The sequence below is a fragment of the Harpia harpyja genome, chromosome 5 (assembly GCF_026419915.1).
Source record: "Harpia harpyja isolate bHarHar1 chromosome 5, bHarHar1 primary haplotype, whole genome shotgun sequence".
NCBI lineage: Eukaryota > Metazoa > Chordata > Aves > Accipitriformes > Accipitridae > Harpia > Harpia harpyja.
Window position 1 is genome coordinate 51840106 of NC_068944.1, and position 144179 is coordinate 51984284.

General features: G+C 38.4%; 2 protein-coding genes across 4 annotated transcripts; both read left to right on the plus strand.

Moving 5' to 3' along the window:
* Window positions 1-2960: 2960 nt before the first annotated feature.
* On the plus strand, window positions 2961-14843 carry OTUD6B (OTU deubiquitinase 6B). Its single transcript, XM_052788179.1, has 7 exons — window positions 2961-3126; window positions 5695-5849; window positions 7814-7909; window positions 9336-9648; window positions 11237-11298; window positions 11996-12102; window positions 12638-14843. The coding sequence occupies exons 1-7, from the start codon at window positions 3036-3038 to the stop codon at window positions 12720-12722; spliced, it is 909 nt and encodes a 302-aa protein (XP_052644139.1). The 5' UTR covers window positions 2961-3035; the 3' UTR covers window positions 12723-14843.
* A 24494-nt stretch (window positions 14844-39337) lies between these two features.
* Window positions 39338-112392, plus strand: SLC26A7 (solute carrier family 26 member 7). Of its 3 annotated transcripts, XM_052788556.1 has the most exons (19): window positions 39338-39402; window positions 39584-39882; window positions 55185-55295; window positions 59446-59618; window positions 68428-68592; window positions 74882-75034; window positions 76556-76638; window positions 78284-78431; window positions 80524-80637; window positions 83687-83764; window positions 85239-85334; window positions 92310-92416; window positions 95763-95829; window positions 99782-99919; window positions 101692-101740; window positions 104980-105080; window positions 107923-107977; window positions 108067-108188; window positions 110250-112392. In XM_052788556.1, the coding sequence occupies exons 2-19, from the start codon at window positions 39690-39692 to the stop codon at window positions 110283-110285; spliced, it is 1989 nt and encodes a 662-aa protein (XP_052644516.1). In that variant the 5' UTR covers window positions 39338-39402; window positions 39584-39689; the 3' UTR covers window positions 110286-112392. The 3 variants fall into 3 exon arrangements, with proteins under 3 accessions (XP_052644516.1, XP_052644517.1, XP_052644518.1); XM_052788557.1 differs by having other exon boundaries at window positions 39346-39882; window positions 108067-108170; window positions 110250-112391; XM_052788558.1 differs by lacking the exons at window positions 39338-39402; window positions 39584-39882 and adding an exon at window positions 54813-54889.
* The last annotated feature ends 31787 nt before the right edge of the window (window positions 112393-144179 follow it).

The following is a 144179-nucleotide window of genomic DNA, read 5'->3' on the forward strand; positions in this document are numbered from 1 at the left end:
GGCAAGCAGGCAGGGAGAGGCAGGGCCCCTGGAGGAGGCAGCTTGCAGCCCTGGCAATCCCACACAGATGTCATGACTGCAGGTCCCCATGATGACAGTTTCCCCAAATTCAGAATTTTTTCCTTTTATAAGAGGATTTCTGAACAGCCAGCAGCCTTTGGTCTCCACCTCCTAAGCCATATGCATACCTGGTGATACTGAAGAGCATTACTTTCTCAGGTCTCAGCAAATAACCTCCTCCTGTTGCTTCGTTGTTTTTCTCTAGCTCAGCTGCTGCTTTCCTTTGCTTATGCTCAAAGCAGTCATCTTCGTAACTTGCGATGTTGTGTTTTTTTCAAGGAGTAATTGGCCATCAGCTGTTTATAATGTTGGGTTCTCTGTTTTCAACGATATTTTCAAGGCCTTTGCTATTATTCCACGTGAAACTCCAGTTCATAATAGTCGTCTGGCACAAAGCTCCAGTTCACAGGGCAGGTTCTTGCCACAGGTTGCTAACAAGCCCCACAGGCCAGGACTGGGGCCTCATGAAGTTGGCATTGAGCCCATGGCCTGCTGCTAGCAAGGGCAGCGCTCTTCTTCATAGCTTTCATTTATTCTACGTTTCACAGCAGCAGAGGAAACTCATCTTTAGCCGGCTGTGCAGCATGACTGCCCCTGGCCCCGAGTTTATTGTACCACTACTCTCTAAAATGTACTCCTTCATACTTGGTGTGCCCTAAAATCTCCATTCCTGCGTAACCTTGAGTTCGTCTGCATTAAGATATGTGTTGTTCAAATGAGGCTAGCATATCTTAAGATAATTTTAATCAACCTACCTTCATCATCACTTAGCACTTCACGTTTGGTCACCTGAGGTATTTATTTATTTGGTTGTTGGTATTCATTTTATATTCTTTCAGGTTACTGCTAAAGATATGGCAGAAGTCTGGACTAAAAACAGTAGTTGCTAAAGGGACCTCACTGGATGTATCCCCTTTGACTGGGGATAGTTGCGCTGGAGGGAAGGAGCCTCTGCTACCTTTTTTTGTGAAAGATTTAAGCCTGTAGTCCCCCAAAACACTGGAGAGCTCAGCTTGCTTGAAGGATGGATTGGATCATATGTCCAAACATCTAATTACAGCATCTTGTTATGGGAAAAAGATAATTTTTTTTCTTTGCTCTAATTTTGTAAAGTTCTAAAAGAAACTAAAATGCAGAAGGTATAAAACAGTATTTATTATTTTTAAATATAAAGCATTTTTAAGAACATGTATTAAATACCAGCATATTCATATATACGTACATGTGTGGACAAATATATGTCACTGACAAACTGATACAGAGCACATATATACATTAGCCAAGGCAAATCTAACCCGGATTTGCCCTTATTCTGGATTTGCTGGTAGTATACAGAAATATTTACAGGGCTACCCTAGTAACTTCCAGTGCTAACCTATTTTCCTAGCTAAAAGCCAACCGTCCCCCTCTCATTCTTTTTGGATGAGACTTTTTTTTCCTAGCTGGTCTGTGATCTGTTTTATTCTAACAGGCTGGAAAAAGCAGGTGGAGGTAAGGGAAAAATATATTTCCAGGTGTTGATAAACAAATCTGAAAATTATTTGCATTTTGACAGAATTGTAAAGGAGATCTACAAATTGGGTGGTTCTATACAGCAAGAGAGTTTGATCCATCATCTTACGATTCTGCTTCAGATCCGTTTCCTTTCTTTGCACTTGAGAGTGTAATTCATAGAATCATAGAATCATTTAGGTCGGAAAAGACCTCTGAGATCATCAAGTCCAACAGTTAACCAAACACTGCCAAATCCACCACTAAACCACATTCCTAAGCGCCACATCTACATGTCTTTTAAATACTTCCAGCAAGGTATTCTTGTAGAGGTTCTGTTGATGAAAACGTAGAATAGCAATGCTGTAACAGTTAAGCACAAACTTACGGTTTCCATTACCAAAGTTTTTCTCAGTTTAGTAATCTTAAACCCAATTAAAATATTAAGTTTATAAATTGTACTTTGCCCAGATGAACCGAATGTTCCACAAAATAATGTTGGTGACTGCGCCAAACAGAAAAGCATCTCGCTCCACACTAGCGCTCAACAAGAATTTGTAGTTCCCAGTTTGAAGTGGGGATTTGACCCCAACCAGGAAGTTTGGATTTTCCTGTAATAAAAACGTAACACCTTCTGAGCCGTAATTTCACAGTGGTGAGGAGGCACAAATCACGAACATCACAACTTGGAAAATCGGGAGTCTTTCTGGGTATTTTTTAGCTTTAGGTAACTTCAGGTAAAAAACTTGCACACGCAGGGCACTGTGTATTTTGTGCAAAAGCAAACAGGTTAAATCATTTTTTGCCTTAACGTGATAAATCACGCAAAACCCCTAACCAATTCCCTTCTCGCCTCTAACCTTCCTCTTCAACAGGATTTGCCTCCAGTTGGGCTAAACGTACCACGTTTTTTTCTCAGTGAAGACGCGTCCACAGAAGTCCTTTACAGGGCAGGAGATAAGAGCAAGTAGCTCCGCCGTGACGCCAGAGGACCGAAACGAGGGGGGCGGGCGTCTCTTTTCCCGCAAAAACGGCCCTGCCCTCCCCCGCCGTTCTCGTGCTCTCGCAACCCGAGAGCAAAAGAAATGCTGCCCTTTCCCCACCACGGCCCGAGCTCACGGCCCGTAACGTGCGGGCTCAGGAGCGGGGGGCGGAGGCCGCCTATCCCGCCGGCGGGGCGCATGGGGCGGCCGCAGGAGACGGCAGACCGGCCGGTCCCGGAGGGCGGGCGGCCGGCCAGCCGGCAAGCAGGCAAGCCGGCAGGCAGCACACGAAGGAGCCCCCTCCGGAGGGGAATCCCGGGCCGCTCGTCCCGTCCCCCCCCCCGCCACGGCTGAGGTGACGGCCGAAGGGCGGCGGGCGGGGCCAGGCGGGGCGGGGCGACCGGAAGCTTGGCGAGTTCCCGCCTCGCGCCGGGGTCGGGGGTCATGCGCGCCGCCGCCGCGGGGTGAGGGCGTCCCGCGGGCGCGGGCCTCCGGGCGTCCATGGAGGGCTCCGGGGACGAGGAGCCGGGGGCCGACGGGCCGCTGCAGCGGCTGGTGAAGCGTCAGCGGAAGGAGAAGCGGGAGCTGCAGGGTGAGGGGCGGCGCGGCCCGGCGAAGGGCGGGCGGGGGAGGGGAGAGCGATCCCTCAGGCGCCCGCCTCGCCGGGGGGAGGTGGCGGGGAGGCGCGGGGCGGGCCCGGCCCGGCGCGCCGCTCTCAGCCTGGAACCTGGGAGAGGCTCCGCGGAGGCGAAGCTGGGAGCCGCGGCCGGCGGCGGGAGAAGCTCGGAGGGGGCGGGCGGGCGGGCGCCTTCGGCAGCGCCGGGCTTTGGGCGGGAGCAGCCCTTGCGCTGCCTTCGCGAGGGGATGGGGACGTCGGGGACGAGAGCGTGGCGTCTGGGCGGAGGTGTCAAAGCCGGGCTTCGCTCCCGGGCGCGGTGGTTCTCGTCACGCCGGCGGTCTGCTGAGCGTGCCTCGCTGTGATCTTGCGAGCCTCACAGTGCGTGAGAGCCGTCACATAATGCTAGAGCCGTTAACGCTAGGCTAGCGTTTTGCTACTTCGTTTTTAAGTTAAAGAAGGTGTGTTTTTGTAAGGCGTTTTAGATTGAAAGGCCTGCATAAGGGTCCTTGCTGCCCAGACAGCTGTGTTTCTTCGTTCAAAGTGCAGTTGATCTGAAATGAACTTTCACGTTCTGTCCAGCCGCAGTAAAAAATCTATAGTAGAAGACCTGTGTGGTCTTACAGTGCTGTATATAAGCTGTTCATGACCCTATTACAGTAGATTAATATAATTAAGTAGTTATCTGGATTCTGTTAAGTTTTGTAGTTGATTGTAACCTTTTTGTTAAGCCTTTCTCATTGCTGGCGTATTGATACGGCCTTTTTCTTCTTTGGCTTTTTTGGTATGTAATGCAATAGGCCAATCTGCAGCCTCTTATCAATTGGAGGGTTAAAGAAGGGGAGAGACGCTATTGGGCTGCATCTTGCCATTAAATCTATATGAACTTACTGTTTTGAGGTGCCTTTTCCTCCCTCAAACTTGGTTGAAGTTGAAAAGAGGTAGGAATCAAGCACTGTGGTTAGGTGGCTGGAGCACATGGCACATTGGTTGGGAGAGGCTGCGGAACAGAGGGGTTTTCTACCTAGGGAAGGTTATAAGAGGGTACCTAATTGCAGTCCTCTGCTACCTAAAGGTGGGAGGGGTATACAGAAGACAGAGCCCCAGTCTTCCTAGGTAGGAGAGGCAGGTGACCTATAGGCACACATTTTCCTACTTGAAAAATACATTCCTGGTAAGTGCAATGATTAACTGTTTGACAGAGAGCAAAACAGTTTGTTCGTAAGAATTAACGTAAGGTGGATCTCTGCACCTGAAAATCCAGTATCTCCTCCAGCTGATGATCCTTGTCTCCACCACCCCCAATATACTCTTCTTGTGTATTTGTGTGTGCCTCTTAAGTCCCGGATTTCCTTTTTCTCCATTATGTTAATTTTTATGAACAAAACTGCTTTTCTGTCTGTCAGACTCAGCTGATTCATCTGTGAGGCTGAATGCTTAACATAAATCTTTCAGTATGAGCATTCTTGCTGTCTCCTCTTGAAAAGTTTCATTATCATCACCATCATCTTCAGCTCAATTGTGTCAGTCAAGGGTGAAGGACAGGAAAATGTACAGGTGATGAATAGCAAGCAGGGTGTTAAATAACTAGTGCTGTAACTAAAACAGTGAATACAGAAGTGAGGAGAGCTAGCAGGGTGTGTTCATGTAAGAGCAGAGGCTGTGGAAGCTGTGTTTGTTCAGCCTGGAGAAGAAGAGAAGACTATGGGGGATCTGGTTGTAGTTTCCATTGTGTATTGGATGGAGCCAGACTCTTCAAAGTAAAGTGTAGAGAATGCACAAGAGACAATGGCTAAAGGTTGTAACACGAAAATTCCACATGGGAGGAAAAAGGGAAAATATTTTCATAATAAGAATGGTTAAACATTGCAAAAAAACTGACCAGAAAGGTTGCAGAATGTCCATCCCCAGAGACTTTGCACAGTCATCTGAATAAATGCCAGATCAAGCTGAATTAACATAACCTGATGTAGCTTTGAATTCAGCCCTGTTTCGAGCAGGAGGTTGAACTAGATGACCTCTGGACATACTTTCTAACCAAACTATTCTATGATTTGGGAAATAGAGCGTTGACTTACAGCCTAAAAATACGTATGGAATTTAAGCAGGTTGAAGGTTTTTTTTCTTCTTGAATACCCATTTGCTTTTAGAAACTTTATTTTAAGGACAGGTAAACTCTGTTTTTACTTTTAATCTGCTGCTTGTGTGATTAAAAATTTACACATCTTTCCTGTGACAATAATCTTTTTTGAAGGCAACAGTCTGAGGTCTGCTGCATTGATAAAGTTCATAAGTATTAATAATAGTAACCTGGCACAAGTTTTTCTCTTCTTCAGATAAAACGTTTGCATCTTTTAAGAAAAATGTAGCTGCTTTTAAAATGTGATGATCATAATGGGCAGTCTTATAGCTAAACTGTTAAAGCATACTGATATGTTGATACTTGTAAATGTTTTTCTGTATGACTTGCAGTTCTCTTTTCTGCAATGACTGTGGAGTATCTATATTTAGAGGTAATGTTTTATTACACTACTTCTCTAACAGCAAAAATTCAAGGCATGAAAAATGCTGTTCCCAAGAATGATAAAAAGAGACGAAAACAGCTGGCTGATGAAGTTGCCAAGTTAGAGACAGAACTTGAAGAGAAGCACAAAGAGGAATTAAAGCAGCTGAAGGAAGCTTCACCTGAACAGAATAAGGTAGGCGGCTTAACTTTAGCTGCAGTTGTACAGATACAATTTGTTAGGGCTTCTTTAACTTTTAAAAATTATAATGAAGTAACATTTTAAAGTATTTCTCCTTTTCCTCACAGTATTAGTAACTCTTTTCATCTTTGGAAAGATTCAGCTGTTATGGTGGGTGCACATTGCATACGGTGGGTGGAGGGGCATTTAACAGTGGGGATTTTTTTGTTGTTGAGCAGTATTTGGTTTTGTTCTTAAGGCTACGTTAGTAGCTCAGTTGTCTTAAAGAAATTTTTTTTTTTTTTTAAGTTCTTGTTATATTGTCGCTCTAATTATCTTATGTAGACTACTAGGGTATTGTTGGCCTTCAATAGGCATTTGACTGATGTAGTGTGTTTTGTTTTGCAATTCTATCAAGAATGTAACTGACCTTTTTGTAAGAAGCACTTTCTGTGATGATGAGAATTGTTGTCTTAAATGCTGCTGTTCTGTCATGTTGGCAACATAGCTACATATTAAGTACTTCCGGTTTGCTGTGTGATGGCAAAGCACTTAATTTTTAACAGAGGCTTAGCATTATTCAAATTTAGCTGAAGGAAATATGACCACCTGAGTAAACTAGATACTATTAAATACTTGAGTGACATACAAAAATTCACCTTTGTTTTAGCACTTAATTAATTTAGTGTCTTGGAAACTCCTGTCATAGTGAATTTGCAATCCATAGACTTAGTTCTGTATATCCAGTACTGAAAAGAACTCTATTTGTATCATGTGCCTGAATATCTTGTGCAAGTAGGCCTGCTCATGTAGGCCTGTTCATATACTTTCTCCTTTCTAAACGGGAATAGAGCTTATGGCTAAATTGGTGCAATACAGTTATCTGTGAATGATGCTAATGCTACATGCTCATACATCTCCTTAAGTGTTTCCCTAACAGTGTGTCTCTTTTGGCTGTTTAAGTCTTTTTAAAGAAACCAAACACAAAGACCTATCTGCATCATGCTTTCTGGACTAACTGTTTTCTGATTAGTGACCTAACAAAGAGTTAAGCAGAAGGTACTTTTGTTTGAAAATGAGAATGGAAACGTTTCTGAATGACTTTTAGGGAAATAGACTTGATTGAGAAGCATCTGTTGAGAATCCTCGGGGGGGGGGGAAGGTTTAAATTGGAAGAGTTATGACCCTATAACAATCTTCTGTAGTAGTTTTTAATCAGATGCTTAAGCAGGTGATTAATGCATAAGCATTAAACGTAATGCTTCTGTTTACCTGTATCTTAGATTAGTTTCAAGAGTTTGTTTTATTTTGCTAAATGAGCTGTCCAAACTTTACAATGGAGGACCTTTCAAGCTAAAATCTTTGCCCTAGACGTAGCTTTGCCTGAGAGGATTTTGTTTTGAGATGTGTAGTTTCTTTCACTTCTCAGCTTTTTTATTTGGATTGAAACATGTCCATGCTTCCAAGGGTGACATCTGCTTCATTCTGTTATGGGGTTAGCTTTGTCATTTTTCTTGAGAAGTGTCAGTTCCCTGTCTTTTCCAACTGCTGGTTATGCTTTGGTATGGGAGGTGGAGCCCTCTCCTGCTTTAATTGTCACAGAACTTGTTAATGGCTGTTTGGGTTCTTCAGCTGGCTGGTATGGTGAGGAAAACTTTCCCTTTCAGCTGGTAAGCAATGTTCACACTTCAGTGTGGAAGCTTACAAGAGAACATACAGATTAAAGTTTAGATGCACAGTTCATAACTGTCTCTTTGTTGAGACTACAGAAAAAGTAATAAAATGCACGATAGTGGTTTAGGATGTGAAATGCTTTACTTTTGGCTTTGAAAGGTTCTGTGCTGTACACAGATCTTTGTGGTTAAACTTCATAAATATACCCTGGAATTACCTAGGAACAGAACTTAAAACTGTTTTAGGAGATGCACATCTTGGTTATCATTTATATTAATAAGAACATGTAACATTTTTCTTTTCAGACAGATTCCATAGCTGATGGGGTTGCAAATTTAGAGCTCGAAGGAGTAGAGCAACAGATTCAACATCCTCGAATATCAAAAGCGCAGAAGAGGCGGGTATGGCTTAACATTTAAAAATTTTACAAATATTTGATTGAAGTTTTACTGACTTAACTGTAATAACCAAAGTTAAACAATTTTGAAGGGGACATTACCTGGCTAATTCAGTGTTGATGCTGTACCTACTGGGTGCCTTGAAAATCTGTAAAGCTGCTACCTAGAGATGTGTAAGCATTTTATAAATAGTTGTACTTTTTTACCCTCAGCCGTGAGCTGGGAATCAGAATAGGTCAGGAGATGGGAGCCAGAAAAAGTAAATGATGTAAAGCAAATGTTTTTAAAAGAATTTCACTAAAAAAATTAATAAAGAAATAAAGTAATTGAATTAAAATAATGTAAAATACACATAGAAAATATGCAAGCAGTAGAAATTTACACATTTAACAAAAGAACATTAATACTGAAATTCTTGTAAATTTTTGAGTTGTTAAGAAACACTACCTGGTGTCCAGGCTGTTAGGGTTAAATCCTTTTAAACTTCAGATGCTAAATTGCAATGGATTAACATTCTCATTGTACCTGCATGAATGTTGGTTCAGGGCCAGAGGAGCACTGCTTTATTGCAGAGTCCATCCCCTGGTACATAATCACTACTGCAGAGCTGCCTTGTAACAAACATGATAAAAGGATGTTCTTAATTCATCGCACCATGTCTAGGCAAACTAGAAACTCTTGTTATTGCGGTCGCCTAAACCAGTCTGGTCATGATTTGTGGTGAATTTTAAGTGTGAAAGTGAAGAGATCATTCTCTGTACTGCTTCCTTTTTTATTTTTCTTGTTTATTTTGACTCATAGTCCCCTTGTTAACTTAAGCGTAAACTTACAATGTATTCTATAAAAGCCATGTTATGCATTATTACATCCCCTCTAGTATTCTCTGTATGCATTCTTATCCATCCTTTAGGTTAGGAGCAGTCTTTTATGATGTATAGTAGCTAGCCTGAGGGAGTTTCAGTTTCATGACATGAGCGCCATTATGCAATCATATGCGTAAGTGGTAGATCTCACACTTATTATGAAAGAGCAATATTTTCTGTTGTTTAATTAGAATTTCCATACTTAAGTTGTTTGCCAGTGTGGTGAAATAGGTGATCCTGAAGAAATGGCTACTATTAATAGCCTTTGTACAGGTGTTGTAAAGTGTTATTTTTGCACGTCGATATAATTAAGGTTTCTCCTGTCACATAATTTCGGGTGTGGTGTCGGAGGCAGTTAGGCTATGTTGGTCACTTAACCGTTTGCTAAAGTTTGGGTTTAGGAGGTCTCTAAGATTCGGTAGTGCTGATTCGGGAGAACATTTCACAGATATGAATGTACTGAGAAAACATTTGAAGAGTTAGAAGCAAGCACTAAGCCAAGAACTGTACAGGCATCTTCTAAATTTTAACATTTGATGTAATTTTTGTGTGTGTTTTAATCTAAGGAAAAAAAAGCTGCCTTGGAGAGAGAAAGAGAAGAAAGGATAGCTGAAGCTGAGATAGAAAATTTAACGGGTGCTAGACATCTTGAAAGTCAGAAACTTGCCTCCCTGTTGGCAGCAAGGCACTTGGAGATTAAACAGATCCCTTCAGATGGCCATTGCATGTACAGAGCTATTGAAGATCAGCTCAAGGATCGCCAAAATTCCTGGACTGTTGCAACTCTAAGGAACCAAACAGCAAAGTATATGCAAAGTCACTTTGATGACTTCCTGCCATTTCTTACAAACCCTGGTACTGGAGACATGTATAGCAGAGGTAAAACTTATGGCATAGAGATTTTAAAAACTGTTAAAATTATTTCTGATAATTCTCGATCTCAGTTACAGCTGAATTGGGACTAACCCATTATGGTGTTTGTTCCTGAACTTTGTTACTTTGTTGGTTTGGCTGTGTACTATGGAACAAAGAATTATGATCTGCTGTGAAACTTGGTACACCTGAATCTTCGCAATGTATCTTTTTTTTTTTTTTTTTTTTTAAGTAATCTAGCAAACATTATTCCCCATTAAAAAAAAAAAATCAGAACTTGCTGGTTACTAGATGGTAATCATAAACTGGGATGTGATTTAAGTTGTATGATGTCTACCAGGTTACGGATGATTTTTTTTGTCAACTTTTGTATTGGTGTTTTCAATTTACATAGGAGAGCTGTTAAAAATGAGTGTGAAATTCAAGCAAACCCATTTTATAATAGTTTGCATAGATGCTTTTTCTTATTCTACCCTTTATTTTCACTGTTCATGCTAGGTCTTTTGGCGCCCTTTCTTATAAACAAACTAAACTAAAAAATGTAAAGGCATTTAGTGTGAAGCAATGGTGTAGGCTGAATAAATGCAGTTAAATGGAATTTATGTACTTATTTAAGCAATTCATGGTTTATTAATTTCCTACTGCATGTCTGGAACACCGTGCAAATGACTTTATACATTTTTTTTAACTTACTGCTACATTCATTTAATAGTTATTGCTGTGGATTTCATTTGGTGATTGGGGCCTGTTGTGAAGTAGGAGGTGTCTCTCCCATGTTGACAGAGATAATTGTCACAGGATAAATGTGTCCTAAGAGAAGACTCAATGTTAAGTTCTGCAGAGCAGCAGGGAATTGAGGCTTTTTTGTCTTTTAAGTCTGTTATAAGGGGAATGTATGAAAAACTATACTGAGCAGTCTTCAGAAAATCTGTTCTTTCTTTATCAGAATCTATTCATAGGGTTCAGAAGCCTGACGGGTTGTAATTTATAAATTTGAAAGCTTGGTTTCTGTAGAACATGATCTGTAAGAGGTTTATTTAGCGGTTGACAAAGGAACCATTGGGAATAAGTACTTCAGAGGTTAAAAACAAGGCAGCTAATTTGGAAAGTTAAAAAAAAACCAAAACAACAACAGTTGAACTACATACAGTTACAAGGTTTTAAAAACATACCTGACACCTAGCTAAAGTAAGAACTAAGCATACTACTTGCTATCACATTCTTTTCTAGGGTGTCAAAACAGCATACTCTGAAACTTAACAGGAAGAAAACTCTTATACAATTTCCTGCTTGTTATTAACAGTTCCCTGAACAACAAGTTGAAAATGTAAACCTGTACTTCTTTTTATTCCCATACTTGCTTTTATTCTTGTCTTCAGTCTTAATTTTTCTTTCTAAAACAGTTACGCAGGGTTTTTTTGGCCTCTGGTGTTTTTCGTTTCCTTTCCTTCTTTTCAGTGAACATACCTATTTTCCTGTATAATGTGTTTAGACTTTTCAGGTTCTAGGTCTTCATTGTATAATCAGTATTTTTCCTCGGTTGCTTGCTCTCAAGTAAGAGAAGTACTAAAAGTTGTCTTTTCTTTCCCCACAGAGGAATTTGAAAAATACTGTGATGATATAGCAAGTACAGCTGCATGGGGTGGTCAGCTGGAGGTAAGTGTGGTATTGATAATTTTTGTTTGTGAAATTCTGGAGTGGGTGAATATACCTTCAAAGTAGGGCTTCTTGAGAAAGAATACCTGAAGGCATAAGGGAACCTAGTCTTAAATAGTTTATCAAGAACTTTCTCCTATGGTTATAAATTGTTTTTGCAGATTAGTAGTTTTTCTGATGGTGTGCTGCTGTTCTGATTCTGATGTATTTGACGACATGCAAGTTAATGAATTCAGTAGTTCTAAATATCATTAGAAGGATTGACAATACAAGTGGGGGAAGACTTTCTAAGGAGAAAGTGTTTTATTATGCAGACTTAGATGGTAGGAAAGCTGAATAGAGTGGAGCAATGTTAGATTTTTGTAATGTAAACCAGAACTTGAGCTTGAGAAAATACATATTTGTTTTAGTTTGTGTCTTATTTATTGTTTTATGAAAGAGTGGTCACAAATTACTGAAGCTAGGCCAATGTTACCTGTGTTGTATCCTCAAAACAATGATTAATTAAAGGCAACCTGTTTTCAATTAAAGTTTAAAAAGTTAAGATAATTTTGCTTATTTTGATAAAGTTTATTTTCTAACAATATTTGAAATGTTACGCCTGAACTCGTGTCTGCTAAAACTAAATGCCATGCCTTCCTCTCTCCTTCTTACATTGGATTTAATCCTATTATTGAATTGGTTTTATGCCTTAAAGCTAAGGGCTTTGTCGCACATTTTGCAAACACCTATTGAAGTAGTGCAAATGGATTCCCCTCCCATTATTGTTGGTGAAGAATATTCAGGCAAACCAATAATACTTGTGTAAGTATGTAATTTTATCCCTTTTTAAAATTAGTGCACTTGATTTCTATAGCAGAGGGCTTAGCTTTGATTCTTACCTGCTCTTTTATTTTCTGTTACGTATCTGATGTTGAAATGCTGCTTGAATAATGATCTTGCAGGTCAGAAATTATGTTTATGATTGACACATAGTTTAAAGATATTGTAATTAGAGTTCTTAAAATGCTGACAGTCTGAAGTGTGATTCAGTCACTGCTTTATAGAATGCTATGAGGTCATTTTACCTGTTAGATAATTACAAAATAATAGTGAAATTGATATAAGATGCAACAGGAAACTTCTTTTTTCTTTTCAAAGTTTATGTCACTGTGCTTGGAAGTCACCAGAATTTAAAAACTGTCTTTATTAATACTGACCTATTTAATGACCATATATATTTTCTGTGCTAAGACTTGAATTTATTTAAGCTGTCTTCCAGTGCTGTTAATATTTGGCATGATGTATACTTTTAGTTAAGCTGAACTCTAATTCTGTAACTACTTTTTTTTTTTTTTAGGTATATGAGACATGCCTATGGATTAGGAGAACATTACAATTCAGTAAAACTTCTAACAGATGCTGCTACAGAAAAAGGCAGCTAGCATATAAAAGTCATAAATCCACACGGATAACAGTTGCATCTTGGTGTGTTGGGCTCCAGACAATTCCCAGACAGACTGGAAAGTGAAACTAAATGGAATGGATTAAAAATGAAAAAAAGACATACAAGGTTTGACTGTAAATCAGAAATAGCTCTTGATTTAAAACAAAACCAAACCAAAACCACACAACAGTATTTTGAACTTGTTGGTATTAATTACGTTTAGAAGATCTTCTCTAAATTGGTGGCTGTGTAGAGCAGAGGTTTTTTTTTTGTTTTTTTTTTTTAATAGAGCTTCATCCCATGCTGCAGTGAAAATACCAAGTAGTAAGTGTTTCGGTTAATCTGCATTTCTGCTGAAGAATTAAGGTTATTTGAAGGTTCCTGTTATGTTATTTCTGGCAGATTTTGATGATCATGGAAGAGTTAAGGCATTTAAAATAATTTATTTTATTTTGATTGATGGAATAACCTCTACAGTGTTTCTTTAATTCTATCAGGATCTAGCTTTAATGCTGTAGTAGAGATCCCCTTTATTTGGGCAGAGAAGAGCTGGAGGCAAATCCAGTAGTAGAATATCTTGCTTGGCTGGATGAATTGCACAAGCTTTTTATTTTAAAGACTTTCCATCTAGGATTTTTTACCAAGCTTTGATGACTTCTCTTTTATTTTCTTGCAGTTGACAGTAGGAACTAATGCTTGATGCTGTTCCTGGTACTGAATCTGTAGCAAGAGCATTGTTTATGACTATGCATCATAACGTTGATGCAAGTTAACTGTGCTGTTCATCCTTCATAGTCTTTCATCTGTGCATTTCAATGATACAGAAATCTTACAAACAAAAAGCTCCTCAGTGTCCTCACTTCAGGTAGTGAAACTCACCTGAACTCATCATTTATGGATCTGCTGATCTAAGCACTTTGTGATCTAAATAAAGTGTGATGTTTTATAATGCTTAAAACAGCTGGTTGCATACAGGTGTGAAAATAACCACCTTGGGTTTTGTGAGTAACTTTAAAGATGATCTGCAGAGGAATTAAGTTTCTTTTCATTGCTCCTTATGATGCACAGAGACACTTGAAAGATGGGGTTTTTTTAATATGGCTTGACTTTTTACATTAGAAACATGTATTTTTGTCTTTAAGTCACTGTAAATGTGACTCCAAAATTAGCAGCATACTGAAACCAAAGTTGTAATGCAATTGTTTTTTAACAATAGAAGTGATTTTATTTTTTTTTTTTTTTAAAGCCTTAGTAACACGATAATTGTCTGTATTTTAGCGCTGATGAGTTGGTTTGGAGAAAAGTGGTTCATGTCAAGTTTAAACAACTTTGCCCTGATTTGAGGATTATGAGCTAACTGTGCATCTTGTAGTCCTTCAGTAAAGCTAGCGAGCAGATTGACATTCCTGGGACTTAAAAATTAGAAAGAAAAATCTGTTCTTACTTAGGAAGAAAGAGATAAGTGTTCACTTTATGGATCAGATTATGTCTGATTTAAAGCACTTTGAGAGAGAGGGAGGGGAAAAAAATAAGGCAATTATAGCAGGAGGTTTTGGACAAGCAGAACTTGAATTATGACTTCTTTAGACTGGTGCCTGCCAGGAAAACAAAGTATTAACCAGATCAGGAGTTTTTACATCCTTATTTATCTGACACAGTATAAAAAATATAGCTGTATAGCAGCTGGTTTACTGTAGAATTTGGTTTACTACCTTGTTTGTATAAAATGATGTTTTTAATTTCAAACAAAGAATTGGATACACCAGTATGGAAAAAGTGTTTATATTTGTAATACCACTATTAATTTCACTAAAAATAATAGTCAGAAATACTCTTCTCTGTGTTGCTTAGAGTTGATATGATATGAAATGCACATGCTGCATTTTATAGATACCCTGTGAAAAATATTCTTTAGTTTATTGGGTTTTCATTCTTGTTTGATTAACTGACAGAGGAAAGATGCCAGAATTGTGGAATGCCTGTACCAACAGTTTGTCCTGTTGAAGATGTTTACAGTTTGTATAAAGTGAAATAATGTTTTAATATAGTGAGTGAAAGATCCTTGTTCATGCTGTTTGGGACTTGCCAAAAAGTAATAAATCGGTTTATTTGTGGCAAATCTTGTTGTGGTCACTTTTTATTTTGTACTTCGATTGTTCATGTCTTAATTCCTAGTATTAATAAGTTTACCCATTTAATTTTTATGGCTTTAGGGTCCTACTGTAGTATGAATTCTCCAACAACTCACTATTCCTATTCAAGTAGACAAAGCTTTACTCTTTATGAAATGAAGTTGTTTCTAAACAAAATTTATCCTCAGTGTTTTAGCAGTTAAACTTGAACTCTTCTATAAAGCTGTATTTGAAAATACTATTGAACTTCTCCATACATAAAAACAATCAAGTGAAACTGAGAGGGTTTTTTCACAATTTAGCTTTTAACTTCTTTGTCAGACTACATTTTTTCTGCAAAATAGCACTACTTATTTTGAGCTTACATGTATTTAAGTAGCTTCTCTTCCTTTTATCTGCAATTCATTGACATCGGTTTATTCAGCCACTATTTCTTTTAAGGGCTGGTAGGTAATTTTTTTGCAAGATTAGAGCTTAGTTTCCGGTGGGAATGCTCCCATGAACGGGAAGGAAACTGTCTAGTGGTCTGCAATAAATTGTGTACAATATTCTTAAAGGGAAGAACTTGTTGAAAGCAATGGGTACAGTTGGGCAAGTCAGGGCATGGAAGAGACTGGCCTCCTCTTGGAGCCGCAGATGGAGTTTAGCTTTCATCCCTGTCACCTTCGCTTAGTCTGCACCCAATCTCTGCTCTCCTGTGCGTCCCGGGTAGTGTGGGCTGCAGCCAGTGCCAGAAAGCGGACAGGAGGTGGGCGGCAGCGGGAGGGAGTGCAGGCCTGTCATAAATCATTTAAATGTTCCATGACTTCAAGGATTTTTTAAAAGAAATAAATAATATAAAATACAATGAAGCACTGATGTTCCTTGTGCGCATTTGTACAATTCTCATAACCTGTTGTGTTTACATATATTAAAGTATTACACCAAAGCTAAAACACTGTGAAGAGGGGAGTTTGTTTCACAACCACTTGCCTCGAGGCAAAATTATCACTAAAGGCACTTTTTGCCTCCTGTCCATGCTCTGTCCTTCCCGTCTCCTCTTTTTAACAGGCAGGTCAACAGGAGCTGTGACAGGCCCCGGGAAAAAAACAAGGCTGAAATTTCAGGTCTAGGCAGAGCACATCCCTTCTGTTCCTACTCTGTCTCAAGGAGTAAGAGCTGCTGGCAGCGGCCTGACTGGGCAGATCTTATGCTGTGGGATGGTCGTCTCTCCCTGCTGTCTTATGCTTGAGTGTAATACTGTTATGAATTAAAAAAATTGAGAATTACCGTAGCGAAATGCGCTGGCAGCAGATGGGGTAGGGGCACTGCATCTTGCTGTTGGTATTAGGGTTATGGGTTTTGCCGAGTTCTCCAGCCTTCCTCCTTCACCAGCACTGCTCACCTTGCAGCTTGTGAATTCACTGATGTGACAGTTGAGTAAGCGGAGATAGGCAGCGTCTCTTTCCTAGGTGATATAGGTGGTCGCAGTGCAAACAAATTGTGGCGTATGTTCTGGGAAGTGCTGACCAGACATACTGCTATAGGTGTGCTGGAGAAGTGTCATCTTCAGGGGTGCAACAGCTTTCATGCCAAAGGAGTGAATGCTGAATGCCACAGAGATACCCTGAAGGCTGGGGTGAGAGTGGAAGTCAGAATGTCCCATCTGCATCATCTGGGTAGAGAAAACAACACTTTGGGCTGTCATCTTTCATAGGTCATGGAACTGCTGCAGGTACAAATTTCTAGTCTTTAAGACACAACCTGCCTTCCTCTGTCTCTTAGCCGATCTCCTGTGATGTATTTATGAATGACAAGCAGCCTGTGTTGATTACTTAATCTATGTAAGTAGCTGAGCAGACTTAAAAATAGGATCTGAAATACAGAAGCCATTTTCTGTGCTTTCCTTGGCTCCAGTAAGAACACTAACCCACCAATTCCTTTGTTTTGAGAGACTGATAAAAGCAGCAGATGGGTTGTGATTAATCACTAGAAGCATATGATATACGTACTTTTGAATACAACTAAAATCCTTAGCAATTGTCTCCCTATGTTATAAACAGGTATATCATAAAAAGAATTGTTCACGCACAAAAAAAACGTTCAGTAAAATTCAAAATAAGCTGATGTAGTCTCTATGTTCCAGATTAAATAAATACATTGTCAATTGAAAAGCTGTATCCTCTTTACAAATTAGAAAAATTGGAGTGCATAAGCTTAAATAATAAGAAAATAAAAAATGTTCCTAGGGAGCTATATTTTCTGCAAAGGCTCCCTGAACTTCATCAGTCCTGCAAATATTTTGTCATGATATGTGAAGAGATTAGGTACATGAAGAGTCTGAAGATGCTGTGTTTGTCCAGAAACAAACTTAAAAACCTTCTAGACGTGAGTAATGTTGTTTTATTTTTTAAAGCTTTTTTTTTTTTCCTTTTGAAGAATAATGTCTTATGAAAACATTTGAGCAAGGTATCTTTTCTCGAAATTATTATGTAAGTCATGAAGATGCACTTTAATAATTGCATTCTGGAAGGTATTTGGATACTCTTTCACGGAAGCTAAGGACATAGAGAATTTAAACTAATAATTCTTCCTTATGTACATATTTATCCTATAAAACTCAAAATATGAATAAAACCTCAGCAGTATAAATAAGCAATAGTTCGTTGTTAAATCCTAATAAGGTTCCATTGAGTTGCTTACAGTTCTTAGCTGTAAGCAGAATGCTGAAGCACAAAAAGCCAGAAGCAGAATAGGGAAAGTTGTTGCTAACTGGGGATACCTGAATGAAATGTGCAAAAATATCTGGGCTAAGGATGGTGAGGTGAGAGAGAATACAAATGTGAGGGCTAGAATAGCTATAGGGGTAGCCAAGCAGAGAGATGGCAAACTAAGCTACTAGCCTGTTTTCCAGAAACAAAACAGGGATGGATTGTGTGTGACTCCATGGGATCTGTTCTTATGCTAAAATAGGCTTCTGAAAGCAGAAAGAAAAGAATGCAAGTATTCGCTGCTTTTTCTAGCTCATAATTTACTTAATAATACGAAAAATATCAATATACATTTTTGTATAGGTCTTGTGTGTGTCTTTACACCTCGTGTGCTTCTGAGGAATTGCACCATATAACCAACCAGCAGTCTCAAACGTTTGGGGTACAGTGAGCTCCCTGAAAGAGAGAGCTGTTTTGTAGCTTCACTGGCAGCCTTCACTGCACCTTCTTTGCCGGTTGGTAGAACTGCAGATTACTTCAGTGGATTTTGAAAACTTTGATTTATTTTAAACTCTGATATATTTATCAGTATTTGACATACTGTGTTTTATGTCACTGATTTAGTTGCAGTATTTGCTGTCTGCTTGATCTGCCGCTTGAGTGTGTTATCCATCTGCTTCTGAACATTTTATCACAGTTCTTGCAGACAACTGCAGACTGAGAGTCTATATGGAGATCTTTGAGAAAACCTACATGGGACAGGAAGCTGGAGAATGTAATGAAAGAATGCTTTAAATCCAGCTTGAAAAAATGTGCTGTTCGGTAAAAACAATAATGAGAAGATTCTTAAGGAAAATTACCCTGCTGATACTCCAAACCTTTACATTTTAGTTTTTATGTTTTAGTTGTGATGATCAAGTAAAAGTTTTGTTTGGTTGTTTTTTAATAGAGAAGAAACTGGATGTCACACCTCTGATAGTGTATTCAGGTTTTGCACACTCTGTTATTTCTAAAAGAATGGTAGCTTTGCCCCACCTAATAAGTGATATTCCCCTTCTAGTGCAAGGACACATTACAAAAATTATGATAAGGGCCTTTTTCTAGTTAGACCATTTTGAGCTTCTAACATTTTTTTGTGAAACATCCTTGATGCTGTCTGTAGGAATGGAGCTGTTCAGTTTTTTTTAATTTAAAAAGGTGCCTTTAACAGTAGGGTTCTTGAGGGGGGACAGGAAGGACACAGATTGCTTTCCTGAACTAGGTAATAATTGAACTGAGACATTTGGGCACTATGTGGGTGTATTGAGAAAATCATGCATCTAAAACCTGTATACCAATGTATCTTGTACATTGTAGGATATGTGCTGACTTGTCCCACATGATAGCCCCTTCAGAAAAAACTTTAGCTACAGAGTTTTGACACTGGAACTGGAAGCCTGTGGATTGTTGCAGATCTAGGACATCACTGGGAATAAAAAGAAATGTGGAATAGCTTGCGTGACTGGAGCGGTGCATTGGACGGATACATGCTTTTTAGGAAGGGCGGGCTGGGAAGGTGAGGAAGAGAGGTTTAGCTTGGCGCTCGGCTGTGGGACAGGTGACAGGTCTGTTCATTGCTTATGAGTCAGGATCAGAGGGGTGGCCTACGTGGGCCATGTTGAGTGGGTGCCTGCCACACACCAACCAACATATTTTTACTAATTTTACTAACAGTGGGTTTTTTGCACAGTTCGAGTTCCCTGGCCAACTCCAGAGCCTTAATCTAAAAATAAGACAAAGCAGGCTAAATTTGAAAACTATTGCTTAGTAAATACATTTGATTATGAAGTCTCTATTAAATCCTGTGTATGAAACTCAGTGTCTTTTCCCTGCAAGACTTATTTATGTATTTTAAGAAGAACGCACAAGATAGCCTACTTGTACAACAGGTGAAACCAGGTCTCAGTAGAAGCTTTCTTGTATTCTCACTTGCTTCACACAATGTATGGTATGTATCACAGTGATGCATGTAACATCAAAGTTTGTCAGATGCACAAACTAAGGTATTACCTTCAAAGAGTGAGCTTTCCAAAACCGGTCACAAATGTTACATGATTTAAGAGTCTTGAAATAGTCTTGATAAATTTCAGCTGCATTGGTATGCAACATTTTCCAGATCAGAGCACTTATAAAAGATAATTTCAAGGACTGTAATCAAATATACATTTTAGTAAGGGGAAAAAATCCAACCCTGTGCTGTGCACCGTACAAAGAGATGAGAACTGCTGACTACTATTGTAATAGAAGCTAAGTAAACAGGCCGAGACGAGAACAAACAGGATATCTGGTAAACGTGTAAGCTTAATTTTTGTAGCAGAATTTCTTATGCATAACCGCTTATGCATAAGATGCCTAACTAAAATATATTTTGTGCACTAAGAGTTATCTTAGCTTAAATAGGAAGGCATAATTAGGATATAATATTACATAGAAAAGTAATTCCTGAAGTTTCTATAATTAAATTTTAAAAGAAACTTAGCAAAGATCTCTAAAGCCATTTGCGCATCTGTAGAAACTTATTCTTTGTTTCTCACAAAACACTGACACAAGATATTTGATTTCATTGACACCAATAGGTTTAAAAAAAAAAATCTGTAACTGACAACAGTATATTAAAAATTAAGCAAAATGCACCTTTAGAATGATGAAAAAATGAACCTCCATCCAGTTGTCTACGCTTAACTGCTCTATTCGTGGATGCCTTCCTACTAATCAGGTGAGCCAACATCATCAGAAAAAATAGCACAGAAGTACACCAATACAAAAGATAATCTGAAATTTCTTAAAATGCTCTGTATTATTGAAGAATTCTTTTAAATAGTTGGGTTTGAATGACTTTAGTTATAGCACATGGAATATTTGAATTATCACATTACTAGTCTTCAGAGGACCAACCTCCTCTTTCAAAATGATACTGATGGGTTGTTTCTAAAGCAGTGCATTATTCTTACAGTGTAATTCCCTTAACCTAAGGTCCTGCCTTTATTTCAACAGAAAAGTTTGCAACAGTTAATAACTAAGCAGTTCTGCTGCTTCAGTTTACATCAACTGTTTTACAAATTAAAAAGCTATTTAAGGATAAAGAAATAAAGACATGCTCTATGCAGTATGCTAAGTTAAAGCTCATCTTCCTTTGCAAAAATTTAGGAGCATATAGTCCCCTTGTGCTTCTAATAAATAATTCTCATATTTTAATCAGACAGCTAATCCTCACTTGCTCTACTAGATTAAGCTTGCCACTTGAGTGACAGATTACTGTAGAGCTAGGAATTGTCAAACTCAGCCCTTTTAAGACCCAAAGACAGACTATCTGAGATTAACACATAAAAATGTCTTCTAATCGACTGATTTTAGATGTACTTTAATTTTGTTATCTGTGTTTCAGTGCAAATCACAGAGCAGTTTTAACAGTAGACTGTCTCAGCAGTGAGACACTTCTTACTTCCAATTTTTCAAATGAAACTCGACAAATTATTTATTAAAGCACTGTACAAATTAATTATATATTGTCAAGAATAAAACTGTCAGTAAATCTTAATTGAAGAGCCTTAAAAATTACAGAAGGAACTTCACTTCTAATTTTGCATATAGTACATCTCACAAACATTTGCTTTTGAAATATAGAAGCCAGGGAATGGATAACCATAACTATACCAAATAACTCAAATTAAATTTTAAATTATAAAACTGTGATCCTGCATGTTGCTCATCTGCCCATGGAAATATAAAAATATAGAGACTTATTAAAAATATATATATATATTCCACATATTTGGTACTTTTTTTCCCAGTTTATTTGCTAAAGTAGAACAATAGTTAAGCAAATTTCTGGAGTCAGTGCTGAACATATTACTGGCACACAAAGCACATGATATCCTGTTCATTCAATTAATAGCTTCAAGGATGGTTTAACCAAGTATTTGAAGGACCGTACACCAAGATTAGAGATATGTATTAAATATCCTTTACTTTTTATCTCTTAAGTATAATAACCTGGTTTTAAAATAGTGTAAATCAAAATGCAATGTGGTGGAATGTGGGGTTGGAATATGGGTCTTGAAGCTGGGCAAAAAATTCTTGAGAAGGTTATCAGTGACCTCAATAACACACATCATTAAAAAACTGAGCAAGTACCTTGCAACAGTTGGTTTGCAAAATGTCAAAATTTGATCACCCTTTTCTAAAATGCAGAGTGCAAAACAGATGAGTAAATATGAAGCACGATTTTTGTAGAATACTTTAGTTTTGAAGGGATCTCTGGTGGTCCTGCAAACTGACATCCAGCTCTGAGCGGCACTAACTTCATATAGGTTGGATTATTCTGTCTTTCACTTTGTGAGCACCGTCCTTCTGTATGTGGAAAAAGGTGAGGAAAGGCTACTGAGAAGTCTGTAGACATAGAAGAGAAACGCTTGTTCTGTGCGTTTGCGTCAGGCTGCAGGCCTTTGACCATGCTGGTCAAAGGGACCACACCTCTCCAAAATTCTTTAGCTGAGGATTTCCTCAGTTTGAGCTGAGATTTACAGCTCCTTCAGGTTCAGCCTTCTAGGGCACAGTGAGGGAGACATTTGTTTGAGGTTTTCTCCTCACTTTGTCTTTGATTGATAGAGCCAGCTGACAGACTAGAGCAGCTTTAAAGGTATTTCTGGTTATTCAGCCTATTGACGATGCTGGTGTGTTGTATTCAGTAGGATTAACTCACCTGATGCTTATTCCTTTAGACAAGTCTTCCATTCCATTCTTATCCTTAGCTGTGCACTTCTCACATGAGCTATCAGACTTGGGGCTTTTCAGATAAATCATCTTATTGGAAAAGAGCTGAAGCATTGCAGTGATGGACTGTAGTCCATTTCTGCTGGGGCTGGGGCTGGGGACTGTTGAAGTTGTTACTGAAGAACTTCACCCATTTGACCTCAGTCCTTGCTTGAGACTCCCGGATCTCTCACCTGTATACTACGGCGGTTATGAATGGATCCCATGCAAAGAGGTCTTCTTACCACATTTAGGCAGACGGTGAGCAACATACCCTTCGTTTTCCACTTGAATTTGTTTGGTTTTTTTCGTTTGTATTTCCAATGATCTTTTTATGATTGCACCTCCCTCCAGTTTAGCAGCCGCTGCACATCTCATTAAAGCATTTTCTACTTCTTGAGCCTCATTAAGTGAAGGCTATATAGGACTGAACTGGACAGCAGTAATGGACTTTGTCACACAGCATTAGCTATCTCGCTCAGTGGATGCCTTGAACTTTTGTAATTCACCCTGAGTCTGTCTACATCACGGAGCACCAGTCCCAACAAGTATGGAGTCTTTCTGGCAGACTTTATGTTAGTTGGACATAAACTACACCAGTTATTACACAGAAATCACTCATTTAATATGACTTTCACCTCTTTTGAAAGGACTTCTCCATCTCAGAGTAGGTAATGATTTCTATGCACGTGCAGTTCTTACCGACTCTGCTGCAACTGCCAGTAAGAGTCCCAACCATATGATGATTTTTTTCAAAATCTGGACTTTGTCCATGAGTATCTGGACTCAGGCTAGGGAGCTAATGTCATATACTTTGTAGTAACAACCTCGATTATTACTCATAGAGTATATAATGAAAAGAGTGACTTGGAAATGGAAGGTCCTAAATTCCATTGCCATCTGCCTCAGCCATCCAGTCCTCAAGACACACTTTCATATATATTTACTTTCCGTATCGCTGATAATCCTACCTTTTCCCTACATCCTCTTAAAGTTACAGAGTTTTGGGAGTAAACGATCTGTGTGTTGGATAATGAACTTTCAACCCCATATTAAATGATGTAATGCAGTTAAAAACTGCTCTTGAAAGAGACTGAAGTGGATATGCCTCATTCCAAATGTGTGTGACTTAAAGGATCCCTTTATGGAAAAATAAACGCAACTTCATAGCCATAATTACTTTAGCTGACATGTTTAGCTGAGCAGCAATAAAACATACATCATCTTAACATGTATTGTTAATCTTGCCAAAGATTTATGCCATGCAAGCTAAGATTACCTCACCAGGTTAGATAGAATGAAGACCATGAAAAGCAGCTAAGCTTGGTAATGAAGCTAGACAAAGTGGCAAGCAGATTTTTTACTGCTTCATATATGTTATTGTAATTTATTTAAGTGCTAAAGGACAACATGAAATTCCTTTCTTTTAGCTATGATTGGTTCTGCTGTGGATGAGTTCAAACAAAACACATTTCAGATATTTCATAACAGTAAATACACAGTATTTTATTTCAATTGGAGAGCTGCATTGGAATGTGCTAAGATTATAGGTTAAGAAATATCTCCAGCCCTGAAATTCTTCTGATAACTCGTGGAAGCAAAGCAACAAACAAGACAACTTCACTGTTTGTTGGGTTTTTTAAAATATGTTTCCGTCTGTACTGCTTGGGAGAGGACATTTGTGTTTAGGTGTTTTTCTTGCTATCTTTTCTCATCTGAGGGAAGTCAGTGTGGTGGTGACAGGAACTAGAAATCTTTGTAATAACAGAAAAATCAAATTGTGTATTCATCTACCCTCTCCATTTGAAGATAATTATTATTTAGATCAAATGTACAGCATTTATACTTATAAGAATGTTTTCAAGCACTTTAGCATAAAATGAGATAATTATATTTCATCAGCCAACAGTATCTTTCTTTTCCATTTGGCCTTCAGGACAGTTTTTGTAGCATCAATATGCAAGATAGGCTTGTCAGTTCGCTAAATTTTTTTAAGCGTTCCATAATGGAAATCAGATAAGCAATTTCATTAAAAAAATAGAAGCAGTAATTCAAACCTGAAATTTGGAGGAAAAGAAAATCCATATATTTTTAAAGTTTTTTTGTCATTGTTTGACATTCTGTAACAACTTGGAGCAATATCTTAGTCCAAGATTTCGAACAGCTACACAGTCATTTAAGTGCACTAGCACTTACGTTCTGTACACCAGTGAATATAGGAAAAGACAAATCTCTTCAAAACAAAGGCCTGATTTGACAACCTATTTGCGTTTACACTTAGTTTTTGTTTATGACTGAGTTGTAAAGGATGTGCTCTTACACAAGCCTAATTTTTCTGAGGTGTTGTGAATTAATGGTTGCTTTTTCTATGCTATGAGCTGCACACAGGTGCATCTTTGTGCTTGGCATACAGGCCACCGATTTGCTATGGTAGATAAGGTCATAGAGGTTAAATGGTTTGTCTGTAATATGATGAATCATACAACAGGAAAGAGAATTGGGATACACGTGGATGTGGGATGAGAAATTGAGGTGGAATTGTAAATCTCTAGGAAGCATTTGGATGTGCAATACTGAGAAACAGGGAATGCTGAACATGTACTGTTCAGCATGAGCATACATTTCTATGGAAGTAAGTGAATTTTAAAGTGGCCAAGGTATTTGGATTTTAAAGCTCTGTTGTTTTTCTGGTTCTGGATGATCCTAGATAAGAGGACTTACAGTACTTTTCATTGAAGGACTTAATATTTGGTTGGTTCCTTATACAGCTGCCTAATCAAAGGCCTTATTCTGTTTTATAATTTATAGGTTTATAAAGCATTTTTAAGACATCAAATATGAATGCATTTTGGGTCCCAATGTAGGTGACGGAAGTGAAGGTTGAAGATAGTCAACACTTTGGAAAACCGAATCTCTTAGGAGCCATTTGAAATTGGAACTGCTCCCAGCTAACAGTAACAGCTGGATTTCACAACAGCTTAAACAACTTCCCAGCTGGATGTTGCTTCTGCTCCCATTTCTGTAGACAGAGTTAACATTATAAAAAAACAGTGAGAAACAGTGAAACTGTTTACGGCATCTGCATAGTACTTACCTCGTTATTAGCGGCAAGTCATCCATTTCATGGAGCTGGAGAACTGCAGGATCGTCCCGGTTGGAAGGGATCTCCTGAAATCATGTAGTGTAAACCCCTGCTCAGGCAATTGAAATCTCTTGGTATGTTAGCTATGGGTAGAAATGGAGTCAGGTTTTTAAAGACGTTAAACTGAATGTCGAATAGAGAGTAATATTAACAGTATCTTGAATTTTGAAGTGAGGAGTTGCTAATCTGCTGGATGCATCACGCAGCTGGACCTTGACAGAGAAAGCAGGGCAGAAGGCTGCTGCAGCCCACTGCCAGGAGTCGGGGTGGTCTTTCTCTTTTGCCACTCCGACTGTTTGTCTGTCCTGTCTCTTTAGCCTGAGGCTGTTCGGGATCAAAACTGCCTCTAGTTATATGGGTAGTCAGCCCCTGGCCGTGAAGCCAAGTGCCGCAGGCTGGCTGGTGGCTGTGCTGCTCGTCACAGCATCCTGTCCGATGCTGCGCGGCGCAGCAGTTGCCTTTGGCTCTCTGCCGGCCCCTGCGCGGTGTGCCTGTGGCTCTCAGAAACAGCCATTATTCTTTGTGCGCTCCTCTCATTGCAAAGTTTCTGAAATAAATCGAGGGGGTTTTGTCCAGCTCACCAGGGCGATGTTTTTATAGGATAGAAGTGAAGGTAGGTAGGCATGTTTTAGAGTGCAGCATGAGGACTTTTAGAGGTTTGTGGAGATGGAAAAACTTCTGGGATATAGCATTGAAGGACTAGGTATGCAGAAGAAGACAGAACTGATGTAACCTTATCCATACTGCCTTTTGGCTGTGTTTTTTGAAGTGAACTCTCCTGCAAACTTTGCTCAGTTACCTGGAACAACCCAAAAGATCCAGGGAGCGAGCGAAAAATGAAGCGGCGTGGATGCTGAAGGGTCCGATGCATAAGTTCATTTTCTGGCCCTCAGTTATTTATCAATGTGGATGTTTCCCATGAAGTCCCATCCCAGTTAGTACTGTACTGTAGTACAAATAATAAATTAATTCCTTCTTCCTAAACTAAAAATAATCTAAGTTGCTTTTTTGGTCTCAGAAAACTTGTCTTTTCTGCAGCAACATTATTGTCCACTTCTCACTCAGTGTTGCATATGACACAGCAGATAACAGTGGTCCCTGTCCTAAGGATCTTTACATTTAAATATTAGTCTTGAAGACAAGATTTGAGTTTAAATTGTGGCCTTGAAAGCCTTTGTGCCTTCTAAACTTTGAAAAAAACTAACACTTTACAGCATATTTGACAGAATAAGAATTCAACAGTATTTGTGGAAAGTGATTTTGAAATATTGGAGTTACGGCTTTTCTTCAGAAAGTACGTACAGTGTCTCCTATTTTCATTTTCTTCTGAACATAAGCTGCTATGAACACTGCTACCTATGGGGACAGTGCTGTGCTCCTACCCAGCGTGGTCACGGACTGGTTGCTGTTGCTGTGCCATAGAGCAAGCAAGGAATGCACTCGGTAGATCAATCAGATTGCTCTCTTTGGTATTGTTTACAATAATCGTTAATTAGTTTCCTAGGATAGTACCTCATTTGTGGTCAAAATGAAATGTACACCAGATGGAGAGAAAATGAGTTCTGATGTAGTAATCTATTAATATACATAATTATTCCTTGTAACTCTGTAATGGTGGTGGTTTTGGCTGTTTAAACTCCAGCAACAGACAGATCAAGCAGATGACATTGCTTAAACATTATTCAGGGTTTTACTGGGTAAACCATAAACAACTGATATATAATTGCTTTTTGACTGGCTTCTTCCATGTGTTGTAATATAGAAACAGATACATTCCTAAAAATGGAGAAAAAAGATCAGGTTTGAAAGGTTTGGAGGTTTTTGGTTTTTTTCTGGAACAACTTTAAACTTTAAGAGGCTCTTATACCTCATGGAAAACATTAAGAAAGCATGAATTAGCTTATCTTTAGAAATTCTATATTTATACTCTGCCTTTGTTTTTATTCCTATGGATGATTTCATGTGGAAGCAAGATTATTGTTACTTTCTTTTATGCTAAGAATTTGATTATTCACATCATTTCTCTCTCCCCTGAAGTTACAGTTGTTTGTTATTTCTCACCCTTTTGAAATGATCATAATGTTACAAAGACAAAGCTGATTCAGGAAACATATTCGTAAATGTAAGGATATAATTAGTCAGTAATTTCAGTGGGATTCTCAATGTGCTTGAATTTCAGGATCTGCTTAGTAAGCTTCTTCAAGTGGTCCAAAGTTACTTATTTTGAAATAATTCTACTAAATCTACAACTCCTATAGTAGACACTTGTAAGGCTTAAGAATAAGTAAATAAAAGTTCCCTAAACAGGTGCAGATTTTTTTCTGTAGGCTTTCTGTTTAGAATAAATGATTGCTGGAATGCAAGCCCTTCCGTAGACTTTTGACTCCATGATGGAGCCAATGGAGACTTTTGGCATGATCTTTTCACTTCAAACAATGAGGATGGCTGAGAGACGATGAACTTCTTTTATACTGCTGTGCAAACTGTGAGTGGTATCTTGGTAATGCTCCAAATACTCTGACACCTTCCTGAATCTGAACATTTCAGCAAGAAGGTGGTTTAAAAGCACTTAATTCCTCTCTGATTTTGAGGTAGAATAAAAATGTAAACACAGCATACTGAGTTCATATCCTTACCACATTAAGAGGATGTTAAGAAGGCTATGGGAGGTGCCCAAATGTATGGAAATGACAAAACCAGAGCTGGTCAGGGACCTTAGTTGTGCTTTCCCTTTAAGGTCTTTAGAAAGCAACATTTTATGTGCAATCAGATTGTATTTCCAAATACAAGAAGATCAGAGTCAGACTACTTTCATAGATGCCTAGTCTAAGATATAACATTACGCATAATATAAAAGCCAATTATTTCAAAAATTTAAAGAGAACCTAAAAATTTTAAAGAGAACCTATGCAGATTTTATTTTTTACATTCAACTAATTTATGTAATCTATATAGTGCTTTTCCTTTGGGTAGGGCATAAATCAAAATCCATTTATGATGAGGAGAAAAATATATTTCTGAAGTTTACACAAATGCAGTCACAGAGAAAATGTCCATGTGGGCACTTGCACAAACTTTGTCTATATGTAGGAAGACATCCACACATACAGGTTTATGATTTAGAAACCTTGGGAAAATATATATACTCTTAAAAGAGCTCTTCTGTCCATGGAGGCAGAAATGGTAGTTGAATATGACAAACTGGTGTCAGTACATGTAGGTGAAATTAGTCTTGTTTCTCATTTAAAATGTGTAAGTAAGCACACCAGATTTCTTTGAAGTCTGAAAAGGCACTCTCTGAAATAATCTAAGTTTCTCCCTCTCATTCTGGTAACTAGGTTTTCTGTAGAAATTATCCCAACATACGTTTTAAAGCACGGGGTTTTTTTAAATTATTGTATCTTGGAGAAAGCTTCCCCTCTCTCCAGTGAAACCCTATTACAATTTCAGCTTTGGCAAAATTAACTCAAAGTAATTACAGTTTGAAACAACAAATCTGTGCTATATATGCCTTATTTTATGCACTGTTCTGCCTAAAGTCTAACTTACAAATATTGCAAATTTCTGAATGAAAGATTCATTTGAGGGAAGTAATTCTAAACTGGGAAAGTGCAAAACTGATCTGTGATAGAAAAAAACCCAGTAAATAATTGTATCAGCACATTTGAGCACACGGGACAGGTTTTAACAGGATGGAAGGGAAATGCCTGTATGGAGTATGAGAGTCAGAATGTAGAAATCTTGCATAAGAGGAGGAAAATGAACTGTAAACCAGTGGAAGAGAAGGCAAAATCAACACAAGAGCTAAAAAGTCTAAATTTCAAAAGTAGCAACAGAAAAGGAACTATGAGGGGCAAGGGCAAAAGAAAATGGTTTGTGTCATTTGTGAAAATAAGGAACTAAACAAAAGCAACTGCTAAACACCCAAATCAGCAAATTATCCAGTCACATGCTCAAGTGCATTTTTATTTAACAAAGCATTCCACAGTCAATTAAGCAATCACTGGGGTCAGGAGAATTCTTTCCATAACTGCTATGAGTATTAGTTTAATCTTTTTTTTTTTTAAATTCAGGAAGACGCAGGTCTTGTGTTCCCATTGTTTATGGGATTACAGAAAATTAGGAAAATGATAAAAAAAAGATTTTTAAAGTTTCTATGTAAAATCTTAAATGCATATACAATGAAGAACACAGTCTTCCTGATTACCTTCCAAAATGTATCTGAAAAAATTGCATATAATCAATCGACAGTGTTCTGTTTTGGCAATACATCTTAAAAATACAGGTTTTAAAGTATTTATGAGAGAGCACTGGCACAGAACAATCTCAGTTGTCTGTGCTCCCTCACTGTAACAGGGAGGGTGACAATTTCATAAGATTCGGAGCTGTCTAGGGCAGATATTGATTATTTTGGAAAACAGCAATTGTTCTGCAACAGTTGTCCAGTAGCAGTGGTGTTTTTCTCTTGCCCTGGTGAGCACATTTCAAACAAACTTTTCAAACATCTTAAAAGTGTGATTTAAATAAAGTGTGCACAATTCAGTCACGACAATGAATTAACCATTTCTTTTTAGCAGACCATGGCTGAAGGTCTTATCCTTCCTCCTCACTCCCTCAAGCAGGATGGAACGGTGTACGCCGCAGCCACGCCAAGCACGTTGTTCCATCTTCATCAGCTGTTCTCCACCCTCTAGTCGGTGCCATTTTCATATTCCTAGAAAAAAGAGGCATACTGTGTTGTGCGATGTAGATCATTTCCCTAGAACCCCAGGAGAGGGAACATGTTTCAAAGCCATAAGGCCTTTACTGAGACTACCTAATTTACTCCTATGTGATGTTAAATTGTCTAATCTGAGTAACAGCCGATACTTAAGAAAGCAGCAAAACGATGGCCTTTTCTTCATCAATGAAGTCATTAGCAATCATATCAGAAGAGAACAAGAGTATATCTTAATTAGCATGTGAAGCAGAGGTATAAAGACAGAATGCATTGCTCAAGATCACCTAGAAGAGATTTTTCTGCAGTAATTACAGACCAGTAATAATTAGGGCAAAAATGGCCAAATGATAGAGTCCAGGCCATGCAAGTCGGATCGTACGTGGAAGTACTTTCTTACATAATCAATTGTATAAAATGTGTAAGTAGCTGCATTTGGTTGGGTTGTCATCTCAATTATTCTGTATTTTTTATGCAAATTAAAAGGGACTGTGGCTTAGGAATCAGGGAATATGGATCTGTGTAGCGGGAATTTTGAATAAAATATAGGGACTCGTCTGGAGGGCATCTCTGAATGAGCAATCTCTTTTTTTAATATATTTTCATGGCTTCTTAAGGACCTGGCATGTGAGTCACTGTGTTCTGAGTTACTGTACACAGATTGGGTTGTTTTTGTTCCTGACACTTTGGAAGAAAGTGCTGGAGAGGTAGCAACAAGGTTCCTGACTCCAGAGCACTTGGCAAGTATACCAGGGGATTTAGTTTTACTTATTTCTAAACTATTGGCATTATTTTTTAATTTTTTTTTAATAAGCTGTGGACACATGTATGGGGTAGTTTAAAATACTTTCGTTCAAACTTAAGTATTTTGTGTGTGTCTAGTTCACCAAGTCCCAAGTAAGGATGAGACTTTTTATTGAAGCAAGCAAGATAGTTCAGTACAACTGTCTGTTGTGTGAGTTTTCTGAGGTTACTATCCTTTTTAGTAGTAAAGTTGTTTAGAAAAATAATGTTCTTATGTCTCTATATGTCTTTCAGGCTTATTTCTGGAACCAGTAAAAGTCGATGTTACAATTCAGATTATTATTAGCACAGAAGTTTTTGTCTTCCCTCTAACTTCTTAGCCATGAGAGTAGCATTGTGTACAATACAGGGGATTTTCATGTGTACTTGCTGATGATTATTAAGTCAGTTTGGAAAACAACAATTTTGGGGAGGGAAAGCATTTAAGTCTTTTGGGGTTCATGTTTGAAAAGTAACTCCTTTTTTATTTAGTATGCACTGTGCATTCTTCATGTGAAACTTTCTGTAAACTATGCAGACTACGAGGTAGTAGTCTAATAAAATACCTTTTCAGATATTTTAAATTAAAATGAGGAAACAGAGGACTATGTGAATTTGTTAATGCTTTTAGATTGGATTTTTCAAGAACTGTTTTAGCTGTCCCACAGGCTTCATGGAATTCGCTTGGCTGCGGCCCTGGAGTTCCACCGGTTTGCCGTCTCTGAGAGCAGCAAGATACTAGCTATTAAATACTAAATTTTAATTATTACATTTCGTAGGCTTTCCTTTTCGAATAGCTGTATTTTCTGTCATATGTTGTAAAATCTATCACCACTGTGATTCATATTATGACAGCGTACAGATCTGGATTAATGTGCTGTTTTTCAAATACACTGTTAACTTAGTTTCCTCAGTGAGGTGATTAAGTATCCATTTCAGCTGGCTGAAATTAAGCCAATGAGTAAAGTATATGGACACTCTAAAATTGCAGGTTTTTCTAACTAACACTTGCACCGAATGATGGGTCTCTGCAAAATACTTAGCAGCAGCACAGTGTGTTGTAAGAGTGGGTAGAAATGAGCCATTTAGAGGTTTTCACACAGTGGAAAAGGAGTGTGATAAGATTATCATGGGATGCAAAAGAAGGGATTTTATCTGCTGAAGGGTCTGGAGGCAAGGTATTACTGATTATTCAGACTCTCTGTAGGAGTGTCAGAACAAAAACTCACTGTTGAAGGAAGGCTATGTAAATTGGGATAATCTTTGATTTAGTATCCATTCCTCTGCCGTAAGATGATGTAACGCTCAAGAGAAAGTGAAAAACTTTCTACATTGCCCACAGTGTTTAATGTAGTGTATGTTTTGGGGAAGAAATGGTAACCCAGAAGATGCTAGAGGAAAGTGATTCTTTCTGCACCACTTTTGAAGGAAAAGGACAGCGATACCATGTTTCAGCATTCTTTTCCTCTTACTTGAAATTTGTTTTATTGATCTATTATATGACTATTAAAACTATTCTTTTTCATGATCCTGATGGTAGCTAAGGTTCTTCTGTTTTCAACATACTCACAGGCAGTAGAGTTACTGTGGCACAAGGGTGGCTTTCTTTTTAGTCACACGTTGCTACTGCTCCACTATAGTGAAGTTTGTTGCACTTACCTTTAATATACTTTTTGTGTCTGAAGGCTTGGAATCAGCTTATGTTGTCTATTGATATAAAAGGCAATTACTATTTTGGTTAGCTTTGTGTGTGGTTATTTTTCTAGTAAGACTGCCTTATTTTTTGCGTCCGCTTGAAAGTGAACTGAAGCAAGGGAGTCTCATGTCTGAGGAACAAATAAAGGAAGGTAACAGAGAAAACAGGACCAGCCTGTTGTCAGAGTTGAATAGCAGAAGGACAAGAGGCAATGCTCACAAGCAGTAGCAAGGGAAAGTCTGTTTGAATACATAGCAGGGAAAAAATGCAGCAAGGCGGGTGAAGCACAAGAATAGTTTGTCCCCAGGACTTGTGGAATCTCCATCCTTGGAGATTTGCAAAATATTCCTGAGCGAAATTCTGAGCAACTTGATCGGGCTTTGAAGTTATCTCTTCTCTGAGCAAGTGTTTGAATGAGATGACCTTCAGAGGTCCCTCCCCTCTTCAATTATTCCATGATTCTAAGGATATCTGGAGATAAAGTTCTTCAGGAATGCTTGTTTCATGATAGTTGTTCCCAAATAATTCTCTCATGAGACAAACCGTAATCAGTGGGCACCTAAATGTTCTGTGGTTGACGAGAACATTATATTCATTCAGGTAAAAAGTAACTTGATGTATGAACCCTTTGGTGGCTTGGGAACAGTGGGTTGTGATTTTTGAACATGGTTACATTTTAGACCTATCTGCTGTTTGTCTAACTCGCAAGGCTGTTGCACCTGAATTCCAGGACAAATGGAGGCCTATCATGGGAGGTCAGGTTTGTTTTTTCCAGCTGCACCAAGTGCCTCAGTGTCCCACAGCCTTTGGTGGGCCCAGTCTCAGCACCATCATTTACAGATTAGGTCTCAGACATGAGGATGGATACTTCTTCAAGATGTGTTTAAATGCCCAGTACCCACCAATTTGAAATGAAAGGAGATCTGGAGCGAGCAGAGGTTTTGAACCTCATTCTCTGGTGGTCAAGGCTAGAATTGAAACCAGTGAAGAGCTGCTTCTGCAGCGTGGCTGCTCCGTTCCACTGGCTGCTGAGCACCCACCAGCCCATAAGGTATGCAGGGGAAGGGGGTCACTTAAGTTTGGATCTGTTGGTTTCCAAAGTTAAGATGGTCTTCTTTCATTGTGGGTCTTATAGGCTGGTTTGTGCACTAAATAATCAGAAATTCTGGTTTATGCACTCTGTCGTAACATTTGGATAAGTGAAATCATACGAAGAGACTAATGCTTGTGATTTAAACATTTTTTCGAAACGCATTTTTGATGTTGAGACCTTAAACAGCATCTTTCTTGCACAGATGAGTCTGCGTCAAGGCTAAAGGTTACCACAAAACATTTCTGTGTTTAATGTCAGTGTGTGTGTATACATATTTACGTATTCTGGCTATGAAGATGCCTTCTCAAATGTACAAGTTTGTAAATATCAGTTTCCAGTCCATTCCATGACACTTATCCCAGTTTAAAAAGAAAAAAAAATTAAGCTTTTTTTACTAATTTGAAGGTAAATTTGAAGGTAACCTTCAAACAGCTGCTAGAAACAACCTTAAAAGGGAACAAAAAAATGAGATTTTCTTTACAGATGTTTTCCCTAAGAGATGGACACTACTGGGTTTCTTATGCTCATTTTCGATATGTTAAAATTATTTAACATAACTCCCCAATAATTTTAAATATTTTTTCTTCACTAGCACCTGTGTGGCAATTTATTAGCAGACAACTGTAAGTATCTCAACAGGAACGGAGTTGAAGAGGATGGTTGCATTATCAGATTTTTTTTTTGCCTGTTCTGCACTTGCATTTCTCATTCATTAGATGAGCTGCGAGCAGATGGTACCTGAGCATTAGGAGCTTCCATGGTTCAGTACCTTGCTAATCTATCAGTTGACCTCCTGTCTTAAATTTCTGACCAGTAAATACATTTGAAATGTAGTGAGTAAACCTTTTATTGATGCTACAGATCTTTGATTTTTAACATGCTGTGTTATTAAACTATGTAGTTAATGTTATCCAGTTCAAAACCTGTCATGTCATGAGGCAGTATCGGATCTAGACAGTGGTCTTGGGCCCTGCAATAACCGAAGAAAAATACCACGCGAAGCCACTCGATGTCAGTGTTGCTTCACACAGTTTTGCGCAGCACAGCATCATTAAAAGTGCTGAAAAGCCCGTTTACAGAGAAGATGTTAAAGTCGAGCCCGAGCCATTTGAGTCATGACTTCTGTGTTGCCGGGATGGTCACCTTTATCTTGTGATAATTTTGATTACTCTATGGCAAAGGAGGTGTTAGTTTCACCATAGTGGCTCCTAAAAGTCCTGTACGATGAAGGGATGGAGATTTTAGCTTGATCTGTTTTATGAACGGCGAGAATCATATCTTTTTCAGTTCAGGTGCACATCTAAGTATTTGATGATGGAAATCAGGAGTACTTTTAAAGTTAGGTATTACTGAAAAAAATTCATTGCATCCAACTGTGGAAGATACATTGGCAAGCTTTGGTATTTGTGAATTATGTTTGGTTTTGATGCACCAGAATTTCAGAGGGGGAAGTTCCTTAAATTTCAGTAGTAAATAATTTGCATACTTAAATGTATGCTTCTTCTGTGGCCTTGTTTAATATTTTATGTAATACATGTGATTGATAACCTTTTTGTTTTACAAATTCTCAAAATTCAGGAATGCTTTTTTGAAGGTCTGGATTTTTGTCACTGTTTTTTGTGTTGTTCCATTTGTCAGCAATCTATTATCATTCCAGTAGCTTGTATAATAATCTCATGTGCTGTGTTCTGTGATGTACAAACTGCAAAGTTTGGTCTCTTTGAACTAGTACCTATTGCCCCTTATTTTACATCTGACTTCCATTCCCATCCAGCTGTGCTTTGTCAAGCATACTTGGAATTTTTCATAGGATTTCTTCTGGAATTTTAGCCACCTTTCCTAAAGACACAAGCTTTGTGTGACCAAGATTTTTGCCTGTCTTTTTTTCTTAAGTCTTTCATCTAGTATCCTCTTAAGTCTTTAACCATAGTTATCTGTATTTGACAAAAAGATAGCAGTATCAAAACTGAGTTCATAGAAATTGTTGGTCAGGGTAGAGGACAAGGATGAACAGAAATTAGTTTCCCCATTGAAGAAAAGGTAAGGAAACCTCAATCATTATATATTCAGAGCTCAATCATATATATATTCCAGCAGTGGCCAGCCAACCAGAAAGGTGCATGTAGCTTTGGATTAATGATAGCACCCACTTTCCTTTGCCCCGTGAGGGTAGAAGGGAGAACATGGGAAAGTAACTTCCATGCACTGGGTGTTCTTGGGGAGCAAATGATGTACATCAGCAGGAATACAAGTTTAGTTAGTCCAAATTGGTTTAATGTTGGAAGTTTGCAGATACTTATTAAGTGATCTGTCTTCCTGAGAAAACTTACAAAGAGCAAGTCACATTATTTCCATCATGGCATCTATGCCTGCCTAAGGTGCAAATAACTTCATTTAACTTCTGTGAGCATATATAAGCACAACTATCGTTCTTGAACTTTCCTGTCAGTTTATGTGAAGATTAAAAGCAGTTCTCATGCAAGAGTCCAGTGTTTTCCTAGAAAAGCTGCTCCCATATGAAGTGAGGTTTAGGGCTTCTATCTCAGAGTTTGCCAGAAATTTTTCTTTTTGAGGTCTAGAGTGAAGTAAGGTGTTAGTTCTTTGGGTTTTTTTTAATCCTTTGAGGCCAGAGCTACAGAATTAAACCTCCTACCTCCACGTATCCACCATGTGTGTAAATATCCAATGTATGTAAATGTTAGAGGAGCTGATGAAAATACAGACTGCCCCCACAGAGGTTACCCCATTTTTATGGAATCTGTTATAAATCAGGTTTGAAAAGCCCACCAGATCTGATCTATGATGCAATAATTCTTTCCTTTTATATACTATCTGTATTCTAAATTTTGACTTATGGTAGTTATTATTTTAGCATGGTACATATGTACACTACTAGAATCATACTTTTGTGTATTTCTCAGACCCCCCCCCCACCTAATCACTTGAAAATAGGCTTTACTTACATAAGATCATCAAAAGAGCTAACTAAAAAATCTAACCTTACAACAGTGTGTGTGTGAATACACTGACTTAAATGTATAAAAACAAAGGCTCCTCACACTTATACTTTGGTGTTCCAGAAAACTAAGTTTTATATGCCTGTTCAAGGAAAGGAGAGGGTCTCATAGTCCTGATAGCTCAGGTACATCATGATACAGTTTGAAGTATGACAAGTCTGCATGGTCTAGGAGTTTATAGGTTATAGGTTTATAGGTTAATGAAAGCCACCTGATGGGAAAATGCTTAAACATTGTGTGTGTGAGATATGGTATGTGTTTCAGTTAGGATATTGATGTGGTTTAGGAAAGTATTTTTTGATGTTTCTTTAAGATTTAAATGTTGGACTACTGTGTAGCGAGGTATAGGCTTGCTGTTATGCATACCTGTACAGTTGTTTTCCCTTAAAAATTTTGATTTCTTTGTCTGGGGGATTGTAAACTATATGTTGCGTTATGTCATTGCTAACTAAGAGTACTTTATTAATTTCAGTGTTACAACAAGGTACAGTGTTTTTCAAGACTAGTGTCAATGTTATCAACTCCAGATTTAATGATCATGCAATTTTTTACTCATCAAAGTAATTGCTGGAGTAAAACAAAACTTCCTTACAAATTCCACATCAGCATGGACATCCCGAAGACTTTGCATGTGCAGTTCTGCCTGCATCTAACAGGGCTTATTTTCAAGTATTAGTTGTAAGGTGTTTGCACTCATGCATGGGCACACCCATAGAAAGAAACCATCCCTTGTTATTATGAGGGACAAAAGTCTGTTGTTATAGCTAATCCTAGGAGTTCAGATACGAATCTGGGATTGATGCAAACTGTCCAGATTTACTGACTCTGCAAATATGAGGTGGGAAAATCTCAATTACAGACTTTTTCAAACAGCTTCAGCATTTTGATGCGAGAAGTTTGAAGAATGCAGAGTATGTTCCTGTGTGTTTAGTGATGGTTCTTTGGTTTCATAATGGTTTGGGGTTTTTTTGACTGTTTCAGAATATTCAGAGCTTCTAGCAAGCCCCAAAAGATGTGACTACTCTCTTTTACACAAGTACCCATTTGGGTACATTTTTGTACATACATATCTATGTGTAGAAATGTATTTTGATTTTTTTTCTTCACAGTAAATGCTATGACAGTTAGAGTTACTGAACATTTTATCAAATCTAAGCACCCCCTGACAGCTGAGTAACTCTTGCTGTAGCTAGAAGGATTCCTGTCCACTTCTGATCATTGAAAGTAAGGAAAGGACTGTGTTGTGAAACACTTGGCAGCCATAACAGCTTTGATTATGAAGTCCTTGAACTGCACTTTCAAGCTAAAAGCAAGGACACACACAAAACCCCAAACACAAACCTCACATTAAAAAAAAAAAAAAAAAAAGAAAGAAGGAAGGAATTGATGCTTAGAGGTTTATTCCAGTGAACAGAAGTAAGATAAACCTGTTAAACGCATCTTGTGTTTCTTCTGTTCTTTAAAAAGTGTACATGGTTAAAGGATGGGCAGGGCAAAGAATAAGTATGCCTGGAATAGTTAAAAGTGTGGGTCTGTCTTAAGCAATGTTTTCCTGCTATTTCTTTTATTTTTCCTTTTGCACTTCTAAGGGACACAACAGTGGACACCACCTGAATGTCACTCAGTAGAATGAACTGTGGTGCATTTGCCCTTGTGCTTTTCTCCCTATTGCATTTGGAAACAAAGTCTCATTTTTCTGAAGTTGTTTTGGATGGCCAATGCTTTAGTTTTGTTTGTCTTAATCTAAACAATAAAATGCAAATTAATTTATATAAATCAAATGGAAATATTTTTTAAAAAATATTTATTTTTATTGCCTACTGCAGAACAGTGATTGAGAAGACACTTCAACCATATGACAGATCTTACATTTTAACCTAAATTTCTTTGCCATCCAGAGATACAAAAAACTTAAAGGAAAGCCACTGTGTCCTTGCTCCATGTCGGACAAGGCATTTAAATGTCTTGGCATATAAAGCTCTTCCATGCTCTTATCACTTTGTGTCTGAGCACTTTGTATCGTACAAAAGGTGCATGATGTTATTACAAGATCAAAAGTTACTCGGTGAACTGTCTTCGTTGAGAGAGCCTTTGCTGGGTGGACTACCAAGAGCAGAAAGGAGTAGCTCTGAAGAAGAATGATCGTCACAAGCGGTTTTGGCACTTCCCACGTGGAGCCGATAGCTTGCTTCACTGCAGCCCTTCACTGCACTTTAAGCTTGTTACGCTTTGGTCTGAGGCTTCTGTGTATGATTTCAGCAGGACTTATTGCTACCTGATGTTCTCCATTTTCTACATAAATAAGCTTTTTACTGTCATTTAGAAGACAAAACATTGATGGAGTAAAACAAGTTTGCTAGCACCAGGGTTGCTGAGGACTTCATGCCTTCTGACTGCGGCCAGAAAAGCTCCCCCCAGGAGGGGCAAAGCTGCTCTCCTGGGCTTGGCAGGGAGATGCCTGCTCCGCTGGGCACTTCCCGCTCCTATTAGCATAGCCCAGCCTATATAGCACACACACACCCAGTAATACCTCATTTTGCCACTGGACTGAGGCCAAAAGCACAAGCATTACAGGGAATATAAAGCGGGAGATTACTGGAAAGAATCACAAACTAACGTGAGACTAGACCAAATTTTTGCAAAGAGCAGAAAATGTGATCTTTGCTATAAACAGTTCTTGCATTTCATGTAGCTGTTTATATGATTGAAGCATTTAATAAGTGTTTTTATTGAGTATAGTTAGAGAGCAGCTGCAGAAATCTTAAGTGCTTCTGTTCATTTTTTTTTTTTCTCTGTAGTTTTGGAACTGCAAAATCTCAGAAGAAAACTGGAGACTGACACATATCAGGGTGATTCCTCAACTGTGCGCTCTTCTGAAAGAGCAACTGCTTTTGGGGTGTGGGAATGATGACAGGAACAAAAAAGAAAAGAAGTGCAGTCTGGAGGAAGTTCCAGGCTGTTCGCTTTGAAGATATCAAAGTCTGGTGTATGAGAAGGCTGCCCATCTTGAAATGGGTGCCCGTCTACAACTGGAAGGAAAATTTGATTCCAGACACGGTTTCTGGGATGATGCTAGCCATCCAACAGGTGACTCAAGGTACAGTTAACTCATTTCAGATTCATATTTTGAAATCTGGTCATGTTGAATTGGTCTGGTCTTCTTTCTCTTTCTTTTTTTTCTTTCTTGTTTAATATTATCACAAAGATTTGGTTAAAACAAAGACATGCTTATGTATCTAATGTTGATTTAATCTGATTAAAAATATAAGGAAAAAATGTATAGTATTAACTGTTATGTGTATACAGCAGATGTGCAGATGTGGATAGAAATGCCTTGTGTTATTGTAGCTAATTTCTGTGAGCTGGAACTTCACTATATATCCCATCCCTTTGACAATTTTTCAAAGACTTAATGTAGAAGATAAGAGAGCAGTAACTCTATTCATACAGTGCGTGGTTATATACAATGTTTTATCAGTTAAATGACCACCTTTTTCTCTATTTCATATGGAAAACAAAATATATCTATGTAATAATTGCATTGTAAGAGGTGCTGTTCTGGAAAAAACATTGGCATTATACTATTACCTGTGGAGCCCAGAGCGCAGCAGGAAAAACTGACAACTTTCTGTGCATAAAGACTGCTCCTGCCAGACACATTACACAGGGAGAGGATCTGCCTGCATCCGTGGCTTGCATACTTCGGCTTCTATGTTAGTTTAATGCTGTATTACATTACCTACCACAACTCTTTTCAAGCAGCAATACAAACTAGGGGTGGAGCTAGACTCGATTTAGCAGCTTAAAAAAAGAAAAAGCAAAAACTCCCCAAAACAAAAACCTACACAATGACCTGCAGAAACCTAAAGTCCCAGTAATAGGTATTTGTAAAGTGATTGCTACTGGGAAATAAATGCTTTTATCGGTTTTTGATGTGTCTTTGATAGTGTCACCTTCTTTTGGCAATATTTTATATTTGTCTCAGGCAAATCACAGCTTCTTACCTGCCTCAGATGGACTTTAATCCTTCCCTTATGAAAACTATATATATTATTTCCTAACAATTTTCCATATTAGCTATGCTTAACTATCATTCATGTTGTTAAATTATAAGCACTCCTTTAATTGAATTATGCTGTAGCTGGAAACAACCGATTTGTGTAAGTATTTGTTCTTTTAAAGTAATTAGGAACATCTGCATTGGCATGATTTAACTTTAAGAACCTTAATAATGTAACACTGCAAAGTATCTAATTTCACTGGTATGTGCATATACAACAATTGTAACTAAAATACTGCTAATAACAGTGTGTTGAAATTAATCAAAAATATTAAGTTAAACAGCAGTTCTGCACTGCTGGTAGTTTGAGACAGGATTTTCTTTTTGAGGCTTGTACCAAGAAGTAATTTAATGTAACAGATAAATTTAAGATCCAGTGAAGACAGGAAATATTGGTTTTGTTTTCTAGATTATGTTTAAGTACTCTAGAAATAATTTTATCCTTATTTTATGCTGTTTAAAAGCAAATACATTGAAACTCTTCCATTCTGCTGACCTGTTTTTCCTTTCTCTCTCCTCACTGCTTCTCAAGATTTCAGAATGATTTTAGGGGATGGAGAAGGAGGAGAGCTGGATACCAAAGCATTTTATCGTGTTTGTGGTGCTTTAACTTGAATGCAACTTATTTATTTAGACCCTGCTTGCATTAGCTTTCTTCCTCATGTTGTAAACCTTCCAGTTACTACTACAATCCTTTAATGCTTTCACAGAGAGGTTTATGCAAGAAAATAAAATGTCCCATTTGTTATATAACATGAAGGTAAAAGACCCCAAATTTTGAGAGGTCTTATTGTGTCTGTTTCCTTCCATCCACAAAATAAACCAAGAAGTTTTGTAATGAAATGAAAGGCAGAAATTCTAACAATGGTAGGAAAAAATTAGTAACCAGTGCTAATTGACATGCAGAGCACAGTGTCATTTGGTGTTGCAGCAACATGTTTAAATAAATTCAAGTATATGGAAATCGACTTGAGTTATGGAAGTATATGGAAAAATCTGCACTTGTATTCATATGCAACAGTTTTCTGAGTGATGAAAGATGCATACTCCAGGGTAGAGAGCAGTCCAGTAGCTTGAGGATAATTTGGAAAGACCTTCCAACTGAGCTGTGTTTTTCAGAGTTTCCTTGTGGGATTTCTTACTCATCTGGCATTGGCCATGTTCAGACTATTAGGGTTGGCAACTGCTCTGATCTGGTGTAACGTGTCTGTGTTCCAACTTCTAATCTAAATTTTAGATTATATAGTTGGCTTCCATTTGTAAAGGAAGGAAGGAAAGGGGAAAGTGACTGTCCTTAGTGTGTCGTAGTGAATGCAACAAAGATAATGCTCCTAACTGCTCCTCACAGAATTTTCAGAAATTGTTTCTGGTGAATTCCTATGCAATAGCAGGTTTTGGTGTCTGCCTTATAAGTGAGAAAAACAAAAGGGCAAATTAATAGAAATATCAGCAATCAATGTATGCAGATAATGTTTGTTTCCCAAAAGTCTTTTATAAAGCTATAGGATAGTTCAGAATAGCTGTTCTTATGCCATCTTTTATTTTGGATAAAGTTTTAAAGAGCTACTACCATTCATCTTCTGATTTTCAGGGTTGAAATTATTAGTCTCTAAATGTGACTTAAGCCTTCAAAATCCTGTAAGATACCTTCAAGTTAGTTAGCTACTTGAAAATTGAAACACTTGAACTCATATATCAGTTCAGGTTTAAATGTTTTCCATCACAACACACAGAAACTAGAAACTATGTCCTGTGGTGACAGAGTCTAGGAATGGTGTACAAGAAAGGCATGCTACCTGAGTATTCAATTGTCTTTACTTCCATGTACAGTGTGGAAGAAATGGATCTTTACAAGGTAAGGTGTTACCTTGCCTAACACTGAACTAAGGTAAAACCATTTGCTTCTGTGCCTAAGGTGTTATCCTTACTCTCTCACAATGTTATCCATTAAAGAATATAATAATTATCAAAGAATCCATAAAAAATTATGTAATAATTTCTGCAGAGAGTGAATCTTCTGATGCTACTTTTCAAATGCTTTTGAAACCTGTTTAAAATGTGCCCAAGTCATATTTGACCATTCAGAAGGACTCCACTGATCAATAGCATTCAGTACAACGAATGGATCCAGTACTGGGGCTGGGGAGAGGAGACCGAGGAGCGTCGGGAGATGAGGAGGAAAGGCATGGGATTATCTTGATGTGCTGCTTGGCATTTGTGATGAGTCATTGCTGAAACCAAGCAGTCATTCTCCAAGTGTTTCCATAGTTGTTTCATTGTCTGCTAAAAATGCCAAATTAATCTTAATTCATGAGTCCCAAAATTCACTGCTGAACTCTTCTGTCCTATTTACGTATTGAGATAATACTTGTATGGTCTCTGTGTATGTCCTCTAATTTTAGTCCTTTAGCTAATTCCACAGAAGATGGAGAAAGAAGTGTCAAAGATAATTAAGTTTCTACAAATAATATGAAAATGGCCAGTGGAAACAGACCCTACAAGTTCTAAAAAGTGATAATAGAAACTCATACCTTGTTAAGCATTAGATAATCTACATAGCAAAACAAAAAAAACCCCAAACCCTTTCAAACATACCAATTGCTGGAAAGATTCAGTTGGAGCTTGCACTGTCTCAGACTGCAAAGTCAGTCAGCCATGAGTAAAAACCAGTAAATGAAGCTAGGCTTCATTAGTTCCAGCTATCATTTAATATTAGTTCCAACTATAATTTAATAATACAGAGCTCAACACCTTGTTTTTCAGAAGTAGAATCCTTATTCTTACTCTGATACCTAAGGTTGAAAAATAACCTTTGAATCTAAAATGAACTTTGTCATCCAGTCTTGAAGTTTCCTATATACTTTCGCAGATAGTTGAGAAATTTGAGTTTTCATGTTTTGGTAATCACTACCTAATTCACCTGTGTTCTCATAAATCTGTTATTGATAGACTAGAGCAAGATGTCTCTAAATTAACAAATAAATCCTTGATTTGCTTTTTGGACTAGCACTTCATTGCTCTCTTCCGTTTCCCTTTAAAACTTATTATTACCCCATCAGCAGTCATCACATGAAGATTTTTTGTTCCGTTTCATTCTGTGTTCCCCACCTATACACACAAATTCAATTTCTAGTTCCATGTAGATGTCTCATAAGTAAGTGTCTAATCTGTTTTTTTTCTCTCCAAATTGAAATTGTGCTAATAAAAGAAAGGTTCTGCAGTGTAGGTACCTAGTTCTTAGCAAGCTGCTTTTACGTTCCTTAGTAGTCATCGATGATCTAGTTGGTAAGAGTTAGTGAAATTTATGGTGTTCAGTCTGCTTGTGGGAGGTGGTGAATGACTGCCTTTACATAACTTTTTTTTCTTTCTCTTTTGTTCACTCATTAAACTATCTTTATCTTGACCCACGAGCTTCCTCACTTTTGCTTTTCTGATTCTCTCCTGCATCCTTTGAGGTGGAGTGAGTGGCTGGGTGGGTGCTTAGCTGCTGGCCAGGATCAACCCACCACAGGCATGATTCATCTGACTAAATCTAATAATCTACTTTGTTAAAGTTGATCGATTATATTGGTAAGATTTCCATTGAGTGTAACAGGGGACTGGCACAGGTGTAGACACTGATAATGTAGACATCAAAATTTAGGTGAGATGTGTCTCAGCCATTATATCTGTGGCATTGTGGGTAATAAACTGTTCACGTTCAACATGTTTAAAGCCAGGTCTTACTGTTTTCTTTCCTGTAACTTATCCATTGACCTGTCACAATAATAGTAGAATTCTTTTGTGGCTTTTTCATGTGACCTGCTTGTACAAGAAGCATATTTTGATCAAGCTGCGTCTGAATTTTTCTCAGTTTCCTTGCATGATAATATTAAGATACATTATGATGTAGTCTTTCCATGTAGCTAAATCTCATAAAGCTGTCATCATGTTTTTTTCTGTAGCCTTCTGAACATGTGCTGTAGCCCCTTCATATCTCTTCAGAATGCAGCTGCTTAGCTCATTTTCACAGCCTGTGGTAACTTTTTATTGCACCAAGGAAATTATTCATCTTTACTTTCAAGGTCTTTCATAGGTGATCTTTCCTGGCATCATTTATTCATTACCAAGCTGTTGATCCATTTCTCATTAATTCATTTTGCTAGCCTTCTTCACCCAGTCTTGTCTTTTCAAACAAATAGCTCTGTGCCTTCTCTCAGGATTTAAATTATGCGATGTATGTTGGTCGGTACATCACAACTCAGTATTTGCTTTTGGATTGTTATTTAGAATGTGTTTCTTTGTTGGTTTTGTTTGTTTGTTTTGGTGTTTTTTTCTGGGTAGAACTATGCATACTGTCCACAAAGACTGGCATCTAGAAGCTGTGTATGTAATACTGCAAACCATCAGTAAGCTTCTCTGACTGTCATGGACTGTAAAAAAAGTAAGTCTGAGTTTGTCTGAAAAAGTCTATACAAATCACCCTCTGTTGTGCAGCTGAGTTCATAGCCAGAGAAATTATCCCCAAAGTTAGTCTGCTTGAATATGTGTATTAGTGTACATAATTTATTTTTGTACACCAGTTCTCTATATAGTTAGGGGACACAAATATACCTGAAGTATATTGGTTAGGACATTATATAATGTGAAAATTAAGTGCTCTGCTTAACACCTGAAGGTGTTACGTCTTACTCTTTCTGGATGTAAATCCTAATGTAGGTACCTAACTTCAGACAATGTCAACCCTTCCCCCCAAGCTTCTTCCAGGATCTCACTTGAGGTTTTTATAATTATAATGCTCTTCTGCAAGCCATTAATGACCAGAGAGACTCCTGCTTAGACAAATACATGACTTAATTTCTGTTTTGTCATTCACTGGGTTATGATAAACCTTGTATCCTGTACACAGGATAATGTTTTCATTATAACATCTTGGAGCTCTTTACACTGTCCAGTAATAGAAAAGTATATCGGGAGGGAAATTAGAAACACAAAAGTGCTTTGCTTGAAACACAGAAATGACTCATGCAATATCGTATTGACAGTTTATGGTGCAAAGAATACAGGTTTCAATTGTTTGCTACTAATATGAATGTCCAACATCACAACTGAGGTAGACCCTTCCAAAAAAACCCTAAACACACAAATGTTATTTTTAGCCTTAGAAAAAAAGAGGACAAAACAAAGACATGGTACTTTCTGCTTAAGCATTTGTTCTAAACTGAATCCTCAGTACAAAATCAGAACTTTGTGTCAGTTTTCCTGAAGGATGGTGACTTTGCCCATGTGGGAAATAGTCAAGCGCAAGGGTATGTACCTGAGATTAAACATAGAAAATGAAACACACTCAGATCAAGGGCTGAGATGCATAATCATCATCTCAGAATTCTGAAAGAATAAGTAAGTGACATTGGAGATCCAGTAACAAGTACCTTTAATGATTCTAACAAATTTGGAATGATATTCTATGATTGGACCATAGTGGGTATAGTGTTGTATCCAAGTAACAAGTCTGCATTACAGATGAGGGACTGGACCAAATGAAAGCAATAGAGGTGTATTTCCCTTTAATGATAATAAAATAATATTTGTATGTATAACAATAAAGGATACCAGAGTGATTGATTCTGCTACCCCGTTCTCAAGCAAGGCTCTAGAACAGCTAGTGGATTTTGCTTCAGATTTATATATGCATTCAAAGATAACTCTGCTGATGCTCTCAGTTGGGGCTAGTTTTAATGATGTGCTGGAAAATAATTAGCCTATATGAAAAAAAATGGGTTGTTAGGTGGGTTAGGAGCTGCAAAGAAGATTATGACCACAGGTAGTGTTGACTGTTGATCCATTATCTGAAATATAGTATGTAACTTTGCCTCTGTTCATGGAAGATGATTTCAAACTTCAGTAGGAGAAGAAAAAGCTAGGAGAAGGATCAGAACCACAAAGATTATATTTGGGAGAAGACTTAAATGTCTTGGACAGGTTATTTAAAACCTGAGAAGGTTTTTCCTTATCAGGAAAGGCATTTAAAGTAGAAGACAGTTGCAGCACATGAACAAATGAACATAAAGTAGCATGAATATGTTTAGACTTAAAATTGGAATTAGTTCTAAAAATATTCCATTAAAATATTGGGATAAGAAGATGTATCTCCTTATCACATAATTCCATTCATAGCTGTACTAAATTACATGTTCACCTGTCATAAGAGGGAACAGAACACAGGGCACAAGGGGGTTCCTTCATAAGTTTATGTTTCCTTTCAATATCTGCTGCTGCTCAAAAAAACTGGGAAGTTTTGAACTCAGGTGTATCTATTAATAAGTTAATACAAATGTGTGTTTTTTTTCAAACTAAACTACTGTCACACTATTTCTGGATTCGATCTTTATCTTGCTAAGCTCCTGGTATTTGGCTGAATTCATAAACATTATGGTATTTGTATTGAAATAAACATCTGTCCATGTCCACTCAAAAGTTGCCCATGTGGAAGCATGAAGGTATAAGATTTGGACTTTCAAATTTATCAGATTTGGGACAATAGCAGTGTTTGTAATTTTTTAAAAAATGTATTTTTTGTAGTCAGCTAGTACATGGATATACTTCATATAGAATTTATATGTAGTGTTATACATTTGCTGCCTTTCCTATGACCTGTCATGAACAAGAAATGCTTTGGCTCAAGCGGGTTTTGGTGGACTGTTTTTCTGGGGGGTGGAGGGCCCTTGAGACATATTTTCTCTAAAAGTGAAATATGTAGATGGCATCTGATGAAATCAGTATTGTTATTCCTGCCAACTTCTTTTTCATTCTGCAAGCCCAATAACAACTCACTGAGGATTGGTGTGTTTTGTGTGTTTTAATTAAAGTTAATTTAATCTCGAGCTGGATTTATTGCTGAACAACTAATTCCTTAACACTGGCTGGAGACCTTGCCATTAAAAAAATGAACTATACTGCCTTTATGCATTCCAGAACTGGTGCCCGGTGTTTTGGAAGGCATGATGCCAAAAACTTATGTATTTTTTTTTTTTAGCTTTTCATGGAGGAACCCCAGCTGTGTCTTCTCAAGGGTGATGGTTGCCAGGGTCTTTTTTCAGGCTTTGACCATAAATGTAGACATAAATATACTCTGAGCAGACTAACTGGAGCTAATAATTTTATTAAGGGGTAGAGCTGTCTTGTAAATATACATCTGGCATACAAATAGCATGTGTAGATGAAATTGAATAAGCACATTTGGAAACAGAGCCAGAAAAATCTCCTAGAGAATGCATTGGAGAATCCATGTAGTTCATAAATGATTTGTGGAAGAGAGTGTCCAGCTGAACTCTGTTATAGTTCTCCCATACAAAGAATAATGATGTAAGTTGATCATGAAATGTAACATGTTAGTAAGTAAATGTAGGGCAATGCTTCATATTTATACAACTTTCCAGCAGAGGAGAAAGGCACTGATGCTGCTGTGCATGCAATATTTCATTTCTAATGTCTATTAAAATTCTTTCAAGTTACACATGTGCTAATACAGACCTGTCTGACAGCCTCCTAGAAATGTGAATTCAGCTTCTGAACGACCTCTGAATCCTTTGGAGCCTAACATCCAGGTACACTTGTCTTAGTATGACCAGAGAAGCTGCGCAGATGTGCGATCCCTGCACCTGGGGGGTGCCTGAGCACCATGGACAGAGACTGACAAACCCAGGGAATGTTGATTCCCTGAAGGAAGGAGAAGAAGAAATGACTTCACCTATAGTCTTCCAGGTCAGAGAGATCAGGAAAACTCTTAGTGCTGAGATCCTTGGCCACCAGTTTGTCAAAATGGTTGCCTTTTTCATGGATTTCAAAAAGTCCAGTTCATCTGGATTAAGGCCTGTCATCAGTCATGATTGGTCTTTGTTTCTCCACAGCGTTGATGCTTCTCAAAAGACCACCTCATAGTTACCTGCTTGCTGGAAGATTCTTATGGGTTTCATTCTCTGTTTATTCTTACTGAGATGCAGAGGAATTTCCCTATAATCTACTTTCAAAATACCTCTCTAATTATATTTTGGGGATGGCCAAATTCTTCAGGTATTATGGCTGACCAGTGTATAACAGTTCATTGAATTCTCTGTATAATAGTTTATAAAATCTCTGTGGTGTTCAGATATTGTGTCAAATTCATCCTGAAGAGGTCTAAACTTTTAATCTCTGATTGACTGCCAAGAGCCATAGCTTTTTTCCAGGAGATCCATTAAAAGAAAAGAAAATACTAGATATTTTTTTCTGTCTGTTTTTGGGTGTATCCAAGCTTTTTTATGTACAGAAGGGTCAAGCTGTCTCAAATAGGGGATTCATAAATGGGTCACACAGTCCACTTGTTTCTTCTACCACAATACTTATATATCCTTTCTTTTGAACATCAAGATACAAGTGTCAGCATCTGGAGATCTGCAAAGTGGCAGAATAGAACAGTGCTTTCTCAAATATACTTTTGATGTAGTTGTCAGATTGTACACCGGCAGAGCTGCATTTCAGATACTGTGAATTCAGGTACTGTGACTAATACAGCTAAGATGCTGAATTGTCACCAGACTGAAGGAGGCAGTTGCATGGGAAGGAACTGCACTGAAGCACCATTCAAAAAAGAGAGAATGGTTGCTAACTCAACATTGTGTGGTCTCTGAAAGATTCATGGTACATTTTTCAGAATCTGTCCTCCCATCTTGCTTTTACATTCTTCATTTGCCTCAGGCTTTGAATGACAGAAGAACTGAGGAATGATTGGTACCTTGGTACTTTGTCTTTAAATAAGACAGACAGAAGGTACAATCCACATTTGTAGCCCCGGCAAATGGTGCCATTGGGAAAGAGAAATCTTGCAAGCATGAGGTGTATGTATGTACCGTTGAGAGAACCAATACTGAGCTTTCCAGTTTTTGGAGGTAAATGACATTATTTTCAAAGGATCATTTTGTGTAAATAGCTTTTAACAAGTCAATGTCAACGAACCTTCCAGAACTGTAGGTTTGTACAGGAAAATTGTTATGAAATATAATATTAAAAATGTTTTCTGTGGTTTTTTCTTCAGTAAAAGTTAGCTATCCTGGAGTTAGAAATGAAAGCCTGAGATATGAATCATTGGTGTCCGATTTGTTGGTTCTCCAAGAAGGATTGATAGGACACTCATTAAATATGTGTTAATTTTACATTTTAGGGCATCTACAGGAAATACCTTTCTTACTACATAATTCAGCTTTGTGAACAAAAAGGGAGAAATTGCCTTTTTCTGAAGCATCAGAGAGTGACCACAAGTGCAGATGGCATTTTGAGTGGGATAAGATGTCTTAGTGTCATTTTGGGTTCCCTAAACTTGGGGTCTGACCATCTTAATATAGTCGTATTTAAGAATAAAAGGTTACAATAACAAAAAGCTATTTGAATATATACACTACCAGAAAAACTTTTAAATCTGTAGCTTTTCACAGTAAATAGTAAATGATACAAATTTTGAAACTCCTCAAATGAATTATAGACTTACTACTTCTCCTGCTTCTTCATTTAAATTTCTGGTTTGCATATCATATTTCAAAAAACATGGTATAGCTTTCCTCAGACCATATGTATATATCATGAGTGTATTTCCAGATGCAAAAAACTGTTAACTTGTTGACCATACTCTGATGATTCATAGCTCTTTCTATGGAAAATATTTTTTTGTTGCTATAGTTTTGGCACTAGCCTAATTAGCAGAAACTATCAACTTAAACTGAGACCTTTCTCCTGTGGTAGGACATGGCCTTGTTTCTATTTGTATCAAGTTTGTTATTTTGCAGTTATCTGCATTTGACATTTACCAACAGTGGTGCAACATCTCTTGTTTTTCAGTGTGGTGTGCCAGAGGATTGTTATGCATCTGATCCTAGTCAGAAAGCATGGTTTTCAATGAAACTGCGTTGTACAATGTTATCTTATGAGAAGGAGGCAGTTAAAACAAAGCAGCACAATATTAATGTACTGTATCTGAACTTACTGTTCGTTCTTTGTTTGCATTTCTTTCCATGGAATTTATATTCTTATTTGAAAACCTTAATGTCACTGCCATGGAGGTTTCTCCATTTTACCAGTGAAGATTATGTGGGATCCTTATTTTATGATCTATTTCTTTTGAGTATTATTACTGTTTGGAATGAAAAAAATTAAAATAATGTTTCCTGTCTTTTGACTAGTTCTTGAGCACATGGAATGTGTTGTAGTGAAGTTTAATATGAAAATTAATGAAATGAGCTGAAATATACTACTGATTATATCTTTAAAAGTGTTTGAACCTTTAGAACATTATGTGCCTAATCAGAAATCCTGAAGTCTTTACTAATTCTGTTTTATAATGCCTCTCTGCTCTTGCACACGATTGACATGCTTCAGTAATGGGAGCAAAAAGCTAACAAACAGAGCCAGGACTATAGTCAAAGGTTGGTAATTTTAGCTTTGTCCTGACTGCCATGACCTCACCATGAAAAGAATGAGACACCGCTTCTAGAAACTTAATACAAAAACACTGTGAAAGGGAACAAAACAAGGGCCAAATTTATGTTTAGATTATCTGCCTGTAAACAAGAGATATTTCTCAGCGACAAGTCTGTGAGCAAAGCAAAATTCCTGTTGGATGCTGGGGGTTTGCTGGGCAAGGTAACCCCTTTTCCACAGTTTGACAGGACTCATGCCAGATTTCTGTCAGCCAGTTCTGGCCTTAAGTGTTCATTTGGGTTGTGCCTCTCTGTTCCCCTCAGCCCTGTTCACAGAGCTGAATTGAGACGTTGACACAGTTTCTGTGTGCGTGATCTAGGGCTGGGTTCAGCTTCTTGTGCTCTACCCACAACATGTACAGTTTGTGCTGGATCAAACACAGTCTGGCCATAATTATCAAATATTTTAGATTCAGAAGGTCTTAGGGAACATAAACCCAAAGTAAACACATGTAGAGAAGCAAGAAATGGCTTTTACAGCCAGATGGTGACAGAATATTTTGCGGTAGCTGAACCCTTGTTTTCCTTGTAAATGTTGAGAGGAAAGAACAATGTATACTGTTCTTAATCCTGTATTAATTGGAAATATTGAATAGCAAAAGAGCTAGTGGTCCCTCTTCTGGAAATATTTTAGCTTGGCCTGTGGTGTATTACCATACCCTTCAGTTTTGTTTTGTACATTTTCTAACCTAACATCCTCTTGAACTGAGCAATAAAGTTACTTAGGGTGAAAACCGATTAAAAGTGAACTGTGTAGATTTTATAAGGAAAACTTCAAGGTCGAAAATTAACACAATGCAAGCACAAAGTTAAAAATGATATGAACATAATGTGTTTTTGGCAAAAAGGACTTGATATTTTAAAACATTTCTTTCAAAATTGTTAACCTATCCTAGCAAAGAGGGAGTTTTTATGTTTCCCTTGTAATAACTGATAGAGTCCAAACCTTTTAAAAAAATATGCAAGGAGGAAAGCATACAAAGGAACTAACCGAGATGAGTTCTCTATGCATGGTGTAGCTGTTCTGCAGTGTGAATAGGAGGTTTTGGAAATAGGAATGTGTTCAGATGAAAATGTTCTATATTTGTAATTCTCTGGTTAAGTGTTAGGGTATTTCCTTCATTTAATGAGTGAGGATCTTAAACATACAGAATTTTGCAGATCATCTTAACCAGAGTTTAGAGACCTCTTCCAACAGTGCTTCTAAAGTACATACCTGGCTCAACATTCAGTGCTGAATTTTGTATATTTCCCTTACAATTGTCCACTCAGAAAGGTCACTTCATTTCAGTTATCTTGTTATAATTAAAGTGTAGCTGCACTTATACTGATTTTGCTATTTTTGGTATTTTTGGAGAGGAATATAAATTAGCCTTGAATAATGCTTTTTTGTAAAATTGGACTATCTGTGTGAGTCGAATTCTACTAGGTAGTTAATTACAAAGTTTTTGTTAGTTTTTGTTCATAAGATGGTTATAATGAAAGAGCTTTTCAGTTTTGAACAAGCCTTAAAAAGCTCTTTCTCCTTTTCTTTCTCTCTTTTTTTCCCCATGCTCACTTTTGTCTGGATAGGCTCATGCAGTTTTCTCCTGTGCTGTTTTTATTCTTCTCAGGCACACCCTTCTGTGTTGCTCTTGGGTCAGAATCTTCTTTTACATCTATTCATAGAATCATAGAATCATTTCGGTTGGAAAAGACCTTCAAGATCATTAAGTCCAACCATTAACCATGCCCCCTAAACCATGCCCTGGAGTACCCTGTCCACTCGCTTTTTGAATACCTCCAGGGATGGTGAATCAACCACTTCCCTGGTCAGCCCATTCCAATGTTTGACAACCCTCTCAGTAAAAAAATTTTTCCTAATATCTAACCTAAATCTCCCTTGCCTCAACTTGAGGCCATTTCTTCTTGTCCTATCTCCAGCCACCTGACAGAAGAGACCAACACCCACCTCACTACAACCCCCTTTCAGGTAGTTGTAGAGAGAGATAAGGTCTCCCCTCAGCCTCCTCTTCTCTAGACTGAACAACCCCAGATCCTTCAGCCGCTCCTCATAAGACTTGTGATCATGTGAACATGGATGTAGAACTATAATTTGTTTTCAAAGACCTTCCTGGTTCATGATGATGGTGTGCTAAGAGAAAAAAGCAGAAGTGATGATCAGTAGATATGCTAATTAAAAGGCAAAAGAGCAATGAAGTCCCTTACTGTTTAAAAGAAGGCATCAATGTTTTAAAACAGACATGTTTTAAAATATCTCCTCTCCTCTCCAAGTCACAACTGATGGTGCTGCTTAGCTGAGTGCAGAGTGGATGAAGATGATCTGTGTAAGATCCATCTCAGCAAAATCTTCACTGTGATGTTTTCCTAAGAACAGGTGAAATGCTAGGCCTTGTCTGCTTCACAGGGAACTTGACACTTCTGGCCTTTTGGCATTTTATTGCCCCACCATGTGCTCTGTCACAGACTCAAATCCAGATTCAAGAAGAGAGCTCTTGAATCAAAATGTTCTGAATTGCCACTGAAAGCCTAAACCCAAAGATGCTCTTTGGCCCTTTCCATATTATTCAAACACCATACACCAGTGCTTCAAGTAAAAAAATGCTTTCTGGAGCAGTCAGGAAAGTCTGGTGTGAACAGTGAATCCTACATATTTAATTTTCTTTGGAGATTTCAAATGTACACAGAAGGCAACTCCATTTCATTGATGTGAACCACCTCTGTCCCAGACCACGTGTGGTCATTCTCCCAATACACACATGTACACACTAGCTGAGATGATTGGTCACTCAGGTTGAAGGTGGACTTCAGAAAGTCACCTTGTGTGTTACACAAGCCAGTCCTGTCTTCCCTACTGCACAACATGGTATTCACCAAGATTTATGGAGAAACTCTGCCGGGCAATTTCTCCTACTCTTAGTTTCTAGGAGAAAAAACTGTGAAATGACAGTAGAGGCTGCTGGTCTGAAACAGTCTGAGGAGTCTCTCTTTCTGCTGACTTGTAAGAAGTCAATGCAGACTTAGGTATCTAAAGTTGAACAGCAACCAAAGCTGCTTTGCAGGAATGTCTCTGTTAAGAGAGAATTTCTTGACATATTCTGAGACTTTCTAAGAAGAAGATGGATGCTGTCCTCTATAGCTAAGCAATGAAGGTAACTGGTAAGTCTGTGAAGTTAAATCCTAATCAATTCAGTTCATTCTCCATCTCAACATGAAAGTCAAATACTTTCTGTTTCTGGACTGACAGCTTTACATTAAAAAAAAAACATTAAAAAAAAAAAATTAAGGATTAAAAAACCAAGGCACCCAAAGACAACAAACTCTGGAATATTTTTTTGTTTAAGAAATTAGAAGAAAGCAGACTGAAGAGGCTCCATCCAAACCAAAATTATAGGTTTTGAACTCTTTGTAAGAAATAACCATCTGACTGCCTGGAGCCCTGGCAGTCTCAAACCCCTGTTTGTGAGGGTGGGGGTGAAATGGTGCTGCCTCCTCCTGTGAGGACTGGCTATTAAAAGAGAGTTTGGAACCACTGATGGTGACAACCTGGAAACATGGTAGGTGGTGCCATAGATTAGATTGTATCTGTGACCCGTTTGTTTCTGCTGGTGATCAAGACTCAGAAGAAAGTGTGAGGGTTTTGATGAGAGACAATAGACGAAAAAACCTTCCACAGTTCTTCCTGATCCTAATTGTACAGTAGTTGACTTATGCTCTAGGTTTTTGTAAATGAAGGTAGGTTTTTTCCTGCTCTTAATAAAATTGTAGATGTTTCCTCATCAAAATAAAAAAAAAGAATGCAGAACAGTCTTATCTTCATATAGTGAAGTAATTCCATTTAACTTTCTATAGGACTGGCCTTTGCTGTTCTGTCTTCAGTCCATCCAGTTTTTGGTTTATATGGCTCTTTCTTCCCTGTCATTATTTATGCCATATTTGGAATGGGACGTCATGTTGCGACAGGTAAGTGTCTATTTGCTAAAAATATTTTCAGAAATAAGGAACTGGAAACTGAACATTTATTTGGTTTGTTATAAGATCAATGGAAGGAAAATTATCTAAGACTAACCAGAAATAAGCTGGTTTTGTGCTTCTTTTACAACTATTTTTGCCAGTTTAAATACTTTAAAGAGCCTCATTAAGAATATATTGGAGTTACTCCTGCCATTATAATTTAATACTGCATTGACACTTCCTTTGTAAATGTAGTTTACTAAGGGCTTTTGTATTTTAACTCTACTTTAGAAATCTGCTTCAGGCTAAGTTTTTAACAAAGGGCTCAGCCAACAAGATACATGGAAACAGGAATGAAAAAATCTCGACTGCTTCTTAAACCACAGAAAACACACATTACTTCTCACCTGTCTGAAACACAAACCCTGCCTTTCTCAGAAAAAAAACTTTCTGTGCCTATTACCTGCTATTATATTAAAGTTAGAGATTCTCCCAATGAGTTCAGTACAGCTCCTGTCCATTTGCGGAGTAACTAGGTAGGCAGCAAAAAGTGCTCCCTGGCTACTATGCTAGTAGTTACTACTTTATTCTCAGCAGAGCCAACAGCAGCTGCAAGAGTTGAATGACTTTGATCTCCTAACAGGTTGGCGAATGCTCTGTTTCTGACTCCAAAGAAACCAAATTATAGCTGGAAGTTGGAAATAATACTCATGAGCTTGAACCACAAATTCTTTGGTGTGCAGAAGTGGGCACTTGGTGGCCCCTGAAGTTTGCAGGAAGGATGAGACAGGCCCAGTAGCAAAGCACGGTCGGAAGGACCGGGTAAAGGGAAGCAGCTTCTGTGGTTGTCAGAAGATTTAAGCAAGGAGGAGGCATGTTCTCCTTGTGGAGGAAAAAACTCATGAAAAGAGAAAAGATGATTCTGAGTAATCACAGACAAAATGAACTCTGCAGAATCTGATTGCTCATGTGTATGCACTCAAGTGTATGCAATGTTTTAGTAAGAAGTTAGCCACATACTTTGAGCACTCTTCAAAAATATTCGGTTAAATTATTTAAAATTGCTGAACAGCTATAAATTTTCACAGAGCAAAAGGAAGACTGAAAGTTTGTTTTCCCTAGGGGCACAGAAAGTATTTGAGCCTTTTGATGTCTGAGAAGGTTCTGTGGATGCTGTTAGTGATCTGATGCTGTAGTGAGTGATGGAATGTACTCAGCTCATGTAAAAGAGAGAAGCATTAAAAAAAAAAAGTGAAAATTTAGAATTTGGAAAATAATTCTGATTCTTAAGTAGAGATAGATTAGTATACTTATTAAAACATGAAAATATATTAAAAAGCTGTTTCAAAACTGAGTAGTTTAGCAGTGTATTGTAAGCAGTTTGTTGGTGTAAGATTATTAGGAAGACAAGAATCCGTCATACAATCACACGTTGGAAAGTAGATAAATAAGTATCTGGCTGACATAATTCTAGTAATGAAAACAGATGATAGAATGGGTAAGTAAGTACAAGCTGTTAAGTCTGTTTTATCCTTGGGAGGTAATACCGTTCAGAGAATGATTTGCTGAGTCCCACAGCTCCATAGCTGTGGATTCCTGCACAGTCCTTGGTGTGGAAACCCGTTCCTTTCACAGGTGTATATTCCAGAATTTAATCTTAAGAAAAAAGGCAACAAAACTGTTCTCTTGCAGTCATGAAGATTTTTTTTATTTTAATAAATGTCTGTGACACATGCTGTTGATCCTTTCAGTAGAAATGTCACATGCATTCATCCCACCAGCCTCGATTAAGGTGTTGTGGTGTGCAGGCTGAACTGGAGCTATACTGTCTGCCTCAGATCCCCAAATGCTCTGTAGTTCCTCAGGTACATTGGTGATGATCTCTTCACCTACCAGCATTTTCTGTAAGATCAGCGGGGCTCTCCATATGTATACAGACTATAAAAGTGCCCTTTGCTAGTAAAGTCAGTCATGTTCATATGAAATGGAAAATTCATCAATGGCCCGGTTCTGTCAACTTTTACTCACTTGAAATGTCTCTTCTGTGAGATAGTTGTTCTACTTTAAAAGATCACTCACCTGAGCAACTGACCCCTACACCTTTTTCTTGACTGTTTTTGGTATAATTGGCGCATCCTCTGAGACAGTTTAATCTGTCATAATACCACATATAGGTCTTTGACATCAGATAGACTTTTATGACAACTGTTATCAAATCCAATTTTATGTAAACTGTTTTTTTAAAAAATGAAAAAAGTAAAAAGGAGAGAACAGGTTTAAAAGAAAAAAGAGCAATCTGAAAAGCAAAATACCTACAAGTATCCTGAGTGTTGCTTGAAAAAAATGTATTATAGGCCCAGGTAAAATGTGTATCATGATTCAAAAAAGAAAATGTCATCAAAAAAACCCCCTCATGGCTCAATGGGAAAATTAAGGGGACTGTCACAGGGAAGACCTTGACACTTGAAAAATGGAAAGCTTGGCCAAATGAAGTGAGCGGGAAAGCCATGAAATGTGGCAGGTCAAGCACATGCAGGAAGTTTAGAAGGCTAAAAGAAGGAATTTGAAGAATGCCATGGAGAGGATGATCAAACTGGTAGTTAAAGGTTCTTTAAATACATTAAAATGAGGACTCCAGGAAGGAAACTGGTGGGACACCTTTCTGACAAAGGTGTGACAAGGCCACAGGATTGTTAAGTTATCAGTGTAATTTCACTGTCAGAAGAGCTCTGGAGGGAATCTTGGGAACTGCAGACTTGTCTATAATAAAAATAAGAATACTGAAAGATATGTATAATCAAAGTCTGTTGGAGAGGAGTTAATATGACTCCTGTAAAGGAAAATCCTACCTCATTAACTTCCTAGAGTACTGTATGAGTGTCAGTAAGCACATGGAAAAAGGAAATACTTTGAATATAAGATATGAGAATATTCAAACAGCTACTGATAAGGTTCCACACCAAAGGTTACTAAAGAAGTCAAGTTGCCCTTGTGATAGAAGAAAAGTCCTTTTATTAATTATTAGCAGGTTAAAGGATAAGAAACAAAAGGTAGGACTTACCTGGTGGTCATTTTTCATGGTGGAGGCGACCCTGGTAGGTTCCCGATGAATTCATGCTGCAGGTTTACTCTATGAAGGCCAAGGTGAAGGTAGAACTGTGTTTCCCAGGTCCTGCAACAGTAGAAATAAGGAGAGCTCAATGAAACTGGTGAGAGATCACTTTAAAAGACTTTCAAAGTATAGATTAAAGAAAACATTACAGCAGATGGTGAACTTCTGGAACCTGCTCCCAGAGGACATTGTGGAGGCAGAAAATACAAGCAGGTTCAAACAGAGCTTTGACAAATTCATGAATGCTAATCCATAAACAAAATAAAAAAGGGCCAAATAAGGATGTATTTCCCTAACACAACAGCTATGGATGGTGGGGGATTATAAGGGGAATGGCCTGCAGAAAATGGCCAGGCTTGTGTGCTTTTCCTGGGTAACACCTCCAATTGCCACAGCTGGAGGCAGAGTACTGGGTGAGATGGACCATTGGTCTGACATAGTAAAGTATTTCTTACGCTCTTAGAGCTCTGCGTGAATGTGTCTGTGCCTTTTAATATTGAATTATCATCCTTATTTATCTGTGTGTCGTTAAACTTGCTTTGCCTCTCTCAGCAAATAAATGTTTCTCTCATAATCTGCCTCCATTTATTAGAGTGCAGATTGTTGAGTTTTCGAACTTACACATCTGCTAACTATAATGGGTGAGGTACTATATATAGTGTGTGAATTAATTGCCCTGGAAATTTGAATGCTGAACATTTGGGATTCTCAGACAAAAAGCTGTTTCGTCACATCCAGGATGAGTTAAAAGCATTTCTGGTAACTTGAAATCATTGTGAATTGTTGTGTTCGAACCTCTTTTGTTAACATGTTTAAATGAATGTGGTCACAAAAAAATTTACATTTAGTTCGCCTGTACAAATGGTATTTTACATGAAGAAATGTGTGTTACTTAAAAAGATTACCTTAAAAATTGTTCTTATCATGACAGGAATGCACAAAATGGCACTTTTACTCATAATGGCCAAGTTTTGAAGAAGAGACCAGGAGTGAGGAGTACAGACAGGTATAGAATTATTGGCAACTAATGTGTGGCTTTTTTTATAGGAACTTTTGCTTTAACTTCCTTAATATCTGCCAACGCAGTTGAGCGCCTTGTTCCTTCAGTCGGCACTAATTTCACTACAAATAATAATTCAGGAGTTTTGGGCCTATCGGAGTTTGAAATGCAGAGGATTGGAGTTGCAGCAGCAGTTTCATTTCTAGGAGGAATCATTCAGGTTGGTGGCAAACAAATACTCTGTATGCTACTGATGCATTGCATTTGTGACAGCTATGACTTTTGTAATACTTTTTTTTTTTTCCACTTCTCTGAGAAAAACTGACCATGGGTCTGGCCCAATGTTCATGACTGATGAAATTAATGTCTTTTAAGAATTTGTTGCTCCTTTGTTGAGATGCAGTAATTGTCTGTATACATGCTCCTAGGGTGTTGCAATATGAAGTAAAACCACATTCATCAGCTCTAATATAATATTCAGTTGCTGTTGGTGCTCTCTTTCCTTCTCCTTCAGAAAGAAAACATGAATCAGCGCCTGGTAAGCACTGACATATTCCTGAGGTTTTCTATTGCTCTTGGCTTGAAGAGAAATACTATACAATATTCAATAATTAAAAACAGTAGGGAAAGTATCTTTAAAGTCTCTTTAGAGTTCACACACCCACCATTAAAGCAAAATAAATTAGTAAAACAGATGTCTTCAAATGATTCTGCAAAGCTTATTCAAATGATCAGAGGTCTTTTAAATTTCTTCTCTTTTCCTATTCTGACCACAAGCGCTGAGTTCCTTTATTCATTGCCAGTTGCTTAGGTCTTCAAAGAAGGCTTCCCTCTTTCCTTGTAAATATTAAAATGGAACAAATGTTCCAGCACTTGACACTGCAACATCTCCTGGGTACCTGGCCTCCTGAAAGAAACCCAGACCCCTGCGCTTGGTGCTTTGGATCCCTCTACCACGCAGAGCCCAGAATGGGGTCTCCAGTGGCCTGCATGCTTGGCAGGAACTGGGCCATATGCTTATGTTAGTAGGAAATATCAAGAAGCGTGGTCATTTCTGTTGCATTTTTTTCATTCTTTTATTGGTTACAGAATTATGACTTGGGGTAGCAGCATAAGGGAAATCCTACATACAACATACAGAGTAGAGCTGATGCTGGTTGTGCCTGGCTGCTGCATGTGCTGTCCCGTTGCACCTGTGTGTGCAACACAACACTGAATCACATGCAGAGTGCTTGTTACAGCAGAGTCCTTTGAGCATGCACAGAGCCCTTCATGTGGGAGTGCTGTGCTCACAGCCTGACAATCTCCTACCTTGTCCCCACATACGCCAAAATGCCTTAAGCGGGAAGTTGGTGCCTGTGTTTGATCTAACTTCAAAATCCGATGCAGAAATTTTTTACTTAGCTGCTGCAGAATCCCATTAAGTGTGTAAATCCTCTAAATCTCTTACTCTTTCATTCTGAAAAGTTCTGCTTTTTCATATGCCTTCAACTGTACCAGCTGACTTATCTCAGCCTATGTCCTGTTTAAGCCTGATTGGAATGAGAAGAACTAGAAGATCCTTTGCCTGCATCTTCAAAGCAGGTCTGATAGGGAACTGTGCCACGTGCATGGGCTCCTCTCCCAGGTCAGTAATGTCACTTGCATTAAAGTCATATTAATACAGCTGGTACTTGTAGTGCTGCCGCTAGTCCTTTATGCGAGTTTAATGGTTAGAGACCAGACTAAAACACTTACTTCCTAGAGGAGTGCCTTGAAGCTACTGGTACGCGATATGCAAGTGAAAGTCTGGATCAAGGCTGTGATTAAACTTTGCCATCTTGCCAGGTGCTGTTAAGTGTAGGAATCCATGTTTCTCATCATGATTCCAGTGTCCTGGCTAGCAGTTGCGATTCCCAGATAAGGTGACAGGGCACCTCTTGCTGGTAATGGAGAGCTAAGTCAGTGACCTGCTTCTACTTATCAGATTAAACTAGAAATTAATGAATAGCCTGTAATAGATGTGGTATTCTGGGACAAGAAGAATAATGCGATGCATTTTGAGCCAACAGTTTTTTATTGAAGGCATCCTGAAATACAAAAAGAAGTGGAATAGTCAGTGTAGTTGGTAGTTGGGATGGTACTTCTCTGGGAAGGGAGCAGACCTGGGTTATGGTGTCTACTTTAAGACTGTTTCTTTATACTGAAAAAAGTAAAAATGCAGTGCTCTAACCAGCCAATAATTACACAAAAATGACTGATGCTATGACTATTCCATACCTTGGGCAGCTTCCACACGAAGAATGAAAAGTCCCTCTCCAAAACAGCTGGTTCCTTCTTAGAAATAGTAGGTAAAGACCTGAACCTCCTTGGCCAGAAAAGCAATTTGATACTATTTTTCCAGTAGCCTGGCTAAGTGCTGTAATCAGCAAATAATGTTAAAGAAAAAAAAGGAAAAAATGTACAAAATAGTGAGTCACGGAGGGAAAGCAAAGGGAAGAGGTGTTTTTGAGATGAACTGCTCTTGGCTTCTTTGTGTTTTGTGAAGATCATAAGTGTGCATTTGTGTGTGAGGCAAGCTATGAGCAGGCTTTGTGAATCTCAGTGCCATCTAGACACGAAATAAATTAGAACTGGTTTCTGACAAGAATAGGTGGAGCTTATAAAATTTGAAATTTGGAGTGTAGCTCCTTCAATTTTTTCAGGTAATAAATTTTGGATTCCTAAACTGCTTTTTAAATCTAATATTTGAGGGAGTGTTCATAAAAGAGGGAATATATTTAGTTATCTTAAGAGGCATTCTGATGAAGTTAACATAGTATTAAAATAAAAAATAAGTAAACATAAAATAAAAACTGTAATTACCAAAACCTTTTAATATAATGCATTCACAGAGAGTATTTCATTTTTAAAAGCAGAATGGAAGGTATAATGCAGATTTTTTTAATGTTTGTGTAACTGCTACTTTATAAATCATAGAATCATAAAATCATTTAGGTTGGAAAAGACCTTCAAGATCATTGAGTCCAACCGACAACCATGCCCACTAAACCATGTCCTGAAATGCTTTGTCTACACGCTTTTTGAATACCTCCAAGGATGGTGACTCCACCGCTTCCCTAGGCAGCCTGTTCCAATGCTTGACAACCCTTTCAGTGAAGAAATTTTTCCTAATGCCCAATCTAAACCTCCCCTGGCACAACTTGAGGCCATTTCCTCTTGTCCTATCTCCAGCCACCTGACAGAAGAGACCAACACCCACCTCACTACAACCTCCTTTCAGGTAGTTGTAGAGAGCAATAAGGTCTCCCCTCAGCCTCCTTTTCTCCAGGCTAAACAACCCCAGTTCCCTCAGCCGCTCCTCATAAGACTTGTGCTCCAGGCTCCTCACCAACTTGGTTGCCCTTCTCTGGACACGCTCCAGCACCTCAATGTCTTTCCTGTAGTGAGAGGCCATAAAGATAAACAAGGCATGGAAAGCTAACCAAGTCAATGGAATTATTCCCTGATACTAAATACCTCGTAGGTATTGATGGGGAGAGGAAATGACATAACATAACAGATGCCTATGGAAGAATTTTGTAATTAGAATTGGATGATGCCTTTATAGCATCAAAAAAATCCACAAAAAAAGCTTTTGGATTTTTTTTTCCTATTAGTTTATTATATGTGCAAGAATGCTTGCATAAATATATGTGTCTATAAAAACCCTCAACATACTAAACTGAAATTTGACATTAAATTTGCTGACTAAATAGAGGAAAGCTGCTTGCAGTTCAAAGTGAGAAAAAAAAATTTTTATCCTAGGAAAAAAGCTTTATTCTCTTAAGGACTGTAGTGCTACAGACTTCAGTTGTGCTACTCTTCTGTGAATGAGAAATAGCTGGTTAATGCATTCCAGTCTTCTACATTTTACTGGTAAGTTTTTCAGCTACTATATTTTTAAAAATTATATATAATTAGTTGCTTATGTAGAGTAGTTGAAATGAAAAATATTTCTGGTTATCAGGAGAACAAATTTACATGGTCTATTATCAGTTTGCTTAATAATGAAGGAGCACATCTGAATATGAAGTGTGTTTTTGTAAGGCTAATATTCTTGTCTGAAGCTTTGTTTCCCTGTGGGGAAAATTATGCTGCACTATTCTGTTATGCATAGTTTTTCATGAGGTACAAACATCAGTCTTTATTATACAGTGATAAGCAGGAAAAGAGTTCATTTTTCTTTCACGGTGGAAATAACTTCTTGCAGGCTCATATTCTGTATCTTGAAAAGTACAACTAGGCTGGATGTGAGTTCTGGTTCCCACAATTACGGTACAGCATGCTATGTGTTAGTCCAGAAAGACCACAGAAAGAAGTCTTTTTCAGGTCCTGGGGTGAGGAAAGCTCACTCCACACACCATCAGAAGCTACCAAACACTCTCGAGCCACCCATAGTGAACTTAAGAGCTGCAATTCAAAAGACCAAAAGCTCCCAATTACAATGTCTGTTGAAACAGGCCAAAAAGAGTTTTAAATTGGTGACTCAGTCAAGCTGAACTGTGCGTGTTTGACTGTTGGTCTCCAGACAGTCCATAGATGTCTTCACTTTTGCAGCCTCTGATTTTGAGATAACTGATACAACATACTAAATGAGAGGTTCACAGTCTGTACTGCCTCCTGCCAAGAGATATTCCCCGTCTTCTTAGCCCATGCAGCAAATGATCAGAAAGAGTACCACCACTTTTTGTCTGGTTTAACAGTGAAAAAAAGCTGCACCTTCCAGAATGTGGAGTTTTGAGGGATTTAAAATTCATTCTGCAAAACCGAATTCATGGAGCAGGTAACATGATAGCCTTTCAATTACTGTGGACAGAAAGTTTGAGATTAGTGATTTCCAAAGTGCCTGTTACATCATAAAAATTTTTACTGGCCATAAAGTTAGATTGACTACACAGTGAGAGTGGAATTTTAACAATAATAAACTGAGCGTGTTGTCATGGGAAGAAAGTATTGAAAGTGGACAAGAACCAAAAGGGCTTGAATTAATGAACATGAGAGCTTTGGTTTTTGCAATTACTCATTTCTCTTCTCCTGGCTAAATCCCCATTCTTTTCTTCTACTTGTCAGGGTAAAATTATGGAGAAGTAAAGACAGCTGCAAGAAAAGGTTTCCTTCGCATTATCTTTCTTCCATTCTCAACTTCAGTTTTCATTTTGTTTCTATAATTATTTATTTTTTAAATCCCACCTTCCACTGCTTCTGTCTAATCCCTTGGTTTTATAATTTGTTTCCATGATCTTTTCTCCTTTGCTGTGCATTAACTCAAGGCTGCTTTCCCTCACATTCTCCTGTGGTTTTTTTCCTTTCTGTGACAGCTCCTGATTTCATTCATATGAATTTAATCAAGACTGTATACCTGGTGAAAACAAAATTCATCTCAAGATAGCTACTTCTTAATGAGCCTTTTAACATAGTGTGATGTATTAAAAAAGCTGCACAAAGAAACTAGCCATGCACCTTTCAAACCATTTTTGTTACTGTCGTTCTCTCTCTCTGAAATATTCCTTCATCCCCTAGGAACTAAATTTTGAAAAATGAAAAATTCTGGAGACAATCCTAAAATAAGTGAAAATTTTGTTCCTTTTACAGTTTAAGAAAGCTTGATATTAGTACAAATAATGAAAAGAAAAAACTATTTGCTTTTGGCATTTTTTTGTACTTTAAGTTTTTGCTGTTCTGATGCTTCACTCTTAAGTTTTTCCTGTAGTTCTTCTGCATCAAGAAGGAAGAATAATCATACAATGTACCAGAAAATAAGATGGGAAACCTGCAAAAATGAGCATCACAACCACAGTGAAGATAAAGTAGATTATCAGAAATTTCTTTAAGAATATTGATCTTACTACATTTTGGTTATTGCTTAGTGAGTGAAAGACTTTACGACGTAATGCAATGTGATGTAATTGTGTGCTGTCAGTCAGCTTAGTTTCAAACAGTGTTTATCCAAAAAGCAGTGGCAGCCAAGCTATATGCCTGTTGCCCAGCACAGAGGGTTAACTGAAGAGTTGATCTGGACTTGTATAAATGCTAAAACTTTTAAGTATATCTGTCAAGAAAAGTCATGTGCAACCAGATTTGGAAGGCTTGTTTCAATACAACTTTTTGCCCTCTCTTGATCTAAGCAGTTTCTCTACGTTACTCGTGTTGCAAGGACTGCAGGAGTTTCCCATACCAGCTTATGCTGAAAATGACACCCTCCTCCCCAGATGTTTCTGTTCTGGTTGCTTCATTGTTAGATCTTCACTGCGGAAGATATATGGGTGCACATTATATTTATTTAACTATAATGTAAATAAAGAGTAGGAGCTACATGCTGATGAAGCATTGCCTTTGTTTCTGCAAGTCCTGAGCTACCTTCTGCAGTAAGAGATGGGGGACCAAGGGTAGGCTGCTGCTTGTTTAAATGAGTGGCTACAGAAATTGCCTACCTGAAGCCATACTCATGGTTTGGATGTATTTCACATAGCCCATGGTTATAAACAAATGATAAAAATTATGTTTGATATGTGACCTTTTAGTTACTACCTGTGAAACATCCACCTAAAATGCTGAAGATTTAAAGTAAAAAAATTAAAATAAAAAAAAAAGTAAATGAGAGTGATGCTGAAGTTGCTAAGTTCTGCAATCATGACATTTCCCTGTAATTCACCATAATAACTTTCTCTGAAATGCTAATATAAACTAATATTTCTCTGTGATATTACGTAGTTCACAGAATTCTCTCCGTGGTTTTGGTTCCACAGCTAAATAACCATCCATCTCATTCTCCGGAAACTAAGCTATTACACAGCTAGAAATTTCACATCCATACAACACAAACTGATCTTAGAAAACAAACAAAAATTCACTAGGGAAGGGAGAATTTAATTCTTATTGAACTTCCCTACTGTGAACAAGTTTTAAATATATGAATAGGCACACTGTTAGAACAAACAGCTAAACAAAAATATCTGAAGTTAGTAATTACCAGTTTTAGGCCTGACTAACTAAATTGCTACTCACTGAGGGTATAACAGTAATTATCATTATTGGGATCCAATCTTGAATGGTAATCAATGTTCTGATTGTTCATAGTAGAGAGCTGTTCACATGCTGTTACTGGGAAATAGAAAAAAAAGTCTCACAATTAATCTCTCAGATGGAAGAGGAAATTGCTCACCAGAGGTTTTTGTGGTAAATTAAAAGCTGTTCACTTTGGTATTTTTGTTTCTTTTGTGCTATTATACTCATACCTTACTGCATACAGGTGAGATTCATGGTGAAAAAATAAATGCTGTTCAGGCGTAAAGAATGATAACATTTGGAAATTATTCTTTTAGCTTCAGAACAAAACAAAATAAAGCAAAGGAGACTGTGATATATTCCAAAAGGATGATATTTAGTATGGTAAACACAAAATAATCCTCTTGGAAAGTATTGTAACAAACAACTCTGTGCCAAGAGCATGTAACTTTTCAGGCAGAAGAATAGCAAATGCAGAAGACTACAGAAGTAAGAAACTGCTTTTTTTATCTAATGAATCTGCAGAACTCATTGTAAGGGGAGATAATTTAAATGTAATTTAATATCTTAATATGGATCAGAAAATGATTAAGTGTTATGCAAACCACAGTAGCATCTGTAGGTATGTAACAACATTGTTCAAAGAATTGAGAGCTATCAAATCTCATTCTTGAGAGAAGAAGAGTGGTTGCAGTCTGGAATAAGGAGAGAAAACATAGGAGGACAAAAGAATACTTTGGGTATTTGTTCTGTATTCCTACGAAGTATCTACAGTAGTTATAGATTCAATGGTAGTCCAGATTCCTGGATTAGACAGGAATATTATTCCTTCATTATATCTGTACTCCAAAATAACTTCTGTAAAAGTTGCAACAAAGCTGAAATAATCTTCAAGGTCAAATATAGCTGAGCCAAAGTCTATTTTTTTTTCCATCCAATTGTATATGGGATTATGTTTATGAAATTGGATGTTGAATTTTTTCTTCCATTTTAAAAATTTTCTGATTGTATACAGATATTCTACTTTAAGTTAGTTCAGGTATTTCCCAAATACCTAGGAAGTAGATTTTAAAGTTCCTTAAAATCGTTTACTTTTACTATAAGTTTATAAAGTTTGTTCATACAAAACACATAACTATATAAATATCCCTGTTTCTCTGTAAAGAAGATAAATATTTTTATATCCTCCACCCTCTGAAGCAACTTCTGTTGATTCCTTGTCTGAATACCTGTAAAACCAGAAACCTCAACATATGAAGCTGATGTAACTAGAGGTAGTAGACTGGTGTTTCTTGATGTATTTGATGTTATGATATTGCATCATGAGAGCACCAAGTGTCACGGTATATTGACCCGTATGCAGAGGGTCAGTGGGATATCAGGAGGCTAAGGTTCCGCAGGAGGGGTGAAGCAGTTGTGTGACTGCATTGGAAGGGAAAACTGATGGCGCAGCAGCCGGGGGCAGGGCAGGGCTCTGCAAGATGGCAGAGCTCTCACCATGAGACTCATCTCTCTGTAGTTTTAGCACCTAATAAGTGTGGTAGGTGTTGAAATTACTAACATTGGGAATCCTGATAACGACATGTTGGCAATTGGTAAGCTGGACTAAGATACACCCCTTTGCCTACTCAGGCTGAATGGCAGTGGAGCAGGAATGAGTCTTAGCACCACCCTCCCCTTTTGGGTTGCTTTACTTCATGTTGCTGTGCTGAGCTGATGCATGTATTTGAGTGGGAGAGAACTGCATGAAGACGGTTTCTCTGAGTCTGCTTTTGTTACTGAACTAATGTTAGAGTCTGGTAAACTGGTGATGCGAGTAAGATAATGCAGGTAAACCCACAGAGTTTCAATGGGTTCCATTTTCAGCTATAGTTGTCCTTCAAAGGACTTTTGCTTTTTATTTTTATCTCATTTATCTTACAGTTTATTAAAATTAGCATTGTCCTATCACCAGGAAGCCACATGTTTTTATAATTGCTGATACTCATGCCTTTGCCTTTTAGGTAGTGATGTTTACGCTGCAGTTGGGCAGTGCCACTTTCTTGTTAACGGAACCAGTGATAAGCGCAATGACAACAGGAGCAGCTACACATGTTGTGACTTCACAAGTGAAGTATCTGCTGGGAATGAAAATGCCGTATATATCGGGACCACTGGGATTTTTTCATGTGAGTTCAGTAAGAGAGATGGGTTATTCCATTAGCTAACATTTTCTTAAATAACTCTGCTAATTAGCTATATATAAGTGTAAGACATTTGTTATGCATGCGTGTGAATGAACAGAAGGTGTAATACCCAAACCTTCATCTTGCTAAGTCTGTTTGTAAGAACAGATTAGGAAAACTTGATGAAGAATTAGCAGGAATGGGTCTTATTTTGGAAGGATACAGTAATCAATTTAAAATAAGTGTATTACAGCATCAATAATTCCATTTATTATCCTGAGCAATTACACAACTTTACGGGGAGGGTTAACTCTTTCTGGATCAGCATGTGGGAGGGATATATCCAAATATAATTCTAAACATATTTTCTTCATTTTTTGCTGAATGAAACCTAACCATCATTGTGGTAAAAGAAAAATGACCCATGATTTGTGGATCTCCTGTGCAAAAATTACCCTAGATACATTACTTATTGCTTTATGACATGATATTACTTTGCCATAAACACAGCAAATGTACAGTTTTAAGGTAATTTTTATAAAATGCGTACAGCCTTTCATACAGTATCACGGTTACTCCCTTTGGAAAGTAGATATTGTTGGCTGAAATCTTAAAGGGCAAAGTTGTATAATCTTATTGCATACAAGATATGAGAACATATTCTTTATGGTAACATTCCAGCAAACCCTGAGTTTAGGTGCTGTGAGCATAATCTCTTGACAGAAGAGTTAGTAGTATGACAATAATATCTGTCAGAATGATATTTTGCTCATAATAAAGCTTTATTCACTTGCTGAGGTGATGATATTTACATTGCACTGATAGCAATAAATGATTACCAGATGAAGTGAGGCTTCATCTAGTTAGCCAATAAATTAGGACACCTAATTTAAAAGTACTGACTATATTTTCTTGCACTGCTCTACTCTTTACTTTTTCCTATTATTTTGGGAAATTTGTTAATGTGAACTCTGTGATAAGAAGATGTTGCTTTTTAGAATGTTGTTTCATATTATTTTACAATTTTGATAGCATTTTGTATGGATAATCCATTGGTAAGTTTTTTACAGGAACAATTTATTAATGAGAATTAGGGGCATGTAATAAACACACGTAATGTATCTTGTAGGGACATAACTAAAAGTGTCATTGCCATTTTTACAAGTTGGCCTCTGAGACTATTACAAATTATTCATGATATTAAAATATTTTTTAATTCTTTAAAAACCTTTTCATAAATACTTCTTAATATAAAATGTGACTAGCCTCTTTTTCATGGAGTTTCCATGGAGACTATACTTACATATAGGAATACTGTCATCTTGTACACATGACTGGTGTTACGTACCACAGCCAAGACATAATCAAAATATACATTATGAGCAATAATAAAGAACAGCAGTGATACGAAGAAATATTTCCATGTTGGTGTGCTGATGATATCATAAATGAGGTCATTCAAATGCTTTGAAAGAAATCTATTCCCTTATTCCTTGTATTTTTTAATGTAATCTGAAACAAGTTCTTTGCCCTTCACTTCACTTTTGAAATCAAATCTCTTTGAACATTTTCCAAAGAAAAATTTTCCTGATTTTTTTAAGGTTCTGAATTGCTCTGTAGGATTGTGTGAAAACAAATGAACAAGCAAAAAACCCTCTGTACAACTTAGAAAAATAATTTAAACCTCTCCATATTTAGAAGGGACAACTTTACCATACAAGTATTTTAAAAGGTTTCTGGTACCTGTTCAGACTTATGGGTTGCTTTAAGAAAGTCCAGTATCTCAGTCAGAAACACCAGATTTAGATTTTAACAATCATTTTTTTCTGTGGTGGTAGTTTTACATGAAAATTATACTAATTATTAGATATATGTTAGTGTGCACATGTAACTAGAGAGTGAAAGGCAAATTTGGCATGTCTCTGGACATATTCTTTTCTCCAAATTCTTGAAACCCAAAGACTGGTATTTTTGCTTACCTTTTTTTAATTTCTCCACTCCAGAACACCTCCCACTCACAAAGTTGATTGCTCCGCCTCAGGCGGCCTTTGGGTTGGCAAAGCAAGAATAAGAATGTTTAATAAAGTGTGATAGGAGAGTTGAAAGTAAAGCAAGCCAGTGAAATGGATTCTTTATAGCAAGTGAGATCATGATTAAATATGTAAAAATGAACTTTGCATATGGAGAACAAATCTACTACACTGGTGTTGAGCCTGTGGGATTTTTGTGTTTACACATAGTTTATGTAATTTATTAAATCTCATTTTCCCTGTACATGGTTTGTAACACTGCAATTGAGCTGCATATTGCAGCATCAATTGGTATTTTGCAAATGGGAAAGGCAAGGTGAAGGTGAAGAAGAAAAATAGTGAGGGAAGACTACATGTGAGACCTAATTTTTACAAGGGACAAGAAAAGTGTCATCAAGTTTTACTTAGTATCTGAAACCAGAAAAACATATCTATATTTGCCCTTTATGCATGTGTAGGTATATTTATCCTTCCACAAGTTTCTGAGAAAATGCAGCACTGCAAAATAAACTGCAACGTAACAAACCTACTTTGCAAAATGGGGTCTTTTGTGGTTGTGTTGCAAGTTTGTTGCAAAATCCTTGTGGTTGTACTGCAATTATCTGAAATAACCTTCATGTTCCTTCTCTCAGTCCTCTTTTTTCCTTTTTTTCCAATTTGTTCCCTATACAGTTCACAGTAGTTGCCTGTACTTTTTTCCCACAGCGTGATTTATTTGTCTAACAAACATCAGAATGAAACATTTTTGAAAATGCAATGAGGTTGTCTACTCTTAAACTGTATTAAGTGTTTTAACTAATACGTTCCTTTAATTCTTTTGTTTGCTTCAGCCTCTATACTCATTTTAGAACTAATCTTTTGGGTTTTCATGTATACATTAAAAAAAAAAGAACTCAGAGTATCTCATTAATACATCAGAATACACATTCTTTCTAGAATATAAACCATTAAAATGTTCATTATTACCCTATGAAGGTATGTGAAAATATAGTGGAAGTCAAAGCCATTAATTTCCCATGGGAATAGGGACATTCAGTGTCTGTACATATACGTGTCCAAAGTTAGAATATTGCTTTTTTCAGTTATGTGCAAACTTGCATCAATTGGCAAGAAGTTCACTGATTCCTCATAATGTTGCCACATCATTTCCTTTAAAAACCTTTACACAAAACTAGCAATAAAAGTAAAAAACAAGAGGAGAACAGCTCAATTAATATATTATTGATGTATTTTTAAATTTTGTTAATTATGTAATAACACAAAAAATTGCTTCATACACTGCAATATCAAACTAAATTCTGCTATACAATTTCTAAATTATTTCAGTAAGTGCATCAACAAAATATGTAAAATACTGAATTCATAATGATGTTTGTGATGATAACATTTGTAAATATTTCTTTTGAATCAGATGCCAGTGCCTAAAGCTTGAGCTTTAGGTGCTTACATTTAGGATGACACTTCAATAGACACCGTTCATTTCAAAACAAGCCCACATCTCTTTGACTTTGACAGTTAGGAATCAATCCATTTCTTCCTTTTCCTTACCACTTCACCTTAGATCTAGCTCAGCCTTTGGTGAGTTTGTGGGCACATTTTGCAATATAGTTTTCCAGATTGCCTCCTTTTGTCCTAATTAATCACAGCTTCTGCTCGGGCACTGAGCCAAGTCCTGTGCTCTCTTGAAAATGCATTCTTGGAAAATTGTGAGTACAGAAGCTAGTCCCAAGACACTCAAGACACAATCCACATATTGTCTGATTACAGTGGGGCAATATGTGGTTACAAACTGTGGTTTGATTACCATTCTTCAGATTTATGACATATATAGATCATATTATTTAACAACATTTAAACATTTTAAAATGTTTACCTGGGTTCTGAGAAACCTTTGTGCTGGGTTATACTGTGCATCCTTAATCAAAAGTCCAAGGGCTAAATTTCAAAGGACTGGACCAAATTTTCCTCTTTGTGAGGAAAATTACATTTTGCTTCTTTTTCTGTAACTATTTTTAGGGTTTTTTTAATTTTTTTTCCCCTTAGAGATTATGAAAATATTCTTAGAAAGTATGAGAGAGAAAAAATTAGGAAGTTATTTTAATTTACTTATTCTTCAAAACAAGGATCATCTCTTCAAGAAGTGACAGAATCAGAACAGTAGAAAAAAATTCTATCATCATATTGACCACCTTTCTGCTAGAACGAGGATCCTTCCTAAGATAATTTTTTCTAGTACTTTTTCCTGTTCAATATAAATATATGTGTTTAAGCTCCAAACTGTCAAACCTTGTTAGCATTATACATGTATTTGAGAATAGGTTCTCTGGGGCAGAAAATTATTAATCTTTATTTTGATAAAACTACAAGTGTCACTTTTCATTTATTTTAGTGGTCTTCTTAGTCATTGCCAGAGAAAACACCTTTTTTTTAATATTATTATTTCAAGCCTCAGTTGCTTGATTTTTTTATCCTTAATGTTGTGGTTTAAAAAGAAGTTACTTGTGATGCAGTCTAAAACTACATCCTAGATTCTAACTTCTGTTCTCTCTGTGGTTTACATTTCAGGCTGCATAATAGTTCCCAGAATATAAATGCAGAATTCAAGGGACTGAGCGTACCTTGGTTTTTTTCCCCCCTGCAGCTTTAGTGAGCATGTGTATTATATCCATTTTCATGCCGCTCTGTTCCTCCAGGCCATAGACTATTGCCTGTTATTCATGAGGCCTGAAAATAACTTGTGATAGGGATCTGATTATTTCTTTGTTTATTGGAACAGAAGTTCCCTCTAATTTTCTTCACCCCTTCTGACCATTCCTGTAAACTTGTAAATTTTTTCAATACTTTCTGTTAATTTGTTGTCATACTGATTTATGCCTCATTTTCTGGACACTCAGATTCAGAGTAGAACTGAAAGTACAGTTCACTCTGTCATCTGTGCTGGTGTGAAGGCAACCACACTCTTCTGAGTCTGTTACTTACAACATTGTATTCATCATCAGAGATGCCTGTTACTCATCACCATTGATCATTCTGTTCCTATTCCACATTTCTACTTCACATGTTCCTTATATTCAGCACTGTATTTCCTTTCTTCATCATAGACCCAACTATATTTTTCTAACCATGTCTTACAGCATGTTGCACCACACCCTAACCTTTGAAAAGCTGAAGGCCTCCCATTTGCAGCTCTGTAGCTCTGCTACAGTCTCCTCTTTCTCTTTTAACACTGCAGTCTGCCTCTCATGTGCAGCGGTGCAGCCATTCCCCAATCTCCCAGAGCCTGCCGCGGCAGGACTTTGAACCTCGTGGTCCAGCATGCCTCACTCCTTGCACCTGGAATTCCTGCACCTTGCTGTGGAGGGTTTCCCCTGGAAAGCACTTGCCACTGATGTGTGAAACACCTCTTCTTCCCCTACCCTCTTTTTACCTCTTGATTTGCAGCTTTTAATTTATAATTTTTTGCTAGGGAAAGAAACAGGGCTTAGTAGATAGTATTGGTTATTTAAATAGCCAATAAGATACGTACACAAAGCTCGACAGCTAATTAGCATGCGCAGCATCTGGACCTGATCCAAGCATGCTCCATGGAGCACCGTTTGTGTAATGGGCAAGAGCAGCCAACAGGGAGACTGAGTGTGCCCTGCTGAAGCTATACACTTACTCTGGAAAAGTACTCGGATGGACCCCCTCCTGCACTGGAGAGGATGTCCTGAAAAGGATGCCCATCTAGAGAAGATTCCTGTTGCTTCTCTTCCTGTCCAGCCACTACTGCATTTTTCTTTCCCTTTTCATTCTTCCTCTGTCTCCTTCTCTTTCCCCCCTCCTTCCTGTCTTTTAAAATTTGTGCTCAGAATTAACTTTTACTGTTAGAGTTGATGGACGTTATGAGCTGTGGACACTGAAAATAAATCTTTGTGTATGGAAGTTTCTCTCAACATTTTTGTACAACACTCACTGAATCTCACTGAATTTAATGAGACTGGAATTTTCTTGCTTGCTTCTACCAATAGAAATTTATAAATTCATGTATACAAATATTCACTGCATTTTTTGAGTTTTCAAAAGTCCATAGTAGTAGTAAATTGGTGATTTTCTTCCTTGCAAAATCTTAAGTGTAGGCCAGTTCGTCAGATGACAGCTCTTGCAATATTTATTCGTCTCTCACAGATTAAGATGTCTGAAGTCGTGTAGAAGATGTCATAGCATGTGACCCAAAATGATATAATTTTTGATCTGTGATTGTTATTTGCCATTCACTGTAGATTTATGCCTACATATTTGAGAATATCAGATCAGTTCAGCTGGAAGCTTTACTTCTCTCCTTGCTGAGCATAGTGGTGCTTGTTCTTGTCAAAGAACTGAATGAGAAATTTCAGAGAAACATTAAAGTTGTTCTTCCCATCGATCTACTTTTGGTAAGTACAAAATCAAATATCAGACGTTTTGCTTACAAAGCTTTCAGTGGTTCAAGCAGTCTGCTGAAGTTTACTTTGTTGTCTATAGTTACTCACAGCCACACCTGCCACTTATTAAATGGATAGCTAATTTTCATGGCTGTATGTTAAATGTAAGAACAGGAAACAGTTTGGCTAAATAATTAAGAAAGAACTGACATACGTTCCCAATTTGTATAATATTTTTCATGTGTTTACTACTTTTTACATAATCACAAGAACATGACGCCTAGAATGTTGAAGTGTAAGAAGTTTGAAATAGAAAATGAAAAATAACTGGCACATTGTAACTCCAGGCAAGTCTTGAGCTGGGTAGTTGTGGCTTAGATGTTGCTTGTTATTTATCTGCAACAAAGTTAAATAGCTATGCTATTGTTTTCTATATTTTTACCTAAAGTTTTCCTTTCACAGGGCATAGGCTAAATTGAAATTAGCTGTTGCATTGTAAATCCTTGCTTTAAGGCTTAAGCTGTAGTCAAATAATCAGCACTAGGACAGAAGGTTTCTGTTTTTCTCTAGACCTCTAAAAGAATATAAAAAAAATGAAGGGTGGGTGCTTTTCAGAGTGGGTCATCACAGTTACTCTTCTTTTGCTGGAAAAAGTTATTTACAAAAGAATAATTTTTCTTGGGCAAAATGCTAGAAAAGGAGGTAGTGTGGTTCTGTTCCCTACTCTAAGCTCTGTTTCTGTGTTACCTTTTAAACAATACTGTATAAAATGTACCAGCAAGCTGAGGATCATCGACTGGAACCTGTGCCTGTTCTATTAGGATTTGTGTGTTCATCTCATAAAAAGTAAGGGAAGTGAGTTTGAACCCCCTCAGGGCCAAATTTTCCACTCCCTCAGCAACATTTATACCTGCTGGAACATAAAAATAAGAGGCAACCACATCTTCTGCTGTGTTTTGTGCTGAAGTCGACACTGCCAGTCTAGATTAGATGTGCTCAGAGAGCATCAGCTGAATTAGACCTCTCAGGAGTACTAAATTTTGAATTATTTTAAGCTGCTCACATGAATGGCAGTGGTCTGGGGCACGTGCTGCATAGAGGCAGCTTGGACACTAATTGGCAAGGTTTCTGAGGCTTTACAGAGACTTGTACAGATCCCTTTCATGAACACAGAATGCACAAACTACACTATAGTCCTTCAGCCATCTTTTCTAAATTAATTATTGTGTCCAGATCTGAGTTTCTTTTGACTCTCTTCCACATTTGCAAAAATATTCATAATAATACTTCCCTGTCTTACTGGAAAGATCTAAGGATAAATGCATGCACACTGTCAATGTGCTTAGGTATGGCAATAATAAGGACCATCCACATTTGCAAAAATATTTGTAATAATACTTCCCTGTCTTACTAGAAAGATCTAAGGATAAATGCATGAACACTGTCATGTACTTAGGTATGGCAATAATAAGGACCATGTGAGAAGCTAAAAACAATAGAAACGTAACATCTTTTTCTGTGTTGAATCAATAGATAATTGCTACATCCGTTGCTTGCTACTATGCTGATATGGAATACGTCTACAGGCTAGAAGTTGTGGGACATATTCCTGAAGGGTAATGTGGTTTTTATTAGCTTGTGGCTTTTAAATATGTTTACTTCTGAGAACAGCCTCTGAAGAGGTCAAAGTAGTTTTCTGAAATAAGAAATGGCAAAAATCTATTATGTCCGTTTCCAACCTCCTCAAATACTCTCTCAGAATTCAACCCCATGTTAACAAGGTATATCTGTATAGATATCATTGTAAAAATGCAGACTTTCTTGTACATTTTCGTAGTTTTTTTATTACTTTATGGAATAAAAAGTAGATACTAAGTACCTGATGATGGCTGTTGGTTGTATGACAGAAGGGCAGAGCACTCGACAAGATTATTGCAACCTGCTTTTTAAGGTTTGCCTTGGGTTATTGTAGCAGAAAGGACATGCAATGAGATAAGGCTTGTAGATTACTACACTTCATTATTCTCCACTCGCTTATATAGTAATTTTAGGAAATGTAGTTTCTAAAGAAATGTAAAGGATTTAGATGTGCTTGATCTAGAAAAGATCATTCTGACCACAGAGTGATACATTTTTCTCCATGACCTTGAAGAGAAGTTAAAAAAAAATATTCAGTGTAATTAGCTGGAAAGAGAAATTAGATTGGGTGTCAGAGTCAATGTTCAAACTTCCTTGGCTGGTAGGGAATAACACAGCTGTTGTGTAATTTCCCTTTTGGAAATTGTAGGGTTTCCCTAAATTTCACAAAGTAGACTCTAAGTAGTCCAAGACAGCATACGTGCATGTGTGGCAGCTTGCACTCATAGAAATAAAATAAAGGAAGTCGCTGAGAAAGAAAAATATTTTTAAGTATGTAGGGCATGCTATTACATGCTATGTATCTGAGGTTAAAACAGGATTAAGTATTGCCTTTTGATATGTGTTATGAACAGCTAAATTGTATTGGTGCAGCTTTAATCTGGAGCTTATTTTCTCTCTAACCTCACATGAGAAGATTCTGTAGTGTTGAAAAACACAAGCAGAAGCCTGGATCATTCCTATGTATTTTTAAGCACTGACCTGAAATATCTAACTGCCTTGTCAGTGGAGAGTGTTAGAAACCTTCAGAATGCACTTTGGCTCTTAGGCAGTGTGATTTGTGCTCTGGAGAGGCTGAAGTCTTTGTGTGGAGTACAGAGGCAACCTGGGGTGATGCAGTACTTAACTGGGGCATTTCATTGCAGTCCCCATTAGAAGGTCTCCATTAGATGAAATAAATGTCCACACTGTCCATAACCTACAGGAATACTAAACTGTTTAAAAGGTTTAAATTAAACTTTACAGGACAGACGACTATAAAAAAGAAAAAAATATTCAGTAGAGTTTCATTTATTGCGTATTACAAAATTAGGGAATGGTTGATGATTTTATCTGTCAGTGGGGGAGCTAATTTATAAGGATCCCTTCACAATTTCTCAAATAGAAGTTTGCAAATGGAAGACTTCATCTGAAACTGTTTCATCTTCCTGTACAAATTCTCCCTCGCAGTTCCCAACAGACCGAGATGTTATTAATCTAAAATATTGAAAAATGTCACTTCACAAATATTAAAAAAATTAGCTGTGCATGCAAAGATAGTTTGTCTTGTGTTTTCATGAATTGCAGGTATACTGAGGCTATGTAACAGGCTTTGCAAAAAAAGACTGTCTATATTTTTTGTAGGTTACCATCACCGAAAACACCACCCATGAATGTCCTGCCTGAAGTAGTCACTGAAGCTTTTGGAGTAGCACTGGTTGGTTATGTAGCGTCACTAGCTCTAGCCCAAGGCTCTGCTAAAAAGTTTAAGTACGCTGTGGATGACAACCAGGTAAAGCTCTTGCTCTTTACTGTCAGTTAGCCTTGCAATTGCTTCACTATTCTGGAAATGTATTCTAGATGAATGCCCAGTACGAAAAGGTGAGTTCCATACAGCATCCTGAAGCCTTCCAGTAATTACAGTAAACCCCAAATCTAGTCCAAATCAGCTCTGCAGTATGGCCTAGTTGGTTAAGCTGCTCCTTTTGGGGAAGCACGTCCTTCAGGATAATCCCATAATGCTGCATTCGGTGCAGTATTTGGGTGTTAATGCTTTTTCCAGTGCTCTAAGACAAGACAGCTTCTCCTCTGGCAGCTGAGCTCTTAAAGACCAGCTAAAATGTTAAATCAGCCACTGACTAAAGAAACAAAGCAGTTCTAAAAATAAACCAGGTACTTATAGCCCTAGGACATATCTGATGTTATAAAATGAAGTTATGCAAAGTAGAAGTCTCATTTGAAATAAAGGTTTATTTGTATAAAAGAAACAGGATGGGTTCAGAAAGTGCTGCCAAATTTACAGCCATAGGAGCTTTCTGTACAGAGTTCCACTTTACAGTAGACACACTTAAATAAAAATGTTATGTTACTTTCTGCACTACCCCACTGCTGGTCATGGCGGGTGGGTAACTCCAAGCCAACTGGAAATCTGTGGAGAGAATAATTCAAGCACTGTGGTAAGAAACGCTCAATTTTAGATAACTGGCAATAGTGCTGTGTGATGAAAATGCCCCTGCCTTTGTCTTAAGTGATCTGGGGTAAATGATGTAAGGTTGAATGAAGAACAGTTGGTTTTGCAGCTGGAGGTCTATTTGAACACCCTATCTAGACGGGTCAGTCTTTCTGTTGGTTTACAACTCTTATGTCATTGGAAAATATGGTGGGAATGTTCTTGTCTACTCAGGTCTCTAAAATATTTTTCAGAATGAATACATTGGGCCATGAATTTCTGTTGATGCTTCAGAGCCATGTTTTCTAGGGAGCAGAGGGAAAATGCTTTGAGCTTAATACAGGTCAGACTTCAGGGCGATATGCTGCATTGTCTCAAGGGCACTAAACAGAGCACAGCAACCTGTATGTCTTTCTGCACCTTTGGAAATCTTGTAGCTTACACAGCTTAATTACTAAGGTGTTGGAAACTATGTGTAGTTCTGCATCAAATAATGGAGCAAAAGAACAAAGCCTCCATGAGAGCAGAGACTACAATGGCAGCGGGGTGGTGTAGCTGTATTGCATTCAGGGGCCAGGCCCAGGGCTCTGCATCTTGGCATGTGGGTGTGCAAGGTTGTCTGGGGAGCTTTAAGGTGGTGCTGTCCTGTGCTGTGAAGGCAAACTTATGATCAGGTGTTGCCCTGGATGGATACAATACCCTTTGTGTTCTAAGCACTTGTAGCAGTGCTGAAGTCTTCTCTTACACATTGCCCTCAGCAGATGAATGAGCTCCTTGTAGTCTGGGGAAGGAGACTGGTGCTGGGTAGCCAAGTTGGGGCACCTTCACAGAAAACACTGTTCAGCTTAGGCTACAGATACTGGGTGGCTTCTCCACTTTTTCTTCTGGAGATCTTTGTTCAGACATGTCTGCATTTTGACTGTGAATAAACACCAAATATATTTGTCATGAAAGATGGCATGCAGATAGTATGGCTACCATACTTCACTTTCACTAAAGCATGCTCTAAAAGACAAAAAATTGGTGGCTGTCTTTTTCCAGTAGAGTCATAAGCCAGAAACAACCTGGACACTGTCCAGATCCCACTGCTTGAGACTCTGGCCTGTTAAAAAGCAGATGTGGATCAAGATGTAAATATTTTGGCTGAACTTCATCTTCAAAACTTAGCAATACCATTTATTCTGTGAATAAAATGTGCCTTCTGTTTTTGATGAATCTGGTTCAGGAGCTCTATCATGCAAATTAGTTCTGAGTTGTGAGAAGATACATTATGTTGGGAGATCTTTTATCATGTACATACGTGGTTTTTTTCCCTTAAAAATATGGCCATCCTTTGTCATTGCTAATATTTACATAGGGGACTCCTTTGTTGGCAAGAAGCATTGAAATGACAGAACAATAGGAAAACAACATATTCTATTTAACAACTTTGCAGGAATTTTTGGCTCATGGCCTCAGCAACGTGATTCCTTCATTTTTCTTTTGCATACCAAGCGCTGCAGCAATGGGACGGACGGCACTTTTATACAGTACGGGAGCCAAAACACAGGTAATGGGTTAGAGTGAAGTACGTAGGAGAATTAAGGCTTTGATACTGCTCACTGGAACTTCTACTGATTTATCCATTGCATTTCCCTGTTCTTCCTTTTCCTCTATCCTGGGAAATGACTCTGCCCTGCCATTTTTCCAATCTGCATGGAATTGCATCTGATCAGCAACTGTCTTACTAGAAAAGCTAAAGGTTCCACTTACTAAGTTTTACCTGTTTCATTCATTATAAACTCTAAAGTCTGTGGCAGTAAGGAGGTTATGAGTTGTGTTTTCAGACTGCGGGAAACTACACACAAGCCCTTTCAGTTTTATGTGAATTTGTCAGTACTGTAACAAAAGTGCCCTCTAATGGTGTTTAATGGATTTAGTGGTGCAGGCTAAACTGAAGTTTTAGAAAAAAATCAGATTTAATTTAGTGCTTCTATCTGATTTTCAAAATAAAATGAAAGTAACCTTAAGAGATACTTGTTAAAAAAACGCAAGTAACCTCCCAACTTCTGCCTTGTGACATGGTGTACTTGTCCTGTCGCTCTGTAGACACTGAGCCCACAGAGATGACACTCAGATTTTTGAGGATTTTGGGGGCTATTTTCTACTGTTGGAAACTAAACCCACAAGTTCTTACTGCAGTAGCTCAGAAAAGAGGGAACTGCAATTGATGAAAATGGTAGTTGTGACCCAGCGAGGCTGTTACTTGTCTGAATTGTGCTCGTGAACAAGAGAGGTAGCAAACCGCTTTTCTGTGACCTTTGTGTGTGATGCGGCAGCCGGGACACCCCTGGGGCAGCCCCCTAAGCACTGCCTCTCCCTCCTTCCTCTGAAACATCCTCACTGACAAAGTCCATCAGTGGCATCCTGCCATATAAATGTTATGTCCTTTGGAGTTTGTTGCTATTGTCTTTTTGTAACCTTTGCTCTCGCCTGTGTGAAGGACATAAATTGCAAGGAAAAAGGTAATGAGGTACAACTGACAAAGCTAAGTACAGTCTATAGGTACTGTTTCTTCTTGACCATGTTGTGCAATTATTTGTCGTGCAGATACCACGATACTAGAGAAATGATACAGGGTTGTATTTCAAAACTTTACATGTTAACTACTTGCTAATTAGCCTACATAGTACTCTGAACTCAATTAATCATAATGAATAATTCATCCAATAATAATCTTTAAAAGCATTTTTATGCAAATAGTTTAGCTACCACTTTGCTATTAGCTATTTCAAATCTTTGAGTTGGATTCAATGTCATACCATGTGCCCTCATCCTCACAGACATCCTCTTCTGTTACCTGTTCACATATTGATTGTACAATTTGCAGTCATTCTGCATCATGGCTTTTCCAAGGAAGCTTTAAGGTAACCTGAAGACCTATGCCTGAAGACCTATAACCTGCAGGCATGTAGGGTATCTAAGCACTTTGACTCTGGTACATGTAGGCAAAGGCCCTGATAGAAGGTTATTCAATGTATGAAATAGAAAAGAAACCACCATCGTTTGATTTCAAGGTAGGAAATACATGGTAAAAATAACAAGTATCTTCTTGGTTTTATCCATTGGTTTCACAGTATAGCGGAGCCTGCATCTAAAAGTTAGTGTGGCCATGTGTTAGCACTATGAGAGTGCTTTAATAAACGTAAAATTGTCTTTCCTGCCTTCTCTTTGGAAAGCAACACATACACTTAATCCTCTACTTTTGGAGCTGTCTGGGCAGGACGAAGAGATGAGAAGAACATCACTAATAAATGTTGGTCCGATCATAGGCAAAAAGAAGAGTGAGGGGTTGCTTTGACTACATAGAGAGAAGTCAGTTTACTTTGGCATACGTCATGAAAGAAATGCAAAGAGCCTCTCAGGGGCTCAGAGCAGCCCTTTTTTCTCCCAACGGCTACACCTGGGATTCAGTGATGTCATTTATTCTTCAGTGATATCTTTCCTGGGAGAAAACAGAAGTGAGGGACTGTATCCTTCAAATAGAATCAACACTTTTTTTCTTTTTTTGCTTTTTGGGAAGGCAGAAAGAGGGAAAAGTTCCTTGTGACTTTACCAGCAGATTTTGTGTCCCTTTTTCTGTAAACACTCTGTCTATCCTTTTTGATGGTATTTTTAAGTACACCATGGCTTTAATTTTCTACTGTTTTAACAACTTGTCTGGTTTTGTTTTTAACAACTTGTCTCCTAAAATGAAACCTAATTATTTTAGTAAAGAAACATATTATCAATATAAAAATAAAGTGAGCATCTGTCTACTTATCATCAAAAACCTTCTGTGAATCTGGACTGTATCTTAATGAGACCAGAAGTACTCTACTTTGTGAGCAGTCAGAGTGGAGTAGGAGACTGCAATTTTACTGTAGTTTTCCAGCAGATTAATACCATATAATACTGTGAAGAAACATATAATTCTTAGACCATATATTTGTCTGGATTCATGTCACCTGCATTAATTATAATATTTACTGTATTAAAAAAAATTGTTCCTACATTTTCTAAAGTCGAGTCCACTGATAGTAATGTGAAATTATTGGAGGTTTCTGACTTAACACAATAGTTTCCTTTTAGTGTTGATCCCAGTAAAAGACGTTAGAAATCTTCTCTTGTGCAAAAATGACAACACAGTTCTCCATATGTAATTTTTGCTGAGTGCTATGACAGATCTGTTATTTAGTGCAACATAGGGTGCATGGCTATAAATATGTTACAGAATGACAGTGGGTGCTGCAAAACTTCTGGGATGAGATATTGCACACACACGCTCTATTTAATGACCAAATGTGTAAGTGATGTTGTGGTCCGTGTCTGTGTGCTGTCAGCAGGGTCAAGCACAGCTGTTAAGATCTCTTACAATGTTTTCACTGAAGTTGGCTGAAGGTAATCACCAGAGATTAAAACTGAAATATATGCATCTGCAATCCATAGATACGTTAATAGCTAACATCTTCAACTTGTCATTCTTGGCTTTATTTACAATATTTAGTAATTAGTCCCTTTCACACATTTTAATGTATTTTTTTGTTAGACTGAATGATCTGCTTTTCTTATTGTTTTAGGTGGCTTGCCTTATCTCTTGTGTATTAATTCTTGTGGTGATCTATGCAATTGGACCTATGCTGTACTGGCTGCCTATGGTATGGTACTTACCTTCTTTTTTAAAGATTACGATGTCAAACATTTTCTAATGACTTAATTTCTTTCAGGGAAAGACAGTACTACCTCTAAAACAGCTCTGTTTAATTTCAATGGGAGAGAGCAGTAAGGGCACAGCAAGTCTCAAAATCATAAAATACAGAGGTGACAACATAATACATACAGATTATACACATATATAGTTGCTTATATAGGCTATCACATAAGTATATAAGAAAGCATTTCTCTTCTACTTACTTTTGGCACATAGTTTATGAAAAATATACATCCAGATTGCTGTGGATTTGCAAATTGACGAAGTGTGGTAGAAATTAATGAAGATCCACAATTTTTCTCCAGTTATGCATATGATGTATGACTTTGCTTTTCAAATAAATTTGACAAAAATGATTGCAGGTAGTGATCTAAGCTTAATTACAGAAGGATTATGAGGTATTCTTATATCTCTGTCACGGAATACATCTTCTACACTAAGACTCGGTAAAGCAACGTGGTGTGTTTTCACATAAACTATATCTAGCTTTTGGTATTACATATTAATAGTTAATTTTAACTAGAGGCATGTCAAAGATGCAAAATACAGCTCCAAAATTATCCATAATTCTGCCATGTTTGTACATGAAATTTGAACACAACTGTGTTTTAAATTTACTTTGTGCTATTGTTTACATAGTGTCACATGAAGGTTCTCACTTTTCAAACACAGATTCTTTTATAGCTAATTTTAACCATGCAAAGTAAGGACATTTGAAGAGGAGTGCACAATATGTCCTTTTTTTACTATACTGCTTTCCTCCCTTCATTTTTTATATGGATTATATGTAAATTTTGACTGGTTGCCTGTAGGCTTTTATTTCCATATTTTAAAAAAAACTTTTCATCTGTTGCTTTCTTGATATTTTATTTCCTTTTTAGTATGCTTTTTCAGCCCTCCCTACCTATGCACTGCAAGTCCATCACTTTGTACTGCATCCTTTTCAGCTCCAGATGATTTCTTCATTCATCTTCTCCCCTTTCTGATTTGGAGAGCAATAAATTATTTTGTTTGCCTCAAAGTTAATGGATTTTTTTCCTCTAGAGGCCTTCTTTAGATGGTGAAGAAGGAGAACTAAAATTCTTCACTATGTAGAAGTTGAGTGCTGATTTGCTTTTGAGTCTCCCCAGACTATGACAGAGTGCAGTTCACCTGGTGATGCATGGAGAGTCTTGGGAAGTCCTGAAGTTTCTTTCATTTTTCTCACAATTAGGGGGCCTGTCGATTGTGTTCAGAAAAAAAAATTGGGTTTGATACTGTTACGTTTGTGTCACAAGGACACCGGTGCTTATCCCATTTTTGAAACACTAACTTTAGTTTTTTTGATAATTTAATTATAATATTGACTGCTAAACTGAAGAAAGAGCATTTGTTTTCACTACCAATTCTGCAAATAGTTTTTGTTTCTTATTTCTTTGCAGTGCGTGCTAGCAAGCATTATTGTTGTGGGCTTGAAGGGGATGCTAATGCAGTTCCGTGACTTAAAAAAATACTGGAATGTGGATAAAATAGACTGGGTAAGTGAAACTTAATCTAAGGAGGTTTTCCTGAGACCCTTTAACAAATACCTGCTAAATAAACATTAATAGTTCTGAGGCCCTAGAAGAGATAAGTGCAAGCCATTATTATTAGGGTTTTTGTATACTATTGGCTTATCTTCTATCTCAAAATAACAGCATCTGTAATGTCAATTGTATTAAAAAATGGAATTTTAGCAAATGATGAAGAATCAAACCTAATTTATTGCTAAAGATGTGTATACAGACAGATCAGGTTAATCTGAGCAGATGTGTGTCTAATTTGGTATGCCTTCTCTAGCTGGTTAGCATGCTTTTGCTATTGTAGTATTATTGAAGAGATTCTGGTATCTTTGTCCTCTGGGGATATGGAATGACCGTACAGGACAAACAGAATGGGAAACACTACAGATGCAGAAAGATACATGTCCTAGGGTGCTATAGGTAAATTGCCTTAACTCTCAGAAAAAGCAGACAGATGGAAAGAGACATAGCATGAAAATCTAGTTTAATGCAAAGCCTGAATAGTCTGACATACATTTGCACAGAATTCCTAGCAAATATTAAAAACGAGTCCATGTTTAGGAAGACTCCGACGTTTCTCTTCTGAGGGAGTTTTTGAATGTATTGGCCAATTAGTGGAATTAAAACCTCTAACCACTTACATAAATACATACTGACACCCCATAAACCTTTTGGAACTTCTGTTTATGCAGTTTCAGTAAGGTGTTTCGGACATATCCTCTTTCTCTGTGGTGGCAGATATAGGTTACTGGCGGTAATATTAGACTTTGTTGAGCTCAACCAGTGATTGAGCATTCTACAGCAGTAATGGTAAGTCTAGACTGAATAAACCATTTTTTTTAATAGAGTACTGGATTTCAGTATGGAAAGCAGAACTGAGTAAACAACATCAAGTTTGGCTATGTGAGATTTTTCACATTTCGTCACAGAAGATTAAAGTTTTTTTTTTCATGTCATTCAGAAGAAAAGCTCTTTCATGAAATCTTATGTTCCTCAAGCAGCAAAATTCTGAAAATATGTTCTACCACTTGTACTGCATTTTGTCTTCAGCTTGACCCATATTGCCAGTGACACAAATGGTGGATGATGTGGATCAAGAATTATTTTGGGGACAGTGGACTTGAGAAAATTGGTAGTTATGGGAGAGAGATATAGCTTCTCTATCAGTGCATTGAGATAATAAGTAGTTAAGTTTTCCAGCAGGGTATTCTGTAATCTCACTAGACTTGATGTGTCTTCACAGATAGACTAGCCTGACTGATTTTTTGCTTTTGTGGTTTTGGCAGAAAAGGATGGGTGAGTAGTTAGTTATTACATCTCTGACATCTGCCATTATTTCTGAGAGAGGTTGTAGAGAGTATACCATTATTCCTTAGCCTGACAGGGTAAATCATCTTGCTTTAAATAACATAATCTAAAGCAAGGATGTAGATGTTGATCTTACATTGCTGCCTGGTCTGAGGAGCCCCACCAAGCCCGGTGATTTGAGTAACTACACTAGTGTTGATTTTGGCCTGAAGAGATTCACCCCAGCAATTGACAGCACATTGGAAATGTATCAGTTCCATTACCCAGGTTATCCAAAGTGTTTTGAAGATAGAAACTCTAACAAAACATTTGGAAACAATTAGCAGCTGTCCTTCCTGGAACTGATTCTTTGAAGGGTGTGTGTCATGTAGCACAGAAGTCAGGTTTGTTATGCTTATAGGGCTGGCAAATGATAGTGCATGGAAACGGAATATTATGGTGTTTGTTACCTTGTTCCTTCACACTTCTTTAAGCTTCTCATTGAACACAAACAGGTTGAGTAATATTTATTTGTTGATTTGTTCTCTATAAAACACAATCCTTTTAAATGTAAAAGGTATAGCTTGAAAGGTACAGCTCAGGACTTGGACTCAATGATCCCCATGGGTCCCTTCTATCTCAGGATATTCTGTGATTCTACGAAATCTCTCCTTTCAGCCATGCATTGCTTTTTCTTGCAAATTTAATGTTTAGGAACAGCTGAATTCAAAGGAGCAGCTAAGCTGACAGACCTAAGTAGCTAATACCAAATATTATCAGCTGAATATTATTGCATATATTTGTTTTGGTTTTCTTTCAACTTGTTTTTTATCAACCCTCAGTAATGTGCTGTTTTTACATCCCGCCTCTCAAATCACATTCAATTTCTTTCCAGCTAGAACCCCACTGCCCTTACTCCAGAGAGCCCTTTCCTGCCATTCACAGTGTTCATATGAACTTCAAAGGTCTCTTGCTTCAGTTGAGGTCTTCTGTCAGTCCCTACACCTTCTTGGATGACTTCAACAATTTCAGATCAATAATTGCTCTATTCTATGCATAACAGTATTTGTCCTCCCTCTGCTGTCTTCATCTTTCAGTTTCTTCCAAGGTGTTGATTCCTGTCTTATCTGTGTTTTGTACATTAACCTGAGAACAATTTGTTTTGAATTTTTACCTCTTTTTTGGGAACTACCAGGACGTTGATCTGGAATTTGTCTGTAAATGTATCTCACTTCTCAGATCCTTAGATAAAAAGTTGATTTCCATGTCCTTCCTGGAAGCTTAATTTCTTACGCAGGCCTACTTCTTGACTAACTTGCTTTTTTTATTCTCCAGCTTGACAGTGCACTTTGATAGTATCAATAAAAAGGCCAGTGCATTTCTTGTTAGCTCATGTTTTTAAGGCTGAGCATCCCAGATAAGCTGCAGCCATTTAAGCTAGGCAAAGACTACTGCCTGGTAATGGACTGCTGAAGGAAAGTGTTCTTTTTGCTGTTAACAGTTGGACTTGAAAGTGACCAAAGATGGGGAAAAGTATTTCAGAAGGTGACGCTCTAAGTGAAAAATGACGATAGAATAAGGATTATTTTCATGAGTTAATTATATAACAGGGATTTGGGGTATTCAACAGAGAAATACTATGGCATTTAAAGAGAAAAAAAAAAAGTTAAAAAATTGTACAAATGACTTGGCCAGGAAATGGCCACAGCTGAGACAAAGATAAGATGTATGCCTGACTTGTAAAGCAGAAAGAATGGCAACAACTTATGGTAAAAATTACACGTTTCCTGCATGGTGTCATGATGTGAAAGGCAGTTATGGATGTATGAATTCTAAGTGTATGCACATATATTAATATGTAAGGGTGTAAAGAATGATACTAATTCAGCAATTAAAGTAGAACCAACAAGGAAGGCCTCATTTTCGACAAGTATCCTCCAAGATCTTGCCAGTGTGAGTTTCTGAGACACGGATCCACCACCTTGTCAATCTATTTTGTCAAAATAGTTTGGAGGAGGGGGTCCAAGGAGGGTCTTCCATGGAATTGTGGAGCTCACTGGTGCAATTTCATGTATTTTTAGAACTTTTTAACATGTTGTCCTCAGGAGGGAGATGGCCTTTTAGATTTGTTCAGGTGTTCATCACACAGGGGCCCTGATTCATGAGGGGGCTCGGAGAGCTCTGAGGGCTTTGCTATATAAACAATTTTCCACAGAGTAGGAAGCCATCTCTTCTATGACAATAATTTTACATGAATGCTTCTAGCTTATGACATCCTAGGGAGATTTTCTACCTTTCCTGCATTAGTGAATATGCTACCCTGAGTTATAGTACTTTTGCTGTAGTTAGTCTCAGTGGGGTGGGAAAGAATTTACAAATGATTAATCCATTGAAGGTATGATTGCCATATAAATTCTTTTTAAAGAATAATATTTATATCAGTCCACTTGTCTCTAAGGCAGTTTGCAAACAAATACCGTCTCAACAATTGTGTGTGGAATGCTTGTGAAAAATTATATTAAAGAACTACCATACCACTTTACTATTAAGCAGTTCCTGCTCTATGGCTGTGGTGGTCTTCACTTCAGCACTTGAATTGTAAGCTTTGATGAAGGGTGCCCTGAGGACGTATGCACACATCAGTCATTTGTCTGCAGAAGGATGTGGGAGCACAGGCATGCTACTCAGCCTCCTTGGAGCCAGAGCCTCCTCCATGACCTCCAGCATCTTCCCTGCCAAGGCACTCCCTGAATGAACAGGACTTTAATAGGATTATTCTTTTGGCTGTGTGCTGGTAACTGCAGCATGGGCCTCTATTTGAGCAAGTCATCACAGCCTCATGTTATAGACAGTACAGAGCTAGTCAGTCAAGTCATGTCAGGGTATGATTCATGTCTTGCTCAAGTAGGCACCAGCGTAATCAGGTAGGAGTTAGATGAACTGCATCCTAAATTCCCCTCACTCTGATACCCAAACCTCCACTGATTATGGTGGGAATCTAGACAGCTCACCCAGCTGTAGACATCTGTGCTGTAGATAGTTAATGCCAAGTGAAATGAACCCTACCCATTCAGGCAATATCTGATCATCTTCTCAGTTGGCAATGAAAAGGGAAGTTTATAATCTGATTTCAAAGTGGTACAGAAACATTTAGTATCACAGTACCATAGTATTGCATTGTTTAGCCATTGGCTCAGAGAATATTCTCCCACTTCTCCTATTTATATGCTTTTTTTCCTACCAAGTTCCCACTTCAGACTCCCCTCAATGGTGGATGTGTAGACCTTATGAAATGAAAAGGTCTAGATGGAAACACACTGTCCACAGAGTTTCGGAGGCAGCTGCTATATATACACAGTCACTGTACCTCTCAGTGCTTCTGATACTTTCTGATATATGCAGGATTCAAAATAAATCCATATCTTCTGCTTATTTCTTTTCTCCCTCTTTAGATTTTTTTTTTAAATTAATACAGTACAAGCATACTTTGAAGGTGGATTTTATTTTGACTTTTGAGAATAACATGTGCCTATAACACATCATTGCTAAGGTTTGAAAAATTATTAGATTCTATCTGTCCTGGATATATAATAGCCATCTTGAAGTAAGTTGCCAAAGAAAACTTTGATATTTTTATGACTTCTTTGTTGAACCTTGCAACAGCCCATGAATTAAAAAAATGTCTATCAGATCAACATAACTTCTTTCTACAAGATTGATGCTACCCTACCTAAAGAAGTACTGACTCCAGGCCAATACAAAGCACAGAATGGGTGATTGACAAATGAGAATATGATTGTTTTGGCTCATCCTCTACAACAATGGCAGTCTCTGGTTACAGTTAAGATGTAAGATACTAGGCTGCTAAACAGGCACTCAACTAGCTTTCTCAGTACTCAGCAGTACTTAAACATTTTTGGCTTTGACTCTTTCTATGGAGACTTTGTATTGGGTTTTCATGTTTTCTGTTTTCTTCTGAGACAGAAGAATTTTGCAGGTCTTGCAGTAGTGATTTAGTTAGATGTGATGAAGTTCAGGTCTGCAGCTGAAGTGGATTGCTTGATCTCAGGTGTTGTCAAGGGTTCAGCCTCATCAGGATGGGCTAATTCTTGATCCTGCCTAAATTTCAGGTTTGTAGTACTTCTGTTAGCCCTTTCATATCCAGCGAGCTCCTTTATAAATACATATTGGATTTGTAAATCTTAGTTACTTTCTTACTGATTAATCAGAACTCAGTGTTTGTTGCTCATAGAGGTATTCTTTGCAAATATATACACAATTTGTATAAGATGTCATTTTCAATTATAGCTGGAGACTGAGCACTGTTTGAAAGAATGAACTACCTCTTTATCTAGCAGCTGTGCTGTTGAAGAGACTGTAAAACCTTTTGCAGTAGTTTAGAATTTTGAAGATGAGGGAGGAAAAGTTTTCTCAGTAGAGTCACGTAACACTCTGCCCTCTGTGAAGCACAAATTAGTACGGTATGACTTACATTTTATAATTCATAAAATAATAGTTCTGAATCTGCTTGAGCAAAATTCCTGTGGTTAGGCTGAAAGTATTCTATTGTCTCTGGCTTTCCTGACCTAAGTGAAAGCATCAGAAAGGATAATTTTAACACTGATTGTGCCATTGTAATGTGATCTGTTCCTCTGCAAACATTAACAAGAAGAAATGTAATTGTTGAAACAGGCACCTGTGGAGATCAGTATATCCAGAGGACTGAAAAGACTTTCCATTCTTCTTTAACACTTTTGATTTAAAGATTAGGTGGCAGTCTTTGCTAAGGCTCCTTCAAGGAAAGAAATATGTGCTGACATTAAGGTGGTATAAGAAATCAAATAATTTGTACTTTTATCCTTTTAATTATAAAATCTGGGTATCTCTCAGCCACATACATAATTATAGAATGGAAATATAAGCAATCATTTCTGTTTAGAAAATAATTAAGAAAAAATCTGAAATGTTAAAATTTTTTTTTTAATATTTTAAATGCCTTTTCAGAGTGACTTTTGTTTCAGATATGCTTCTTTGTATTTTTTTAAATTGTATTTAAAATGAATCCAAAGTTTTATTAATCAAATGTTGAAAGATAGGGAAGCAATCTGAAATCTCACCATTTCCATGTGAAAAAATTCATTCCCCAATAATTTTTATTTGTTATAGAGTTAGTTTAGTCAGCTGTACTCTGATAAATGCCACTTTTAATTAACCTCCTTGCAAATTATAATTCCCACTTACAGAATTAGTGGGAGAACTCTCTGTATGTGACCTTTAAGGTACCTCATTGTGTAAAAGGAAAGGAGGATTTTAAATGTGTGCAGTGAAGGTGACAAAAACTTGCAATGTGAAAAATAAAATACAGGTTTTGCAAAACAACTGAGTTCATTCTGAACTATGCATTTAGCGCAACTACATATGCTATTTTAAGTAACTGAAAGGAACCTCTGTGAGCATTGGGATGAGTAGTGCCATGTCATACGTGTTCTCCCATGGGGAGGCATTTTTTAAATTGTTGATTCAGTCTTCAATATTTGCCAGTTCAAAGATCCAAATGTTCACCTCTGAGAAACTTAGTTTTAAAAATCTTTATTTCTGATTCATAAAATGCACATTGTTACAAAAATTAAAACTAATCACTTCTTTCTGTTTCCCTCCTTAAAGAGCATATGGGTTAGTACCTACGTGTTTACAATATGCTTTGCTGCTAACGTGGGACTGTTGTACGGCGTTGTCTGCACTATAGTAATTGTGATTTTCCGCTTTCCCAGGTGAGAAACAATTTATTGAAATGTTCTAGCAGTACATTGTTATGTCCTCCTTCTGGCATATTGCTTCACAGTCAGGATAGACATACAGGATACTAAATTTAACAATGAAACTTCAGTTTTTTAGTTGCAGAAAATTACAAGATAAGACAATTTAAAAGGAAAAGTCACACCTGTGTATTTACTGTAGGCTAAGGATCTCTAAAACATTCCATACTATGGCATTATTTTGTCATTTCTCTTAGTATTAGACATCTGTATGAGTCATTAGGTGAAGGTAGCATAAGATCAACAGAAAGATCAATAATACAATTTTTTTTCCATTAGATATTTATTTGCTCCTTAAGGAGAAAGTATGACTGACAAGCCGTAGTAACTAAGCACCTTTATAAACTCCTAGATACTATGTTGCACAGGAGTTGATAGTTGACATTTGCACTGCTAATATATATTAAACATAACTGCACAACTATTCTAATGTCTAATGAAAGGTATAAATTCTGTCTATGAATCAGAAAAGCCAGGACAAAGAAACTACAGCAGACACAAATTCATATATTCTTTTGTATATATTACAGTTGCTACTTTGGATCATGAATAAAGGAAAATATCAGCTGAGGTTCACGATCATTTTGTGCTACAAAACTAATGCATAGCTCACCATTCCTGGAAATGACTTGCTGCTTGCAGGCAGTTGTTTGCATGAACACTGAATCCCACTGGAATTAAGCACAATATAGGCAGGTCAATTTAATGTGTGTTAAAGTTAATGGTGTTAACCATTTGTGCTTAGCTCTGTTCTCATACAATAAGTTGCAGAACCAGCGTGAAGATAGCTGAAAATTGAAAGGCAATTACAAATTATGGAAAATGGTTTCTACTTGAATCAATCAGTACCTTTTTGGTAACCTTCTGCTATTCAGCGATCTAAAATGTCGTTAAATTCTAGCAAAGGAAAGGCAAGTTTTCATGTTGTTTACACCCTGTGCCTGGATGTCTGAGGTTCTCAACAGCAGAAAGGGAGGGATATCTGACACAAAAGAGCATGATCCTCTGTTTTCTGATCCAACAGAGACCTCAGTCTGAACCTGCACTAATTAAAGTAAATAAGACTCTTCCCAGTGATTTCTGTGGTCTTCAGTCAGGTTGCACATGATTGTCTATTCAATCTAAAGGCACTGAACAAGCCAATAGCCTTAAAATCTGTACTGCGCAGATGAGGTTAGCAAGAGAACATGTAGTAAGCCATCCAGTCATGGGCAAAAGCGTCAGCAAAAGTGAAGCAAGAAAAATACCATAGATGATTTATTGTGAAGTTTCTGTTCAGATGCCAGAGTATTGGACGTGGTACATGTTATGTATCAGAATGTATTAAAACCAGCAGCAGCTACAGCCCGATTTATGCAAACAGGAGAGAACAGCTGACTTTTGCAAGCCTCATTTAGCCAACCCCAGTACCTGCAAATACTCCTTGCACATTGATGCATCTATTCGATGTTTGTATTCTGGGATTATTTCCATTGCCTAGCTTTAGGCACAGAGCTCAGATGATAGTTAATTTCATAGTCGTCTTGTTTTGCAGTCAAATGTGTTCCTGCAAATGATGTATTGAAGCAGAAGGTCCTTGTGATGGGTTAACCCTGGCTGGATGCCAGGTGCCCACCAGAGCCGTTCTATCACTCCCCCTCCTCCTCAGCTGGACAGGGGAGAGAAAATATAACAAAGAGCTTGTGGGTCGAGATAAGGACAGGAGAGATCTCTCACCAATTACCGTCATGGGCAAAACAGACTCAGCTTGGGGAAAATTAACTCAATTTATTACAAATCAACCGGAGTAGGGTAATGAGAAATAAAACCAAATCTCAGAACACCTTCCCTCCACCCCTCCCTTCTTCCCGGGCACAACTTCACTCCCGGATTCTCTACCTACCCCCCAGCGGCACAGGGGGACGGGGATGGGGTTTACGGTCAGTTCATCACACGTTATTTTCTGCTGCTTCATCATCCTCAGGGGCAGGACTCATCACACTCTTCCGCTGCTCCAGCGTGGGCTCCCTCTCACGGGAGACAGTCCTCCATGAACTTCTCCAACGTGGGTCCTTCCCACAGGCTGCAGTTCTTCATGAACTGCTCCAGCATGGGTCCTTTCCACGGTGTGCAGTCCTTCAGGCACAGACTGCCCCAGCGTGGGTCCCCCACAGGGTCACAAGTCCTGCCAGAAAACCTGCTCCATGGGCTCCTCTCTCCACAGATCCGCAGGTCCTGCCAGGAGCCTGCTCCAGTGCGGGGTTCCCACGGGGTCACAGCCTCCTTTGGGAACCCACCTGCTCCGGCGTGGGGTCCTCCACGGGCTGCAGGTGGATATCTGCTCCACCGTGGACCTCCATGGACTGCAGGGGGACAGCCTGCCTCACCATGGTCTTCACCACGGGCTGCAGGGGAATCTCTGCTCCAGCGCCTGGAGCATCTCCTCCCCCTCCTTCTTCACTGACCTTGGTGTCCGCAGGGTTGTTTCTCTTACATGTTCTCACTCCTCTCTCCGGCTGCCGATTACCTCCGTCCCAACTTTTTCCTTCTTAAAAATGTTATCCCAGAGGCATTACCACTATCGCTGATAGGCTCGGCCTTGGCCGGCGGCAGGTCCGTCTTAGAGCTGGCTGGTATTGGCTCTGTCGGACACAGGGGAAGCTTCCAGCAGCTTCTTACAGAAGCCACCCCTGTAACCCCCCCCGCTACCAAAACCTTGCCACACAAAGCCAATACAGTCCAACACTGAGCTGCCTTTTCAAGCCAACTTTCTCTTTCCACTGACTGTGTAGAGAGCGTAGGGATACTGGCTTTCCCAGTTAAGTCCCCCACTTTGATAGCTACAGTGCAATGTTCTGCTTCATCATACAAAGATGTGCCAATTTTAATGACAAATAAAACATCCTTAGTTTTTATGACCCATAGCTATTTTTTTTCCTTTCCTTTCAATATGATTTTGCAGGTAAAAAGTATTAATTAAACCTTTGTACTTCTTAAGCTGTAGATTATATATTAGCTACCTTGACTTGAGAATAGTCTTTGGCCAGCTACAAAACAGTAATGAAACTTAAAATTAAGATTTTGTTTACCAAAAATATCCATTATTCATATTTTCAAAGTGATATAATTTTAAAATGTGCTTTTTACTCTTTAACTAGATCATTATTACAAAAAATAAGCTTTATATGCATGAAAATACGTACGGATTGCATCGTCACAACTTAAAACTTCTATGCTGTAGTTTTGGGGTGTGTGTCTTCCTGTTTCTGTTCAAGACTACTAATGATTTGCCTTACAGATTTTCTCTGTGTATTGATTACAGAGCAAAGACACTGAATTTGAAAAATGTGAAAGAAGTGGAATATAAATACAAAACAGAAGATAATTGTGTAAGTTAAGTTATCTTTTATGTGTGTCTGTGTGTTTGTTCCACTAATTCAGTTTTGTTTCTTTTCTCTAGTTGGTTACCAGATTGTAATCAGTGAGTCAATGGAACATTTTTATGATATGACCACTTGAAATCTAAAGCCAGTATGACGTAGTAAATACAAAACTAGTCTGGGCATCAGAAATTGCAATATTTTCCTGGTTCTGCTGCTGGTCTGCAAAGTGAAGTTAGGCAAGTCCTCTTAGATCTGTCTATCTTAGTTTATTTGTTACTTTTAAGTTAGGAATTGCTCTTTGTAAAAGTTTCCTAAGTCTAAGGAAACTTCTTGGCAGCAAGGGCCATCTGCGCAGACAATAGCTGTCTCTATATTCTTATCAGATTTCCTCACTTCCTGAAAGTTCTTTGATATTCTTATCATCCACGATCTCTTTTCTGACCCCTTTTCTTCCACCATCCCCTTGTGATCGGACTGTCCCAGAGGACACCGTGTGAGGCTGGGGAAAGAGGGACAGCAGCATGAAGTTGTCACAGATTATTTCACACATCTCACCACCCTGCACTCAAACAAGGGTACCCTCAGGTGAAAAATGGATGGAAGAACCTCTCCCAAAGACTGTGCTTTTGAAATTTGGCTTCTTACAAACTTAAACCCACTAGTCAGAGATTTTAATTCTTTCAGTTATTTTCACTGCAATTATCATGAAGTTGCTTGCGGTCAGGTCTATGGTAAGAAAAGAAGGGTAATGACCCAGAGAGGTGAACTCCCTCCTCCGAGATGAAATGGTAGGTCAGCAGCCAAGAAGGTAGGACCATGTGTCCTTTCAGCACTGAGTCCCCTCACTAGCACGTCCTGCCTTCTCCACTGTGGCAGTTTCTACTATGTCCTCTTTCCTTTCCTAATGCTTATGAAGGGTCTTATGTATCAGTAAGCACCATGCTCAGCAGTTATTACCTCACCATTAAGAAGCTCTCCTCTAAAGAATTTATTTTTTCTGGCAAATGTTTTCCATCAGAGCTATCTTGGGCTCAAAATCTGGACTTGGCTCAGGGGCGTTTACTGTTTTGGCATGCTGAACAATGCTGGAATGTGAAAGGTACAGGAGAATAGGGAGAACTCTGAAATGTGAATTAAAAACACTGTTGTTGAGGCTGGCCCAGCTGTCAATTATTATATCCCATTTCATTCTTAAGAAAAATTTTGAAGTAACTTTGTCAGAGATGGGTAACCAAAATTTGGTTTGCCTGCTTTTTTCTGTATCAGTTCATAAAATATTTTGTACAAATACTTATGCGTCTGTTTTTTTAAGCGAACTGCTCCCCTGCTTTTTTTCCTTAATCATTAAGATTAACGCCGTTAACCAAGTAATAACAAACTAGTGTCTGCAGACAGTGGGGAAAATAACATTTTGTTAAGAAAGCAAATTGCTCAAGAACTTATTACACAAAACAAAGAAGGAAAATATTTTTAAGATTTAGAAAAATGCCTTTAATTGAATTTAGAGTCACTGGTTTGCAGCAGTCATTTAGGGTAATTTTTAATGTATGAATGTTAGACTGATCCAAGTTCCCCTGGTAAATAACAGCTTAGACATAAACAACAGGACCTTTAAACATGAAAATATGCAAGCTTAATGATCTACCCTGCCATTAAGGTCTGTGGATTTATAGGGATTATTTCATCAATAGGAGAAAAGACAGTTTAATATGGAAAAAATCAAGAGGCTATTTAGAAGCTCATGTGAAACACATTGCATCATAGGCATTCACTGAACTGAACTCTTACCCAAGCATAGACAGTGCTGTACAGAGTGCACGGGGCAATTGCTGGTATCCTTCTAAGTGACAGTGGGGATAGGCCACCTGAGATAATTTTCTTTCTTTCTTAGCAAGGAAACGACAAAGAGGAAGTCCATTTTTCTCAGAACAGTTCTTATTAAGAAAGGAGCTAGAACCAAACCAGAGCCAGGAATAACTGAGCCAAATTTGGCACAATTGTCCTTGCCCATCCTGGACAAAAGATTGTACCTAAGTCTGCCATCTGCTTGATCTGGCCTTACTATCTGAGCCTTTCAAGTTTTCCACCTTGTATTTTTGGAAGCTTATTAGCTTTTTGATCATCACAGGCTTTGATCTTTGAACATTAGTGTTCCTTTTTTCTTAATTTTCATCTTCCACTTTGCCAGTCCTGGTATGGTACCAAAGTACCAACTTGTCTCCAAACCAAGCTGAGTGTAGCATAGTTTTTATGGGAATCTGTGGGATGTCAGAGTATTCTCTATTCAAGCACATATTGCCCTCTGTTTTGCCCTTATTTTAGAACTTTCTTTTGTATAATCTTAGCCATTTTAATTGCCAGTTAGGCTTTGCCACTTGACTGACCAAGGTTTGTTGGTGATGTGATGTTTACCACAATCATATTCATAGGTAAATTGTGCAAAGTCCCTATACATAGTCTGGGGTTCATTGCCTCAGTTTTGGATGTTTAAAATGTTTCCTTAGTCTGTATGATGGTTGCTGCGGTAGTGTCTGAGAGATTGTCTGGTTCCCAGAAGTCTGAATAATAGTCTACAATAAGGAGGTAGTTTGTGTGGTTTGTGGTGAAGATTTCCATTCCTGTTTTGCTTGAAGGCTGTTGGGAAAACTGTGTATCTTCAATGCAATCCCACGCTTTTTTGAACTACTTAAGAAATGGTCTGTGTCAGCTCTGCTTACTTTTGTTTGAGCGTGACCTTGTTACATGTCTCTGACTTTTGTTAGGAAGAAGAGAGGCTTTCTGAACCTGTATTGTCTTGTGAATTCTTAGTTTTTACTTCCTGTTACCCATTGTCACAAGTAATTAATTTTTGAGAGCTGATACTCACATAAATCAGGTATTTTATTTCAGTAGTAAATGGATATTTTCTGTATCCAGACCCCTTTTTGCACTTAGTAATAGGATACTTTATTGCATACAGCACTTTTGTGGACTGAAATCCTTTTTGAGAACTTCTTGGAATCAGCTGCGTTGATCTGCCCTCATGGTCTGCTGAGGCTTAATTCTACCTAACTACAAAACCAATATTTCAGCTGAGCTTGTGATTGTTGATATCCAATATATTTATATATAAATATTAATTTTCATACTGGCTTTTGAAGGTGTTTTATAAGTCCACCTTGACAATGAGAGAAATAGTGCCTGTTTTGTGGGGAAATGTTCCCCACTGGTACGTGGATATTTCTGAGCTTTATCTGATGTCCTTCAGAAATCGTTCTGCTGTGTAACATCTTTTGAGCTACACAGTTTCATTGAAGGTACCTGGTGAACTGGTTGAAACTTATTCAAGGAACTGCAGGGACAGGATTGGGGGTGGCTGATGGTACTCGTAGAGATTATTGAGTTGGTTGTAGATATGTGCTGGCAGAGGTTTAAATGTATCACTCAAGCTTGGTCTGGATCCACTAAGTATTTCCATGGAGAAATAACCTCTTGTACTAAAGTCGTCTTCAGATGACCGAGATGAATATATTCAGCGTTCCCCAAACCACCTGCAGTGTTTGCCCCAAAACCTTGTGTACTATTTCCAATACATGTGTTTGTCTAATAAAAGATATTCCCTGTCTGCAAACCTTGTCTTGCCTATGTTTGGGGATCCTACCTATCGAAACAGTGCTACTATTATTTTCCAGGTAATATTTCTTAGTATAATGCATGGTAATGAATACGATTTTTCTTTCATTCTAACTTGAATTAAGGATAATTTTCCTTATACGTTACTTATATTTCATTTTTTACTTCAGTTGTGTGTGAAGACTGATCAAGACAGTTATCTGTTAAATCCTTCTCACAGGTTCTCAATCACATTCTCAGTAGGTTGATTTACAGGAATTTTCAGGATTTTTAAAGAAATTAGTTTGGTTTTTAGTCTTCAAACCCAAGATAACCTTTTCAGCATAATGTTTATTTCATTCCACAGGAATCATTAAAACAGGTAAAGATAGTTTCAGTCAACAACCCATTAGTCTTTCTGAATGCCAGAAAATTTCACGCTGACCTGATAAAGATAATCCAAAAGGATAGCACAAGCAGCCAGGCATGTGAAGATGTAAACAAGGTAGGATGTGCTATATGCTTCAGTAATCATGGTGGCAGTGTTGAAGATCATGATTGCTTTCCTTGCATTTCTTCTTAGAGAATGCAATCAGATACTGAAACAGATATAAAAAGGTAATATTGCAAATGATTAATTTAGAATAGAATAAAGTTAATCCTTCATCAGATTCAATATGAATTATTTTCGTATTATTACTTGAAAAGAATATCTCTACTATTTCTGCATATGATCCTGTAAGAGACATTAAAGCACTGATTCAAAACTCTTCAAAATTTCTGGCAGAATTTACATAACCTCAACTAATATAAGGTTGTGATTTTAAAAAGACAATGAGTAACTACAAGTCTACTTGAATAAAATGTGATTTTTTTTGCTGGAGATGAGTCCATGAGAGAGAGACATTTCTGTTTCTAACTATAAATAATTCCAGGAGAATTAGGAAGAAGGTACAAACTGGCTAAAGTTTTTCTCAAAGATAGTGTTTCTTTTTCATTTTCTGCGCTGATTGTATTGGAAAAACAAACAGTGTACAAATTATACATAACTCAGTTTTGGATAAAATCTCCGTAAGTATAGTATTTTTTGAGTTTACCTGCACATAACTACTGCAACTTCCTACAACACTCCCTAAAAGGGAAAAAAGGAATCTTATTATTTTTCTATCATTACAGTGAAGTCATTCCAATACCATACAATGCTTACTGTAGGCAATTTTATCCAGTTTAGCAAATTGGGCTGAGACAATCACAGCCATTTCTTAGATGGGTTGTTAAGACAGTGCTCAACAATGTGTGTCTTCCACCTCTGCTGCCTCTTGCCAAAGAGCTGTGCTACCCGTACCTACTTTGATGAGTGGCTTCCCCTCGTTGTTCAGAAATTCAGCTCAGAAACTGTGCTGCCTTTTTCCCTTGGTCCTGCTAGACTAACTGACTTGGATTAATATGATAACAAACCCCCAGAGAGAAATTACTTAGGATTTGCATGGAATTAATTTATGAGTTAACTTAATAAGTGTAAAAGTTAATAAATTAATTTAATAAGTTAATTTAAAAGTTACTTAGGAGGGTGATTTTATCCTTTGTCTCTTCTGTAAGGTACTTGAAAGTACAGCTGCCTGAAATACCATGCATAAATTTTATTTTGTGGAATAAAGGTCTTTCTGTAGCACACAATGGGAGTGAAAAAAATTGCACTTTGGATTTTTTTTCTGTGCTCTATTTCTGGTTTTAATTCATGTTTCTACTGAGAACTTAACATTCATATTGAAATAATTATAAAAAAAATTCTCCAGATAAAGGTAATTCTTTAATAAATTTACATGTCAAAAAAGTTCTCACTAAAATATTAGTGTAGCAGATGAGATTGCAACAAGTAGAAAATTAATCAAAAGTTAATCTTATGAAATCAGTGACTATAATTTATCTTTTCAAGAACATCTTTCCCATCTTTTGACCACTTCTTAACCAACCCCTGCTTCCCCCAAAACATCATGTTTATAATATGCTTTCAAGTGGATCCAAACATGACAGAGGTTGAGTCATCTAAAAAGAAAAGCAAAGTATCAGTTTGGTATAACTTTAGAAGAATACTGAGAGACATACTCAGCAAATACTATACATCCAACAGGCTGTTCATAGAAAATGATTTTGGAGAGAAGGAGTTAACTTTGATATTGAGAAACAGAATTCTTATGTATTGCATTGATTTTCTCTGGTTACTATGCATTGGACTAGTTTTCCTTGGTATGTTAACGTTTGTTGGTTTTATTTCAGTGTGAGCAGAACACATTGCTCTGTTCATTTTCCAATGGAAGTTGTCATGGTGAGTTTATTATCTATAAATTATATAAAAACCAAGATGGATGTAAGTGTGCAAAATGGCTGAACACTTTTCTATTTATTTCTAGGTGAAGTCAAGTTGTCTGGAAACTAATATTTTCAATTAGACCAAACATTCAATGAAGCATGAGTGCTAAACATGAGTGTTAAACTCTGTTAACCTTGGCCTAGCGAGTGCTATTTTTATTCTGTTCTTGACTGACTTTTTAAGATTTCAAAAGCAGGGAACCCATGAAAATACCTTTTCTGCAGGAGTCCCTGCTTATTTCACAGGAACCACTGTGTGCTTACTGAGACAGGTAGGCAGTAAGGGGAACCACTTCCCACGTTACTGTCTGAATTGGTCTTCAGACAAATGCCTAGGAGGCTGTTTTGCTAATCTCTGGTCTTGGTTTTTTGCATTTACAGTGGGACTTGAATATTAGTGTGCAAAAGTAAAAATAAGATTAGAGCCATGTTAAATCTTTGTGATCTTTAAAGCCACTTAGGTGAAAATCTCAGAAAATATCAACTGAATTACCAGTGACACGATGGCCACCAATATTGTACAGTATACCAATACAGTATAGAATAAAGAATAAAACCTAAGGGTTTGTTTTCAGTTAAGGATTAAGCGGGGTAATTCCACTCTTCCCACATTTTATAACACTTAAATCAAACCAGAGCACATGCATTCCCATGGGAAAGCTGCAGCAACCTTTTGCAGAAGATACTTTATACAGATGACTTCATTGTAGATGGAATTAAAACACTGTGTTTATTTAAAACACTTATAAGCATTAAGGCCACAGTAGAGAATCTGATTTGGAGGCTGTTGTCTGAATGTTTACATTTATTAACTAGACTCGTGACATTTTTATGATACTACAGCATTTAGTTTACTTGGGGGTGACAGAGTGCTTTGCTGTAACACATAGCAACATAATGATAATGGCTACTGAAGACTATACAGCACTATACGGTAAAATACTAAAAGAGTGCACAGCACCCTATATGTGAGAAGATCTTGCCAGTACGTATTTCAGTATTCTTTTAGATGAACTGGTTTCTCATGTTACAGAAATGACAGACAGCACAAGACCTCTTTTCTGATTGCTTAAGTCCTGACTTGAGGACTTAAATGCTCTGTTGTTCTTTGTACAAACCAGTCTATGGTGACTGTTCATGGGGGCTTTAAAATAAAAAACAGAGAGAAAAAAGAAAAATCCTTATAAAAGAAAAACAAAATGTGGGGCTTAAATTTTCAGGAAGGAGGGGAGCAGGAGGATATAAACCTTAATCCTTACAGCAGTCGTCCTGGAAAGCATGGCAGCTTACATCTTTGTCAAAATGTTTCCTTTCTCCCTCTGGGGAAAACTGATTTGCCATTGGTCTGTATCAGCACCACGTTAAACAGCTGCTGTTTCCCTTGCCACTGGTTCAGAGAGGGAGCAGGTCTGTAGCTATCCCCTCCATTTAGAAACCAGGCAGCGTCTACTGCAATGCAGGATGCCAGCTGGGTGGGAAGGTAGCAGGAGTAAGTAACAGGGAGAAAGACTAAGTTCTTTTGGTTTGGAGGCAGAGGAGGTGTGTAGAAATGATGACAGTGAGCAGCCTAGGAGATCTCGTAAATCCTTTCTGGGTTTCCATCATAGTAATGTCAGGCAGGAGGTATCCTTTAAAATTCTGTATTTTTGTTTAGTATATATCTATTAATGTACGTTGGACAGTACAAAGACAGTAAATCTCTGGAGGTGCAAGTCCAAAAGGCTCTGGCTCTCAGACTACTGTCAGAACAGAATTAACACCATTATAAATCTATACCATGGGGAAATTCTAAGTCCTCTCAAAAGTTTAAAATATTTACCTCAGCTCCGTCAAAACCATTTAGCTTAACCCATCTTTACATTCAGAATTCCTTTCCTTTGTACTTTTTTTTTAGTTTTGTGCATTATGATAACTAACATTTGTTCACAGAGTAAAGTAAATAAGATGTGTGTTATTTTCTAGTTTTCACTTTATGAAAGCCAGGAATCATTTATCTAGATGCTAGTACAGATTGTGCTTAGTTTAAGCACAAGATGGCCTGAGGTTGAAGAATGAATATAAGACCTTCGCAAATCTTACCAACATCTTTTTTTCTCCAGCATCAATATGCAATAGTATATAAAAAATTAACCAAACAAAAAATAGCAGAGTAAAACCTTAAGAAAGTGAAACACTCCACTTTTTACATATTTTTCTTCCTTATGGGTGGATATTAGTTAAGCCATAGGCAGGCATTTAGGTGCTACAGAAATGAATGTTGTATCAGAACTTAAAAGAGAGATATATTCTCTGTGTATCCCATGTAAACTCTTCCAAACAAGCCAAGATATTATCCTGACTCATTTAGAAATTCAAATCTGAAGAAACAATTCTTTAATTCTTCAGATACTATTCCTGTCTGTCATGGTTTAACCCCAGCCAGCAACTAAGCACCACACAGCCACTTGGTCACTCCACCCACCCCTAGTGGGATTGGGGAGAGAATTAAAAAAAAAAACAGTAAAACTTGTGGGCTGAAATAATAGGACAGAAAAGGAAGGGAAAATAATAATAATAATGATAATAATAATAATAATAATAAACAAAACAAGTGATGCACAATACAATTGCTCACCACCCGCTGACTGATGCCCAGCAAATCCCCGAGCTGCAGTGATCCCCAGCCAACTTCTCCAGTTTATATACTGGGCATGACATAATATGGTATGGAATACCCCTTTGGCTCGTTTGGGTCAGCTGTCCTTGCTGTGTCCCCTCCCAGTTTCTTGTGCACTCCCAGCCTCCTCTGGCAGGGCAGTATGAGAAGCTGAAAAGTCCTTGACTTAGTATAAACACTGCTTAGCAACAACTAGAACATCAGTGTGTTATCAACATTATACTCATCCTAAATCCGAAACACAACACTATACCAGCTACTAGGAAGAAAATTAACTTTATTCCAGTTCAAACCAGGACACTGTCTAAAACATCTCACTAATAATACATTCTGTCCGTCATCACTTCCCCTCATTGCTCTGAAGGTCCTTCATTTGTGCTTCTAAAATGTGTCATTTGGTTGACTGATACCCCAGTACATAATAGTAGAATTTTTATTGTGATAGTTTGGGCTTATTTTGTTGAACTATCATTATTCTGACATGCATTCCTTGACTATTCTCCATTTTAATTAAAGTTTTTCATTTATCAAATGTGTAGGTGAGTCGTTGCAGTCATGTCACAGTGAGCGACGTGTTTTGATATTAGACTGCAGTGGACTGAATTTCTTTGACTACACTGGAGTCTCAGTGCTGCTTCAGGTATTCGTGACATCAGACAAACTCCATACATAGAAATACAATTACACGTATGAGTTATTGGGGCCAACTACTAGTCACCTCATATATCAGTGGATAAACATGTCACTCATGGAAGATTAACACAGATTTGGTATTAAACTGCACCATGTTTATATATAGAATTATATAAAAAAACAATTGTAAAGATTTTGGGTGGCAGTGCAAATGTAAATATCTGTATGTAACAGATCAGTTTCTGAACCTTTTTTTTTTTTCCAATTTTAAAGTTATTTTAGGTCATATTTGACCCTGTCATGTCAGTTGCAGTGGAGCCAAGTGTAGATTTACCCCTTTAAAACTTCAGCTTTTAATTCTGTGATTTTATCTGTATGTACTGCTTTCTGCTAACCCAGCGGTCTTAATGATCTCCATGTTTTCTCCTGTGGGTTACATATCTAGCAGGCTGGATTCCTCAGGCATTGCAGGAGCTCCAAGAAGCTCCTGGAAGACTAAAACCAGTAACCACTGGTTACTCTGGTGAATGGAGTTAGATCCAGTTGGTGGCTGGTCACAAGTGGTGTTTCCCAGGGCTCAGTATTGGGGCCAGTTCTGTTTAATATCTTTATCAATGATCTGGATGAGGGGATTGAGTGCACCCTCAGCAAGTTTGCGGAAGACACCACGGTGGGCAGGAGTGTTGATCTGCTCGAGGATAGGAAGGCTCTACAGAGGGAGCTGGACAGGCTGGTTCAATGGGCTGAGGCTATCTCTATCAGATTCCACAAGGCCAAGTGCCGGGGCCTGCACCTGAGTCACACCAACCCCGTACAACACTACAAGCTTGGGGAAGAGTGGCTGGAAAGCTGCCTGGCAGAAAAGAACCTGGGGGTGCTGGTTGACAGCCAGCTGAATGTGAGCCAGCAGTGTGCCCAGGTGGCCAAGAAGGCCAATGGCATCCTGGCCTGCATCAGAAATAGTGTGGCCAGCAGGAGCAGGGAGGTGATCGTCCCCCTGTATTCGGCACTGGTGAGGCCGCACCTCAAGTACTGTGCTCAGTTTTGGGCAAGAAAGACATTGAGGTGCTGGAGCGTGTCCAGAGAAGGGCAACCAAGTTGGTGAGGGGCCTGGAGCACAAGTCTTATGAGGAGCGGCTGAGGGAACTGGGGTTGTTTAGCCTGGAGAAAAGGAGGCTGAGGGGAGACCTTATTGCTCTCTACAACTACCTGAAAGGGGGTTGTAGTGAGGTGGGTGCTGGTCTCTTCTATCAAGTAACTAGTGATAGGACGAGAGGAAATGGCCTCAAGTTGTGCCAGGGGAGGTTCAGATTGGGCATTAGGAAAAATTTCTTCACCGAAAGGGTTGTCAGGCATTGAAACAAGCTGCCCAGGGAAGTGGTTGAGTCACCATCCCTGGAGGTATTTAAAAGACATGTAGATGTGGTGCTTAAGGACATGGTTTAGTGGTGGACTTGGCAGTGTTAGGTTAACGGTTGGACTTGATGATCTAAAGGTCTTTTCCAACCTAAACGATTCTATGATTCCACAAAATGAGCAGTTCTATACAGTGGATGAATAATTATGATCAAAAGCTATTTCTTATGTTTCCATTGGGTCTGACATTTAATAGTTGTGTAGTGGGTACAGATTTAAGTGGGTATGCGAGGGTTGGTTCATATAGTTTTTCTGAGTAAGATAGAAGACTAGATTTGAACTTGGGTCTCAGCCCAGGCCTTTTCTTATCCTAACCATTTTCCCAGTTTACTGCAGTGATTAAGCAGTGAAGTAAGTGCTGCCTTAAAAATGTTAAATTAAAACTACATATATAGGTGGGAGATAGTCAAAAGGAAAACTGGAAAAATAAGGTTAGTGGGAGTTACTCTTTATTACATCTTCCCTCAAAACATAGGGCATTCAATAAAGCATTAATTAAAAAAAAAAAAATTGTGAAACTGATTTCCAAAAGATCTTAGAGACCTCAGAACTACAAATTACATCAAAGAAGTGTTCAACAAATTTGTGAGAGGTAAGTCCATCATGGGCTGTGAAGTGCACAGGTTGGGAGTGCAGCCTCTGAGTGAATGACTGGTCCAAAACTGAGTTATTCAGAGGAAGAACACACTCAATGTGTCCTCATTTTACATTCCTTCCCAAAATATCATCACTGCTGCTAGACTTGGAGGGATTTTTATACTGAGTCAGGCTTTTTGTTTATTTTTAAAAATAGGGTATTCTGATGTGGTTCTTATTGAATCTCTTCTCTCAGAATTGTTCCACTTCACATGGATTATTTAAACACTTTTTGAAGCAGGGACTGCTTTGGCTGTTCCTCCTCTGCCAGAAAAAGGCCCAGCTCTGGTTCTAGAGTTATTTTCACTATTTTTTACTTTCTAGCTTATTGAATATTTAGTCTCTGTGAAGCTGAAAATTTTCAAAGAAAGAATAAAGAACAATTTACTGCATAAGGTAGCCTGATGGTTATGGTGCTTTTCTGATAGCCTGCTGGAAGTCTCAAATTTTCCTAGGTCTGATTCCTGTCTTTGTGGGCTGGTAGGTAAGCATATGGAGAGGAGATGTGAAAACTTGCTGAAAAAGGAGAACGGGAAAAAACCCCCTAAAAAATGCAAAATTGTTAATCAAGTTCAGATTTAATTCTCAGCAGAGCTGTAGAGTACTTTGAGGAGGGGGGAAGAAATTGGTGTGGGTTTGTGGTGTTTGCATTATAGAAGGGCTCACTCTGGTGGCTGCTGGCAGTATAGCTTCAACAGCAGCACTGCTGTGAGTGCTTTGAATGTTCTTTTTGTGTATTTTACTCTCTGCTGGTATTTTAAACAGTTTTTTTGACTTTCATTTCTTTGCACATATAGATTTACATGGACTGTAAAAACAGACACATCGATGTCTTGCTAGCACACTGCAAAGGCAAGTATCAGCTTACAGCAAAATTTTTAATATGACAGTTTATATATCCTCACTACCTTATCAGCACTCATATGTTTGTTTTATTGCAGCTTCCTTGATAAAAGCAATGCAGTACGGTGGAAATCTTGAATCTGAAAACCCTGTCTTCTTTGAATCTATTTCTTCAGCAATCGATGCCATTCAAATTCACAGGGTGAGACTTGTAGCAGGGGTAGGTGAAGTCTGGAGGGCTGCTTGGATGCTCACAGCAATTTGTTAAAGTCTGGGGAAATCTTATTTACCCAGTGAACCTTTTGTGTAGAAATCTTTTATCTGTATATTCTCTACAACTGGTCTTCAGCCTCTGGACTGCAGTTACCAAGTTCTTCCTGCTAGCACTGTCTTCCCGTCACCGTCTCTCCTTTAGTAACAACTTCTCAGTCTTCTGTGCTAGATCTTGAGGCGCTGTGTTGTGGTGCATTAATCTGGGTGCATTCTCCACTGGAAAGCGTAATGTCATCTAGAAACACCTAACAGCCTCTTGGTGGGGCAAATTAACTCGAACCCAGTTCTGCATTACTGAAACTACACTCCTCCATTCCTCAGCCTGGGTTCCTTAAAGCTACTTCATATAGCACTGCACTGTTCTGACCAAAACACTTCTGGATCCTTAAAAAGTTTGTTTCAAGCTAATAAGCTTCCCTCTACCCTGCACTGCAGTGTGCTGTGTTGGCTCACTGGTGGAAAGAAGGGAGAGGAACTGCATGAGGTGGAAGAGAGAGCTTGAGGGAGAAGGAAGGCTTTGCTCAGAAATGAGGCTTGCAGCTTGAACATGCATTTGCTTGAACATGTATTTACTTGCTCAATAATTCTTGCATTCCTTGTTAAAAGGCTGTAAACCTGGGCTTTCCTCATAAACCGTGTGAGCCTGTTCCATTGTAATCCCAGTGTAACTGAGTGTGCATTACAAGCAGTGTGCTTTCCCATGATTTTATTTATGATTCCAAACATGGCTAGAGCTTGGCTCACAGCCTTCTTCAAGAGATATTAAACCCATCATGGTCTGTGGTTGTGGGGTTTTTTTCCTTCACTTTATATTTTACTAATTAAATTAGAGTTGTCTATGGACAAAATCAGTTTCCATTGATTTATCCAGATAAGGTGAGTTGGCACATTTGGTCTAGTGGATTGACCAGAAAAACATGTTCTCTTCAGAGCTTTTCAACATTTTTCATTTTGTTGCCCTGCAAAAAATAATTTACTGAAATAGTAACTGCAGGGCAAAAATAATGGGGATGGCTATTGTATATTTTGTCTGGGTCTGATTAGATGAATTAGGATGATTGTTGTGTTATAAATTGTCTGTATTCTTTATAGACATTAATTAACCTCCCTAACATTCTTGTAAGATAGTTATGTACTAGCATTCCCATTTTATGTAAATGGGACATGGACAGACCAGGACAAATGTTCAAAGTGAAAAAGGGGAGTTAGAGCTCAGAAGCCCACTTGTCTAGGAACTGATCCCATGTTTCTACCAGAGCTGCGAGGCAAATCAAAACAGAATAGTGGCCTAGCAGATTAGTCCGAAAGGCTTGCATACTGCCTCAAATTTTAAATGTAATTGTGAACAGTGTATGTATGCTGCTGATGCTTCTTCAGAGAATTCAAAGTATGTGATTTGTTTGTTTGTTTTTTTTATGTGTTCCTTGTGTTTAACACCTGAAGATCAGATGAACAGGAGTAAAAAGCCAGGGTTACTGCAATAGCAGCACCACATTGTAACTAACACTGTCTATGTACTCTTCCTGTGCCTTTTAAGATGCTGAGGTCAGTAGGAGTTTTGAGTGTTTACATAAAGGAAAAATGGTAGGATGGGATGGGATGGGAAAGGATAGGATAGGAGGAAGGAGTTGGAGATTTATGGAAAGTGATCTGTTCCGATTTACATTTCAGCTTCCCCCCACAGCAGGAAGTAGTGTATCACTGGCAGAAAGGTAGAGGCAAGAGGACTTTGTGGTTCCTTTTCATCTCTGCTGCTGTTCGGAAATGCAAAAGTGCTCTTATCTACATCCTCCAAGGATAATGTTATGTAATTCTCATTTTTATGTTGATAAGTTGATAAGAAACTCATCTGTTACTTTACACAGTTCATCCTTATCATAAATAACTTTTTGATATACTAGTCTTTATAATGGTGGCATTTTCAAGCTAGCACTGCTTCATCTGCTAATTTTACACTATATTCTAGGAAAACATTATAATACATTTTTTTCTGTTTCTCCCAATTTAGAATTACAGCAAGTTCAGTGAACAAAGTGAAGTGTGATGTCAACCCATTGAACATGGCTAGTTTCATCTGCTCATATTCAGAATGAACTACATCATGGTTTCTCCTTAGCTTTTTTCTCCAGGGGATCTCATAGATGGTCTTTTGTATGCCATATATATTTACTACATTCAGTAATGACAGATCTGCCATTCAGAAAAAAAATCTTTCAGCTGCCATCACTCAGAGAATGTTCATGCAATTGTTCTATAGTAGTTTTATATAATATTTTTATATACATTTAGATACAAATTATTAGAAAGCAGACATGAGGTACTGACTGTGTTTACCAGTGAGGTATATTCTTTTAGATATCTTCTATTGTAACATTAGTTGTAATACGCATCTGTAGTTTTGTGTATGGAATAATGAGACATTATGAATTCTTAAAAACAATGTGTTATAATTAGTACAGTATACGCAGGAAGCCATATACCAGTGCATATTGTTTCTAATGGCTTTTCTTACCCTTTCTTCTGTTCAAGACAGCCATTTGCAATAACAGCATCATATCACAGCTAACATATGCTTCCATTTTTCGTGCTTGATTTTGTATGCTTTTTAATGCCTGCCAACGTCAGCAGGAGCACTGTATATTCAGCGAAGGCAGAATACGTTGGCTAAGTGCACTGGATTGTCTCCCCCTCTAGTAGTTGTCATGAGTTATTATTATGGTTTGCTACATTTTCAAAGCCACAGGTATTCTTTAGCTCAGCTCAAAGAGGAAAAACTTGTAATATTTTTCCAAAATTTGTTCTTGTTTCCAGCATAGAGTAGTCTGCATTTCCAGTTTGAGCTGTGATTTGTTTGGTGTTGTTGAAATCTTCAGCTGTGGCAGCTGAGAGATGGCATTGGAGAGACACATAAGGTGTGTGCCACATTTCAGCCCCAATCCTGACATGCAGTACTCTGTGCAAGCACACAAATGGGGTGGAGGAATTCACGGCTTGAGTATTTGGCTTGTAATTATGGATTGCCGCAATCACATTAGATGACGCTGTCATATCAGTATCATGTTATGTGGCAACATGTATGACTTTTTTTCTCTTGCTTTTGTTGCTATACATGAACACTAGCTGTAAAGTGTGAGTTGAGCAAAAACTAATCAAAAAAATGAGAAAGGATGAGGAAGTAGGATTTTTTCCTCACCACCTTAAAAAAAACTATGGAAGTTAAAAAGTAAATGAGCATGGCACAGCCGTAATGGCCATCTTAGTACTACAGAGAAGAGAGAAGTGCAAGGGTGCTTTGTGCAGCTGGAATGTATAGGCAAAATCTAATGCTAAGGATCCTCTTTTCAGCAGCAGTTACATATGTATGCTTGTCTGAACTCTCCTTGCTCTGTCTGCCCAAAGTGGCTGCCTGCAGTAGATGAGGTGGCTCATGGAGTGATTTTCACATCTCTGCATAGTTGTGTTAAGGCGTTGATAGGCTTTTCTTCTGGTCTTGGTGGTTCCACACTACTAGAAGACAAAGGGAGAGAGCCATGGGTTTTTTTACCTTTTCAGTTATAGGTAACTCTTGGAGTTATTCCCCACTTTGTCTCACAGATGACCAGAGGTGTTCTGTACATGTTCTTCTGAGACTGCTTTCATAATTACTATGCAAAGGGTTGATTAGTAACTGTGAGAAGCTTGTTATATGCAGGAGAAATAAGTTCTGTACATTGTCCCAAGCACATTCATTTCAGATGCTGTAGTTGATTGCAAATGACTCATTACATCCTCAGACTCAATAACAGGCTATAAGATTTGATTAATAATTTCCTCAAACAGTTTTAGTAATTTATTAACACTTCAGAAACTATTTACAATGTGCTTTAATTGTAGAAGCATCAATTTTATGTCACAGCTGAATGGAGATCTCAACTGCAAACTGAATAAATGAATAAATGGTATCTTTTCTACTAAGTTCAGTATTTGTTCTTTGATGGCTAAATGTTTTTTTGTGAAAAATTACAGATAAGTTGATGAATGAAATTGTTACAAATAGGGTCTTTAGCAAAGATAGCATCTACCAGGAGACTTTCGGGTTTGTCCCGAATGATATTGTAAATGGAACAACACAGATACTTTTAAAATTCTTTGTAGTGTTAGCACTTTATGAAACCCTCTGCATCTCTGCATCAAATTAACAATTTTGTAGTGCTAATCAAAATGGCTTCCAATTTCCACTGCTTTCAATAGGAATAACTTTTCCACAGCTAAATGGCTGTTTTGGGATGGAAGTTTGTCTCCCATTAGCTCAAAGACCTTCTTGTGACAGTGTCACTTTAAAAAGTGTTTCATCAGTGTAAGGCTTCAAATGCAAAATGTCTTAATGCTGTGATTACTGCTTGATTGTCTCTCAGGGCAGAAGAAGGGATGAAATACATTTCTTCCCTTAAAACATTTAATCACAACTCTAAATTTCCTAGCCTTCCAACAATGGGCTTTGGGACACTTATAATAGTCCTGTAATGTATTTTACCTTATATAATTAGCCTAATTTTTTTTCTATTTCTGAGAATATACATTGTTAATTAGATTCCCTTTCTGGCAAGTGGCACCACTTAGGATTGTTTCTCAGCAGAACAGTGTTCAAGGGACCCATGAAGATAGCTGCCCTTTCAATTGCTTCTAAAACACCTGTACTTAGTTTAAGCTCTGTCAGACCAGAACTGCTTTACAGAACCATGTTTAGTGGGTGAGGGAGGGTAATTTCATTTTTTACCATTGACCTAGGAGGGCAAATTACTTCACTACTGTTGCAGTTTCCATTTCTCTACCACCACCCCTCCGAGCTACTGACATTTACTAAAACTGGTGATTGCACATTGCCTGTCCTCAAATGACCAGGATGACATGTCATCAGATCTCATGCACCGGTGACCGACCTCCAAGACATCACTGGTCACTCTGCTGGTGGGCTGGGAGTTGCTTAGCATCTTGCCTGAGTTGCTCTCTGCAAATCTCTGCTGATGGTAAGTTTGCTTCACTTGCCGAATCAGCTGACAAACAACTGCTCAATTCTTTGGTGAAGATTTAAGGAAACACCCTAAACCTTCTAGATTAACTTTTGGAGTTTACTAGCAATTTCAACCCTTTCCTCAATGCTTCTTTGTATAGACTGTCCACTGGCTTCCCTCTGGCTCTCAGGAAGAATTACTATGTAAATATATAGGAGCTTAATCCAAAACATCTCAATTAGCTTCACTAGAATAGAATAGAATAGAATAAACATAGTTCAGTTGAAAGGGACTTACAACGATCATCTAGTCCAACTGCTGTTATTATAAAATAATAGGATATTATAGAATAGAATAAACCATATTTATTTTTCTGATTCAGAAGGGCAAAGTAAGCCAAACTCGTCCTGTAGCAAAGAGACTGCACAAAGTCTGTGTCTCCTTACGGTGGCACAGGTCCTGGTCTCACTATCCACACAGAGGTGAATTACAGCCAGCAAGAATAACGGGTTTAGTTATTGTGCCCACCTGAGGCAGACATTCATCTTTGTACCTTCCAGCCTTATTCACTTGAACATCCCTAGGGAGTTTTCAGAATAATGCAAAGTTTTCTTAACTGTGCTTGCATATGTAAGCTTGTACAGTGTTAGCAATAAGGGCAGGATCCTGCAAAGTGCAGACCTCTCTCTGTTCTTACTGATTTCTGAAGGTGTGAGAGAGAGACTGCACCCTCCAGCAGAGGCCCAAGGAAGTCTCTCATTTACTAACGGGTTTCAACTAACAAAACCAATGAGTTTACTACTCTGAATAGCAAGCAATTCTGAAACTCTAACCATTCACTTTGATTCTTATATGTGTACCTAGATGCTTAGATTTTACCTTCCTAAATTAAAAATATATGAATCACCTAGCTTATGAAAATCAATGCTTCAATTGTACACATTTCAGTGTATTCTGCACTTCATAGGAAAACATTAATACAAGATTGTTTTCAAGAGATGGCCCAATACTTTCTGAGATGTTATATTTGCTTGATGTGTTTAGGAATTTTTAGCTATTTTAGGAATTAATTCGAAATGTTAGATAGTACGTTATGTGAATGAAGAGTTTTCCGCTAAATTTAAGATGTGCTAATCAGAGTACATTAAAATGGGGATCTGATCATATGCCTCTTACAGAATTTGTGTTTCACACATTCCAAAACAAAGTGAGCAATGAGGAAAAAAAATAGAGCGCAAACTGATGTTAAGAAATGAATATAGTGACAATTATAAATTAGGCATAAAATATGTAATAAGGAAAAGACTGTTAACATTATATTTATGCAAATTAAATGTTTCTAATTCTCATCAGATGTCTTTCATTTTAAAGGTTATTTGCCCTGATTCTATGATTCAAGTGTCACAAGGTCTGGCTTTAGCTGCTTTGACATAATTTATTTGACAGCTCTGTGTGTCATAAATATATAATGTAACAAGGAAAGGTATCTTCACTGTTGAATGAAAACATTAATGCATCAATACTGTGTATGAATACTGTTTGACATTTACTAGTTACAAAAATAAAATATACATTATGCCTTGAAAATATGGCACTTCTATTTTTGGAAGATACTTTCTTTGTCTACAGAAAGTAGTGTCTCATAAATAAATGAAGGAGTGCAGTTCCAGAGTGGATGCTAAATGGTGCTTTCATCATTAAGATGGATTTTTAGTAAAGATCACATAATCTGTATGTTTCCATATGTTTTACAATGCATTTAATTATTTTTTTCTTGTTTCAATTCTGTGTATTAGCATACGCAACAATAAATTTGTACGGAAATAAATTGGAATATGAGACAATTTACATGTAGAAGGAGGAAAATGGCCTCATTATTTCAATACTTAGCAGGTTTGTTTTTTTTTTTTTTACATTCTGTACTAACCAGTCTGTAATGAGATATATTGCCTTCTCCAACCTCAAAATGTATTAAATCTTAATAATGAAAGAGGAGAAATTGCATTACATTCAGAAGTTTGACTTCCTCACAGTTCTTAGGGGAGTATGGCATCTGATGTTTTTACCTCTGTAAGAGATATAGAAATCTTGGGCCAATTTTTCCAATATTGCCTCTGTGCATGCACAGTTGTTTGAATATGTCTTTTTTAATTGTCATTTGCATCTACAGATGGTGCACCTCATATCCAATTTGCGCATACTGATAGTATTGCTTATATACAGTCTGTGGCTTACCCCAGTGGAGAAGAAATTATGGGCAAACCCTCCCAACCCCTCAATAACTGTGACAGCATTAATGGAAAATACATTGACATATCTTTAAAAATTTAGCCTTGAAAGTAGCAGCTTGATTTTTCAAGCCTGGTAATTTATGAAAGCATTTGCCTCTACCAAAATTAATGCAACCTCTACATTTTTGATTTTACAGTGGTTTGCAAAAGTATCAACAATTTGCAGTGCCATAAACTCCTAGATGCTATACAGCAAAATATTCTTAATGATATTCTTAACAATAAAGGCTATTTTCTAGAGCTATGCTTCTCAATTACACTGACACAATAGCAAGGAAACCGCTTTGGAGTGAGATGGCTGAGCAAGGTCATTCTTTTCATTCCCAGAATGGGTGCATAGAAGTCCAAGATGAGCTCTCACCAGGGACTTGAAAGGTAACTTGAGGAGAAACTCCTTCTGTAATGGCAGTCCTCTGGCTCCATGGCATTTCTGGAGAGCGTGACATGCCAAAGCAGAGAAATGGCTGTTTGGCTCATTTTTTTCTAATGTGTTTTCCAGTAAGGAGGTCTTTTGTGCTGGATACATTCAGGTGATTAAGAATTAAGAAGAGAGCAGCTCATAGTGTTGCACAGGTTGTCATAAAATTCTGTGTCGTTGCTCTGACTCGGTGATGGTAAATATTTTTTATCCCCATTGTGCTTTGATTGTGATGCTGTCACCATTTAAAAATGCAGCCAAATCTTAGGAATTCTTAAAAACTCCACAATGCTGAATTAAGCTGCACCCTGTACATTCACTTAAATCCCACAAAGTATATCCCACTAATTGGATACACTGTCTTATATTCTATTTGAGAGACAAAATTATTTGATCCCTTAATTGTTACTTACATTTAATAGTTGTAAGTTTTTGGTGAAGGTACTTTTTGCACATTTTTTTTGCTTTGTTAAGTAAATCACAGACTTTATATAAACAGAGCCATTAGCAAATATGAAACTTGGGCTTTCATTTGTAGACCCAGGTCATATAGTTAAAAATCCTTGCTGCTCATCAGTTCAGGAAATGAGGTGTCTATTAGTCCACAAGCAAAGTGGCAGGGTGTCACAGGGTGATACATAACATCCCTTGGATGGCATCAGATTTGTACCACTTGCAGCTTCTGGGGTGATTGAACCAGTAAACTGATAGAAAAAGTATATGATTTTAGAAACAGAGGACTGGAAAGGTCCTGTTCCACCACTGAGTTGCATTTTCTGTGCAATCTGGTAACCATGCTTTATAATCTCAAAGAATGATCTTTAAAGTCATGATTGCTTGGGACATGACTTGCTATTTCAAACATTTGAAGCCTGAACAGACTATAGTGATTATAGCAACAATCCATTTGTGGTAGTCTATGGATGGAGAGATTTTTCAGAAATGAAAAGTAGTATTACCTAAAGAGCAGTTGTACATCTCCACTCTGAAGTACTTCATACAACTCCACTTGTGATTACCTGCCCTATTCCTGACTGACTTTCATACACACGTGTTCCTCATGCAACATCTTCAATCTGTGAACTGCTGGGACGGACTGTAAATCTAACTATGAGCTGGGGGGAACAAGATACCTGTCTTTTGTTCTCCTGTATAGAAGCAGGAAGGAGCAGATGATATTTGCTAATTCAATCTTGAGACTAAAGTAATTGGCAGATCACATTCATCCTGCATGTTCTCTGTGATAAAGGGAGAAGTGCAGTGTTTTGTTAGTCCTGTAGTCTTGAGGAGGACTGTCTATTTCTATACATCATGCATCAGACACTTAACATCATGTCTGCCTTAGGATCCAACTCATCTGTGGTGTCAGTGGTCATTATTTTGCTGTAACATCTATAGCTGATTTTCCATTCTGCCTCTATGGACCTGCTGTGTTTACATCTCTATTAGTAAAGTCCTTCTAAAATATATTTTAAAATAACATCATGAAATTTCCTGTCCAAGAGAGCTTAGTAGTCACAGTACTGGAATTTTTAGTTGATACCCCACTATAAACTAATAATTTCAAACACTCAGCATTTTGCTTCAAGTTCCTTTTTCTGTTTGCTCTCTCTGTGACTGTTTTTAAATCTCTGGAACTTCATTCCTTTCTGTTTTAGCTTGGTTCCTATAGCCAAATTCTTAATTCAGAGTACCTCATAAAGGAAGACGTTTTGAAAGAATGAGAGCAATCCTAACTGATAAGAAAAAAATTGCACTTTTTTGGTCTTGGAGTGCTTCCAGATTTGAAACAGGTTTGGAATATTACATTTGCAATCTGCAATTTGTGATCATTTTCATTTTATTTTCAGTAGTAAAATTGTGTTTAAATCTGCCAATCATAGCTCAGGTTCAGTGCTGGCCTAGCTCCACTGTTGCCCCCATTTCATGTGTCTCCAGTACGCCGCTTCTCTTCAGTTCCCAATCCCATGAAACAGAGATGGGGACCTGTGATGCTCTGCAGACCAGGGGATGCTTGCTTTGCTCCTTCCTCCTGTCAGGAGATAGTCTGTTCCACAGACTGCATAGCACAAGTGCTGGTGGATGCAGTACTGGCCGAACTACACATGAGACAGTGCGGATGCAGAGCTGGAGACCAGGGCTAAGAGGCTGGTGGGCTGTGTTGCCATGGTGCATGGCACTGGGAGGAGAAGGGCACTGGGGTGGGCAGTGGAGTGTGGGAAGAGGGTATACGGGGGAAGAAATCTCAGGGGAATGAGGCTGTGTGATATTGTGCATGGATGAAAAAGCTGAAGAGCACAGGGTGCAGCTGGGACGTGAGGCTTCGTGAAGGTGCTGGATGAAGGAGAGGCAGATGAACCAATTGCTATTGACAGACCCTTGATCAGCATGCACGGTAATTTTCTTCAGAAGTGCAGTTTGCCTCACACGAGGATAGTTACCCCACACTGCCATTGATCCTGCTAATGTGTTTTTTAACAGCATTTCAATTACTTCATACCAATGAAAGAAGAGGGTTGGTTTTCTTTCTAGAGAAGGCCTTTTTTAGGCAAAATGCAGCTTTTATAGGTGTTTCAACCATATAAGCATGAAGTACATGTATAAGCAAGCTCACGTCTGCCTCTTTTCACCCTCACAGACTACACCTTTTCAGAGAGACAGGTGGTCCATAAGGAGGAACAGGTGTATCCTGAGTATTACCACCTCCATGTTATGGACACTCATTGCAAACACTGTGCTCAAAGCACTTCCATCATTTCTCCGTCAATGTTACCACTCAGATACTTCATCAGGAACCAGGAGGGGTAGTGGCAGCTCTGTTCATGGCATGCGTCCAAGAAAATTTAAGATAGGACTAGAAGTGTGTTAACCAAAAGAAAGAAAGATAAAGCAGAAATACTTTCAGTCAAAAGATTAATCTGAAGCTAGAATAATAGTTTTACAATAACCAGTCAGTTAGGACTAGTCAACAGTTAGCTACGAATGATGTTGATAGAGAGGGAACACAGCACCCTGTGCCTTGCTGTGTGCCGCACTCTGCCCATGCAGGGGAGTGCCAAACCAGGAGGTGCAGTAGCGAGATGTCTTTAGTGCTCTCCGTGCACGGTCAGAGCTGCAGTGGGGTACCCCCAGAGATGTGCAGGCACTACACAGAGGACTACTGTGACCCACTTATCACAGGGCAACCAGGCATTAATGTAGCCAGAGGTATTACCGCACCGCTTCTCAGGAGACAGACATCCATGTGGGTTTGGACAGCTGCTGAATCCGTCTTCTACATGGTTCTCAGCTTAGAAAGGCAAAATCCTGCCTGCCTGGGCTGTGTGCACCAAGGTGGGGTCTGAGAGCTTAAACTGAATACTGCCAGATCACCAAAATCTACTGTGCCCTGGTCTGGGCTTCCCAGTAGAAGAGATGACCATATTGAAGTGAATCCAGCAAAAGACATGAAGCCTGCCATAGGAGGAGAGGCTGATAGAGCTGGGGCTGTTCAGTCGGGAGAACACAAGGCTCAGGGGAATCTTATCTGTGTGTATAAATACCTGATGGGGGAGTAAAGAAGACAGAGTCAGACCCTTCTCAGTGGTGCCCAGGAACAGAACAAGAGGCAATAGAAACAAACTGAGGTACAGGAAATTCCATTCAAACACCCTTTTACTGTGAGGGTGTTCAAACACTGGAGCAGGTTGCTCAGAGAGGCTGTGGAGTCTCCATCCTTGGAGATATTCAAAACTCAACTGAACATGGCCTTCGGCAACCTGCTGTAGCTGACCCTGCTCTGAGCATGGAGGTTGGACAAGAGACCTTCACAGGTACCTTCCAACCTCAGCAACTCTCTAAGTCTGTATGCCTGGGGGACCACAACAACTTTGGCCAATTAAAGTGTGCATTTCTGCTACATGTGCTGGCTGCCACCCTGCCTCTCACCACATCTTGCACAGAGACCTGAGTGGCAACCCTCTCCCCTCTCCAGGCAGGCAGCAAAGGCTGATGCAGCTGATACCGCGGTCTTAAACCCTGGCTATCAGCCAGTATGGCAACAAGCACACAGGCAGATGGGGTCTAGACAGTCTTATGTGAATATTGCTCAAATATAAAACACATCCTGGGTTGTGGAAGCCATGGTACAATAGCCCCCATTTCCCAGCCCCAACTTCATAAGGGTAGGTACTGAGGACTTTTCTGCTCACAGAGTAAAAAGGGCTCATTCTTTCCTTTTCAAAACACAGCTGGAAAAGGGCTTAGGCTTTCTGTGCCCTTTTACATGTTGTTGTGGTTCAAACAACCTCTTGAGAGCTGAGATATCCAGATTTAATCACTGTTTCTGGCTGGATATTTTCAGCCATGCATTTCCTGTTCCTCCCTTGGGAAGGTGCCTTAAGTCTTCTATAATTTCTCCTTCCTGTGGACATTATCCTGCTGCATAGAAAAGAGGGCAACAAGATTCACTGGGGCCAAGGGCAAAGGCAACAGAGGGCATGAGCTGGCGATCTAAGGTGAAGTTCTTGGGATCTGGTCTTTGTAATGGTGATTTAACATTAAGTATATAAATTGTCCTGGGAAGAGGGCTTGGTGCTCAGGAGCTCCCCGCTTGTATGACTTGCTCAGGCACTAAAACAGAGTCTCTCCTTTTCCCAGACTGTGCAGTTCAGGCTTAAACTCTTCTTGGTACAGATTTGGTGGAAGGTATCCTCACCCACCAGTGGGAAGTGTATTCCCCTGAAGGTAAAATGGTAGATTTGAATCTTACCAGCCTGAGAAGGGGGTTGTTTCTGGATTTCTCATCTTAGACGGTAAAAACTGGGCTATTGTATTGAAGGAGCTGCCCTAGCTTATGTCTGAAATGAGGGCCACCACTATGTTTTGTTAGCTTTCTGCTGTTAAAATAGTGGAAACACTGAAAGATTGATGGGGAGCATCTTTATATTTCTGCAAGGAGTAAGGGAAATGCCTTGCTGCTTGGCCTGGTCAGTAGTGGCACAACTCTGGTGCCACTAGAGCCACAAGTCTGAGCACCCAGTAAAAGCAAATAAAGTGTTCTAATACCACAGCACCTCCCAAAGCCAGGAGCAACTGCCAAAACCTTTGCCAGGCATTAGAGGTGCTGCCTCTGCCTGCACAGTTGTCAAAAAGGATCTTTCCACAGAAATACTATTTCCTTTAGCAAATACCAGCCAAAAAAAAAAGAGTGATGTTTACTTCTGTGACATGTAAAATGTGTCTGCATCAGTGGTTTCTTCCCATGGAAAACAGCAGGTAAGTTTTGGTGACAGTCAAGCTGAGGCTTTTTTTTTCCCCCTCCAATTTCCTGGCATTTGTAAATGTAAGATAGGTCCTTAATGTTATACTAACACAGATTTTTATGTGTCAATTAACAGATAAATTCATTATGAAAACTCATTTAGGAAAGGGCTGACACCAGACAAAGCCTTGAGGCAGCTGTGGAGTGCTGGGATGCAACATCTGCTCCATCAAATTGCACTCAGATGCTCCCATTCCTCGGCTGTTCGCCACTGCTCTGTGGTGTCTCAAGCAGCTACTTACCTCCCTGGGACATACAAGTTTGGACACAGACCCACAAAGGCCAAATGTCTCTGTTAATTCTCCCAGGCATAACCAGCTAAAGAAAGTTGTCAAGATATGCCACCCTTTGACATTGTGAAAGAAAAAAATCTGAACAAGCTACATGCCATGTTCATTTGTCATGTGAGATTTGCTTTCGTTGATTTATTTACTCGGTATTGAATTTGACATCCATCTGAAATATTGAATCTACCTTTGGAGCCCACCTATTTTCTATGTTATGGACCTCATTTGGTAATTTAGCTAATGTAAAAATACCTTCCATTACTAGCGGTGGTGCTTCTCATGACATAACAGAAACTGACTCAGAAAGTAGCATATGCTGTTATCACCCATAATAGATCAGCCACATCTCAAAGATTGGAAGCCAAAACTACCATTTGGCGTGTCTGTAAATTCAAATATACCGTCTGTCCCAAGTTGAAAATTAATGGAATTGTATCTATTTTATATATATATCAAAGGCTTTGCTTTCACTACTGCCATAAAAGATTTTTCATTTAGTATTAGTATTATAGTAACTCTCCATGGGTGTTTAATGTTGCTGAAGAGCTGCAATTTGTAAAACACATCCCCTTCTGCCTCTCTGCAGATTGTTTCCTCCACATCAAGGTTCAGTGCTTCCAGAAACACAGAGCTGGGAGAAGGACCCAGAGGCTGTTCATCCGTCTCCCTGTCCCAAGGCAGGACCCACTAAACCATTCCCAATAGGTATTTGTTAACAAAATAAAAGGCAATGCTAAAATATTATACATATATACATATACATATCTCTCCATATATGTGTAGTGTATGTCAAAAATTCCTCCATATGGGCTGGCGTTATTTATCTTCAGTTTTAAAGGGCCGATAATTCAGAAAAGGAAAATTACTAAAGAGGAACCTTATCTGCACACTTTCAGAACAGAAAACTCTCTGACAGCAGGCAGATTTACATGCATACACATGGCAGGATCAGACCTTTCACGGGTAGTTCATTTCTGTACCTGTAGTTGTGGTACATTTTCAGCCAGCACAACGCTCCTTTTGAGGGTGTGTGGTGGGGTTTTTTTGCCCAACTGAATTCACAGACTTTTTTTCAGGCAGCCTCTGCCACTCAAGTGGTTTTGATGAAGGCTTCTTTTCGACAGCTACAGTTTCTAAAAGGGACAAATTATGCGTCCAGTCCTGCAAGCCTGCCTGCAATGAACGCCTTTAGAAATCAGTGGAGCTTTCACATGGCAGATGGCTCCCTAGGATTGAGCTCTACATAATTTTGCGATATTTTAGCTGGGGATATTTTAGTGGCTTTTTCCCTATGCATGACAGCATGATTTGCTGGCTGCTAGAAAATGTCATCAGACCCTTTCTCATTCCGTAGTGAAACCCTTGGATTTTTTCTGAACGAGCAAAAATGTTTTCTTTCCCTGTTGTACAGGACACTCCTATCTGATGAAAAATATTTCCAGATAAAAACAGTGACAGTGGAAGGGTAGAAGGGCAAAATAGCCATGTTATGTTTCAAAATAGACCTAAAACCAAATGAGGGGGGGAGAGTTTTTTCTAAAAGCCTTTAAACAACTGTCCTACTATTGAAAATACTTCTGTCCCTTAAAATCCTTGTGGAGGACTCTCTCATGATTTCATTTGTGGTGTCACCTGATTTCTCCTACAATACAATAAATGGAAAAATGTGATAAATTCACCAAGTTGAGCTTTTTTGCATTCTCTCAAAAAGGATAATTGCTTAAGTGTAAATTCAACAGTTGCTGCAGATCAGTCCACAGCCAGCCTGCCTCCCACAAAAACAGCAAAAGAAAAAAAATCAGTGCAAACCTCTCTCTGCTTTGCCAGCATTTGTCTCAGTCCCAGAGAAAATTAATTCATTATCCCTGGCCAGGCCTATATCAGCATGCAGAGACTGCAATGGATTACTTTGCACTAGTTTTGTTGATAGACTTTGCAGTGTAGATGATAATTCTTGAAGTTGGTCACACAACTGGTTAGTGGTAACAAGACGTATTCTGACCAGCTACTATAGTGCTTAAATTGGACTTGCATGCCTAACAGATGTTTAAGTTCAAGATACTAGTTAGTGAGTGAAGCAAAGGTTGTCTGGCTCCCTGGGCAGTCTATAGAATGACATAGGTGCCCTTTTCAGATAGTTTACATTTCTCAGTGTGTCATTGCCATTGAATGTATATGTAGCTATGACTTACTGGCTCTGGCTAGTAAGATTGATTCTGCCACCAATTTTTTTGATGGTAGGTGTAATTATAAGCATCTATGTCTGTATTATAGACCAACATAGGTAGTCTGAATACGTCTCACTCCTCCCTAGACTCAGCAGTCTGTAACATCATTTACAGCACACAAAAATACACAATCATCTCCTTTGTGTTTTTTTTTCATTCTGATCTTTGTGAATAATTATTCCCTTCCAATGTTTCCACTTGTTTTCATTAGGCATTCATTTTTCTTTCACCCTTCACTATGAAGGGTATTCAACAAAACTAAAATTAATGTGGCTTCCTCATTTCCTTCTTTATGCAACAGCATAATCAATGACATCAACTGATCTCTGGAGACAAGAACTGCTAGTTAACCTTCCTTGCCACTCTTGGCTGAATAGTTGCCTAGCTTTGCAGGGTGTAAGACATTGTAAATTACAGAAAAATAGTGGCTATCCTTAAAAGTATGGTGATACAATAGTGATATTAACAGCAGGATGTTCTGATTCATTGTTCACATTCATTGTTCACATAATGAACATTTCAGGATTTGCATCTGGGCTATTGAAGAGGGGGTTTTGTTCAGAATTCTTCTTAACCATTGGACCAATGATACTGTGAGGCAGAAACCAGATCAGAAAGGTCTGGAGGCTTGGAGGAGTATTCAGAATCCCACCTGAGGTCTCCATGCAAATTTCATGTGCTGCCCTGCCTGGGCCTGGAAATACAAATGGGAAAAAAGCCGCCCCCAAAATAAAGTACTAGGCATGATAGGGGATCAGTCTTTCCTTTGCAGGATGATACTGTATCAAATGGACAAGAAAAAGTTGTAAGAAAGGAGAATGGATAACAAAGAATTTGCTTTGGCAATTGAGAGTCATGAATGTTTTTTGCATCTGGTAACCAGTACAGCCAGGGAGCAAGAGTGCTCATTACCGCACCAGTGACAACAAGTCAGTACGTGAAGAGTTAATAACCCCACGTTTAGAAAATTAGGGAAATGGGACCTTGAGGAAGCACTCTAAGGCATAACATGAAAAGCCATTTTCGCTAATCAAAGAGGCATTGCAAACTTGGCTGACATTTGCTTTAATGAAAGACTTTCATTGTTGTCCAGCTCCTCCACAGAGTTCAAAACTGTGTAGCTGAACTCCAAATTGTCTAATATTTTGTGTTGAAGGACTGAACTTCTTTTGCCAACAGAGAAATCAATGGATTGTGAGTTCCCATTTTCCAAACTCTGTCCAGCCAGCGTGGGTGACCTCTTGCTTACATTCACAAACTTGCAGACCTAATTTAGTTCATGAGGATGAAAGGGGAATTGATCTTGTTACAGGATGGATACATCAGAATTAGAATTCTTTGCACAAACTTACTGAACCAGACCAGTAATGTCCTCTATACGTTTCTCTTCAAAATGCCCACCATTTCCTAAATATGCAAGCACTCCTCTCCATATTTTGGAGAAGCCTGTTTTTTGACATCTTAACATATTGTCATCTAAGTAGTAACTTTCACATACACGTGCTAAGCAATACTCCAGAAAAGAGGCAGTCTCTTAGCCTCCTTTTATATTCAAAAAACTAAGTTACATATTGGACTATAACATCGAAACTGATATATCCATTAAAGATACTCTCTGCCAGGGGTCCTTAAAAAGTTCAGTTAGTGTAACTTGCATCAAAATTCAGTAGGAGAGAAAATAGGGAATATTTATTATCAGAGGTAACATTTTTTTGAATTGTCATAATTTTTATAATAATTCATTTTGTGGAGTCATATCTGGAATAAAGGCAATGGTGTTGTCTTCTTCAATCTGGGATTTGAGGGGAGCTAGTCCTTGCAGTGGCAAAAAAGGCAAAGCATTCTTGAGACACCAAGGATCAGTTCATTGGTCATCAAAAAATAACATTGAAGAAGTGCCGGATTCATGGATTGACCCCTGAAGAAGAGTTGACATGCCTGAGATATTCCCTGCCCTGTCTAGAAGGTGAATTCTGACACTATCCAGCAGCATCGTAAAACAGAGATGGTTAAAGAGAGGATAAGTATGTCAGAACATATCAATTCTTATATTTTGTTCTAAAAATAATTATATTCATTCTTTTAGGATGGATTGGGGAGGGGAAAGAAGCTGTTTTGATGAGCCTTGTTCCACCAGTTATATTGATTTGGTGCCTAAAACATGAAAATAAAGTGCTTTTTGTCCACCAGTGACAGAAAATATATTTAGATTTTCCATTTGAATTTTTGTAACATGGATAAACATTCTTGAAGTCTTTTAGTAAAACTTTCATATTAATTGCAAAATCCTTTTTCACACGGGAAAAAATTTTGATAGAAAATTGTCAGTTTAGCCTGATGTAAATGAAAATTAAATCCTTCCATGTTGGTGCAGAATAACAATGATGTAAATGAAATTATAATCTACTGGCAAAAAGCAAGTTTAATTTATGGGAGGCAAAAGCCCAGTGGCTGTTCGGCTGAAAATCCTTAACATCCTTCCAAAGGCTCAGTCTGAGTTGCATCTGATGTTTTAGCTGCTTACGAGATCCAGATTTTAATTCAGAAGATGGAGCTCTCTTGACCAAAACTTTTGCAGTCTCATGTTTCTGAGTTGTTACTCATTCCAGGACATGCTAACACAGGCAGTCCGTAAAGAGCTGAGACCTTCCAATACTTTGATTCTGTTCCACGAACATTAACTGAGCTGAGATGATTTTAATTTTATTTTCTTCATCTTCCCACCATGATTCACAGGAAAACAGTTAAGTTTCACAGGAAACCCAGTTAGTTAATCCATGTATTTCATGGACTGTCAATATTGAGAAAAGATGAGTTTTGGTCAATATTTTGTGTCTAATTCTTACTAACATTTGAACAACAGACCTGTACAGATGCTCTACTTCATTGATAGTGAGTTGGAAGTACACACAGCTATGCTTGGACACTATTTCCAAGAATGAAATGAAAAATAAAAATGCTTTTAATCTAAGAATAGAAACAATGTTCTTTGATTGCTCTGTTTACACTAGATGCTTATAACAATAATATTGATAATACAATGTATGCATTATTTTACAATCATAATTAATATTATTGATTCCATTAATTTGTTGGTATTTAAGCAGACTCCTGCTGAAAACTGTTTGCACTTGATTTGTGTTTGAAAATGTTTTTAAAAAGCTGAACTAAAACTGAATAACAAACTGTATGGGGATTTTGCTGACTAACCAGACTTGTGACTTGCTATCTAAGAGTAGCACTGCCTGAAAATGATTTTATAGAACAGCTTCCTGATAAAAGTGCAGTTTCATTATTTTCAAAATATTTAATCTATTGATTTTGAGAAAATGTGTCATGAAAAAAGTAAAAACAAGATTTATTGCTTCTTACTGCCTTATTCAAATGCATTGAATATTGTATTATATGTAATGAACATTTTAATATAACATAAAATCCAAACAAAATATCTAAAGTGATAACTGGGAACTCAGAATTTTCACAATGTTAAGTTGAGGGATTTTTATGTTGTTAGAATGATGTTAGTGAGGTCAGAATAAAATAACACTGGATAGATTGCTGAAATAGATTGCTTCAATGAACATGTACTAAAATTTTCAGGAATTTTTATTCAATGAGAAATTTTGGAATTTCAGCTCACCATTTCAGTTAATTCAGAGCAGAGACAAAGGAAAATATTACTCAAAATTGAATGGCACTGCACAATAAATGGAATTAAAAACTATGAAAAAAGAAGATGGAAAATCTTGGTCTGTGAGGTTGCACTTATATGCATAAGGACTGACATTACTTATATTAACAGATCTGCATATGTGCATATGTTAAATGAAAACAAGGATTTTGTCATGACAGTTAAAATATTCAAGGGTTCATCCTCTGCATTGCCTTAGCTTGTAGAGTATACTTATCACTTTTATGAGGACACATAATTTATACCTACTCTTCACTTGACCCGAGCCACTAAAGCAAACGGATTACCATCAGTTCAAGTCAGTTTATACAAAGACTCTTTTCACTGACAATGCGCTGCTGCAGCACAATAACCTAACAAAGGTCCCACATAAAAGTCTTTGTAGTGTATTTTTGGGATACTTTGTATAATTTTGATCTACTTCAGTATACTTTGCATACCTTCTTTGTGTTGATATTATTTGAGTTTTAACTACAGTGGACCATGTATAAAACTACAGAGGAACCAAACAGGGAATTAAAGAAAAAAAAAAAGAAGAATCCCTTCTATGCTTTCATTTGTGGTCAGTCACCACTGTACTCCCTCTCATTTCTTCTGAGATTTGTAGCCAACAGCAGATCTATGGCCATCTGTTTTTAATCTACTATTCAGGATGATAGTCTGTGTATCAATGAACTCGAGCCATAGTCTATAGAGAAACTGCAAATCTTTTTGGGGATAATTTCCAGAGGATAATAATATTCACAGGAGACTTCTTTTGCCTTCCTTATCTCCAGCTACAGTTTTTCATAAAAGAATGGTATCATAGCTGCCTGTTCCAACAATTGCTTCTGTCATGATGCATTATTGCCAGCAAGCTAAACAATTGAAGTCATAAATCTTTGAGCTTTTAACTATGCTATCACTGCCCAAAGGAGATTTTGTGAGACAGCAGTGAGCTAAAGAGAGTCAAGCGACTAAATGCAAGAGAGTAAAATGGGACAGACAAGCTTTCTTTCTAAAATATTTTTGGATTTTCTTGCAAGAAGAACATAGCATAAAATAAAGCTCCTTGGCAAGTCTGAAATGAAACAGGGTGCACTTGCTTCAGTTAATGCCCAATAGACACTAACCATACTGACATAAGTAAGTAATGCTACTGACTGTACATTACACTGAGAAAAACATTTCAGCAGGAAATAAAAACTACTGCTTGCTGCCCTGGTGCCCATTCACTTTGCAGCTGCTGAGAACAAAATGCACAAATGCATATGCTAAAAAGTGCTAATGCCTTGACCCTAAAGGATGCTCATTATCACACATGCATTGCCATTCCTTGCAGAGGGGCATGAAGGCATGACAAGTCAGCCTGCCAAACTGCTCCAGATAAAAATAAATAAGCAGCAGTCCTTAACCATTAGCTCTCCCAACACGCTTTGTTATTTCTTTTGGAAATCTGTCTGAAATGAAACCAGCATAAACTCAGGAACACTTTCTGATCTGAGATGCAGGCCTCCTACCTGCATTGCATCACTGCACTTAAAAATCCTTCTTGATGTGAATACCCACCTTTTCAAATTATTGTTATATACCCCATGTAAGCTGCAGCATCCTCATGTCTCTTGAGAAAAACCTAAGCTGACCATTCTTTCAGATTCTTGCAACATTATTTAAGTATGTTGAGATCCTGCATTTTAAATATGAAGAGCTGAATTTTCCCCTTAGATACATGAATGCAATTCCCACTGAAATCAATTAAAGCTGTCTTGAAATCTCACAGAGTACTCTAAGCTTTATATCCATTTATATCTTCAAAGTAATTGGAGATATATCATGTGAATTGTCTAATGGAATGACGAATAGCCCCCAGTTCACTATCTGGAAGGAGAGTTTGGATACTTGATCCACAGCTTTTCACTTGCTGTAAATTTTCAGAACCACAGCTTCTCTGTACACTTCCATTTGTATAAATTATTTCAATTTTGTGATGCTAATCCTCTTTTTTGTGAGCCTTATATGGATTTCCTGCCAAGAAAGAAAGAACTATGAGGAAAAAAATGTATTTTAAGTTTTAACCAAGGCTACTCTTATATAAAATATTTCTACTGTATAATATTATGGAGAACATTTTACAGTAAAACAGATTTTGTAAGAAAACAGAAAGATTATGGTATTAACCTGAGAAGTATTTGCCAAGGAAATGACTACAATGATGGAAATTCAAATCGCTGGAGAGTAGTACTTGCCCCATCCAAGTCAATAGAGTTTTTGCCACTGATTTTTGTGCTGGGCAGGATTTCACTCTGCTCAAGGGGTGGCACTTCTCTCTTGCCAGCGGAATCTTTAGAGCATCTGAGAAAAAAATGGAATGGAAATGTCTTCCAAAATATTATTTCAAGAGTGCCTAGAAACAGATAAGCATGTTGCTGGTTCTAAAATGACTTTTTACTTCCAAGCTGTCTCTATTTTCTATTAAAAATAGTAAGGAAATTAAGCTTATACAAAATATTCCAAATTAATTACAAAATATTTTGTCTGAGGCAATTTCTGAGACATTACTTTCGTTGTTTTAATAGAAATGTTTTCTTGGTTTTAAGAGTTTTAATTTAGATTGAAGTAAAGTTAGGTTGGGGTGGAAAATCCATTTTTAGAGACTTATCTGGCTGGGAGATATAAGTACGGGTCAGAATCTGTCAGTAGCCCTTCTAGATAGCCAGTGTGAAGCATCATTGTTGAGAATGGGAGTGTGAGGAGTTGGATAACCAGGAGGTAGCACCTGGAGCCAGGGACGGGGGAAAGCAGCTTTTCTGTCTTCCTTTCATTTCTACCCCAGAGCTAGTTAGCTTCAGCTTTACATAAGAAATTGCCTTCCTGACCATACTTTTAATAGAACAGCCATAAACTCTTAATTAAGAGATAATCTGAATGAAACAGAATATTTCGTAGAGTAATAGTCTCCTGCTGTCAGGCAGGCAAGGCGTCTACTGAAATGAGATTTATCTTCAGAGAGGAAGATATCGATCATGTGCTATTGCAATAACAGTATTATTTCTTTTACCAGGTGATTGATTTTGATTGATGGATGTCAGTACACAGGAGAGACAGTGGTTTAATGCAGTTACTCAACAGCAGACCTCTGAAAAGTTCAAATCATAATTGCCCCTTCTGGGGGCCAGAAAACTAGGAAAAATTTGGAAAACGGTGGATATTTCTTCCATAGAACAAATTTTCCATTTAAAATACCATGTGATTAGGATACTTCTTAATCAATGGGTTTATAAGTACTTAATCACAATTATTTTAAATTCTTTCAATATTTTTTCCTAGCAATAAAACAATTTTACTAATAAAATATAATGAAGAATAAAGAATAATTTTTTACATTCATCCTCAGCATTTCGTCCAAGATTCATGAAGTGTGTCTATGAACACAGAATGCACCTGCTGCACTTACCCAGTCGTGTATTTTTGGATGTGACTTCATTTGTCCACGAATTTCCTACTGGGGTTTCCGGTGCCCCTCTCCCAGGGGTGTGAGAATCTCAATTATCTCTTAAGATTGGTGAGGAATTGTGTGTGTGTCTGTGAGGTGGGGGGAGACACTCTCCCTCCTGGTCATCACTCAGGGCACAGCACTGCCTAATCTTACTTGTGTCATCCATTTCCCCCTTAAAAACACCCACAGTTCATTCATCCTTTCTCAGCGTATATGGGAAGTATATGAAAATATACTCCTTTAAAGACACGTGGGAAAAAAACAGTTTTCTTTTATGCTGGCCATTTTGTGCTGAAAGCTGTAGGCAGGACATCCTTTTCAAGGAAAATGGTAAGACTCTAGCTATGGTTTCCCTTCTTTTTTTCAATTTATTTTATGTCTTGTTCCTGAGGACTTGGTATATCTCCCAAACCACTGAATCTGCCCTAAATATTGCGGTTTATTAGTTTTCCAAAGTTTTGGGCCTTTCTGCCCTGAACAAAACAATACAATGATATTGGGTAAAAGTGCTTAAGCATTTTTAACTTTTTTCCTACTTCTTTAATTAATTTACTGGGGTTTTAGCAGCTGTGGAAAAATGTTTGTTTCCTGTAGCCTGTTAGATATTATGGTGGGTTGGGAGCCTTACAGAAAAAATGAGAAATGGTACCCATCTCTATTTTCACAAGTTTATTTGGTTGACTCCAAGTCCTCCGTACTTTCAAAGAAAAATAGAAATAAATATGAATAAAACATTTTTAAGTTGGAAAACAATATTTTCCAAAAGATGGGGTGTGGCAGGTCTAGCACCGTCTGCCAAATGTAGATCCATGCTGTGGGTACCTAATGAAACAGTCCTGCTAAACTCAGTGCTTGTATTCGCTAAACAGGGACCAAGAGAGGTAAGGGGCTTTGAAGATCTCCAGAGGCAGATTTTTTCTGGCAAGTTGAGGCATCTAATGAGCAACAGCCTCCCCTCCAGGGGCCTTAAAAGGAACCTAGGGTTTCCCATTGATTATACAGAGTATTGCTTTAGCCAGACAGACTATGCCAAAGTTTAGGTGCCCATCTTTGGTGACCCTTTTGACCAGGTATTGCATCATAGAATCATAGAATCATTTAGGTTGGACAAGACTTTCAAGATCATCGAGTCCAACCATCATCCATGCCCACTAAACCATGTTACGGAGTACCTTGTCTACGCGCTGTTCGAATACCTCCAGGGATGGTGACTCAACCACTTCCCTGGGCAGCCTGTTCCAATGTCTGACAACCCTCTCAGTAAAGAAATGTTTCCTAATATCCAACCTAAATCTCCCTTGCCGCAACTTGAGGCCATTTCCTCTTGTCTTGCTGTAAGGAGGGAAGGAGAAGGGACAAGGACAGGGTGCACGAACTGGAGTTTTGGCTTTCACCAAGCATTTTCTTGGCACACATCTTGCCCTCCGCATCTACTCCGGTATCGACCCCAGCGAGCGCGGGCTTGTGTTGCCGCATCATAGTTGTGCTATAGGGAGATACAGAGGTGTACTGAAGTTTGGGCATGAAGTGAGGAGCTAGGATACAAGCGGACTTTCCTCCTAGTTTTAAACCTATCTTTGTTGTCTTGCTAGGTAGGACTGAGCAAGGATTGGTGTTTCAGAGCCTCAGAGCTCCGCATGTCTTACACCCCCCGCCCGGCTCACGGGGGTCTCCCCCGCAGCACCGGTAAGAATGCTGCTAGCCTGCGACGGGGCTGGGGCAGCCGCCTGTCCCCTGCAACCCCACAGCCATCAACCCTGCCCTGCTCCTTCCATCCCCGGGGGACAGGCAAAGCACGCAGCTCTGTCCCCTCGGGGGGTGGCGAAGGCGAGCCCCCGCCCCGCTCCCCGGCTCCCCCTGCCCGGGCAGGGGCCCTCGCCGCTCCCACCGCCTCCCGCGCTGCCGGCCGGGAGCGGCGAGGGGCGGGCGGGGGGTCTCGCCCGGCTGCCCGGCCGCTCCGCCGGCTCGGGTTGGGGGCCGGGGGGGGCCGCCGAACTCTGCCCGGGGGCACGAACGCTTCCCGGCGCCCGGCCGCGGCCGTCTCCATCGGCGCCGCCGCCGCCGCCGCCGCCTCTCCGGGGCTCGCACTGCGGGCGCAGCTTGTCCTTCATTTGAATAAAACCGTCATCAAAACCATTCGGTTGAGTCAGCTATGAAACCGCTTAACTCCAAAATCCATACCATGGGTGATTTAGAAAGGACGATTAAAAAGCTGGAGAACAGCCTCCATGTTGGGGGCTTTTTGGTTTTTTTTTTTTTTTTGTGAACTTCATCAGCCCGGAGTGCCGCCTGCCATCCGCTTTGCTAATGAAAGTCTTCATACACAAACTGAAATAGTGTTTTATAGGTGCCTCCTTTGCTTTCCCTCCTGTACCCCAGTGTGTCAGAAAATGCCTTCTCGGATATAAATCACTCTTTTATTTTATTTTATTTTGTTCTGACTGCAGATTTAGGGCTAGATGAAAAGTGGCCATGACACAGCCAACAGAGAGGGAAAGGCAATGAGGCAATCACCCACCGGGAGCTGCGTGGCTCTTCGCAGCTGGGTGCAAGACCAGCCCTGGCTGCGTTGGGAGCTTAACACCTTTCTCCTGGTCAAAGTAAAGCTGCAGCAGGGCTTCGGAATGTGCAGCTCCATCACAGCTCTGCTCCTGCGACAGCAAATGCTGAACGCAACCCCTCCTCAGGACCGGGACCAAGGGTTCAATCTCACCCTTGCCAGTGAAAGGCAAAGAAGATAGGACTTATATCTGCAATTAAACTGGGCAAAATTCTGCTTTAATAGCTATTAATTCCAGAGTAACAAAGAAGAGGGTGACTAAAACAAGAGAGCCACAGTAGGATTAACAGGAGGTTAATTTTTTGTTCTCACATTGTCCTCCCGGCTGCTCAAAAAAAAGCTAATATCATGCTAACGTTCCTTTTCATAGACACTGCATGAAACTTGCCTGTTCGCATCCTGCAGTGTCTGAACGAGAACCTGGCCCAGATCGTATGTTCTGCGTCTCCATCTGTGCTGGTGGGTCAAACTGCTCTGTGAAAAGAGCTCTCCCATAGCTCCTCACATTCAGCTAAACCGCTGAGAATCTGAAGTGCCAGGAATTTGGACTGAACTCAGCTTTCCTTTTGATTGAAAAAAATCCAGGCAAACACGCAACTGAAAACCTTCCCCTCTTTCCCCAGGTGAAAGGGAGGGTGAGCTGGAGCAGTAAGTGGGAAGGGCTTTGCCCTCGCTGCCGGAGCAGAGCTGGGGGGGTGACGGTTCTAGAGCAGCAGGAGTGGGAGCTGCCTCTCCTGCCTGGAGTGAAACTTAGCAGACAGAAGTCCCCCAAAAGAGTGAATTCAGCCCACAACAGAGATCCCTGACTGTGCGGTGTCCAGTGTGTGGGCCTTTGTGAAGACACTTTCTCTCGCGTTCATCTCTTTGACAGTTTGCTGTCCCAGATAGTTGCCAAGGCAGTGCTCCTTGCTGGAGAGCATTAGTGGAGGTGCGTTTCCTTGCAGTTTCTACAACCGTCTGGTTTTCTACTTCTCTCCCCCTTTCCGTTTCCTGTTGGCACTGCATTCTAAACTCCTAACCTCTTACACACATGCACATTTTTTTTTTTCGCTTGCTGGGAGGTGCTGCACAATGAGATCCATGTAGTGAGTGTTCAGTTGCTATATGTCGGAGCACTGCATATGCTAGCCAGTTTTCTCACCCACACCCCTCTCCGTGGGATTTCTCAGCACACTTGCTTCCCAGCTCCTGCACTCAACATGTGGTGCAAAGTGTAGTGGAATATCCGGGTCTGAGGCCCAGCAGTGTACGGGAGGACTCTTCCTGACTTGTATTAATATTGCTGCCGGTGAAATCTGTGGCATTTTGATTGCTTTGGAGCTCCAGTGCCGAAATGCGTTTCTCTCTGCTTACTCATATGACTCTCCTTTCAGCTTTTTGTCTTCACATGAAAGAGAGGGCAAAAAAATTCTTTTGATGTTTTTGAGAATATTGCAAGATATTCTCAAGAAAACACCATTTCATTTGCTCAGGCTCTTGTTCATACAGGCTTTCATGACTTCCAGGATTGACTATTTTAATTTGTTCCTGGTGGTGTTCCAGATTGTTTGCTAAACTGGCTGCAGATGGTTTTGAATGTTGCTGCTGCCAGAATTGTTACTAGGACTTGATCTACAGATCATATTTCTCCAGTCTCACGTTCCCTGTACCCTGGTGCCTGTTAAGCAGCATATGGCTTTAAAATTCTTTTACTGACTTATAAAGCTTGCACTGGCCCTGATTCTCTTTACCTTCCTGACCTTTTAACTCTATAGAATTTGGCTTAGGCTCATGGCTTATCTGATGTAATGTCCACTGACAGTTCAGAGCCAGCATCCAGCAACCAGGGTCGAGTATGGCTTTGGGTTTTGCTCCTTGTCATCCTTTTCTGTAACTTCAGTGAAGTGAAGGAAGTGCATTGATTTTTTGCTTCTATTGCCTAATATTCAAATGATTATCCCAAGCTTTACACTAAGCTTTTCTACATAGATTTACACACAGACACAGGCACACACAGAATCAACAGATAAACAGTACGCTGCTCCTTTAAAATTAAAAAGTGCAAACAAAAGCAGTTCAATTCCCAGCTGATGTACAAGAGAACTGGTCTAATAAATTCTGGAGAGCCACTTCCTGACTACACCGGGTGGAGAGGGAAAGCTCCTTGTATGTGCATGGCGTGAAAAAATGGGGAACACCACCTTCTTGTATTTGTGTGCCCTTCAAGTACTTTGATCACTGAAAGCTCAGGAGTGTCACTCCTAGCTTTCTAACACCTGTGTGTCGCCTCAGCTGAAAAGCAGGTATGCAAAACCACTGCCTTGCCTGGGTATATTTTGTCACACGGTATTTGGTTCCCCCTATCTAGCTAGACCCTGCTGCTGGTTTTCATCCCTGTCAGATGCAGAACCAAGGACAATAGAAGGGAACTGGGTTCTTTTCACCTGTAACTGGATGTGCTCATAGAGCTTTTATTAACAGTGGTACAGTGGGTGCAATTTTGTATTTACTGAAATTTCGTTGGTGGCTTTGTTATAGCCAAGGCTTTAAGGAGTGAGGCTTAGAAGCAGCTTGGATTGCTCAGGCTGGCAAGTGCATGGAAAAGAGTTCTTGCTGTCAGTAACTTGTCAGGATTGCTCTGGGGGCCACTGAGATGTAATCAGGGGGTGTTGTAGTTTTAGAGCCACCTTCCAGAGAAGAGTCACTCTGCAGGCCTAACCACTGGTACTTATTCTTCAAGGGTTAGTTCAGGCTGGATTCCTCTCCTCTTGCTAGCCTGGAGCCCCCCTGGAGCACTGAGATGTATGTCTTCATCTGGAAGGAATTCCAAGTGCTCCCTTCCACTCCCAACTCAGTCTGCAAGACCAGATCAGGACCCCAGTGCATTCCACTCCTCTGCCTTCACCTACTGCAATGCAGTTATTTCTGAGATGATACATAAGAGTTTCTTTCATTTGAGGAGCTCTGACTTTACAGGTCTCTTTTTCTTCTTAGTCTCCCCAATCTGATTCTCTTGGTGAGTTCCTATATCTCTTGTACTTACTTCTTTTTATTCTGTCTTTCTACAGAGTATAAAGGAGAACAGAAGTTCTACTTTCCCTAGGGGAAACCATCCCAGCCTTTTTTGCTTCTTTTGCTTCTTCCAGAGTTGATCATAGTTGCATATTATATTATTCTGTAGAAATGAAAAAAAAAAAAAAAAGAGGAAAAATTGGACTAGGAAAAAAAAGGGGGAAAAAACAAAAAAAAAAGGAAAAAATAGAAGAATTTGAAAACTTATCTCCACTGCCCTTTAATCTGCCTGCATTCTGGCTGTTTTGCTTTTGTATTGTTCTGTCAAAAAAAAGAAAGGGGAGGAGAGGGAAGAAAGAATGGACACATTAGCACTTCTTCAGAAAAATCCTTCTCTCAAAAGAATTGCATATTTTATGGAAAAAGAAGTCAAAGTTCAGATTACTTTTTGGAGCATAGAATATATTAAGTTTATTCCTGTATGGTGAATTTGTCAAGGGAGAATTGTAGTACTCTATAAAAAGTTAGAGTGGAAAGGAACTGTAGCTATAAGGTAGGAAACATAAGACATAGGACATGGAAACTCATTAAAGTTCATGACAATTTACTGCTGTGATGTTGAGGCCAAATGACTTTTGAAGTCCCCAGGTATACAAGCAGGTCAGTGATAAGTAGAAATTAGGAGTTACTTTTCTCCTGTGTGTGCACTGTAAGACTAATATGAGAACATGGCACACAGGGCTACAGTCAGTTTTTAAACAAGATGTTGAGCAATTGGAAAAAAAGAGTAAAGGAAAATGAGGAAAAAGAGTAAACAAAATTATCTGAGAGCTAGAGAAGTTACTTTGCCTTTACAAACTTGAAGCTCAGTGTGTTTATTCGAGTGAAAAGATGGATATTGAAGTAACATTTAATCAAAGAGATATGGCCACAACAAGAGTTATGGCTGGAAGCTCTGACCAGATGAAGTCAGAAGAAAACATGAAACATACTCTGAGCAGCGAGGGCAAGTAACTGCTGCAACACAATACCGAAAAACCAGTGATATTGCCTCAACAGCCTGAATGCTTTTCTGGAAGACTTGTGTTTACTCAACACAAGTTTTACTTTAGTCACACATATCACTGAGCTCACTGAGTACATGAAGACTGGGTAAAACATTGTACTCTGGGATGTGCAAGGAGAACAGACTAAAAGAGATGCTGGTCCATCCTGACCTTAAACTTTAGCAACCTGGGAGATGACTTTCTGGGTGGGGCCAGGTTTCTGTCACCCCTTGCTTCACACATAAAGATGAACAACAACTCAAGAGACTTTGTCTTTGCTTTTAAAAGGAGGAAAACAATGAATATCAATCCTTTTACAGACCTAGTTAAAATGCATTTCAGCAGATCCTTTCAATTCCTTTGACTGAAGTTAAATGCCTTAACATTTTCAAATAAAAATGTCTAATTTCGGTTTGTTGACTTGAACATTTTAGTTCAGGAGTCAGAGGGAGTCTGATTCTTCGTGGGAACTGTAGTTCAAATGCAGCATTCCCATTTTTCCACTGTGGTTTGGGGTCTCCAGCTCAACTGGATCTTGTCTGATGTTTCTGCTTCAGGAATGTCTATGGTGTAGCTCAGACAAGGAAGCTTTTGCAAAAAAGAAGAACTGGGACATGTATTGTCTGACCTGAACTCCCGTGAGGCATTGCTATGACTTTTGTGACCGTGAGGTAAAGTCTAACTGATCTTGTCTGAAGTGTTTTAACTAACCAAAATGTTTCCCTTGGAGTCAGCGTGGCCCAGTGAAGATTCAGAAACTTCAGGGAATATTATCAATATTTCCTCGCAGTAAAGTTCAGTTTTGCAGAAAATGCATTTTCTATGAGAAAGCATTCATGGAAATTTCCTGACTAGTTTTATTTAAGAACTATAGAATCAGCTCTTAATTGAAAGGGGGAGAGTGCCAAATATTAACACCCCCAGGGACAGCAAAACTGATTAAATATGTGTCTAATGTTCTGTTTTTAATCCAAGGGAAACTGCATTGATGGCATATATGTTGTTTTAAGTTTTTTTCATTTTCCTGAAAAAATGTCTAAGTAAAACAGCATGTTCTTTATGCTGGGGTCCCATTCCCTTGGGTTACTCTCATCGTGCTCATGGCGCATAAGTGCTACTCTTTTCTCTGAGTGAGCAGACACGCCAGCAACGGGAGGGCTAGAAGCAGTAATGAAGAAAACACTGAAGTGGTCCTTGTGTGCACCTGGCTAACTGCTAGGTCGTGAGCCGAGGTGATCTAGAGACCTGAGCTTTTCTTACAAAGGCATGGTTATAGTTTCCATTGACTTCCCACGCAGTGCTCACTTTTAACCTTTTACAGTGCTGGCTGTGGCAGTGAAACAATCAGGCCATGGTGAGGCTACAAAAAGACAATCGTCCTCAGCCAACTTGTCTCTTCCTGATGCTACAGCTGTTACAAACAGCCCCACTTGATGACTAAAATGAATGGTGTGGGATACTAAAAATGGCAGTTTTGCTGCTGAAAAATCCAGCTTTTTTTCCAGAATCACAGAATCACAGCCTTTCCTCATAGGAGAGATGCTCCAGCCCCTTAATCATCTTTGCGGCCCTTCATTTGACTCTCCAGCATGTCCATGTCTCTTTTGTACTGGGGAACGCAGAACTGGACACAGGACTCCAGGTGTGGCCTCACCAGTGCTGAGCAGACGGGAAGGACCACCTCCCTTGACCTGCTGGCAATGGTTTGCCAATACAGCCCAGGACACCATTAGCCTTCTTTGCCACAAGGGCACATTGTTGGCTTATGTTCAACTTGGTGTCCATCAGCACCCACAGGTCCTTTTCTACAATGCTGTTTTTCTAGCTGGGTGGCTCCCAGCCTATAGTGGTGCATGGAGTTGTTCCTCCTCAGATGCAGGGCTTTGCACATGCCCTTGCTGAACTTCATGAGAACTTCCTTATAAAACTAGGTGTTACCAGATAATAATCTTTGCTGGACAAACACAAAGTACATTAAAATATAGTAGATAATTTAAAGAAAATAATTCTGATCTTCTATCAAAACTTACTGCTTATGTATCCACCAACAGCACTATCAGAGCCATTAAAATATCTTACCTCTTGCTATACCAGATCCTCCTCTTGCAGAAAAAGTGCATGTCATTGATCAATGCACTCTAACAATGGTGAAAATCTAAAGATGTGGAGCTGTTGAGACTACCTTTAACACTGAAATTACATTACCAAAGCTTTCAAATCTCTGCTGCCAAGAGGAGAAAGCAAACATCTTGGTTTTTATCCCTTGACTTATTACCATTGCTGCACATGCTGAGAGGCACAATGTACCATCTCTGAAAGCAAATCCACATCTCTGTAGTACAGACGTTTTAACTTACTGACAGTGATCAGATGGTCTATTGCAATACAGCCAGGTGACTTAAGGAGATATGGATCAGAGTTAAGATTGCCTTGGTAGCTCTAGCTTCTCAGTGGTTTTAAATTAGTAGGATGAGTTATAGCAATGTTATTGTAATAACTGTAATATCAGCTGTCTTAGTGCTCATTAAGCTACATCAAACTGCATGATTTTTCTTGAAATACATTGCATGTTTATATGTGTGTGTGTGTGCATATACAGTTTTTTAAAATTAAATTCATAAGATGGCCAGCTGACATAAATCTAGGTACAGTGCCACACTCTTCACTGGTTCTTATTTCCTGGAAAGGCTGATGGATAAGTGTAAATCTGGAAAATATATTTGCTTAGGTGACTCTAAGGCTGAAAACTATCTTTATAATCTGAAGTGTTAAATACCTTTTAAGAAAAAAATTTCTCATCCAGAAGTCACATGTAAATGTAGGCAAAGGTTAAATCAAATCTGAACCTCTTTTACAGTACAGAAATGCAAAGCTGAGGTCACATTAAAACCACAATCTGGTTCTGTAGACAACACCAGGAGAAAAAGCAGAAATTCTGAGAAAAACTCATTCATCCATTACAACTAGGTTCTTCTCATCAGTGAGCACAAAACCAGAGAAGCAGAAAAGACCGGCAAAGCATTAGTTTGTTTTTACCACTAATTTGTGGATGACTAATTGGAGAGCACTGTGTGACAGCAAGCAACAAATGCTCAGTGTTTATATCAAGTAATCCAGTGAAATGGTCAAAGACAAGCCAAATCATTTACAGGAGGCTTTCAGCGTGGCAAAGGGTTTCAGAGTGGCTTTGCCAATACACAGCTACGCTTTGTTGGAGACATTGCGTGTAACTGATTCTCAGCAACTGATCCTGGTCTCTGCATACAAGAGTAGTGACCATGTCTGTCTGCATAAAAGCATGAGGTTTCTGGCTGCTGCTATCTCTCAAACGGGTAGGAACATGGAGTTGGGCACCCCACTCTCCGGGAATGCCAAATACAGTCTCTAGCAAGTAAATGCATTCAGTGTTTCTTTTCATAAAGACACCTTTAAAATACGATACAGAGCTAATACATCCTGAAGTCACTATAAATTAAAAATGGGAAAAGGAGGGAAACCTCTTGAATAGCAACATTAGAAGAAAGATAAACATAACAGTTAAGTGTGATGTGGACAGGTAGTACACCTCTGATCTGCAATGCCAAAGACATGCCTAAGGGAGGAAGCAGAAGAGCTGCAGTGATTGGCACTTATTTCCAGATCTGCTCCTGGATTAGATTAGGACTGCTGTATTTGTGACAAGGGTTTCCTGGCCAGAAATATGTGTGCATGCACCACGCAGATGGCCTACACATGGACTGGAAGCACGTCCCAACCTCAACATGTCTGATGTACTGTGCACGTGCTATGCAGCTGTGCACACACAGTCAGTCAGATGGATCCAGTACACACTGCATTTACACTGTCATCTGTACACTCTATAAACTACCGGGGGAATCAGGCATATGGCACATGTACACAGTGTAGGATTTCTGGTTGCTTTTGGAATCACATCCTAAGATTCATCATGGGGGTAAAAAGAGGACATGCCTGGGACAACCCAGACAAATGGGGAACATTCTTTCTTACATATGATTTACCCAAAAGGTGATTTTGTAGAAGTTGGAAGATACCTGTTGTACATTTACAGACTGGGACGCAGAGAGTATGAACAAAACCAATGCTTTGTTCATCCAGTGAAAGAAAGTAAGTGTTTAATACATGACTCCTGGACCAAGCTGAGAATGAAATCATATCAAAGCAAAAATGCACTCTTCAAGCAATGCAACATAGCTCCCAGATGCACAAACCTTTGGAGTAAAATAAAACCACATGATCTCCATTCATAAAAGCAGCCTTTGGTGGCATTTGCTCTGCCTTTGACTTGCAAACATTCAAGTGTGAAAGCTTTTGTTCATGAGGATATCTGCAGGGCTGTGAATACTCCTACACGTACACTGCTGGTATTAAAAAGCATGTATGTATGCAAACCTCTGTGTAAATAGGCATCTACTACAGTGATTATCTTGAATACTTCTCTTCATTTGGGGAGTCAGGAAGCAGGTAGTGTATGGTTTTGATGAGCAAATGCAGAGTTGGAAGAACAGAGCAGATAAGCAGTTCATATAAACTGCTATTATACAGAATTATTTGAAGAAAAGTGTGAAAATCAATTCTGCACTTTGGTAAAGTACTGTCTAGGAAAAAGAATATAATGGAGATGATACATTGCTCATAGTGATAGGTGTGCACAGTTTTCAGCTGTAAGTTAAAATGCTATTGTGTACAAGGAGAGAGGCTTGAAAGCTTTACAGAAAGGAAATTCACAATAAAAATGCAGTGAGCATTTTTGCCGATAACAGAACCTCTTGCAGAACGCTTCTTTCCCTTGTCATTTCAATTCAAGACCTAAATGTTATTCACTGACACGCAAACTAACAATGACATTTTAAAGCTTGCACAGTGCACGTGCATCCAGCTCCCCTAGGAAAAGTCAGGCAAACACCTGACGCCTGCTGGGAATTTCGCTGTGGGTGTCAGACAGCTGCTGCCCATCAGTGTTTCCAGGTGTGCTTATTCGGTTGGGAGGTCGCTCCAGCTGCAGACACAATCGTAGCAGGGACCCAGGCAGGCTGCAGAGACAGAGGACATGCTCAGATTTTGCTGCTTGGCCTGCCTTGGTTTTGCCCTGATTTAGAGCACCTGGCTTGTTGCAGGATGCAGATGTTTGCTCTGTTGCCCAAGAACCAGCACTTCATTCCCTTTATAATGAGCACTGTGACCTGGGGGAGTTACTAAATCTCTGGTTCAAAAGAGTCTAGTTTTCCTCTCTTTTTGTTTCTCAGCTGACAGTCTAAAGTTCACAAACAGATTAGTGGAAGGAGTATATAGAAATTAAAAACTTAATTTTCAAACTCCTCTGAGTCAAATCTAATTGACAATTTGAATTATAGCCTGCGCTGTTCTTTGTTTCATTTTTCTTTGGGGAAATCCCTGGTTATAGTTTTGCTTTGTCCTTTACTATGATTTTACAAGCCTATATTTAAAAATTACTCTGAAGCAACTTCTAGAGACTGAAGCAATTTTAGGACTACTGCAGTGCTGGTGTGACACCAGGCAATATTCAAAATTGAAGAGATTATACCTTACTCAGGAGACCGGGTACCTTTTTTAAGACCATCAATTTAATTAAAAAACACAAGCACTATATTAGCAGCAAGCTTATGGATCACCATATGCCAGTCAAACATAATGAAATACATGCAAATGTTAGATGGCATATTCTTTTGTCTCTGAAATTAGCAATCTTAGTGAACACTCTCCACGCCGTGTGGGGGGATTTACTTATTTATTTGGCTTTATATTAAAAAAAAGTGCCTATCCAAGTGTGTACCTTTTGAATTATAAGAAAGGTTATAAATAATCCATTGGCAACAATGCTTTCTTTATAGCTTATGGTTTGGTATTCGCACCTTCCATCAGGGACGTCTGCATCCTGCACAACATTGACATCGAGTCAAGGTGCCCCCTTTTCTATAAACATGCTTTTGCCTTTGGAGGTTATTTGCATTGAAGGGGAAAAAAAGTCATGAAATTGAAGCCCTGGAGAAAATCACTTATGCTCAAGAAACACATTTCAACCTTTCTGTCTGAACAGGTCTGTTTTCTTTTTCAACTTCATTCTTCATCATTGTCACCCATCCCTCGGCCATTTGTATTTGGGAAGTCAGGGGACAGGAGAACATTTGCTCTTTGTATTGCTGCTACCGTCAAGAGCTGTAGTGGAAACTGGAGAGCCATGGTGTAACAGTTCCAGTGACTACGTGCCTCTGGGAATCTTAATAAAAACAAACTAAGTTTAAGTAAGGGACAACCTCACAATTGAGAAATATGCAAATAGCACAAAATATATTGGGGAAAAAAATCCAGAGTGTGAATCTGATATGAGGAAAACTGCAGAAGTAATATTTCTGATTTATATATTTGAAAAGAAAATAGTCTTATGACAAGTTCTTAAGGATGTCATCAGTATTGCAAGGTCTTTGTGGAGTTCTGTTGGCATCATTTTTGGTACATTATCTTAAATTGTTACAGCTCTGTCTAAAGATACTATTTCTATCAGTACAGGATCATCAGAAGTTTCGTAATGACCAAAGTAATATAGTTTAAAGGGGTCTCATGTGAGGAAATTACCCTTTAAATCAATATATGAGAATAATTTTTTTTTTCTTCATGAATA

What these genes read in the sequence shown, in the direction of transcription:
- OTUD6B (XM_052788179.1), top strand. Translation starts at nt 3,036, where the DNA reads ATGGAGGGCTCCGGGGACGAGGAGCCGGGGGCCGACGGGCCGCTGCAG. An exon ending in GGAGAAGCGGGAGCTGCAGG is followed by an intron (nt 3,127 to 5,694) that starts GTGAGGGGCGGC and finishes CTTCTCTAACAG; the next exon opens with CAAAAATTCAAGGCATGAAA. An exon ending in TGGAGACATGTATAGCAGAG is followed by an intron (nt 9,649 to 11,236) that starts GTAAAACTTATG and finishes CTTTCCCCACAG; the next exon opens with AGGAATTTGAAAAATACTGT.
- SLC26A7 (XM_052788556.1), top strand. Translation starts at nt 39,690, where the DNA reads ATGATGACAGGAACAAAAAAGAAAAGAAGTGCAGTCTGGAGGAAGTTC. An exon ending in GACCACTGGGATTTTTTCAT is followed by an intron (nt 68,593 to 74,881) that starts GTGAGTTCAGTA and finishes CATTCACTGTAG; the next exon opens with ATTTATGCCTACATATTTGA. An exon ending in TTCCAATGGAAGTTGTCATG is followed by an intron (nt 101,741 to 104,979) that starts GTGAGTTTATTA and finishes TCAAATGTGTAG; the next exon opens with GTGAGTCGTTGCAGTCATGT.